Genomic DNA, 116,415 nt, shown 5'->3' on the forward strand with positions numbered 1-116,415 from the left:
CCCCCCCCCCACAATTTACATGAAATTGCATCAAACGTATTCTGTTTTTCGATTAATAACTGTACGAAATTTCTAATGTTGCATTCGTATTAAAAAGTTTATATGATAATATATTCAAATAGAAAAATACTTATGTAATCTTGCTGTTAAGCGCAATTTTTGTTCACACAACATTATATACCATTTCATGGTATTCGTCAAAACTCTCATCTCTGACAAATCTCAGCTTAGAAAAATCTCAGTTAAACCTCTCGTCTTACTTTTTTTCAAAAGCAGCAACCTTTTAAGAATTTTTCTCACAGGGAACACAACGTCTCTTTTCCTTTCTTCTGCGAAAAAGAAAAGATGGTCACAGCAGGAATTCTGCCTTTGTTAATGGAAGAAACGGCAAAAACGGATTGACAATTCGATTCGTCAAGTGTCACTTTATTTAACAATCAGTTCGACTGCCTAAAACCAACTGTCACAGTTTAGTACGTCGTCTCTGTTTCATAATACAGACATAATACTCTCCATTAGTGAAAAGCATTCAATTCTCAGGTCTCAACCATCGGGCGCCTCATGTAGGTATATATACAACACAGATGCGACAACAATCTGCCCTTCTTTGTTACTCCTATTTCTACAGCACGCTTCTCATTCATACAGTTAGACGCCGCCTCGCGACTATTTGAACAAAATTTTAAAAGTCAACGTGACGTAGAGACAAACGTGTTCAAGAGCGTCCCCGAGCGTGGGTGTTGAGATTCTAATCGGGACCTCGCCGCAAGTAGAACAACGGCGATTAGGCTTCTCCGGGGCACACTTACTCGACCGGCTCTAATCTCCGTTCTCGTAGGTGGCTCCGAGAGATAGTCATCGCAAAGTCACAGCCGTACGAGTCGCTCGGAAAGGACACTTTATCAACTTCAACCCTTTACACGATCTAGATCTCGCGACAATTCTTCGTTCTCGCGTTTGCTATGTCAGGCACGCGATAGAAAAAAAGAAAAACGAATTCGATGTCTTCCACAAATAAATGCAACTTTACATAATTCGAGATTGGCGATATGAATTCTTATTGATATGACAGATAGCATTTTAATAATTCTAAAACTCACGATATATTCTTATTCTGTTTCTATCTCGGATTGCTTGGATTGTTATTCATTAATAAATAAAATATATATTCTTAAATATTTAATATATGTATACGTATACATATATATAATATTTAAGAAAGGGATTATTTTTTTATATTAGATATGTAACATATCTAATTGCATAAAATATAGAACAATATTAATATTTGTTACACAAAAAAAAAGAGAAAAAAATAAAATATGTGTAAATTCCGACCGATGAAATCCAGAAATGCCTCAGAAATCGGATTAGAAACCTATTTGGATCCACACAAAAACAGGCAAAATCGTGTTCGAGACATGAGATTACAAGGTTTAAAACTGTCTGTCGATGATTCGAAAAACGTTTCGGAATAATCGCTGCGAAGGTAGGGAATCATGGTCACGAGGACTCGAAGGTGTGGAAACAGGGTATACGGTCAAGTATGAATCCCCCGTACGCATACCAGTATAGCTATCGGCGAGTGCGAGATCCGACAGCTTCGGAGGTGGCAATGAGCCCGGGTCCCGCCTGCCGCCACACCCACACGCATATATCTTATTTTCCCTTTTTATTTATTCGGATTGCTGTTGGTCGAGGGCCACTCTTCGAATCCCCATGGCTCGGTTGCCATAATAGGCGAGCATGGTGGCCCGCCGCAGCGGCCCGCCAGCCTTCCTTCTCGCTCGCGGGCTACCATTCTTCACCTGCGGATGCATCACGATGTGCATCGTTCTCTTTCTCTGTCTCTCGCGCACGCGCGCGCAATATCGTTGCAAATGTCTTCCAAAGATGCAATAATGTTTGAAATAATTTTGTTTCAACAAGCTAGAAATTATCTATTTGTAGTAGCAGGATAAATTACTAAAAAATATATAGAAACTAAGAAAATACTTAAAAAATTTAATATTTTTTCAAAAAGGATCATCACGATAAAATGTTTAAAAATTATAAAGAAAGATATATTTTGTAGTCAAAAACTAAGTAAGGGATGATTATGTTGGAAAATTTACTTTTATTATTTTACTTTAAAAAAGGCAGTTTCTTATAAAAAATTTATCTCTCTTTAATCCCGTTTATGTACCTATAATAAAAACAGATTTCCCTTTTTCTTAAGTATCTTTTTGTTATGAGATCAACACTAATTCGTTCATGATCCGATCCCTAACTCGTACGATAACTTACTAGAGTTGTAAAAGCCGAAAACCGATCATCCGATAATCGATTCGAGAAGAAAAGAACAAGAACATGATATCGAGATATATCCATTCTCTTCGCTTCGTTTTCTCCCTCCCTCCCACCCTCCCTGTCTCTCTCGCTCTCTCTTTCATGAAACACGGGTACGCACGTGTGCACGCACATAGCACAATACTGTGTAATATATGAAAGAAAACTCGAAGCACACATATACATATGCGTAGAGAACATCATCCCCGAAGATCCTTTCAATCTCTTAAATAGTTACAGCCAAAATCGACGAAGAAAGGATTTCCCGCGTATCGAAGCGCCCATTGTGTGCGCTGTGCATTCCGAAAGAGAAAAAAAAGACATCGAGACCGAAGATCGTCGCTGCTGCGAAGAGACTTTGTTCTTGTTTCCTTTCTGAAGTACTGTGTTTTCTCGGCTGTGATTTTTCCCGATTTTTCTATGGGCGCGCGCACACGCGTGGATGCATCCGAGGGGTGCGGCCACGGTGAACGCGAGTCCTTCCGTCCTAGGAGCCAGGAGGGTGCTCCCTACGGACGGGTAGCGTTGGTAAACGGGCGGAATCTCTATGATCTTCGAAAGCAGATTATTGGGGCTACTTTAACGAGCAGATCGATCACGCTCGGACGCACTCCAACAAGTGCCTTTTAACGAAAAAACGACGGCGATGATACGTTCGGTGTATCCGGCCTGTCGATCGTGCGATCGAGCGTTTTATGTTGCAATGGATATCTTTCCTCTGACTGCTGTTCATACCACGTTGCGCAGCGAGACTTACAATAATGTGTACCTGAGCTACCGCACTTCCTCTAAGCTAGAGAAAATCTTCATCTCTTGAACGAATTCAAAGTCGCGTGATACTTTCTCAATGAAAATTTGACAAGCGATATTATCATGAGAAAAAGTTTGTTTTAACAATTGTGTGACGGAATAGTATTATAGAATGTTTTTCTTCGTTTAAATCCCAACGGCTAAAGTAATATGTATATGTAATATTATATGATATGTATAATATGAGTATATTAAATAATTATAGCGTAAAAATATATAGTACCTATTATAATTTTAATTATTATAATTGTTTAATAAATATAGACTTTATTATCAAGCAAGACGTTCACGCAGCACTATTTTGTAGGATCAGCATTTCTATTCCTTTCCGGAACATTATAATGTTGGGATTCTTTCAGCAGCGCGTTTTCGGTTGTAATCTCGCATTGAAACGATCAAATGGGTACGTAACCGCAGTACTGAAAGGCTGGAGGCGTGACAACACATCTGCGTAGCTTTCTTCATTCATTCTTTCTTCCGGAGTACATGGATATCGCACTTATTTAAACCACCTTATTTAGTCGATATAATAGTTAATAATAGAGTTCACGATTTCATTGAGTATCATAATAGAATTGTCAAAAAACTCTCTGCTCGCCTTCCGAGGTGAAACGGAAGGAGACTAAAAGATTAAGTCCGGAAACATTCAGCGTTATAAAAGACATCGGTCTTTTTTACACAATTACATAAAGACATATTATAAATCGAGTTAAATCCGTCACTACGAACCGATTTAATTAGTCAATTTTTTTTGTTCTCTATATAGATTTTTAATTGATTTTTTTTAAATTGATTTTTTAATTGAAAAGATAATTTAATGTTGCCCCCTCTTGTTGTTTTCCACACAAATATTTTCCATAAACTTTGTCTATATAACATCCGATAGAAGATAAAAAAATTGTTGCATCCAAGAGGAAAGATGAAAGCCAGAAAGAGGCAGGAACGGGGCACATTAAAAACTAATATTCGCACAACACTTGCGTAAATGAATTAGATATTTGATTTGAAAGAACACTCAATCTCAATATCATAAGAAGATGTTACAAAATCCAAATCGATACACGTCACATGTACATACACGGCGATGACTCCGTCAAAACTGTCTCATGAATGTTATTTAAAAGAAAATGTTCACGTTGACGAGGATCGATTTTCATCTGAGGAATATTAATTTTCCTGTGCCAGTTATTCTTATACTGGGAGACACGGATCTTTAGAGATACAAAATTGCGTCCCTTTTTCAGGTTGTCGATTCAACAATCACGACGGGTGGATGTCCGCAGACTAACTGCCAGCTTCAAGTCATCTTCAGAGTGTGGTCTTTCCCGTGTGGTCTCTTGCTCTACCGCTACTGCAAGACATCTTCGGGCCTAACACGATGTTAGAATCCTGATTTCAAAAAGTTTTTGTTTTCTTCCGCTTCCTTCCGTGCTCTTTTCCCGAAAATGACATTTCGAAAAGTCTCAAGTCATGTTTTCCGAGAAGGACAAGGGGAAAGAAGCGAGGAATCCCCATGAACGTCCCTAAGGACTCCCCGGCTCCTGTTACGGACTTTGCTTATTGTTAGTTCCATGGGAAAATGGACAAAATAACTACGTAAGCGAGGCATTTTCAAAGATGCAATAATATAATTAATGTTATTCTGTTCAAATTTGTCTACGTTTATAGTAAGTAGGGACGGATGATTAATTACATGAATTTACATCAGTTTTCTCCCATCAATCAAACTCACTCACTCAAATTTCTTATTTGTAATTCTATGAAAGGCATTAAAGAAAACTCTAAAAAATTTTTCTTAAGAATAGACCTCCCAGCATTTTCTTATAAAATATAAATGGTCGTTTTCGTCTTCCTTAACTATAATCCTGGAGTTCTGAATTTATAGAAGAATCAATTAACAAAGTTATAATTAACGGTTTAATAGCTTACAGAAAAAGATAAAAATTATACGTTACTTTCATGTGTAACAACGTTATAATATCGTTCCATGCGGTATCATCTATAACTTAATTCTATTTGACAAACTATGGGAAAGAAATATTCTAATTCCGCATTAATAAAACGAATAGAATTATTGGCGAGTCACGAAATACTGAGCAATAAACGACATTGCTTGTCTCTCCATACATGCAAATTCGAAATCGACTGTACTATATACGCTCGAAGACAACTAATCGGTGCCTTTCATGCATCTACCTCGATTTTCCCACTGAAAGATATATGTCATATACGATATTCTAACCGATATTCTAACAAGTAACCTAAAATGTGAATATTAAAGCATGCGATAATACTAAAATAATTATATCTTATATTTTCATTAAAAGAATAATAACAAAAATAATTTTCTTATATTTTCATTAACACGATGGAGAATAAAAGTTTGAAAAATTAATTAGAGAAAATAACATTCAAAAAACAGCACGTTCGTTCCGTTTTTTTTTAACTAGAAAAATGTATTAATATATAAACACTAAGAACAGAACTTTCCGTTCAACCCAATAATTTACTGTAATTTAGACAAAATTACCCATCTTAATCGATATATTAAAAGAAATTAATGCAAAAAATAGAAAAATAAAATTTATCTGATACGCTTTTTTTCCGACTATTAATTCAAGTAATATGGTTAATAACCCGTTGTCTCTCCAGCTTTGGCTCTATTTAATAATTCATTTAGCAGCGCGAACTTTTTTAGACCGCTAACGACAAAATCATGTAAAGTACTCACTGGCAGACGCCATCAGTGGGTCTATCTGCATACTGTCTCCTTGACAAGACATAAGTATCCCTCGAGCATATACATAGTAACGATCGAGAAATTTATTACGCCGCTAGTCTGAGGCGTATATCCTGCCGCTCGCGTGGATTACTGTAAATTATCTTATCTATCTCACTTATCTCAAACACGTCGTCATTCCTGTCAGCCCGCACGCAATAGGTGAAAGTCTATAATTACGGGGAGTTGCTCACCCCGCGAGTAAACGAGTTTTAATATCGTCCCGCGAAAAACCGAGCTTTACGCAGCTTGGAGGCCCATTATCATTATAGAGTGTACCGCGCGGATCGAGTGTTCATCCCCGTCGGCCCTTCTCCTATCCCCGGAACTTCAAAAGTTCGTCTCTACCGGAATGCATATTATTAAAACATTCCAGAGTGCTCCCTATCGACCTCGACGTGCCCTGCAGGAACGCCGGTGGGTTCATAATTTCTAGCATATCCATAGCGAGCAAATTGTTGGCCATTGTCATGTGGAAATCTCATCACCTCTTTCTCTAAATAATATCCATGAAATTAAAACAAATCTAAACACATTACTAAAATCACGTGTTTTATATTTCTGACTAAAATGTTAATAGTCCTCAATAATTCGAATGTCAAAATATGCGTGTGTTTCGAAATCTATAGAAGAAGCTTCTTAACATTCGTTAAGCTCTTTCTTTTCAATAGAGGAGTGTAAGCTTTTTCTTCGATATAAAATACATGAAAAAATATCTACAAAGCTTTTGCAACGAGATATTTATCCTTTGTGAAACAGGATAAGCACAATGCATAAAAATTCAAATAAACCGCTTTTTGCTCTGGACTTTTGTTGCAGGATATTACGTGAAGAAACGATAGCGCGTCTATTATCATTTCTTCACTATCTTCCTGTAGTTAACTTCTTGCTAACGGGCGGATGTCTCAATTAAGATCGAAGACGATCGACTGCAATTACCGACGATTTTCACACCGCCATTCTACTGCGTCTCCCCCCCCGCGTTCTTGCGATCTTTTGCTTCCTCTTCCCTTTGAAGACACAATAATGGCTATCTTGCGAAAACAAAACTACGTTTTGCACGCGCATCAATCAATTATTGTGCTAGAAGGTACGCAGCTTCATCCAACAGAAGTTGCATGCAGCTGAAAAGTTAAATGTATTATAACTTGAATAACTTCCGTGAGTTTTTACTTGAAAGAGAAATCTATTTATTAAAAAAAATAGTAGAAATTGTATATTAATCTTTCTATACATTGCTCAAGAATTTATAAGTAAATTAATTGTAATTTTAAAAAATTTTAATATACAAATAAAGTAATAAAAAATTTCACGATACTTTATTTGTATAATGTTTTAATTTAATCCTTGACTGACAGTGACCGGATAACTCAAGATCCGATAGGTGTTCTAGTTTCACTAGTTTAAATTATTACTCGCATGTCCCTTTTACAAGAGTAAAAAATCTAAACCTGTTTTTCTCGGAAACTCTTTATTTTTCTACTGCTATTTTATGATATTTATAGGCACAGAGTGACTTTTTGAGATTACCAAATACAGTCACGAATGAGCCACAGTCCTTCGAGGGATACGCTTTCCAAGATTAACGAATAATTTCGTAAGATAGTACGAGAAATTCTGTTGCAACGTTTCGATTTTTTGTCGTGCGATTTACAACACATATATAAATAAACATCTATAATGGGCGTAAACGGAGAAGTCGTATACACTTGTTAGAAACGATATGCCGCTGTTTAAGGCCACAATTTCAGCGAGAGACATTTGCTCTTTCCCAAGATAGCTCAGGTGAAAAAGGTGCGTACGTACGGATTTAAAATAGGAGAGTGGACGCGGCGGGATACCTCTTTCATTGCGCACCGTTCGAGAAAACGGTCATTAGCATTGAATCGTGCAATAAATTACGGCCATGATGCGGCAATCGCAATACCCTAAAGTAATCTCCTTCCTTCACCGCGGCGTAAATCACCCCCTCGCTAATGCGGCGTCGCAATAATGTACGGATGCGAGTATGCGAATATTTACGAGAACATTTAATTAACCAACCATCCCTGGCTTGACCGAAATGCCGGATCTCGAGTGAATCTTATGAGAATTCTACCGCAGATATTGGTAACGTGCACGACATCGTCTTTTCTCCTCTCTCTCTCTCTCTCTCTCTCTCTCTCCCTCCCTTTTACACTTCGCCCTTCATGGTAGGATTTCGTACCTTTTTTTTTCAAGTCGGCCAATTAGGTTGCCGAGCGACGGCACATTGCGCGGCGATAGGATGATCGAGCGGCCCCGATCGTATCAGCGCTCGCGTGCCAGGATCACGGTCAGGACACTCGATAGCTCGATAAGTAATGCACCTTGATAGGATGACAGAAGATACACGCTCTAGAAGAGACGAGGAAAGAGAGGGAGAAAGAGAGAGAGAGAGAAGGCGAGAGACGAGATCGAGCAGAAGTGCGCTTCCAGTGGTTCCTCTGGAAGTACGGACGATGTTATCGGGACGAGGTATCGAGACCAGGCAATGAGTGTCCCTCTACGAAACGAATGGAACGTGGCTCATCCGCGAGGCAAAAGGAACCACGTGTCCAGCGGCGTATGCGCCGCGGTAAATGGCCGATAAATCGCCGCCCGATCTGCCTATAATTCCGTGGCATGCGAGATAACGGTGAGCGCCATAAGGTACAGACAGACGCTGCTCGTTAGTTTCGGAGCATGCGATAACAAGGTTGCGCTGATTCGCGTTTACGGCCGAACCGCGACAGCCGTGGAACCCGCGCTTGCACCGCGCGCAGTGAGTTAAGACTAAACCTAATTAGGCAAATTTGTTTCCGTCTCTTTTTATATTTCTACGGTAAAACTGTTAAAATTGAATATCGTAAAGTTAATTAAATCAAATTATCCGTACTCCTGCAATTAAATAAATTTTTCATAAGGCACTCAGTGAAGTAGAGTAACGTGACATAAATTCTTTTTCTTATTATTATTAATCCAACCTTCCATTAACATAAACAAATGATAACTAAACTAATTCGAAATTAATTTCACTTTCTTAGTTACTCCTTATCCAAAAATTGATCTTCGCCCTTTCATCTGTCTGATCTAACGGTTTCGCTAATTGTGTCCGATTGCCGAATTACACACCTGTTTTCGCCATCGTGTGGAATCCTAATTAAGCGTAGGTCAAAGGTCGCGAGCGAGGGTGACCAAACGGACCACCACCACGGATTCATCGCGGTCCATGTGATCGGCGTCGCTGCCGATTATCGAGAGAGAGAACCCAGCTGGCTGCGCTTTGTGCCAGGATGTCGTTTGATCTTCGACCACGTGGCACAGTGGGGTGACTACAAGCATGGTATACGAGCCGGGGTCGTTGCGGCTAATTGCCAGCTCAGCGACCACGTCAATGAAATCTGCTCTTCCACATCGCGTCGACGAGAGAAATCGAAGGCAAGGGGATAACGGGGAAAGTAGACACAGGGAGCTCTGCTCCCCTCGCTACAGCTCACGATGATCGCAATATCGACCGAGATCTTCGTACGACGGATTATATTATATTGGATGCACTGCTAATTGGCTTTAGAGAGAAATGTACTAGCTAGGGCACATTAAATAGTCAATGCCATAAGTATTTCGATTCAGGAATTTATTCTCGTCCGTTTCGTTTTTTATGCTTGAACGATAAAAAAAAAGCTGTAGATATATGTAAGTGACAGATAGATTTTATAAGTATAAATGCATCGATCTCTACATTTATAACGAAATTATAAATTTATATTATTATTTTTTAACGATTAAAAGTTATCTTGAAGAAACAAGTGTATCATATACTGCTTGAAAAAATAATGCAAAAATTGTCTTAGTATTCTGTTTAACATCGATATTCATTGTCGCGTAAAAAAATAACTTGGAGAATTTTAAATATCTATATTAATAATTAATACAAAAATTCGTCTCTTTATTTCATTGGCAAAAATGATCGTTGGTAAAATAATATCAATGACATTCTTTACATTCTCTGTTCATGAATTCAAGGAAAGATTCAAGGAAGAGAGGGGATGAGAGTAGGCGGACGGCTGTTTGTGTAAGGGAGGAAGATAAGCCTCAATTATGCCGATTGACTCCTCCAAGTGATGCTAGGTAGGGGAATTTCGCTCCTCCTACTTGTCCTGTCACGTGATCTCAGACAACCTTCCTTCCTTCCTGCCTGCTTTTCTTCCTTTCGATCTAGAGGGTAAGATCCTTCGGGAGTAGGGTAATGCGTCTCGAGACGCGAAGATGATCTATCTGTTCGTACGATAATGAAGCGAGAGATGCACGTCAAAGATGTTCGGATGCACAAGAGATTGCATTCGTTTCAATTAGTCGTAAAGATGCGGAGAGAATATTTAAATGGATATTATCTTTCATTTAACAATTGAACGAAATAGCTCAAGCAATCGATTATATAATAAATAATTGAAAATTTAATACTATAATTAATTAGTGTACCGACTGTATGGAAACAATTTTACTTACTAAACTTTTTTATTTGCTGTCTATCTTTCTATTTTTCTTCAAACTAATTGATTTTCTTACAATTCAAAGTATAAAAGATTCTTCTATCTACCGATACGAAATGTTATAAAATAGATAATGATAGAAAATAATAAGTAATGAAATAGAAAATAAAATAATGTCAATGGTCCAGAATGTATCTATAACTATAAATCTCAATGAAGAAATACATACAAGACTAAGAAGAGAAAATAAATATTTCACGCTACGATAAACACACTAAGCAAAAATTTAACTTGCGAATGCTAGTGTACCTGTTGGTTCAAGGGGAGGCATTTTCGAACTATCTGTCGAGAGTCTACGACGAAGTAACACCGAAAGTGAGAAAAAGGATCCGAAGTGGGAGAAAAAGGGGAAAAGAGAAATGTAGGAACAGTCTATGGTCCACGCATTTTTCCATCTTCCTCCTTCTCGCGCGCGTTCTGCCTCCATTATTTCTCTCCTTCTATCACAGTCTCGCGTCGTCACGTCGTCTTTGTCTAGGTGGTTTCATTCGTCCCTCTTCGTCTCTCATACCGAATCACAGGGTGGTGGCCGACGGTGGTGGTGGTCGTGTCCGGATGGTGGTGGCTATGGTGGGGGGGTAGTTGGTTCCTTCGTGCCTATACTGCTCCCTATCTCTCCTTTCTCTCCCTATGGGAGGGCGAGGAGGGCCCCCGTAGCCGCGCACTGCGCACCGAGTTCATCATAGACAGAGCGATCTCCCTGACAGCTTCTCGTCGGTCTTGAACAGAGGCGGAATCATCCAGATTCTGTCTATCTCTCCGGCTTTACAGTAGCGTGGTGTCGGTGTCAGCGAACGTAGGAGAGGAGAGTAACGGGGATAACGAAAGTGCGTGACCTTCTCGCGTTCCTCGATCGGGCAGTTTATCTCTAATCGCTATACAGTTCAATTTTCAATTCATTGTGCTGCCAGACATTTTCACGAAACTACTTCCTCTCTGTCTCATGTGCAGCTTCTCGACAAACGGCGGCCTATCTTTGATCATACCCTTCCCTCGACATGAATCTTCTCACCCCGCAAACGCGATCCGATCAAACGCATTAACACCTCTACTCCTAGAGTCCTTCACGAAACGGATTCTCTTCTTTTCCTCCCCCTCCTATCCGACTCTCGACGTTTTCTTCTTCCGCAATCCTCAAAGCCTCGCCTGGCTCTGTCGTCACCGTCGCACCGAGCGTGACGATCGCGGGAAGTTTGCTATTTGACTGTTTGCACGAGAGCGAAGCGAGAGATAGGCGCGGTTACGAGGGAGAGAGGCAGAGGAAGGAGCCCACGGTGGAAGAAGAAGAGGCGGTGGTTGAGAAGAAAGAAGAAGAGGACCTGTAACCGCGAGGCGGGGTAGGGGGAGATCGTGATGGTCCGTGTGTGGGAGGAGTAGGAGAATCCGGAGGGCGACTTTTCTTTTATTTGAGCTTGACACTTCGCCGCGAGCGCACATATACCGGAAGTATCGTGTAAGCCCTTCTCTCTTCGTCTGCCCAATGCATCGAAAGATCAACTAATATGCCTGGACCTTGTTACCGAAGAAAGCAAAAGAAGACGAAGATTAACATATCCAGAGGGTGAAAGAACGACAGGATGTTACCGGATCTTCGGATAGATTTTACCGAGAAGGGTATCGTGATCTACAACTTTGAGGTGCAAATCGGATAAGCGAATCCAGGGGCAAGCTATGTTGGAGTATTCATTCAGCACCGAAGAGAATGCCAAAGACGGGAATAAAGCCGGTGCGACAAGGCCTGTAGTGATAGTGATCTCACCGTATGCCTCGACGAAACTTGGAGAACGTTAGGCTTCAATTTTCCACGTTTTGTTCTTGGAGAACCTCGACAGTATTTTTCCTCCAAAGATAAGTGTATCTAACAAGATTCAGCGAAGTCGCCTTGAAGATTTCACATAGCTCTTGTTGACAAATGTAACGGAGAGACCTCTCTAATGGGAACTTATGTGTAAGTGGTTCAATCAAAGAATAGCGAAGTGTCATTACCAGACGAACGAGTCACGAAAAGGAAGGTGATTACACGTCGAGAACGAATCTCGTCATACGGCAAGTGAGCCGACGCAATAAGTTGGCGACGAGAGCCGAAATCGAGACGCGTACACGCTCGATGAATCGCCCGATCGCCGCGGAATATTGTCCCGGGGTAGTTTTCGAAACGCACCCTCGAAGCAGCAAAACTGGGAGCTCTCGAGTCGTCGTACGGAACGTCAAAGGAGAAGCGCCGGTGCCCGGGGCGAGGAGCAGTTCTCGACGCGTGCCAGGCTGCTGATCACAGGCACCGCGGCGAGAAGAGTAGGAGAGGGACCGGAGAGTACAGGGAGAGAAAGAGAAAGACAAACGCAGAGAGAGCGAGAGAGAAAGGGCGAGGAAAACGGAGAGAGGAAGGGAGATAAAGAACGGGAGCAGCTTCAGCATCATCTCGAACGAGGGGTCCTTCCGTTCGGGTGCTAGGGGTGTGCAACCCTGGACGAAGGGTCGCACTCAACTCTTTTAAAGTGGGCAAACCGCGCAAAGAAGAGAAAACGTCCTCGGGGCAATGACAGGATGCCTCCGTCTCGTACAGGACGTGCATACGAAGGATCGCCGTCCAGGATCGCCACCAGGATCGGCCCTACCGTCGCTCTGCTGCTGATTCTCTTTGAGCATCGCCGGTGAGCACCTCTATGATCTAACGATTGAATTTCCTTAATTTCCTCTAAACGTCAAAATATCATTTGTAGAAACATCAATGCCAGTGATCAAAATCGTAGTACATATAAAGTATATTTCGATTTCACACCTTTAAAACTTTACATTTTTATTCTTTTTTATATTTATTATTTTATTCTATAAGTTATGTTGTTTAAGTTACTTGTTAATAATACTAAAAAACTTAGTATTTCAATTGTGCTCGTTTAATTTATAATATCGCATTATAATTATAATTATCAGAATTAAATAATCGCAGGTTTATTAAAACTATCGACATTATAAATATCAATGACATTTTATCATATCATTGAATATGAATAGTATTTAATTTAAATATCAATGTCTTTAAATTCCATTTTTAAATAAAAAATATATTGTTATAAAATATACGGTCCTAATACATCTTCCGTGTATATCTTCAGGAATAAAAATTTGAAATATTGATTTCATCTCTAATAATTATAAGTAATAAATACGCCATCGTGGCGTACACACAGGTTTCTTGTACGTATCACATTTGCAAAATAACTGTCAAAGTATGTGCCTTAATATTCTTAAATTATGCAAATTCGTTAACGTATTCATTACATGTGTTCGTAGTTCACTGTAGTTCAACATCAACCAATCTATTTTCGCTTAAGCATCTCATCTATCCCTCGTGATTGATTAGTAATTCACGTCACTACGATCCTTCTCGCGTTCTCTTCATCTACCTTCTTCCCCATCACTTCGCACTTCAGCGACGTCGTCGTCGTGAAAACACTCTTCCGGAGAGCCCGTTTCTCTCCCGTGCTTCGATCCACACGATACTCCGATGCGCCGCGATGCACCATAATGCAGACGTCAAAACGTCACTCTCGCCCGCTTTGTCCGTCCGTTGCGACGGAGCGCTACAAATCGCGAACTCGCTCACGAAATGCACGTTGTCCACACCGCGATGGAAAGTACACGACAATGTCACGGGACAACCGAGGAGAAGCTGCAACGAGCAACGGGCTCGCCCGTGTCTAATCTCGCCGAGAAAAATTTACGAGCGCGGTAGCACGGCCAGCTTCTTCGCCCTCTTTTTTTCATGGTGCATCTTCTGTGCTCCTGACGCATCCTTCTCTCGACACACTCTCTCTCTATCTCTCTCTCTCTCTCTGTCTCTGCGGAAAGAATCCGTCAATAGGGTGCGCTTCTTCGACCCGGCGGTCGTATCGACGGTTCGAAAGAGAGGCGCTCACAATGACGAAGTGCAAATAGACCGTTCCAACCGAACTCCACATCACGAAGAATGAATCCCGCTGTGATCTTTATTATACCTCTCCGTAATACTAATCGCGCCTTGTGCAGCAGGATCATCCCGAACAAATTTTTTTTTTCTCGCGAAAAGCGATTTTGGTGAAGCGACGATTCTCAGGCAATGCGAAATCGCAGATTGAAAGGTAGAGATTGCTTTGATGCGACAGAGATGTCGACAAATGCACATACAAAATACTGCATAGTTTGTTAAAAACTTCTGTAACTATAATTATCTTAGGTAATCTCAAGAACAAACGGAGAGTGCACACAAGTTTAAATAAAATTAACTGAGAAACGTTGATTCTTTTAAAGAGCTCCTTGGTGTGTATTTTACATTAATAATATTACCATAATAATATTCTCTCCCATTAACTTATACAACACTCAAGATTCTCATCACGAAGTCGTTACGTTGATAAACAACAAGATCACCGCTCAGCAAAGCTTATAAAGCTTTCAATCACAGACGCTATAATCATAAAATCCGGTATCGCGCATATAAAAGTGCCAAGTAATTAATTTTATAATTGCGGAGGTTTCGTGATACATTCCTCGTTTGTTGACGTCCGGTGTGTGATATCGTACCGGATAATCGCCAATCATTCGCCGCAAGTTCTCGAAATGTATACACACGAGCGATTCTTCGTCAATGGCAACGGCATCGATACGGCCTCTTCTCCGAGACCCATATGCGGCTTCTTGTAAATAATTACACCTAGCATCCGGGAACAGGACGTGCGTTCGCGCGTGTGAGTAAATCCACGTACATATGTTCACATACGCGACCGCTTATTGCGAGCCGGACTCGCGGGACGGCATTGAATTACAGTTCTGATGATATAATAGTCAATAAACTGGTTCGCGCGCGTCATTAACGTCTTGACACGCGTGCACGCGGCTTTCCCTGATACGCCGTAATGCGCGCACTTTTTGTTGCGCGGATTCCCACATCGCAAATAAAATCTTAACAAGAAAATGTCTAATAAAAGAGTTTGATACGCTACTTTATATATACATATATATATACACTTCAAATCTTACTAATAGAATTTAGTATATACGTTTAAGAATCAGCAAACTTTACGATATTTCGTAGCTCTGTATATTAAAATAAAAAAATATAATTGACAAACTCTATTCTTAAATTTTTTTTAATGGCCTCGATAGACACAATTCACAATTCATGAGTATAAAGTATGTGAATATATTACTTGTATTGATAGTTTCCACACGGAGAGAATTTTTTTTAAATTTATCCTGCAAATTATGTTAATTATGGGACAATATAGTATTTAGGCAAATTTTACTGTGCACTACAATAAGATTTCGCAGTAAAATTTATTGTAGTGCACAGTAAAATTTACCTAAATACTATATTGTCTCACAATTAACATGATTTTCGGAGTAAATTTTAAAAGGAAATTCTCTCCATGCAAGATTAAAATTTCATTTTGCATTGATTTAAATAATATACAAAATGTAATCAATTCGATAAAATCTATTGTGACTAACATTAGTTTTTAAATGAGACATACAATTGAAAATTAAAGAAATCATTCTAAGAAAGCCTAGATACGTGCGACATTAACATGAGTGATAATTCGCGGTTATATATATACCATTCACGGTTCCAAATGATATCATCTTCAAGGAAATCGTATTATCGAAGAGAAGTTAGCAGAATCCCGAATGTTTATTAACAAATGGAGACTTCATAACGTGAATATCCTATGAGATCGCTCGTAATTGACGAACTAGATGAGAATCCAGCTTTATCGCGGAGTTACAGGGTCGCCATAACTTACGCCGCTATAGATACCATCTGCAGAACGTAATTCGCGGCCTATCGCACTCCCGACAATGTACTCGCCGTGAAATCGATTTACTCTCATAAGATCGAGGAAAGAGCGCGGGACACCATGCGATATCTACCGCAGGTATTCTCGCGGGTCGGATCGTGAAAAAAGGCGAGTTCTCTCTCTTCCCACTGGCTATATATCCCATTAGACGCGAAATTCCGCGCCGTGTTCCTCTCTCATCTCCGCGAGCAGGATGGTAGGGGAGGGAGGGAGGGATTAAATAAAACACGCGCATCCCCGCGATGTTGCCATCTTGGATTCTTCTGCGACCCCTTAGATTATTGCAAAAATGCGGGACACGCGCTCGCGTATCTCGTCTCCGATTTGCCCAGCGGATTCCCATGAGATCGAGCACCCGAAGCGAAACGAAACTATAACGGTCGTTGATAAAAGCACAACGCCCATCGTCTGTGCAATAAATCGATCTTAATGCGTTGCAATTAATTATTGCTTTAACTTTTAAATACAACTTTAAATGCACGTCATTATTAATAGAAAGCCCGGTATTTCTCATAAAATAAAGGATCTTCTATTTATTTAAAATCTTATCTCTTAATCGGTGCTGTGACAAAATAATCACACACTTGGTCTGGGAGAATAAACATAATGTGAGCTGTGCATGCGTTAATAAACGATTAGCTACATTTTTCAACACTTCACGATTATGATTTCATAGAGGATCATCCTTTTAACTGCAGTAGAATTTGTTAGTATTATAGTTTTACTAGTTTGAAAAATATTCTGAAAAAAGTTTGTTTTATATCTATAAATGTAACGAAAAAAAATTATCACAAAAATGCTCCATATAACGAGCGACATCATCATTCATTTTTAATCACACGTACATATTAAGAAACGCATTCGAAAAGATTATCCTCTGGGCGGATTAAAAGTTTACGTGGTAATTAAACTTAATGATAATCGTATCCGATTAGCAAACAAATATCCGCAGCTTCAACAAAACGATCGCTTTGAAGGGTCCGGCGGAATAATTGCCTTACGTACCCGGCTCGTTTCTTATTCGCGAAGTGAGACGCATGCACACCGAGCCGGGGAAGCCGACGACGAGAGGTAGCGAAAGGAATCTCTTGATATAATCCAACTTCCTCCGCAGGTACGCGGTGTCTTCCGTAATTTGTTGGGGGAGTTAAGATCATTAATCTGCTTTCGGTAGATCATCAATAGCGCGAAAGATAGCAGCGGTGCAACGGTGTACCGGTAATGGGAGCTCTCAATAACCTCCGCGACCCTAAAACCCCGCGCCCCCTCCCCCTCCCCACCCCCTTCGCGTCGTTCTTTCCCACACTACGTAGTATCGCGCCAGGACCTTTTTACCTTTTCTTCTTATTACTGTGCCCATTCTCCCCCCCCTCTCCCTCCCTCCCTTCCTCCCCCGCCCCTCCAACCCGTCCTCGCCTTCCTCTATCCACCTCGAGTTCGCTGTCGCCGACTTCTTCGTCTTGCTCCTCTTTCTTCGTTCACGCGGGTGCTATACACAGCTTTTACTTTAGAAGAAGCTCGTCCGCTAATTTGTACCCGCAGATAACCAAGCGACCCACGAAGAGCCTTGCACCCGCCCATGACATCCTGCAGGACCCTGTACGACTCCACCGAGGATCCCTCCGAGGAAAAAATAAACCGCTTCGAAACGCTGCGAGCAGATTAATGATCGTGAGGAAGACTGCGGCGATTTTTTTCGCGCTGCTGGCCAATCTTGCGAGTTCCAATGATCGTCGATAGGAAACTTCGGCCATATGTTCACGTTTCAACGATCTACATTAATTTTCACGAAATTATTCTGCACTGATATCAATCGCTACGATTGTTCGTATCATGAAAAAATTTTTGATATTGTTCGTATTTAATATTTACTGCTTTAAACACTTTTGAAAATAGATTGCTAGATAAGAAAACGGAATATAATTTTATTTTATTATTACGGAATAATTTTTGTTTCGATATTTGCAAAAATACTTGCGCATTCTTCATCATCTTTCTTATATAAAAAATAACTTATTAAAGACTGTAAAATATATTGAAGCACTTTTAAAACTTAAAAATTTCAAAGGATCAAATTCACGTACAAAGAAAGCGCAACTCGAAAGAGCAGTAGGTTAATCCAACGAAATTCGGATAAAGAAGTTTCAGTTTATAGCTTATTATTTATTAACTGTAAATAACGGAGCGTTCTTTTGATAAAGTCATGCAGTAACATAGGAAATGACGACTTTGCTGGTCTTGTGCAGCGACAACGAAACGAACAACCCTTCTCTCCCCCCCCCTCCCTCTCTCTCTCTTTCTTTCTCTCTTTCAATGAACCGACGCACGCTCTCGACACACGTGATCCAGACGTATAGAACACGCACGTACGCTCGCTTCTTCTTTTTTTTCACCTCGAAATTAATTAACACCCGGTACGCCGTAATACGTGGCCATTAGGCAGCAGCCGTCGCTTAAGATAGCGCTTTAAGAGCTCCTCTTTCAAGAGATGGATGCCGTTATCGCGACCGAGCGGGGGATGGGAACATGGACAGGACGGAGAGTGGAACCGGGGTAGAGCCGAACGCGTGGGCCCTTTCCCTCCGCCGCCTCCTTCCTCGGTGCGAGACGCGCGTTGGCAGAAAACAGACGGCAAGATAGAAACGGTTTTATCGGCTCTTTGAGAACGTTCGCACCTCTTGACCTCGGCCTCGTAAAATCGAAGGAAAACGGACGCTCGCGTGCGGTGCACGCGTGCGCGAAAGTGCCCGCCGTGCAGCCGCGCGCGACCGTAAAACCGGTGCTCCAGACCGCCGCGATTAGTGCTGCACCTTGCAGATTCGAGCGAGATGCAAGCCGGCCCCGGCTCTCGATATTCGATGCCTTCGCACAAGCGTTTCCATTAACATTCCGAGTGTGAAACTTAGAAATCGCCGCTTAAAACAAACATCGATACAGCTATCCATTTAATCGTCAATTAAGTACGTTTGCTAAAAGCTATTGCTGTTAAACGATACACAAATAGGATATTAAATAGAAATAAAGATTTGAAAAATAACGCCGTCATTTTAAAAATTCATTACAAGCAAAGTTGCGAAGATATTCTATAAATAATTAACAAGGTTGAACTGAATAGTTCGTTTCAGGAAAGAATCTAAATACACAGTCCCTATTCGTGCTCGTCATAAAACATCGATATTTTCTATAGTGTCTCAATACCGATGATTATCCGTAGTGTAATTGCTTGCACACCGTTATCAGCGAAGAACTCAACGATAATCAGTTTCGCGAGTTTAACCAGGTGGCGAGCTTGACCGGCTGCTTCCCTGCTTCCGCACGTCGTCACTAATTACACTCGACACATGCTAAACTAATATGTACGTTCGCAACTGAGAAGAGAAGTAACGGCGATGAAAAGACTATGATGCGAGTTCTAACTTGACGGTAAATACTTGCAGCTTATCACACTTTCGTTCTTGTTAATTTCTACAAAGATATCAGAATTTTCACCAAGATTTGATGATATAAAAAAAAATGATAATGTCTGTTTAATCGATTCTACAGCGATCCATATCGATCGGGAAATCGATAATTGGGAACAGGATAAATAAACATGAGCTATCAAAGGAACGAAGATAGATAAATATATAAGAACATGAGAATATCAAGGGGACATTGAAAGCAAAGGTCATGATATATCATGAGCATGAGGAATACCTCCAGTCGTATTTGGAGTCTAAAACACTCAAATGAATCAAACGCAGCCGCTTTCATGGAAAAACCATATATATGCCTCGCTATTCAAAACTCGCAATCAAAATCGAATTGAAACTAATTACGTACAATAGTCTGGCGTTCATTTTGTTTTTAAATCGCTTTTTTTAGATAACTTTAAAATCGTGGAGTAACATTATCGAATTGCATTTTATGATTTCTGTATTAAACGTAGAACCGAGAAAAAAAGATCATGTTTATTTGGTATATTTTTTTTCAGCTCATCTAATCTCGATTAAAAAGAAGAATTATACCTTGTCCTATTTTACATATTCAATCATCGCCTAGTATCTTAATGATAATCACATCAAAGAAATTAACGTCGATTATCATTTTGCTACCTTTTTCAGCGCAACCTGCCTAATGAGCAATTCCGTGGATGATTGGATGAATAGCAACAATGTCGTCTGTAACGGCATTCCAGGATTAACGAAGGACCAGCGCGAGCTTTGCTATAGAAATTCCGATGTTACCGTAGCCGCGATCAAGGGGCTGCAATTGGCCGTGTCCGAGTGTCAACATCAGTTCATGTGGCACAGGTGGAACTGTTCGTCCCTCACGTCCAACAGCAGAACTCAACAGAGCAGCGTCCTTCTTCAACGAGGTACTAAGAATACTTAACGAGCGAAATTATCTGATCAGATGTGAACTCGTGATTAATAATCTACCTGCCTGCTAATGGCGTATTAATGCTTCCTAGATCATTAAATTCGTCTCGGTTCGCGCTATAAATACAAATGAATGAAATATAGACCCCATTAAGAAACTAAAATGTCTGTTAAAATTATGTAAAAAATAATACACAATCGAAAGTTTTTATGCCACAGACATTGTAATTTCCCGGAAACAATGTAATTTCAGAGATAAATATTCTAAGTAATTTTTTAAAAATATTAAAAAAAGTTAAATTATTCTGTATAATAAATCATTCTTACGAACAAATGTAAATTCAAATGTTTTACCTATTAATGGAGTAGCGGTAAAGAAATTAAATTTACAAATTTATAACCATCGACGATACTAGTTATTATATAATAAAATATATACTTTATGTTATTAATAAAATATAAATACAATCTATTAGAAACATTATAGCTATGAAAGATATCTTTACACGCATATATTTGAAACAATCACAGAACGAAACACGCTAAACAATTGAATATAATTGGAAAATTTCACAGTGATATTTCGCAAATCTACAACAAAAGTTCTGGGCAATTTCTCATCATATAATTGCTGCGTACGAGTTTCTTGGACAAAGTGGAATCTTTTATGACGTCGTTGACGGGACGGCGCGCGGCGTAGGCGAGGCGAGGCCGAGACGACGCGTTTCCTTAAATCAAAGCGCACGGCATAACCTACCCGCGGCATACCCCGAAAACCTGTCCCAATTCCATAAGAAGACCCTGCCCCCACGGTCGGCCTATTCCGGTGTGACATATAAATTCGTCGTGGCGCGTACGTGCGCCGCAAGAGGAAACATATATCGTGTCGGACGAATGCGCGAGAGCGCGACATCGGGCGCACCTGACCTGAAAGCTTAAGCTCGTCCGCAGACCTGGGGGCCCCCGCTTCTCCATTCGGGCCCTCGTTATCTGCCTCCGTGAATCGGTACGCCTTTTCTTGCTCACGAGACAGGAGAAGGTGTCGATTCCACGACTTTTTCGAGAGTTATGTAAAGCGGCCCGCGTCCGACCGATTGTAGAATTCTAATAAGACGAAGCTTACTCTTTCACGAGTGCAGTCACCTTTTTAGCGCTTCGCGAAAAAAAACTCGGTAAACCGTCTTTGTTCCTATCACGTTAATTCTGTTTGGTTTGTCGCGTAAAATTTTTAGAAAATGGAAAGTTAAAAAACAAGCGAACTATACATTAGATAAACTAAATATTACAACTTATAAATGTTTAAATCTTTACGTCGTATAGATTGCCGCAGAAGACCTTCCTTCATTGTGCAAAGCTGCATCACTCGCAAATGTTCACGCACAACAAAAGCTTTCTCGTATTCGTCTTACTGTGAGCTCAAGCGTGTAAAAGATTCGCGATTCGCCGATTATCCGTAACATTGGCGACAACCAACCGGCCATTATTAGATTTTGGTTCTCGAGTCAGAGGGCAATAGCTTCTGAGAAGCTTGTACCTCAGCAGGCGCGTCTAACAACCCACTGTCCCTTTTTAAGATATCGGTGGCCAGGTGGAGAGATGGTCCGCGATCATTCGAGAAATCCACCGTGTCAAATTTGGGCCTCGGGTCCGGCATCTCGAGAAGAGCCGTTCATAGCTCAAGTCACTCAGACACGGTTCTCTTGCCCTCTCGTTGCTCTCAACGCCACCCTGCTTTCCCCCCTGTCCTGGTTTCTCTCACCTATCGTCACAATTTCGTCGGACTTCAGCAAAACGACTTAATGTATTATGAAAAGTACACGGAACCGATCTTCGACCGCTCCGGCCGAAGCGTAGGGCCCACACAAGAAGATCGGACCGGCTGTCGCGTTGCCCATACCGACGATGCTCCACGACAACTGGATTTATAGATATAAATATAGAAATGTCAAAAAGAAGGCTCTTCTTTCTATTATTTTTTTTTAATTCTAATATCAAGGGATTTCATAAAAATGAAAAATGCTCGTACGTGATTAATGTGGAACTCATTAAATCCTCGTTAGAAAACAAAGATGATGGTCAGTCTAGTCTCACTGCTTATAAACCGACTAATCAATTTTCTTTTCCTGTATTAATTAAAGAACCACCGAGCATCCGCAGAAGTAGTAAATAACTTCTGTGTCGAATCGAAGAAAATGATGTCATTAAACAAATCTGTTGCGTTTGGATTTATACATCCTTACTCTGAAGACACAAAGAACACCTATAGCATTCTTACACGAGTCTATCGAGCGTGCTGTCTATTGAGTCACCTAAATAGCGATTCAGCCGATATCATTTACATAAAAGTTTCAACAACGTTAAACTGTTAATAATTTGCAATAATTAATAAATGTGCAACAAATCGCAGAAATATAAAAATTTTTTTGTAATAAACATTTATTGTATTTGACTTATCACCGTAAAATATTAACGAATAATAAAAGTAACTGCAGCTTTCAATTATTTAATTCTCCCTATATCTTATGAAGCATATAACGATAACTGCAAGCTTAATAAAAAGATTTCTCAATATCTTGTATCTGTAATTATAAAATATATATTTGCAAATAAAATAAATATTTTACTTATCCTTAAAACATCTAGATTGTTTTTGACAATTGTTTAAAAATAAAAGTAGAGATAAGACGGAAAAATTAATTGAATGAACTTGATATCTATTAAACCCATTTGATATCTGTCTTCGAACTAGCTACACTCAAAGGATACGCGTGTCCTTGCGGGACCTCCCCCGAGCACTATCTATTGAGTTATCTAAATAGCGATTTGGATCTGACACGCGGGAGTAGCGCAAGGCCTGTGCACCATTCGTCACAACGTCGCTGCACCACGGCTGCTGCGACGAGAGACGAAGGGAGCCAGAGATCGCTGCGCGTTCCTCGGGAGATTCTTCCCTATCTTCCACTTCGGGTTCTCCACTGTCCGGTGAGAGGAGAGACGTACAACTACCCGTGGAGGATTTATTACGCGCTCCCTCCGTCCCTCTCGCTGTCGAGAAACAACGACGGTCTCGCGGCACGGTAGCTATCTGCATTATAAAACAGTTGCTGCCAATACCCGTATATAGCGAAAGCTTCCAACCACCTCTCCCACTGTAAGACCACATAAAGGGCCCCTCCTCGCTTCGTTCCGTCTCATCCCATCGAACGACGTGCGCTTCTCGATATCGAGACTAGCATTCTGGGCGTCAAGTCGCGATATCGAGTTCAATTCGGTATTCGTCGAAAACTAGTGGATCCACCCTGATTTCCATCCCCGACGTTCCTATCGGTCTGGGGAATCTCGAAGAAATGCTTTGGTCAGTGACGACCTTCGAGCTGCACGGAGAAGTCTTTTTAACATCGTCGAATGCGGTCGACGAAGAGCGACGTAATCAGCTGCCAGCTGTCCGATTGTCTTCTACACTGAACAACGATCCATTGGATCCAATGAATCCATGTCGTCGGGTAATCTAGTAACAGTTGACAATGACTGAAGAGATATTTCACTGTCGTTCATATTCGTCGCTTACAACATACTCCCAGTATGGTAACGAAAAAGCCAAAGTTCCATTTTAATAATTTAAATATTAAACACTTTAGCGCATATTATAATATAATCTTATACTAATTGCAAGCTATTGGAAGCTCATGTGATTAGAATGAATATTTCATGTAATTTCTTCACGTACGTTGTGTAACTTCTTTTACTTATTTTCTGCTGATAAAAAGTTACTTTTTTAAATTTTTAGTTCTTCAGTGATTAATTTTTTTTTTTAATTTTCAAATTTCTCACTTTATCAATTTTATCATTTGTCATGAATATTTTAAAATTGTCCTAATATATTTACCAACGCAATGAAAATAGATAATTGTCACGAAAAAAAGAAAAAAAATCATTCTATTCCTAGTTAGGTAAGGTAGTTGTGCATCGTTCGTTTGTAAGTTAACAGTCACCAAAGCAGCTTCGCGAATGTCTGTCCATCAATCGGATCTGAAGATGTCTTGGAGATTCTAAGAGCTCTCGAAGGGCCCACAGAAAAACTACATTCGATATCGCATTACTTATCACAGTAAACCAATAAGTAACTCTTTAAAACTGTCATCTAATTTCCATTTTATCTTCGCTCTCTACAAATATTTAAAGAATACGCGTAAATAATTTTTATAGTACAATATTTCTCTTTTTAATCTCGAATTTACATCCATTTATAATGTAACATATTTTTAAATATTTAATTAAAATTTACATCAACAATAAAAATGTTAATGTAAAATATTAAAAATTCTAACTAAATGGTATTAAAAGTTGAAAAAGTTAGACATCTTCAGTCTATTATGTTGTTGCTGGTAAAATTAGAAGATATCTCGCGGCTGTTCGCGATTTTCGCGTGGAATCGGGCGAGAAATCGCGATTTGTCCGCAGACCTCTCGCGGGGACGGAGTTTGGCATCGTATCGCTTCAGGCACCCCGTCGCGAGATCGTTTATACATGCGGACAGTGGATGCCCGCCGGCCGCCGTTGCTGATGGCCGCACTTTGTTTTGACGGACGGCTGAATAATCTACCTCTGAACTGCGCCTGATGGCTGTCTGTCTGTCGGCCCATCGTTTCGTTCTGTCCCGAACTCGCTACCGAAGTTCCTTCTACGGAAGCTCGGCTTCCCCGGTGTCCCGCTGTTTCATGATCTCTGCCTTTATCCACGGAGAGGAGAGGAGAGCGAACGCGATATCGCAGTCTTGCGTATATTATGCACGTCGTGTCCGTCGTCGTCGTCGTCGTCGCCGTCGTCGTTGTCGTCGTCGTCGTCGGTGTCGTTGACGATGACCAGCAATTTGCTAACGGAGACAACTGAGGTACGGGTGTCTCCCCCCGGATGCTTGGATGCATCCTATCTCAAACAACTACTTATGCTGAATGCACACAGAACGCGGCAACGCTTGCCGCGCGGCGGAAGTTGGCTAGGGAATATACCGCGGTATCCAATCAACGTCTCACTTGCCCGGAAATAAATAGATATATAATTTCCGCCACGCGGAAAAAGTTCAATGGAGTTCAACTTTTCCGTGCGGCAGTAGCCGCCGCGGCGTTCTGCATGTAGGAGCCAATAGTACTTAATTTTTAGTAAAATGTGGATATATTTTGAAATAGGAAAATCACTTTCTTCTCGCCATGCCAACTTCCGCCGTGCGGCAAGCGTTGCCGCGTCCTGTGTGCATCCAACATTACAAGTACCTAACGGTTCTAATTCTGTTTAATATATCACCACGTTCGCGTTATCATATCGAAAGATCAACGTATGATAAACTAAATAAACCTATTGTCCATTTTCGGATTTAATCAATAAAATATTTCTGCAATTGTTTAATACGGAAACTATTAAAATCTCGACATTTTTGTCTGAGAAAAGTACTTAAAGATGCGAGAAAGATGCAAAAAAGGTGCACCTTGTATATTAATTTTGTACGTAGATCACGGAAGGGCTGATTTACTTTTTGACAAGACAGCTTTGACAAGATAAAGGTGGAATAAAATGTCGTAGTTGACCATCGATCATACTCTGTTACAGGCTACAGAGAGACGGCGTTTGCCTACGCGATTTCGGCAGCTGGCGTGGCTCACAACGTGGCTCGTGCCTGCAGCATGGGCCGCCTGCTCTCCTGCAGCTGCGATCCTTTGAGCTATAGAGATAATACGCCAACAACTACCGGAGACGTCTCGTGGAAGTGGGGTGGTTGTTCACACAACCTCGAATACGGCATGGAATTCTCGAGGCAGTTCCTAGACACGCGGGAGAAAGCCGGCGACATACAGTCTACGGTGAATCTACACAATAATCAAGCCGGTCGTCTGGTAAGCGCTACTTTCGCAACTTCGACATCGTTAAACTCCGGGCACGAGCATATTCACGAGGAAATAGAGAGGAAGAAGAAATATTACGTGTCTCACTTATAATCACGTGTCTCATTTATAATCTTAATGTAAGATTATTAATCTAAATGAAAGACTTTTTCATCTTCCATTTCGATATTGCGATGTGTTAAAATGTGTTAGAGAGAAAAATATGACGTGAATAAAAATACAATACATAATCCAATTTGAGGAACATTATGCAATAAATTACTGTATTCTTATATAATTCTTAATTGTTCGTGTTTGAGAAAAGACGAACAATTAAGTAAACTTAAGTAACAATTAAGTAACAATTAAGGAACTTGTATACATCTTCCATTCAGCTTACGTAATTAAAGGAAGTTGTTCATTATTATAATTATTTAGTTTCTCACTTGCTTTAACTTTATCTCTCGCTCTTATAAAATTCCGCTCTTATTTCTTCGGGCAATATTCCTCTGTCTATTACTCTGCCTTATTACTCGTTATGTAGATAAGCTACATGTGCGCAAACATCGAACGATCCTATTGACGGAGAAAGCTGAGCTACATTTTAACATAAGTTACTATAACGAGATTATCATCTTCTTATTACAGTCCTCGTTATACATATATACAGACAGTATCCCACGATAAATGATGCGCCCATCTTAAAGCAGGCGCGCGCAAGAAATGTACCGTTAAACGGTCGTCGGGGAATCCCGAGAGGAAGCGAATTCGCAATCGCGTGCCGCGTCCGTCCGCGAATAATGTAGCGCGCACGCCGTCGTGCGTAGGTCCGTGAGAGAGCTTGAAGTTATCTTGCGCACGATTCCCTTCTCTTCGTCCTTCCTTCATTGTTCTGTCTTTCCTCTGGCTTTTACTTTTTAGCGATGCGCGGTCTTCTTCCCTCCCTCCCGTCGCTGAGATAAAAGAACGAAAAAGAAACCAGAAAGAAAGAAGAACGGAGAGAAACGAACTGTGTGAAAGAAAGAGAGAGAGAGAGAGAGAGAGGAAAAGGTAGAGAGAAACCGACTCTTCTCCTCTCCTTCATGGACCTCTCCACGCTCGCTCTCTCGCCTCGACGTTATTAAGACGAAGCCCCGGGCTGGACCACCCAGCCGTAGACTCATTAACTGTTTTGTACGCGACACCTCTTTGTTTAAAAGAAACTGGGCCCTCCTCTCTCCCCTCACCTCCCCTCTTACCCTCTTGACCGCTCTGCGCACCCCGCACATCCGAACGACTCGTACCTGTTTGTACAGCGTGTTAGAACCGGCGTTTTTCAGCCGACGTCACAACGGCGGTATCGCGGATATCGCAATTTGAGGGAAGGATTCGATTCCGCCCGCCTTGTCCGCTGGACCGAAGGCAACCCGCACGAAAAAGAGACCGTGGCAGGCGCAAATGAAAAAGTCGATCAACCGTTTTGTACAAAGTCAACCGACGTGAAAGCGACTTTTTAGCGAAACTTTATCGCTCAGAACTGTCGATATATACAAAGTGTTCTCCAACTTGAGTGCGGTTGACCGCGGTTTTTTTTCATAGATTCTTAAACCAATTGGAATTGATTTGGATTTTGCTCAACAAAGATGTGGGGGAAGGAAGGAGTTTTTGAATAATGAGTGACCGATATAGAAAATATAAAAGTTTTCAGAAAAGTTCATTAAAGAGATATTAAAACGAGATATTAAAGTATTTTTTTTCATAACAACGACAATAAATGATCTTTCCTGGAAAAATTTGAATTTCCATGTCTAAAAAGAAGTATTTAACATAAGTAACATAATTAGCGGGAAATAAAGAAACCAACTTTTATATTCTTAATTTCGATTTCATTCACGTGTCATGACTAATCATTCACAATTCGACATTTGCAGGCGTTGGCGAACAACATGCAGAGACGCTGCAAGTGCCACGGCATGTCCGGGTCATGTGAACTGAAAACCTGCTGGAAAATCGTCCCAGACTTCCGGATAATCGGCAAGGCCCTGAAGGACCGTTTCAGGAACGCTGTATTAGTGACGCAGAGCAATCTGGGCGGCGTGATACCATCGAACAGGATTCGAGGATCTCGTCGGCGGCAGAAGCAGAAGAAGCATCGCGGGGGCGGCCGCAAGAGGAAACTCCGGGATCTCCCCAAGCAGCTCTACTATTACCAGAAGTCGCCGAACTTCTGCGAGCGGGATCCGACGATCGACGTCGCCGGCACCGCTGGTCGCAGATGCAACAAGACCAGCACCGGCGGGGACGGGTGCGCCAGTCTGTGCTGCGGCAGGGGCTATAACGTGGTGCGGCAGCGGCGAACGGAGCGGTGCAGATGCAAGTTTCACTGGTGCTGCTACGTGCAGTGTCAGAATTGCACGGTGGAGGAGTGGATCACGGTTTGCAAATAAGAGGGAACGGAGGAAGCGAAAAACACAAGACGGAAGTCTAAGACTGACGGAAATTGACGTGAAGCTTTTGATCTTCCTTTCCGCAATCGAGCCGACGAGAAAGATATACACATCGTCGATTCAATAAGAGAAGAAATTAGCCCCGGAAATTCGCCGGGAGATGTGCGCGACGAGGCTATTCGTTGAACGAACTTCGTTTGCAAGAATCGATCAAGGGACACATAAGTAGAATTAATAATACGGTTCTTATTGAAACCAGAATTATCAGACACTTTTTCGTGGACTATCATGATATCGGATCAGTGAATCTGTCTGCTAATTTCGAATCTCTGCGAATGTAATAGAAAGATAATCTTTTGTTAGTAAAATTAAATCGATTTAATGTAACGAGGACCAAGAAATCTTTAAATGCGATTATATTTATATTAATTATATAATTAAATAATACAATTTTTTACTTTGTCGACAGGTTATTTGTCCTCTTTCAAAATCATGTTTTTATGCTAAAGTAACATATTAATTGTATTTTGAGAAATTGTTTTAATTCTCATTGAAAAAAAAAGTAAATTTTTATGTAAAAATTTGTACATTATTAAAGAGTCTCGAATTTTAGCGTAAACGATTTTTGATGTGGTGAAAAACTACACAAAACTGACTGACATAAAACCATGCTCTATACTAAACGTCGATTACGGAAATTATACTTTTGATTTACCAATCGTCTGCGAACGACTGGATTGAGTAGCAGAGAAACGTGAATCAATCGCATTAGAAGTCCAATCGCATTAGGAGAGATCTTGCGCAAACTATTCCGTAATGGCATGAGTAATATAAAATGATTCATAGGCTAAGTAAACTTATAATTTATTTATAACGACGCTCTATTTAATATTTAATTTTATAACTTCTACGTGAACTGTAAAACCTCCAGCACAGTATTATTAGACGAAAAGCGTGTCCTGCTTGACGGACACGATTGTACACAATTTAATAATGCGCGTACAATAAAGAGAGTTCCTTCAAACAATATCCCCTATCTTATCCATTTTTCAGATGTTTTCTCAAATTATATCGAGTTATTAGTCCGAATAATATTTTTATTTTTAGAAATATCTTTAGTATATTTCTTTCCGATTGCCTCACCCGAATCATTGAAATATGCGCTTTTTCTTTTTATTAAAGTCCATTATAAACAAATGCGCATTAAAATCTTGGAAAGATCTATGCCAATCCCATCTTTAGATAGAAAAAAAAGTGCATTTAACCTGAGCCGCGGAGTTAACAATCAAGGCTAATTGCCTTACTACGTCATTCCTATAATTATATGTCTGTCTGACAACACACTTGCACTATTATCACCTATATTACTGCACAACGTCATCTAATTACCAGATTTAAATATTATATAAAGACATACTATTAGATAATGACAAAAAAATATAACAACAGATTTCTAGAAATCTGTAATAAAAAACACACCATTTTATCGGCTGACTACCGATGAATTTTTTTATATTGTAGTAAAGAGGTAAGTGAAATAGCTACTTTTACGATGTTTTTTTATATCCAATTTTATACCTAATGTCAATGCTTTTAAAAATTAATAATTTGGCATAAGAATACTTTAATATACTATCTTTTCCTTATGTAAAAAATCATATCCTAATCAGTTCAAATTTTTAATTATTTAATTCCGCGACTATAATTCAAATCATAACATGAATACATTGATATCAATTTTTTTTAAATATAAACTGCTAATAATTCAAAATGTGAACAATACAAACTTTATCATAAACGATGATTAGTCTTTCGCAATTATCGATAGAATAAAATGTGAGAACAAAAAAACAAAACCAGTAAAAAGGATTCAAATTAAAAAAAAAATAATAAAAAATATAACAGCCCAAGAAATAAAAACAAAAATGTATAATTTTATATAGAAACTTTATATAGGTGAACGGCGTAAACAAAACGGTCAGATAAAATTTCATGATTCGCGCAACTCGTATGTGATCAGTATAGAAATGACTCATGAGAACCAAGCTAAATTAATGATAGCTCTAAGATAAATTCTTATAATAATAAATTTCCAGGATATATATATGTAACTTTATCTTCATTTCATATTGCCATAGATAACAACATAGATATTCAATTATCAGTTTTATTTCACTAGATTTTGTTGTTTTTTGTTGCTCCAAGAATAGCATTAAAACATTTACAAAAAATAACATTGCTACGTCTATTAAGCTGGCACAGCCACTTAAGAACAATTAAATAATTACCTCCTGTTTACTCGCTAATTAATCGCGCAAATCCCGATTTTTTTCCTAGAGCCGTTTCGGAAAAAAACAATGGCTGCGCTAGCTTTAAGATGAAAGTTTTCGTAACCACTGCAGCACAATCGAATGTGACTTACGTGGGAATTATTTCCTATATATTTATTTGATATTTAATTACTTTAATCTCATTGCTTTAATATAACAGTTTCCGATTTTGTTGCTAATAATTTATCTCGGCCGACAGCACCGCGTGCTCTAAGTTCCCTTGCCCGATCTCCCTTAACAACAAAATCGGAAATTGTTATATTTCGATAATACGATGCTTGCAGATTATTTTTATACCAAATTAGCATTAGAGGCGCGGGCTTCGCGCCCAATTTCTTTCATCATTATTATATATTTTATAATTTAATTTATTTCTCCTCTAATCTAAAGAAGAACCGCTATAAATCTTCAGATTAGCTCAATTATTTTGATATTAAAATATCATCGATTATCACAAACTCCGGTAGATTATCAAGTTATTTTTGTCCTCACAAGCAAAAGAAGGTTAATTACTTTTTAATAAGCTCTCGAAGATATAAAATCTTTTATAAGCTCACGCGTATAACAAACTACTAAGTTGATGAGTGTTAAGCAAAGTGGTAGTGGTACGCGTTCGCGATAAAACGTCGAAATCCAAGGAAACACTCGGGAAGCAAGAAGGAGTGATAAAGCGCGCATCGGCATTAATTGCCACAGTCCCACGAACGGCGAGCGGCTCCTTTTGACGGCGACAGCGACCAGGACGATCCTGAAGAAGCCGCGATAAAACGCATTAATCGCGCGCGCGCGCCGCCCCGAGATCTTTTTCCATACATCGATCCGAAGAACGAGAACGTTCATATAACGTAATTGTTTCTCTTACTTATTTATTTGACTTATTTATTTCCTTTGATTTGTTTATTATTAGATTCGTAATGATTATGCATTTCCGTTTTACATGACACCCGCGATATCTATATAAAGTTAGCACGACATTTTGTTATAATTTTTAAAAACCAATAATAGTTCCAATAGCACTTTCTATAGTTCTACTGTTTCTAATAAACATAAAAAAATGTTCCGCATTTTTAATATCAAAACAATTAAAATTAAAAAATAACGTGCTAACTTCACGTTCCGACACGGTTCTCCCTCTAAATTACTAGATACCGTCAAATATTACATCTATCAAGTGTTACCGTTAATTCTAAGTTAATTTCATAATTATATAGCATTTCAAGACAAAATTGCAACAATTAATTTTTACACTTTTCTGAATATATATATATTATACATATGTATTGTTTAATTCTTCAAAACAAAATTTCTCTGTTAAGGGTGATTAAATTTCTCTTTTTATAAAATTAGTATTTGAGTTTATTGTCAATATAAGAAAAGAATAAAATCTAGTAAATATTAATTCTTTTTCTTATAACATAACTATCAATAAAAAATGAAAAAGGATTTTATGGCGCAACAATTAAAAGTATAACGATAAAAAGGTATAATATTTGCTATTATTTTATCTTTTTATTAAGTGCTATAAATAAATAAATAAAAAAAATTGTAATTCCAGATTTTATTATTCTAACTTATCATGACAATAATATTGATCTTTATTCGTAGAATATTCACGCGCAAAGAAATAATTGTTTAACAATTTAGGTTAATATTATATCATGATAATATTTAATAAATCATAATATTAAATCTAAATAATTTAATACTATTTAGGATAATATTACATCATGATAATATTTATCATGACGTAATATTAACCTAAATAATATTAAATAATTATTTCTTCTCACGTAAATATTCTATATGAATAAAGATTAAGATGTCTGCGAATGATAAGCGAAAGCACTGAAAAGCATAAGTAAGTTCGCACGCGGCGAACTTATTAAGTATCTCAATCCCTGGATGAGCAATTTGAAAAGTCTGAGAGAAAGACGAGAACGAGAGAAGGGGAGAGAATCAAAGATCATTCATGCAATCCAGACGATTCGCGATAGGAACTTAAAACGATCCTCATAACGACGAATGAAAGATAATAATGGATTTCCAAGGGAGGAGGATGCGATAGTGAAACGTTTGGACGGCAGAGACTGGCGACTGAAATCAATGAGCTAATAGGCTTGTGCTTGGAGTTAGACAGTTAGCTAATTAAGTCGGTATTATTGGATCATGGAAGCCCAAGTATCGCGCTCGCATCCCTCACATACTACGGCCGTCACCCCAAGCGAAATGCAGCGTAGTAGACTTAGTCGCAGTTGGCACTGGCAAGGGTGAACGCCGCGGGGCCTGCACGACTTGCTAGACGCGTTTTAATTAGAGGTGAATTCCGTCGCGCGGGACGACTTGAGAGAGAGAGAGCGGCGTCCCTTACGTAAGTAAGTACAATTTTCGCACACCCTCCTCTTGTCGTCACCACGCCCACTGTACCGCGGATGATGCGAAGGCCGTGCGAGAAAAGTCGCGCATACGCGAGAAAATAACGAAGTCGATGAGTGGCAGGTGTGACGCATGAAGAGTGTTAATCGGTACTTGGAAAACTAATAAAACAAAATGTGTCGCGATTTAACTTATTGCTAACTACGCAACACACGTGCAGGTATAATCATTTTTATTTTATTTTTCTGCTCAAGTGATAACAGTGGTAAAATATACAGCGCATATTTTAAATCCATATCGTGACTTCGACGCTTCTTCGGATCATTTAAAACCTAAAAGCCTTAACAGTTAGGTCCTTTAAAAAACCAATAGTTTTCGAGATACATGTTTCTAAAAAAAAATCTTTCTTTAAAAAAAAATTTTCTCTTAAATATCTCAGCTAGATTATATCTGATATAAATCCATAAAACTTGGAACCTATCTAATGGATTTATTTCAGATATAACCTAAAATATTTAGGAAAATATGATTTTTTTGAGAAACTTTAACGTCCTATATTTCTCGGAAACTATTGGTTTTAGGATCTATGTTTATCGAGGCTTTTGGATCTTAAATTTCAAAGAAGTTTCGAGAAGTCGCCTTCTGAAATTATGACAATACGGACTTCAAATACATTGTATACTAAAAAAAGATTGTCAATACGATTTTCGTGTGGCAGAATATTATACAAAGTATACTTATCTCCCATTTATAAATATTTCATGACAGGGTGTGTTGTTTCAAAGCAAAGTAAAAAGAAACGTATAACCTTCGTTATTAACATTTTCGACATTATTAAAATGGAAGAACGAAACAAAGAAGAAAAAATGCCGAAAAAGAGCTTCTCGCGATTCTCCCAAAAAATACACCGGGAGATGAAATGTTACATGAGCTGCGGCGAAGAAAAGACCGAGCGACCAGGTTCCCGGTATCAATTAGCCCAATTCAAATCAATTGACGGAAATAGCGTACAATCGCCACGATTTTTCGAAATAAAAACGCGAGAACTGCAACACTTCAAGCTCGGAATCTACGAACAGGTTGACACTTTATCTGCCGAAAGCATCGATCGCAGAGCGTCTATAAAAGGGGTAAAGCGCGAAGCAAGAACCCGCGTAAGGCGTCCCGCCTTCGTGATCGATACGCGTTTCTACGCCGCGATCAGTAGCGCGAACTAACATGCGAAAAGACTCGACTCGTACGCGACGATTGCTTCTTTGCGAATACTTGCATCAAAAACGAGAAACCTTTTTCAAATTGCAAAATGCAATTTTAGAAAGACAAAGAGAAGGAAAAATTGGAAAATGAAACAAAGGAACAACTCGCGCTAACTATGCGCATTTCATGACATTTTGAAAAATTGCTACGTCACTCGCGAGCAATAATTTACCATATCCATTATGAAACTAAGCGAAAGTTCTCTTGAGTATTTCAATTGCGATGATAATAATTGGTCCACAAAAGGAATGGAAAGGGAACGGAACGATTAACGATGCCTATGCCGCGCCGTCTGTAAGTGCACGGTTCTTGCACGAGCACGGGAGAGAAGCGAGCGAGCCACTTGTCAAGCGATTCACCAGCGGTGCTTTCCAGCGGGAGGAGTGCCCCGGACCCTTTTCAACTGGTCCCGGAGTCCGGTCGGATCCGACGACGCTCGTTTTCGGTCCCCTGTCCTCCTCCTCCCTCTCCCTCCTCTTTTTTCTTCTGCCACTCTACTACCGTTGCCGTTTCTTCCCAGGGATTCGCGGTGCTAACATTCCGCTGTAGCAGGCAATCGTCCTCCAGGCCGGGCAGATATCAACTTTCCCACAGCTGCTTTTTGGAGGAGCAAACGTACGATTTCGCAGAAACGCAGAAATGAATGTCGGGGAAGTCTATTGATCTCTATACGTTGCATATACGTCAATTGATCACGTGGGAAATGCAACTGGAGGTTGCAACAGATCAGCGGTTACCTTGCGGCATTGCGTCTTGCCGTTACCTTGCGTGTACCGATATGTACCAATCAATCGGTTACTCAACACGGTTGTGTGATTAGATTCAATTTCAGTAATGCTATGGGAGGATTGGGTTTGGTCTTACCAATTACCATCGTTTTTGAGAAAAAAAAATATATATATAATCGGCACTATGGTAATATTCCTTCTTAGCAATGGCGACGCTGGAAACTTACAGAGAATCGGGAACAGCATTTATCTAATGATATAGTAATAATAAACTCTCTCGAGAAGTAGTGATTATTCAAATCGGTTTTCCATGAAGCAACATAAACGAATAACAAGCATCAATTTCCCAGAAAGGAGCCAAGTCGGGAGGAAAGATCAGAGAGAGATTGTAGGACTCATCCCTATTAACACATACCTCGCAATGGTTCCTCGTACATATCGCGCGAAACTTTCTCACAACATACGTTTCGTTGTCCCGCAGTTCTTCCTTCCTTTTAAAGAGCGCGGGCTCGAGTTCACCTCGCTTGTTTAATACGCAGAAGAGAGGACGAGCCGAAGACAGCGAGAAGGAGCGGCGGGTAGACCGGTGATGGACCGAGTGACGCGGAAAACTTTTTTCTGAAATCACAGGATCCCTGTCTGCACGTCCACCTCCTCCTTTCCTTCTTCGTTGTCTCGCGACGTGCAGTCAGGCATCAATAATTTAGCGCCCCACCGTATCAATAAACTTGCACCGGCATCAGAGTGCAAAGCGAAAAGAAAGGCGGCGCAGGACCAGCCCCAGGACAAAGAGGGATGGTGCAGAGGCACAGCGAGACGGAGTCAGGAAGATCCTGGTGGGCGCCGGGAGTAACGGAAGGAGGAGGGAGAAGATGGAGGATGGAACGTTCGATCGGATCGAGTGACTTTTCTTACGGCCGTTCACATATAGCCAGTGACGCGCCGTCCTCTCGCTCGAGTCGCTCTCCTTTCCTCCGACTCGATTACAAGCGGCAAGAAGCGGCATTACACGGGACACGCCGTGCCGACAAATCGACGGATTATGCCGGACGGGCGCCGACCTACCGGGAATAAATGAATTGGCTAACGACGTGACTCCTCTCTTTTCTCGCCCCGCGTACTCGGCGGCTTCCTTGCCAACCTGTGCGTTAGCTTAGGGAACTTACACGAGTTCGCGGAGATCCGAGGATACGTGTCAAGGAAACGGCAGATTTAATTTTTTACGAGAGCTCGAAGGTGTAAACGCTTAATTCGCGATAATTAACGAAGCGTATAATTAAATTGACTGAAGTAATCGCATATCAAGATGATACATACAGTCATCAACAAATAAAAATTACACAGAAATGTCCTACAAAACATGTTCTTTCATGTCCAAAAGTAAAATTAAATTTTTAAAGAAGCAGAATAAATGAGAAATATCTTCTTGTCTATGAATTCTTGTCTATCTTGATTATGCGTTTTGTATGATAGTATTTGAAATCTCGAATGCTAATCCAATTAGAAACGACGATGCTTTTATGAAGCTTATCAACTGCGTCCGAAAGAAGAGAAATGAAGACAATCGACGTAACTCATAAATGGATTATGTTAAAGTTAAGCATAAGACGAAAACATCTAAAAGTAAATTTTCAGGAATCAAAAACTCTTGACTGTCTACTAACCCAGATTCTTTACTATTTTAATATGTATGCAAAAGATAATTATTGCATAATTTTGCTGTCTACTATCCTAGATTCTGTACTATTTTAATATGTATACGAAAGATAATTATTGCATAATTTTGCTGTCACATGTTTAAAATACTTTTATGTCAACCATAACATGTCAATCATAACATATGCGATAAGTAGGCTTACATATCTATCCTATACACATTTTTGTAGCCCTACAAATTTTAGTAAATTTTAGTATATGTTCGAGAAATAAATCGTAAGTTTATGAATTAGTTTATCGCGGTCATTTTTAGAACAAGCACCTAGTTTTACAAACTATATTTTATTTTATTTTATTAACAAAATTGCAAACGTTTACTGATACGAGAATGATAAATTTAACGCGGACTTGTAATTAACCCTTGTCTCACGATTGAAGAAAAATAATTTTTATTCTGAGAAAAATTCCGACGCGTCTTAATCTGTTTGTGTAAAAAGAATTCGATTAAATCTCAACGCGCAAGCTTTGTATAATTCGATTAAAACGTACGATCGATAAACAGACAAGGATGCGAGTCAGGTTCGTGGCCAACGACGCCTTTCCGATCCTTTCTTCGCCCCATCCTTCTTCGGCAACGCCTGCCGAAGCTTTCAGGAAGCAAGCTACTAATTAGCGATTACCACTCGTTCACGGGGCACTCGAGAGAGAATATAATTAGCACTCACCTTTGTGGGACGAGGAAGGGGGAAGCTGCTAAAACACTCGACCGACCCAATCTTGACGTCTCTTAAAATATTCCAAGAGCGGAGAGTCATCCTTGATCTTGCGACTTGATTGTAAGAAGAAAATGTTGTGATTTTTTTTTTTGAAGATGTGAAGATACATTGCGCTTTATCATCGTATATATATCCATAAGTAACAGTTTTCTGAAAAAAAAAAAGAAGCAATACAGAAATTAGTGTGACAATCTATATCACGAAAACTACATGTTTTGATTGATAAAGTAATCATCACTTTAATATAATGCTTTAATATAACGTCGTTTTTATTAAATGGTACTGCCTACTCTAAACTGCAATTAATGTATCTAATTATTTAATTGTCCTATAAAATTAATAAAATTTTATTTCAAAGGAATCTACATATTAACATTGTTTTAAATCTTTTAATTGCATAAAAACTATCATTTACAAAATATTTTTTTCGCATATGCATATTTCAATTAATGTTAATACATAGATATTTCGGTTTCTATTCTAGCATATTTCTCAGGCGCTGTCTACCTGCAAAATGAACGATTCTAATTCTGGAAAACAACGAGAAAGTAACGATTGGCACGATAATGAACAGAGCGAAATGGAAAATCGGAGTAGGAACCGGGACACAGGATCTGTAACTCTTAAACGATTGGACAGCATCCATGATCCGGGAAAAAGATATGCGCTGAAGGATCGTATTGGTACCGGGATATGCGGCGACGTTTACGAAGGGATTGATCAGCAAGCTGGTACGCAAAAGAATATACATCCATGGATGAATATAAAATCATGAAACTGTAAATCGCAATATGTAAATAGAGAAATATAGAAAAATTACTATATGCCGCAGCAAAGAGTGTACACACACAAAGATTAATACATATCGATTGTGTTTCAGGAAATAAAAAAGTTGCCATCAAGATTCAAAAGCTCACACCTGAAACGCAATCTTTGATTGTGGAGGAATATCGTATTCTTCGTGATTTTGCCGGTCATCCAAATCTACCGGACTTCTACGGAATATACCGCAGACGATCAGCGAAGAAATCCGAATACGACGAAGTATGGTTCGTCATGGAGGTAGGAGCTCTAGATTATAAAAAGATAATTATATAGAGAAATATAAAAGTTAACGATTGTGTAAAGTATGAAATATGAAGGTATATAATTTATGTGTCATAAAGCGATTAACGTTCCATTTTAAGACCTAAACTAATTTTCTTCACAATTCACACATTTTTCTAAAATTTATTATTTTTACCTTATTTTTTTATTAAAGTATATCTAGTAAAGACAAAGAATCATATTTGTTTTGTTTTCTTCAATTTCCTCAAAAATTGATCAGTTTAACGTCTAATGTGTTTATACATATTTTTGATATTGTAAAATGACTTCTTAGAATCGTGAATGGATGTTTGTGAACTCACTCGATTCGAAGACGTTATTATCGTTGCAATCATTTTTATTATTGTTACCGAAAAAAGATCGGAATCGTAACAAAGTTCCTATCAAATGCCGCGCCTATAATGCGTTTCCTTTAACGTTGTAGTTTTTCAACAAGAGAAAGATAAAGAAAAAAGGAAAAAGAGAATGTGGGATGCAAGGGGGAGGGAGGGAGACAGAGATGCAGAACGAAAGACGGCTTGAAGGAGTTTGAAGGAGGACAGTGAAAAGAGAGGGAGAGAAAGTGAGGGTTGCCGTGTATATCCGTGCTCAGAACCCGGAGGCAATTTCAAGCATTTGAAACCGTCGAATACACGGATAATTTACGACACACGCGCCCCCATTAAACAATCATTAAACTCGTTCGTGTACGCAGGTGAGGCTCGGCACGTCGCGGCTCTAATTTACGGACGGACCTCCGCGGTGTCCCGAAACATTATTACTTATCTCGGATAAAGCGACGATAGAGTTGACGTAATACGCGCACTGAAAAATCCACCAAGTTGTCTCAGGACTCGAGATCTTTTCGGTCACGCCTTTGCCGTTCGGAACACGTCGATGCACAGAAAGTTTCTTATAACGAAAGCCGTTTCATTAACTTTCTAAATTTATACGATATAGCACTGAGATTTACTTTCTTTTATACATATTAACTCTAAAAATTATACTCTGTCACGAAAAAATGGAATATATTTTTTGAAACGTAAAAATAATAAAAATTATAAATATTTCTAGAATAAAAATTTTTTTAAATATTATTTTTCATCAATTTGAGTTCCTTAATTAATCAGACTTAATTTGATAAAAGAAAGAAAGAAAAAGAAACAGAAAAAAGTAACTATAGTGTACATTCGTCGTACTTAAAATGAAATATTATTTGAAATTTAGCGAAAAAGAGAAAGAAAGTTTTAGTGCAATTCAGTAGAGTGGTAAAGAACAGGCCTCTTGTAATGAATTTTGTAATTACAAGTCCTAGCCGCGGAATTTTGTCCGATTTCAATTAGGCCATTTTTATTACACTTCTTTTTTATGGACATTTACAAAATGATTTTGCATAAAAACATATTACAAAACATACTCTTGACGCTTTTCTTTACATTATCATTTATATAATTTACCTTTATTAGGATATTCGATATCCTTTTTCTTGACGCATGAGAATTTCTTACATTTTTAACTTCGACCACCCACATTCTCGATCAATCTCTCCCCCTCACGTCTCGCGCAGATTCAAAAGCGACGCGCGGACACGTCGAAAAACGACGAAATCCGCCTGAATCTCATGATTCACTTCGGCAAGCGAACTCGCGTGCGTGGCTCGGAGACGGGCTAAGTACCCGCAACGAAGAAACGTAATGAGTCGCCGGTCGCTACGTTAAGCTCGCTGATTGCTCGTTGCCGGAGATTACAAGCAATAAAGGAGCAACAGGCCGCGCGGAGGCTGGTGTAGCGATAGAAAGGAGACGCGGCACATCTTCGTCGGCGGTGCAGCGCGGACCGAATAGCAGTTTTGTAAGTCAATCGGCTTTAAGTTCGCTCAAGCAGAAACGAGCGCCGAGATCACCAAGAGAAGAGAGAGAGAGAGAGAGAGAGAGAAACACAACGACAATGTGGCAAGGATTTATCGCCGGTGATATTTCATATCGAGCGAGCTTTATTGGCGCGAACGTAAGGCCTCGGTAAAGCCTTTCGCGACTCTATACTACGGGCAAAATACGAGAAAGATGTTCTTCATCGTCACGAATAGGATACAATATTCGTGATTTAACTTTAGCAAAACTGAACACAGAACTGTAATCAGACATCTGGGTTGTGTATAACATTCTAGTGAGCATTTTATATACGGTTATAATTCTGTGTAGGAAGAATAATCAATCCTTTTAATTTGAGAAAAGAAGCAAAAGAATTGAAAAAATGTGGATTAAAGCCGTGAAAGAGAACGGCCGAATCTGTGTTACAATCTGTAATTCACATGAGATAGTCTAGGCTAACATATATGAAGCGTTGAATCACGTTTACTCATAATTACCGCACGTTTCGTGTAATTGTAGTCATATGCGCGAAGTTTATTACACTTTTCGATTATATGTTCTCTAAATGCTTAATTTCTGGAGAAATGGATTACGATAATCTTTTGCTATCTGAATTAACTTTCAAAACGTATCAAATAAAAAATCAAACAAAGAAGCATTCAAAAATTATCAAAGTGGAAGTTTCATATACATTTAAGCAAAAAATTACAAGAAAGAAAAAGGATTTAAGGGTCGGAAGAACTATCTTCAAAGATATTTTACCTAAAGGCTTTCAGAAGACGAACATGGACAAGTACTCGTGGAACTTAATTCTAATCCTATTCACGGTTCAAATTACTTCCGCAATTAGAATGGCATTTCAATTAACGTATATCAATCTCAGGTTGCATAATTATGTCACAAGTAAAAAAAATTAATTATTACACATCATCATATAAACGATGAATCGTACATAATATTTATGATGAGTTTGTTTGAATTCGATAAATGGGCGCAATTTTGCTGTTAACTTTTTTCATCTAATTTAGATTTTTTAGCTCTAATGTGTATAATTAACTTACAAAATATGGTATGTTATAGTTCTGTGAGGGTGGAACAGTCATGGATCTCGTTCGCGGGATGATTGCAAGTAACAAAAAAATACGAGAGGAACACATTGCCTTCATTTTAAGAGAAGTGATAAAGGTAAATTTCTTGTTACGCAATATTATGTATATGTATATTGCCATATAAATTTTTTAAATATATGTATATTATTGAATCATATGTAATATTTTCTTAAGATGCAATTTTTCTTGATTTTTATTCAGATTATTATTTTGCGATGCAAAACTCATACAAAAGACTCACTCATAGACAGCAGACTTGAAATGACTATATATAAGTTAATCAAGTAATATTGAAATAATCGAAATATCCTTCAAAAAAACATAATACAACAGAAATTAAAATTAATTAACAAAGCTAACAAAGATTAAATAATCGAAATATTTTAGTAAGATATATATCTTGGTAACAGACACGTCTTGTGTAAGACGTAAGATTAATAATAAATGGATATGTTATAAAGTGAAAATATCTGACTGACCGAAAACAGGCAAGTCCGACTAAGGTAATTAGTTTTTGCTCGGGTACGAGAAGATATATACGTCGGTAGCTGAGAAAGGTCGCCATCGCGGTATGTCCAGCAAAATTGTGCCGCAATCTACCCCTTACCGTACCCCTCACTATCCCTCGTCATTCTGTTTCCTTCCTCCCTTTCTTGATACAGAGCGTAATAAATATTACTTGTGCATGACAGAGCACACCAGTGAACCGACAGAAATGATAATAGGTGTAGCCACGGCAATAGTCGCGTTATTACGATATAATTATGCTCGATGGTATGTCCCGACGATGCTTTTATCTCGCGGCAGATTATCTCTCTGATTACAGAAGGTGCATTGGCGTCGAAGTATATTGCTGTGCAATTACAAGACGATGAAAAAACGAGGTATTTCGTGACTTTACAAAAATATGATTTACTAGTAATTATGATAACTACGCGATAAATGACTAAAATTCTAAAGGCTATTGCCTATTAAACTACTAATGAAAATAAAAATTTATTCAATAATTGATAATTATGTGATTACACACACATATAAAAATTAAATATCGTGAAATATGTGAATTGAACAAAATCTTTTAATTCTTTTGCTAGATTTATATAAAAACTTTGATATAGAAAATACAAAGATATATATTTAATTTTTTCTTTAAATCAAAATTAATTCATCTGTATGTCACTGTAAAAATAAATATTTCAATATTTTTATCAAAATATTATATATATATGTATATATATACATATAGATGTACAATGAAATTAATAATTAACTTAATAAAAAAATAAAATAACGGTTTCATTTACAATAACAAGGCAGTAACCTAATGAATTCACGTAATTCATATCCAGTACAAATATTCATTTTTTGTTTTGATCATTATTAACATTAATGGGCAATACAGTTAACGTCACGATAAATTTAAACCGTTGCATTAATTGAATATTACCCTTGTTTACGACAATCATAAAACGTAAGCCGTGCCGTTAATTTTTCCACAAGTTTCAAAAGAGAAAAAAGCAAGAACTTTCAAAAGAGAAAAAAGCAAGAACTGGTGGATGACGAAACTGTGACGAGGAAATGGGATGACACAAATAAAGCATGGATTGAAATTCGAATAAAGCTCAAATAAAGAAAGACAGAAGCAGAAGAGACAAAGAGGAAAAAAAACAAAAAAAGGTGAAGGAGGAATGGGATGTGAAGAACTAAACAGCCTCTCGTTTCGTAAATTGCTATGATTTTGCTTAATAGTTAATGGTCACGGAAAACGGATTCGCTTATTTACAATGATACTACCTTCCATGATTCCGGTTTCTCCTAGGAGGTCGGATAATTGGTGAGGATATCGTGCTCATTTCTCAACGAACTTAAGAAGACACATGTATATATGGAAGGAAAAATAAAGACGAGAATCGAAAAAAGTAAATGACTGATGCACGCCACAGGATGGAACTTAAGTGACCATTTCCGCTTTGATTCGTGTGTCATTGATTTTTCCTTGCTAATTATATTTCTATATTTAATTATTTATTTCTTTATTTACTATCATTTATGTAAACGCGAAATGAAGCTAATATTAGCTGTAGTAAAGATGTTAGTGTTCAAATGCTTAAAAGAACGAAATAATTAAGTTAAACGCAGTAAAGCAACAATATATATTATTTGTTACTATATTATCGATAGTATTTTATTTGTCGGACTACCGTAATTTCTTGAAATTTCTCCTATTTTATCATTTCAGTATTTTTTTCTTATGATTATTAATATCTTTTCTTATTGATTTTTGAACTTTCTCTTATTTTATCATTTCGATTACAGCAAAAAAATCATCCGAAAAAAAATCTTGTTAAAAAATAAATAATAACGAGAAAGATTTGAGACAATAACTGTAAATATAAAAAACTGAAATTTGAAGGAACCAAATCAGATTTGATATATAAATTAATAAATTTTACGTAATAAAAAAATATTAAATATAAAAAAAACTAATTTATTTCTATTTGTGATACGATAATTCCTATCTTACGAGTATCTGCACAGATTTATCTATTAACTCCTGTCAAATACCTCTATACTATATGATTATTCAACCGTTATAACATCGTAACTATAGACCAATACGGCATAAGTATCACGAGCCGTTAAACAGTAAACGTTTAAAATATATCATTACTGCCGTCTATTCCGTGCACCGGTACTTGATAAACGGGTAGTAATACAGGATCGACGACTGTATACATTACAGTACATGGGTTTATCTTCACTCTTTTCAACATAGAAAATATATATATTTAAATCTAATAATTCATATTTAAAAAATTGCATACATTGATGCATTTAATTTAAATTGATAATTTCCTTGTATGTAAGCTAATATAAATCAATAATTTGCAGTTAATTGACACTTTTAGCAACATGTTCTAAAAATAGATGTTACTAGTTTAACATATTTAATAGAGAGAAGTGCAGTGTAAGTAATGATTAAGATCTAAAAGGCATATCAAACGCGATAAAAAAAAAAAAAAAAAAAATATTATTAAGTAACGCAATAAAATTGTAAAGAGAATAAGAAAAACATTTTTAATAACTAATCAAATCACTTAAAGTCTAACGGATTTTATTCGAATATTAAAAATCATCGTAATTAAAACACGGCAGGCATATGTAATCGTACCTACACGTAAATATGTGCAAATTCTTTATGATTTTAAAATTTCTAATAATAATTATAACTATCGGAAACAAGCATGTGCAGTATTGCTGACGAAGGTTTTCTATCTTTTTCATGTAATGAGAAAAAAATATATTTCTCTCGAGAAATCCACTTCTTCCCTCATAAGTTCACCGAGGAAGCGCGGCGAAAGGGCACGACGTGTAATGGGCCCAGCATTCTTTCTCTCGCGAGTGGCTCATGGCTCACGGCGATAATATTTACGATCCAAGCAGTTTGTCACTAAATCATTATGTGGGTCTACCTTTCGGGTATGCCCCCCCTGTGCACGCACAATCCGATGCCCTTCGCCACCGGGTCCAGCACTCCCCGCCTTTTCTCCTCACCCCCCCCCCTCCCGATTGCCCGACGCCGCGCCGCGCGCCGCCGTTCCTTATCCACCTTGGAAACTGCACACGCAACCCTCCCGTCTCCCTCTTTCTTTTTCCTCCACCCGTTCTCCCCCTCTGTGCTCTTTCCTCGCAGATACGTGTTCCATGGGCCCGGTAGCGATTCGTCCACGGTCACTCGTGCGGTAAATCAGACCACGCTGACGTTTAATGCCGGCAAATTACACGCGAAATAAATGCCCGCGAAGAGAAGTGCGCAGTAAGCGCAGTGCTCGAAACAGAAACACAAAGAGAGCACGGGAAACGGATAAAGAACGAGAGACGAATGAAGACTACCAGTATGCTTCTTCTGCACGATCGTTATATCCCGTTTAATCTTTATCCGCCAATTAACAATTCGTTCGTCCCTCCTGAGAGTTCCCTCCTTACCCTTGTAACTATTTCTTGTCTACCATCCGGTCAACGAACATTCATCAACGATGTTTTCTATCTTTCTGTCTTATTTATCGAAATTATCGACGAATACACAATACGACGAAATATAAATTTCAGGCAAATAATAATAATTTGTGTGTTGCATATTGATCCACTTAAAAAAAAATCACAAATAATTCAAATTTACCATTATTGGTCTGATATTGAAATTAATAAATCCAATATATATACGCAGAATATACGGACATATAATACGAACTTAAATAGAAAGATAAAAATAACTGTAGTTTAAAAGTAATTTCTTGATTGAAACTAAATAAAAAATTTATCAAATATAATTAAAAACGTTATATTAAAAATAAGTTTTCGAAAATCCGCGGGAAATGAATAAAAAATTGCGCGTTTATAAACTTTGCAAGGTAGTTTAGCTTTAACTTCGGAATGTGGCTTTAAAGCGACTGGCTGATGAACCAGGTATTAATGATTTCATGCCCATGCCACGTCGGAACTGCTCACTGACCCGCGCTTGTTACACGCGGTGAGCACGGCCAGCTGCAAATTATAGATTGTTCAATTTGCAGTAAATCTATAAAGACGATTCTCGCAAGACACTGAAGGTGCCGAGTTGCCAACTTCTCTTCCGCATCGCCGTATCTCGAAGATATTACGTTCGTGTTGTTCTTCAATTCTGCGATCTCAGAATATTGCACGAAATACTATAATATTAATATTTATAGCGTTTTGCAATTGTCAATTTTTAAAGGAAACCAATTAGTACTATCAAATCACAATTAGTACTCTCTGTTGCTAAAACATATAGCTGCAGGTATAACAAGTTTTCTTGAGGATATAATTCAATCTTTCATCTACTTGTTTCTAATTCTTATCAATGATTATTTTTTAGCTTCATAAAATAAAAAAATTTTTATGCACAATATCAAAATTAGATATTCTTATACAGAAATCCAATTTAATACTAGTCAATTTAATTAAAAACACTAAAAACGACAGTGCTTTCAATACTTAATCTTCAATACTTCAATGTTTAAAATAAGTAATTGATCACCCCTTTCAGTATTAAATTTTTGTAAGGATGTTACATATAATGTTTCTTTCTTTCAGGCTTTGATCCATTTGCACGAGCACAATGTAATCCATAGAGACATTCGCGGCAACAATATCGTTCTGACGAAGGAAGGCGAAGTGAAATTAGTGGATTTCGGGCTCTCGAGAACGACGAAGAATGAACTTGAAAAAAGGCGCACCTACATAGGCTCACCGTCCTGGATGGCGCCGGAAATGGTTGGCAGCAAGGATAGCGGAGCCGACGGTGGATACGACAGCCGAGTCGACGTATGGGCGATCGGCATCACGGCGATAGAGCTGGCCGACGGCAAAGCACCGTTCGAGGACATGCATCCGACTCGTACGCTCTTCCAGATCGTCCGGAATCCACCGCCGACTCTCTACCGACCCGCCAATTGGTCGAAGAATCTCAATGACTTCATTTCGGAGTACGCGATCAGATAGATAATTTCTTTATTACGAACGAATATCGCGAACGAATTAACGTGAGCTACGGCTGCACTTATATCCGTTTCAGATGCCTCGAAAAAAATCCTGAGAACAGACCATACATGATGGAGATCATCGAGCATCCCTTTCTGTTGGAGTTACCCGAAAACGATTATCCTGTAATATACATTGATTCAGTATAATGTATAGTCTACAAGTTAGAAAATTATACAACATATTATAAAGTGTCGTCAAAAACCTGTCAGAAATTCCTAAATGCATAAATTCGTTTAGTTTTTTTTTAAACTTAAGTTCGATTAATTAATAAAAATAATAGAATTATAATTATAAACCAAAGTTTATTATTCATTAAGAATCATAAAACTTCACATCTTTCAAAATATCTTGTCGATTTTTAATTTTTTATAACATCTTATTGTTAGATAGATACACAGAGTCTTGATTTGCCTTTTCTTTTTTAGAGTCTACAAATATTCTAATTAATTGAAAATCGTCATAAAAAGATAAATACACAATTTTTCAGCTGACGCAAGAGATCAAAGCGCTGACGATGGATCTCTCGGAGAAGGGCAGAAAACAAAGAAAAGCGGAATCAATAGTTCGTAAAGGTTTTTTGAAGGTAACGACTTGCGCGAAACATAAGTTGAACTGAGAATGATGGATTTATAATATACATATATTAGAAGAAAATTTTAATTTGTTCGATAGACTCGTCAGGATGAACCACCGGAACAAATGTACACGGAGGACTTAGCGGCATTAGATGTCCTGACTGAGAACGTAATCTTGGATGAACTCCGCGACAGACTGGGACGAGGTGAATATCACACGTTTATCGGTGACATTTTATTGATACTCAACCCAAACGAGGAGCACGATATTTACGGTGTTCACGTAAGTCTTATTATGATAGCTCATCGATATTCAGCACTTGAATTATTTTTACAAATTTAATCATTAACAAAATTAACATTATTGTGCTTATCTCTTTTTCGAAAAAAAAAATAATATTGAAACTTTTATCATTAAAGAACGGCAAATATAAAAATATTAATATAATAAAAATAAGTTAAAAATATACATAAAAATACAAAAAACAAGTGTGAGATTACTTGAAAGACTATTAATTTGTATAAATGTGTATAAATGGCATGTGTGAAATTAACACCCCAATAAAATTCCGTAGTTCTGACTAGAGTTTCCACTTCATTTTGAAGAGATGAAGAGTTCTCTATAGTTTATAACAGCCGTTCAAAGCCGTTCGATCATGAATTTTGATAAGAAGTTAACATCTCATTTTTTAAATTTAAATTAAAAATTGTTATTAAGCAGAAACTTGTTATAAATTATAAAGAACTCTTCGTTTCTTCAAAATAAAACGAGAATCTCTAATCAGAACTATGGAATTTTATTGTTGAGGTGCTAACTTCACACACGCGTATAAATTTGTATAAATGTATATTTGTATAAATTTGTATAAGTAATATTCTTATGTTTATAATTAATTTATAATATAATGCAAGAAATTACAAATGCATCTCTACTTTTTTATTTTTCTTTAGATTTTATTCATATTTTTACATGTATATCAAATATTACTATCCTACATATAAAAAAGTGAAATCTGTTCGTGAATGTTAAATGTATGTTCAATAATAAGATTGTAAACTATGTTATATATGATACAGAAAAAAATCTGAATAATTTTATTTGCAGCATCACGCGAAATATCAATGCAAATCGCGGTCGGATAATGCTCCTCACATTTACTCCGTGGCGGATAGCGCGTTTCAAGATGTTATGCTTAACGAAGAATCGCAGCATATTGTGCTGGCCGGTGAAAGTAACTCCGGAAAAACAACGAATATGCTCCATTTAATAGAGCATCTCATGTTCCTCGGAAAAGTGAGCTCGAAGCGAATATATTAGATATATAAGCGAAATTACGAAGAACATTTACATCATTTTACTCTCAGGGTCTGCACGATACCGGAGCGAAAGTGCTGCGAGCTATAAAAATTATTCACGCTTTTACGAACGCGGCGACACCGCTAAATGCTAATTCTACCAGATGCATATTGCAAACTCAGACGACTTTCGGGACAACTGGCAAAGCGTCGGGGGCGATATTCTGGTTATATCAGTTGGAAAAATGGCGTGTTTCGACTCACGACAGGTATTATAATTTATTTATCGAATGTACAGCTACTGTTCTTACAATTAATAAACATATTATGCAGACTTTGAATCTTTTAACTGAAAATTTATCTAATTTTTTAAAGAGTTTTGCAAAATATAAGATCAAAGTAAAATGCACCAAAGAATATTCACATTCTATATTCCAATGTATAACGGGTTATCATTGTACAGGCGTGTACAGCATGTATGAAAATAAACAGCTTATAATTTTTTGCTTATAATTCAAGAAAATACAAAAATAGTAGAATAATAAAAATAATAAAACAAGTTAGAATATAATCTAATTAATATTAAAAATGATAGAATAAGAAATAGAAAGTAGTAACTCGCAAAAATGTTGTGCTAACTATTTTTATAACAAAAAAGTACTTTTTCAGAAATCAATCAAACTTCCATGTTTTTTACTACTTTTACGACGGTCTCGAAGCATCAGAAAATTTAAAACCATATTTCCTACCAAGTGGGAGAAAACTTCGATATCTCAGAATAACCGACAAGGGTACTGAAAAGAGACGAGCGTTCAAAGTGAGAAACGATCCAGGGAACAACGCGCTTAAGCTCAAAGAACTTAGAGAATGTTTTGTATTTATGGATATGGAGGAGCATTGCGAGATTATTTGGAAAATCCTCGCAGCAATTCTGATACTCGGGGAGATTCGATTCGTTGAAGGCAATAACGGAGAGGCTGAGTTGGACAACAGCGAAATTGCCAACAGAGGTAAAAATTTGAATTCGAAGAATTCAGTTCGATGCACTTTTTGAGAGATTTATTATACTTTTTATGTATTAAATCGCGTTAAAATATGTATTTGTCCGCGAGATATGAAAGCTAATCAGCTGTTGCAAATTGCAGTGGTGGAACTTCTTGGCTTGGACTCAAAAAAATTTATTTGGGCTCTCGTTAATTATTGCTTGGTCGTGAAGGGATCAGCGATACGTAGGAAACACACTTGCGAGGAAGCGAAAGAGGCGCGGGATGTCTTGGCGAACACTCTTTATCAGCATTTAGTAGATTGGATAATCAACACTATCAATTATAAACTTTCAATGACTCGTAGTCTTTAGTAAGTTAACTGAAAATTTTATAGAAATTCGGACAAAAAAAATATTAATAAGGATTTTATATCAATTGTTAAAATTTCTATTGTGATTTTCAGTGGTGATAAACATTCTATCAGCATCCTTGATCACTTTGGATTCGAATGTTTCTCAGTAAATCGATTTGAACAACTACTAGTGAATACCATAAACGAGCAAATGCAATATTATTATAATCAAAGAGTATTCGCCTGGGAAATGGTAAATTTCTAATGAATAATCTGTTATGCTGTAAAAACATATTAACAAATTTGGTAATATATTTAAACAGCTAAATTTTCAGTCTCTATTTTTCTTGTGTATAAGTACTAAAAAAATAATTTATCTTATTTTTGATAAATTTTTAAAGGACTTATATCCTATTATGATTTTACATTTTAATATTCGCAAACGTTATTAAATGTATACCATTACATCATAAATTCATTCGCGTCTTTTTAAGGATTAATTAAATTAGGATCATAAAAGCTTTAAATTCTGTACACATGGCTGTATGTATGCACATCAAGCAATAAACAAAATTTATTAATAATTATTATAATTACATACTAAATGAAAGAATTTGTATTAGGTACTCTTTTACGATTTTCAGCAAGAACAAGAAGAGGAGGACATACCCATGCGACAATTACGCTTTTACGATAATAAGGAAGCGGTTGATCGACTAATGAATAAAGAGGATGGTCTCTTTCGTATCATCGACGACGCTTCGCGGCAAATGCAAGACGCTCAGTACATTCTCGAGAGGATTAAAGAACATAAACGCGGCATCCACGTGAAACCAGTGAGCTCACACGAGTTCACGGTCGCACATTACGCCGGTAAGCTGATATACGATGCCAGTGAAATTACCACGAAAAATCGAAACTTCCTACCACCGGAGATGATCGGCACGATGAGAGTCTCTTCGCACGATACGATCAAGCAGATGTTCACCAACAAGCTAACCAAGTCGGGAAACCTGACGATCGTTCACGAACATTGTGTCGCGGCGAAGGAAACGTCGAAAAAAAAATGGAGTGCTGTTGTGCAGGAATCTTCTACGTTCCGAGTAAGTGAAATTGTTGTAAATAATCCTATCTCTTTATTATATCAAGATCTTTAATATCTTTATATCTTTTTCTATCATATATTTAATATCTTTATCTCAATTCTTAATAATATAGGTACTATTTGATCGATTCAGTTTCCAACTAATTCAAGGCTTTTCTTAATTTAAATGTTAAAAGCACTTAGAGAGAATTTTTCACGAAAACTAATCTTCTAGTTTACATCATAAACCTTTCATTTAAATTTAACAGAAATATAATACTGCGTCCAGAGGACAGTACTCGCAGATACGCAACATGCGAACGTGCTCGTCGACGTTCAGATCGACGAGTCTCGAAATTTTGAAAAATCTCGCGACAGGCGCGGGAAACGGTGGCACGCATTTTGTAAGATGCATACGCTCCGATCTCGATGATGCTCCTCGAAGCTTTTACCGGGAAGTCGTTAGACAACAAATCAGGGCGTTAGCAGTTCTTGATACAGCGAAAGCAAGACGATGCGGATATCCATATAGGATACCCTTTCAAGAATTTCTTCGAAGGTAACTTAATTCTTCAATGTCTTATCAAAATAATATTTTCAATTAAATATAGCAAGTCACTTAATTCTTCAATATTTTACAGAATTTAATTTAATTTTCGATTAAAGCAAGAAATAACATGTTTAACTGACTTTGATATAAAATTAAATATGCACTAGAATTCAGATTGTCTTATATAATTCTCGTATTACAAAATGTAAGGCAACTAATTACAGATACAATTTCCAATTACAGATACAAGTTTCTAGCCTTCGATTTCGACGAGACGGTAGAGATGACAAAAGATAATTGCAGACTACTTCTGATTAGATTAAAAATGGAAGGCTGGATCATCGGTAAGACCAAAGTCTTCTTGAAGTACTACAATGAGGAATACCTATCGCGTTTATACGAGACTCAAGTGAAAAAAATCATAAAAGTGCAGTGTATGATGCGTGCCTTTCTAGCGCGCAAGAACATCGCCTCGAAGATCAATAATATCAAAAAGGAACTTGGTAAGTACATTTTCTGATCAAATAAATCGCGGTAAATGCGGTAATTTGCTATTTACAGTTTACAGTAGTGTGTTTATGATTTGAATAATGCTACAACTTTTCAAATATTTCAACTAAGATAATGGCACTGTTTCAGTGAAGAGAGCGTCAATACACAAGACTATCTCACTTAGTGAAGAAGAAGCGGCATTGATGATACAAAAAAGTAGGTATTGAAAAATAACTTTGATTTTTAATCAGAATCTGCTACTATGTCTTCTATTAAGCTGGACCCTAGCGCGAAACAAAGATGGGGGGGGGATCAGATTTATTAAAAAATTTAGTGCTATTTATTGCTCTAATATCGACTTTGTTATAAGCTGTTCAGCAATAAATCGCGTTAAAAATAAGGGAAGGACGGGGTTTCCATCTATAGAGGTCAAAATATGATTAATTGTACTTACTTTACATATTTTTCGCGACAATATACTCCTAACAATAATTGTGGTACTAACATTTTAATAATACATATTTTCGCAATTAACAAAATTCTTTTTTTAGAATTTTATACATATCTATACCATAATTTTTAAAAATATTTTATCTTTTTTAAATTCAAATAAACAAGATTTAATAACAGGATTTGTTAATAACAGTGTTTTTCGGTTTTGATGCAACCGGAAGAAATTTTATAAAAGTTTAATTAAGTGTCTGCCATTTTAACTACCAGTGAATATAAATAAATTGTAATTTGTAATATAAAACGTTTAACAATTCGTTGCAAAACATTTATAAGTATTTATATAAGACATTTATTTTATAGAGTTTATATAAGTTACTTATATTTCATTATTATATTATACTTGTTAAATTTAGCATACAGAGGACACGTGGTACGAAAAGAAATAGGACCCTTCAAGGAAGAAATGAGCCAAGAGACGAAGGATTTTATCAAGTTCTATTGCAGTAAATGGAGATCGAAAAGCATGTTCCAAGTTCTCTTACGGTACCGTGCAGCTCGGTATCAAGATTTCGTGCAATTATCACAACAGGTATTATTTTTCTTTCTTTTAATTTAATTTATAAATTAATCTCTCAATCTGTTTTCCTAATATAAAAAAATATATTATTTTTCAAGAATTTCAAACAATTTTTACGAAAAATTGTTTAGAAACAGAGATGAAAAATATTAATTAACGATATCTAATTCATCAATCAATTTACATTTTGTTATATATTATAAGAAAATTAGAAAATTTAAATTTTCTAATTTTCTTCTTCTATAAAATAAAACAATATAAGAATTTTTATTAAAACTCCCACAATCGAAATAATAAATAATCAAAGGTTCATGTAACAGGTTCATCTATATAATCAATCGATAGTAGCAGCTTTGGAGAAAATGAATGAAAGTGTATCTCTGGATAAGGTCGATCCGAATGCCAAAATAGATACCTATATAAGTAAGGTGAAACCACCTCAGGTCTATAAACTACCTTTCAATATGCAACAAGAGCTCCCGTATTTTGACATGAACTACGTAAATGATCCTTCGATCACAAATATTAAACGAGGGTAAGTACCTTTTCAACTATTCTGGACTCGTTCATTATTGTCCCGTTCCATTTCCATAATGCAAGGGAAAGTCGAAATCCCGTTCATTATTGTCATGTTCCATTTCCGTGTTGCAAAGGAAAGTCGAATGTCGTAAAAAGCAGGAAAGGCACTGTCTACTCTCGAATGGGAACGTTGCGACGAATTCCCACTTGCTTGTCCGATGTACCTTTTTTACAAACGAGAATCATTTTCAATGAGTAACACACGAAAAACACACGATTTCTTACAACGCGAGGCGGCGCGACCGCGCGAACTTGCCGCAAACATGGCGGATGCGCGTTTGACTTGTGCGCATACGCTACGTCAGAAGCACGCGTAAAATTTAAATCGATCAATTTTCTGTGATCACGATGTACGTACATACATACATTGCGAACTAAAACGCCCTAATGTAATTTGTAAATATGCAAAGACTACAATATATTTAAATATTTGAAAAGTAAAAATTAATGAAAATTACAAGAAATAGAATATAGAGATAGTATTAGAAAATTTTCAGAAATATGAAGTTCGCAAAAAAATATATTACACGAGATATTTCATTTGACTGAAAACTTGTAAGAATGCACAGAATGGCTTAATTCACTCTTACAGGAATTCTTACTCTTATTAAGTATCATAATTAAGATTGTTGGGTGCTCTATATCTATGTACATTTTTAGATATTGTTTGTCTTCTTTTTTCACACGTCAGTCTTCAGCTATGCATTCTTCATATCGTATAGTTTCTATTTCAAAAAGTAAGAATTTTAAAAACACTTCGACAATTTATAAAATGAACTGAGAAAGATATTCTCGCAGATCTATATCGTCTATATTAAGCGACAACGAGCACGAGTCCTGGGATGCACCGTTACGTAGACAAACCGTGCCCTGGGCCAAAAAAAATGTTCACACCAGAGGTACCTAAATTCGCTGTAAAGAAATTCTAAAGAGCTCTAAAAACTAAAAGCAATTAAATAAATTTGTCATATATTGGCTTATCCGATTATATTATATATCATCTGTGAAAACGTGAACTTCCTTTTCTAACTGATTACATTTTTCAGACATCGAAGTTCAAACAACAAATTCGCCACATCGCATGCCCCTTCATCGTTCATCTATCAACAATGAACAAAGTTTGATAAACACTCCATTCACCAGGGATCCGAACATTCCGATTCATTGTCCACTAGAGGAACCGTCCCGTCGTAGCATTTCTGGCTTTCCACCTGCGAATAAACGTGGCTGCACACAATCTTCCAAATTTTATACTCCTTATTCCGTAAGTTTGCAATAAAGTATGACTTTTGATCACCTAATACATATATCTTGGATAACTAAAAATTACTTCCATTAGAAGCATTTGCTTAGAAATATTAATTTTTCCCCCTTGAAAACTTCATTGCATCTCTAGAATATTTACTTTTTAATTTTCAATGTTAAACGAAATGTTTTCCATTAAATTCTACATAATATTAATTGAAAAATGAAAAGTTTATTTACATACGTATATAATACTTAATTTGATAAAATATTTCAATTTGCAATTATAACTCGTTTATAAATTAAAGTTTACAGTTTAAAATTCTATTCCCTAATTAGTAGTAATCCAATATATATGTATACGTTATTACATATGTCTTATATATAATACGACATATGTAATAACGTATACATAATACATACATAAATATAAATAAAATGTATATATAAAAATTTAAATTTTATATGTATAGAACAACATCGACAATGTTGAATCAGCACACTCCAGGAAGAAAGCACCATTGCCACCGATATCACTCAATCAAACGCAACCCTCGGCAAAGCGCAATTTCAATAGTTATGAGTCAAATACAAAACAAATTCAAAACAAAAATAGTACAGAATGGGAATTTGAGAATAGATTTAATCGCAATGTTAACAGTGATATTCGGTAATCATTAATTCAATTGAGATAAATTTTTGGCAATAAATATTAATACATTTTTTCTTTGTAACATAAACTATAATTTTTAATTATAGAGTAAATCCTATTAAAGAATTGGAGATGATTGGACGCAGGAACAACAATGATGAGAACGATGATACACCTCCATTCAACTTTCAAGTAAGATATATATCAGTTTACTTATGTTATTCTTTCAATCACAGTCATATATTTTTATAAACATGTATATAAATTTTTCTATTTTTATAAAAATGTTTCAAAAATGAAGTAATTATATTTTAAATTTTAGAGAAAACTACATGTTGTATATAGTCTTCAAAAGAAATTTCATTCTAGGCGATGCTGCGAAAAACGCCTCACCAGCGTGCTTCGATGAAACGTAATCCCGTATATGAGAGTGTCACATCGTCAGAATCAACGTCAAAATCTTATCACCGCAATAATGACTTAGACGAATCGAATACTGCATACAAAGGTGGCGATAGTCGCAAAGATTCGCCAGAATGGAGTCCGAACGAAATGATCCTCATGTCAGAGAAGTACGCGAGAGAGAACGCATGGAATGAGGAAGGCGCCAAGGCTAGTGTTACTACGGAGATAGCTCCAGGCATTATTGTCAAGGGCTATGTTGCTGACCTATAAAGAATCACAAGCAGGGATCAGTTGCATTAATGTTTAGTCATCTCTCTCTGTATCTGTCATATCTAAGGCTATAATCTGGAAAGGAGAAAAAACTTGTTAATTAAAGTTCAATAGAGATTAAAAATCAATGCAATCAATTTCTCTCATTTTAGATTGTTAATAATCAATATATATTTTGAATTTTAATTGCTAGATATAGAGAAAAACATAAATCTATAACGAATAGCGTAATTGTTTGTAACAACTTATTGATTAAATAATTTTATTTGCAATTTACTTATTGCAGAAAATTAAATATTATTTCTCTATTGATACAAACAATAACCACATCAGTATCAGTAACTCAGAATAAATAATTTAAATTATACATAGTGTATTATGCATTAATAGTACTGATTACGCGCATTATGTGTTCATGAAAAAATATATATAAGTACTTAACAATTTATATAAAGATATAATAACATCATTCTTCTATTAAGACAAAGAAAGACAAATATTCTAATAATATTCTAGTTTGTCCATTATTATTAAATATAGTACAAGTAAAAATCCAATATGGTTAATTATGAAATGGTTGATAAAAAATAATAGTAATAAGAGTAGAATGTATAAATTTGCTTCAATTAATATAAATAATAACATAGATATTCTTCTTTGTAAAAACACTAAAATTACTATAATTATATTATCATAATTTTCAATAAATAATGTATAGACGATATATAAAATCTCATCTTTTTTTCACGATTCATTATATTGTAAAATTTGAATTTAGAATATAATATGTATACATACTGGCCATACGTATAACAACTTTTCTTAAATATATAACGTCTACAAATGCAAAAAAAGTCACACATTGTGTTACTAAACATTTTTAAACAATCTCTAAAAATGTTTGGTAACATGTTTATTCATCACAGTAGTTCATATGTGGAAATATATGTTATTTCATCGTAATTTTATATATCCAGCCTCATAAACAATATTCAGATTATTTTTTTTTTACAAAACAAGTTGCTGATCTGATATAAAACGTAGAAATATAATTTACATCTTATTCACGACCACAGATAAAATATATCAATATCTCGACAAATAACATATATGTATATTATATATACATTATGTATATATATTAAAAATACATTAAAATTTGTTAATATAAAAAAAAAATTTGCATTTGCTTCGAACACAACGGTGTCATCAAGGACATTACCAACAATATGAATTTTATTGAAAAATTTTGAATGCAGATAACTCCTTGATATGTAAAATTTAAATGATCATTACCTAATCTTTATCTGGTTGAGTGCTATCGTGACCACAGTTTTGTTGCGAACTTTGCTTAATAATGTTAACCAATGTATCCAATCTAGTAGGACGCGCTATTTGCAGAACCATATGTGCTTCTTCCAAAATTAAAAGACCATTATGTGCGTCACTGGCTGATAAATTATGCGCTGATATCACATGCCGTCTCCAAGCTGCGTGCGTGGGAAGAACCTACGTATAGACAAAAATAAAATAAATATTCTCCGTCATATAAATACAAATACGGCATATAATTCAATTCGCTTGCTTTTTATTTTTTTAAATAATCAAAGAACTCCACGAACTCACTTGTAAACACCATTTGCAATTAAGAGATGGAGAAATAGTATGGACAGCTTTTATATGCCTTCTGCGGAAGCCCCAACTCGTATATGCCCTGTCGCAAAAAGGGCAGGGAAACGGTGGATACACTGGTCCACCTTTTACAGCCTCTTCTGATAAATCTGTACTGTAGGACTCGACGAACGCGGGGAAACTGGGTTGTGAAACTCCAGGATTGTGTCCCAGGAAATTCGAGGATTCCGGTTGATCTAACGTTTGTTCGGCACGAGAATAATTCGGTAAGTCAGATGATGAGTCCTTCACATATTTCGAGAGATTCCAAAAACGTTCAACTGCGGAATCTGTCCTGTGCGTTTGCGGATCTGGCGAAGTTTGTTCGGCACGAGAATAATTCGGTAAGTCAGATGATGGATCCGCCATATATTTCGAGAGACCCGAAAAGCGACTGAACGAGCTGCATTCAACTGCAAGGAAATCTCTCCTGTGCGTTTGCGGATCTGGTGAAGTGTGGCGAGCTTCGGCTATTACTGTCACAATCGGCTTCGACGATCCTGTAAAGAATTTCAGTCTACCATTTGAATTGTTTCTCCATAAGCGGAATTTAATGCGTAAATTAAATGTTGCATACGGTAATCAGTAATAGTATAAATATATATAGTCGATAATAATTCCTTGACTTTCATGGTTTTCTACTTACAAATACAAAAATAGAGAGATAGCATTTTTAAGTATGTATATAGAGGCTCTATTTTTTCGCTTTAAATAATACCGCGTATTTATTTGCGTATAAAAATAGAGAGATAGTATTTATAAGTATGTAGACGTTCTATTTTTTCACTTTAAATAATATCGCATATTTATTTCGTTAACTATTAACTTATTCTCAATTTTACTCTAACTTGAAATGATATTTATAATGTAAAATACATGGAAAATATTTAAGTTTATTTACAGAAAGAGTCAAAAAAATTTTCCCTCTTACAAACACTATGAAACGCTACGCTTATTTTTTCGTAGAATTCCGTAAGCATATAGATACGCGATGAGCGAAGGAATATGACAAGTAACAGAAATCACAAAAATAAGGAGACAATTAAAAATGTAAAATATGTTTATTTGCGACCAGTCGTTTGTCTTGTCTACAATAATAATGATTTAAATAATATCGCTTCGAAGCTGTCGATGTGCTCCAATGATCAACGCTCGTACCGCGCAAACCGAAACAAACAAAAAATCGACACGACTTTACAAATAAACGGAGATCAAAGAACACTTTCGCGCGAGTCTCGAGAAAGGGACGCGCGATAGAAATCGCACGTTGATTCGCAACGTATACCCTAATAGTTCGTGGAGCATGCTGAGTGCACCTCCTGCTGCGATTTAAATACTCTACAAGCATGTATCTTAAATCACTATTCCTGTCGTAAGAGCTACGGTTTTTCTTTTTTTTTTTCTTTCTTTCTTTAAGTGTACATAGAGCTGCCGTGGCCGTGCAGCACGTTCACGCACGTACGTGATCGACACGACCGAAACGTATCCTTGTACATATATGTACATACATATACCATACGTATACCTCTAACTGGATACGCGTACCGCGTACGCACGCTCGTGTATATACACGGACACATTTCCGCAATAACGAATGCATACATACACGCGCGTCCTGTCCGTGTGTATTGGTAATGCGTGTGAGCGAGTACGTGATGTGTATATTCGAGTGCGAGAGAGAGAGAAAGAGAGACTCGCGTGTCTCTTGGGATATACGCCAACTTTTTAATAATATCGTATCGCGTTTTTACTGTAAGAGCAAATTCTCGCATGAACCATAACTAAAAGAGTAATAAGGAATGTTATTCGAGGTGCTATATGTGAAACAAATGTACACAAGCAGATGAGAATGATCGAAAATCTTGCTGCGTGAACGCATCGTGAGAGAGTAGCGGAGGAGATTCTTTTTAAGCACGCGCGGCGTACGAATGTGAAGAGTGGGGGTTGGGAGGAGAGATCAAACAAATTATCTCGAGATTTCCCGTGATAAGATGAAAATTAGAAGGAAACTATGAGGAAGGCTTAGAGTTATTCGATTGTTCGCCACCCATCACGCCGAGCGGCGAACCTGAAGCGTATAAATAATTCGATCGCGTCTACAATGCTCTTCCTAGTTCACCCTGTCACCCCGAAATCTACAGCCCAGAAACGTCACCGCGGATCGAAAAGCGCACGTTTCAATCCTATTGCACCGTTAACTCCGCGACTCGTAAGCCACGTCGTAGCTGACTATCCGTCTCTTCTTCCCCTGGCTACATGCTACACGCGCGTGAATCATCTTACTCTCTACTTACATCAATTGTTTTTTTTTTTTTTTACAGTGTCCTAAATGTAAAGCGCGAAAGCCATCATACCAAAGAGGAACAAGAGAGGAACGAGTCGTTCTGCGACGCTTGTGTGGGAACGAACAGGGTGACGGGTTTACAAGAACGATCCTATTCCAGCCAGTGGAAACGTTTCCGTTTGACCCCTGACCTAAAACGCCCTAGTCATTGGGTGTAGACCGAGCGTCTCTGAAACAGATACCTTTTCAAGCCCCTATTACTAGTGTCGATTTTGGTTACGCAATTCTTCCAAGCCTCCTCCCACTCGATGCTGTTAGGCGCTATGCCGCTAAAGTGCAACAGGACCTCCCGAATTAAATGTATTTTGTTGCTATCGAACTGCTGCTTGCCCATCTTGCCATTGACATTGCAGAGGATCCTCTCTTCCGGCGTAAAGAGAATCTTCATGAGGTCGCAGGCCAAATGGTCCATCGGCCGGGACGACGCCCAGGTCGAGATTATGTCCGGGCTTGGCAGGAGATCGGCGTAAGGTAGATGCTGATACGAGTAAAGCAGCGGTTTGACATCCGAGAATCCACTTAGCCCGGACAAGCCAGATAAACCGGAAATGTCTTCAGCAGGGCTGTTCCCAGACCCTGCCACACATATCAGCACAGCGCGCTTTAGACACGGGCTGCCCCACACACGTGAATTACGCGCACAATAAAGAAAATGCGAGCGAGTGTACATTAAAGGCTATAATGAAGGACCGATCACGCATCTTCCATCTCACGTATGCACTGCTCACGCATGCACGCACATACGCTTATGCACCGCCGATCGAAGCGTGACGCCGAAACCGGCTCCGTCATTCTTATGAAACTCTCCGAATTGCAGAAATTAAAGTCGCAATGATTAGCCGCGTCAGTTTTTCCGCGAATTACAGTTATTACAAATCAATCGTGCTTCGGGATAAACGTTATACTTCCATATCAAATATTCCGCGAAATACTTTTTGCCGTGAACGCAATGAGCCACACGGGGACATGTGTCATTTGCACCAATTTACGTCGCTCTCATTGTCTTTTCGATAGAGTAAGTTTTCTTTACTCGTGCACGCAATCTTTGTCTCTATCTCATATAACACGGAGCCCTTGTAGCACAGCAAATGAAGAAAAAACGGTGGCGCGCCAAAAACGAGCAAAACAGAATATGCGGTGAAAGCGAACAGAATATTCGAAAAAGCTAACGATCTGCGGTACCAAAGAAAAAGCTTTGATACTACAGTAGCTGCCGGCATACGCAAAGACAGTGAATTTGTGTATACAATTGTATACAGCATTTGTGCATGTGATAATATTAATTATATATGCGATAATGAAAACAATAGATTTTTTTTAGGAGCAATATATGCTAAATATGATATATAGCTGATATTCGGTTCCCGAAAAAGCAAAATGTGATTATATCCGCATTAGATTAAAACTTCTTATTTTCACAAAACGCTTTTTTTGCATCTAGATTAATAATAATAATAATATATTTATCAAACTTAACGTATTCAATTAATGAAAATGATAACCTACACAATAAATGTGCTAATTTATAAAGTAAATAAATTATTAAAAAGAAATATTTCTTTCTTGTAATTATAAGATATTCAATATATTTAATAACAAAATTTTTATGCTAATACTAAAAAAATATTGAAGTGCAATTTATATAAAACATTTAATTGAAAAATGAAAAATAAATAATAATCCACAATTAAATTTTAAGTAAAAAACTCATCGTAACACATATCTTTAAGAAATTCTAACTAAAAAAATTCAAGGTACGTATCTTCAAAACATATGTTTATATATGCAAATTATATTTCTAAATGTAACTAATTTAAAAGATTTATATTTAATAAAACGAAGACATTAGCAACAATATAGCAGTGAAAATGCAAAGAAAGGAGACTCAGTGTTTCACTTAGTGAACAGTAATTTTCTAACACAGAAAAACATAAAATGTAATATATAAGAGCCGCTACTTAAAACATCTATGTAATGCATACTAAACTATAAAGTAAAAATCCGATTGGTTTATACGTGACACTAACCTTGATTTCCATCTGCCTGTCCTGTGTCTAGCCTTTCCGCTGGATCCTTATCTATTGGAGATCGTTTCTGGAGATCGTCTACCGCCATTTCCAATGGTTCTATCTGAAATGCGTTTGGATTAAATACTATATTTCATACACGCCATTGTACGTGACGCACAAATGTTTTATTATCGTTATCAACAATTTTCTACTTTTTAAACTAACTTTCATCTCCAAACGATGATACACTGGATTAGGTAATGTCTCTGGCAACATGTACTCCCCATCTTTCCCGCTTTGATCGCTGGCAGCGGATTCATTTGTATTTTCCGATTGCGATATTCTAGGTGTTAGTGCTTTCTCCAAGATAGAATTGTTCTGTTGTTTGCTAACTTTCTGTTTCTTTTTAGGTGTCTCCTCCTTACTCAGCGGCGCATCCTCAGCCACAGCCTGTTCTAGCTCAGCCAGTCGTTTGTAGGACTCCTTTGCGAAGATGTCCCCACCAGACAAACCCCGAATTTGTAATGTCTCTGCTGCTTTTAAGAGCGCTGGCAAATTTTTTTGCTCAATATTTACCTCGCCTTTGTATATAAATATTAACAGTGCTTCCAATTCACTAAAGTGTACATCCTGAAGTATTATAACCGGATGCTGACACGGGTTTGTCTAGAAAATAAAAGAATAAAATTGTCAGACTATATTATTAAAAAAAATTATTAATCTATATCATTAATTAATTAATCGAATTTGTGCTCATCAGATTTGTCATTCCTTCAAATTTTTAAATTAATAAACCAATCTGCTTGTCTATTTTAAAATTCACCATAATTTAAATTCATCGTAAGCAATTTTAAAAAATGTATTGTTTTAGAAACATGTAGTGTTCATAGTAACAGCAAATTAATAACATATAATGTATACAAGAAAAATTACAAATATGTACAAGAAGAAATACTCGTAAAATTTGTAACATGTAAAATATATGTAGACATGTAAAAATGCATAATTTTATATTGAATTACAGTTAATAAATATTCCAGTTATTTCACTATATCATAGTAATCATTGGTTCTTCTTTGATCAGGGTTACTTTTATCATCGTTTCCACAAAGAAAAAATCAAAATATAAATAAAACTTGTACTTTTAAATGCTAAAATTAACATTTTGCGTTACAGCAAATTTAAATCGACTATTGACAACTTGTAGAACGATCTATCGTCTCAGGAATAGGAAAGGGAGAGATAAATTATCATTCGCCGACAAAAATCGACAATAAGCAAGAAAATTGTCTCAATTAGAGCCAGATAGCTAACAGTCGCGTGTAGTCAATAATCGTCGGATTTATCTCGATAACAGTCGCGGCAGTAGTCCTCTAACCTCGATGCGAGAATGCATCCGAAGGCTACGCGACAGCTGTCAAACGCGTCGTTTTACCCGCCTGGTCGTCGTCGTCGTCGTCATCGTCGTCACGGGCACGACAACACGCGTGCGACGCGAGGACAGGTTCCGAACGAGCAGCGAGAAGTAGGCGTTCAAGGATGACTGGTCATCGTCGTAACGCGTCGTATGCACGGGGACGGCCACGAGGGCGACCTTGACAGGCTTACCTGGAAGACCTTCTTGAAGAAGGGACTGCTGGCCGAGAGTATCACCTTGTGCGCCGTGAGGCACTGTCCGTCACTCGCGAGAGTCACGTCCACCAGGCCCTCTTCCTCCCACAGGCTCTCGAAGCTGGTCGCGATATTGCTGAGAAAACTGTTCCACTTTAGACATATTTGACTTGACATGTCGCGCGGGGATCGGACGGGGACGCTTGGTATTGTCGGGACGCTGTCGCACCGTGCGGTGGGTGTCCGCGAGCCTTCTCACTCACGCGACGACGTTGACGGCGAGCGCGACAGTGGGACCGCAGTCGTGCCAGGCACGCACAAACATCGCCGGAGTCGGGAGAGCTCAGAGCACCACGGTCGAGCGGCATGGCCGTCCCGCGCCGAGTATTGGCTCGCGTTCGCGCGCCAAGTTCAAACGCCCCCCCGGAACGCTTGAGCGTTAAAAATTCGTGTATTCCAGCACGTATATACGTCTTGCCGAACGGAACAATTATATGCATCTTGATCGCGGTGGAATGTCTTATTAGATATAAATCTTTGTAACCTTGAATATATGACCATCGATATACAATACATCGGACTCAATGAGATGTATGCATACTGCACATGTATATATCTCACTGATATCGGACTCGATGGAGTCGCAGAATTTAAACGCGCTTAAGACGCGTTCGGGGAACACACGCTATCAGCGCTCTATCGCGTCAATCTATCTTTATCATTCATTAAATGTAAAACAAAGATAGAAATGACGCGATAGCGCTAACAGCGTGCTCCCCGAACGTGCCTTAAACGACCTGTATTCGCATCATAAATATTTTTATGATTTATTTCATTGTATATTATATTAATGTATATATATATTTTTTTTTGTATGTTATTCTGATTTCTCAAATGTTTTTTCCGCGTTACTTGACACGTATATTACACGAAGATATAAATAAAATTTTCTGTTCTGACACACGAGTTATAAATTGCTGCAATCTCCTGCATTATTCTGCATTGAAATTAAATAGTTTGAACAGAATTAAATGCTTTAATATTTCTATTTTATTTCCATATAAATGAAAATTTGTAATAATTATCAATATGTTTAACGAACCGATATGTTTTATCTCATCAACACAAAAATATTATATTAACTCTTTAATAAAACTATTGCTATTATTACTTCCAATTTATACAGCATACAGCAATACATTCAGCTTTAAAGCTCGCGAAAAAAAAAGGAGCAAAGCAGCGCGGTATAACTAAACAAATAATATTTTCAGATTTTGATTTACGCTTAAGATTATTAATAAATCCTTCTCGCTCTGTAAATTGAAAATGATCGCACGGATTTTCTTAGAAAGAGCAAAATTTGGAAAGTTCTAAATACATACTCGAAATTTGTAAATATAGACGGCTCCGTCGTTATAACGTTTATTTCGTAACGTCTACGAAGCATTATATTATTTCTCGTAAGAAAGCTAGCGCGGGTATAGCGTTGGATCGAAAGGCGAACGAAGTCGTTCCGCGGCACGGTAGGCCCGCATTAAGCCAAGGCGAAGCTGAGTGTGCATGCGTGCATGTGCTTACCGTGCGTGCTCGCGTGCGTATGTATGTATGTATATATGTACATATTCGCCTATTGTATGCACGGCCGACAATTCCCGCGTGCGTGGCGGTGGTGGCCGCGTGCGTGCCGTGCGTGCGTGCATGCGTGCCGTGCGTGCGTGCCCGCTCGCGTGCATGCATGCTTGCGTGCGTTCGTGCCTGTAACAGAGTTTCATGATCGTTAAGGTTCCACCGGGTTCTACCCTGCTTCACGTGTCCCGAGCGCGCGGCACACGAAAAATACCGAACGAAAACCTATAGCAGCACTTCCCGACGCTCTGTTTTCTCAACCGGAGAAATACTTAATTTTACGACCGAACGACGTCTTTCTTCTCGTTTTTTTAACGATATTCCTTTAGACACGAGTATAGATACAACACCGTACAACAGGAAGTTGCCTGGATCATTTTGTGAAAAGTCAACGCGACATATGTATATAGCTTTATTATAAGAACGAATGTACACGAGAGAGCGATGAGGAAAATATAATTTTATATTCGCTCCGTCGGTAGAACTTCAACAGTTTTATCTTGGTTGATTCTTAACGCAAACATTGTACATGAAAAGTAGACCCCAGGTGTATATAAGTAATGAACGAAGTACAATTTTATCTCTTATATTTCTACCATACATTTCTGCAAAACAAATTATAATTTCAAATAAATTCCCGCCCAACTACAATGCCCCGGCTCAAATGTAGCTTTTATCGCGTGTTTACGATTTGTAATTAGGAAATATCGTTGAACAATATTCATTCCTTATACGTTCTACATATATGCAATATATCTTCATGCAGAAATGATTGCGGTAAGATGGAATATGATGCTTCAAAGATTACCCCGCTTGGCATATTATCCCGATTTTTACGGAATAATGTTGCATGAGAAGAAAATCTTCCGAATAAAAGTCACGCGATAGCCTCCAATTTTCGAGTATCGCATTTAGAATCGTCGCTACTTCCTGTCACGGTATAGAATTTCCGCGATGTTTCTTATGGCCTAGTGCACTGTCCGAAAAATAACGTATCGCATGCAATTATAAATTAAATCAACAAAGATAGGTAGCTCGATTTCGCACACTGACGTAAATATCCAGTCGTTTCAATATTTATAATAAATTTAACAAGAAAAAAGACATAGTTTTATACGTATTTAAATGCAAAATACATTTTTTATATTTGGAATAGATTGTTTATATATGTGTGGCAAATTCAAGGTGTTCTTCGCATAAGTAAATAAGTCCTGAAATGGATTGTTTCTATTTTTTTCAGCATTTATGTTAATTTACTCTAATAATCGGTACAATTGGATATCTACTGACATAACTCATTTGGCATAAATAAAGTTTTCAAACAATCCAAGTAAATTTTGCGTCTTTTGAAACGCCATAACTCGAAACTTTTATTTCAAAGTTTCGAGTAATTTCATAAACAATGAGTAATTTACGGATTACAGAAGCAATTAAAAATTTTGCATTTTTGGTAATTCTACAAAATTCACATTATCGTCTGGCGTAACATAGTACGTTAGTCTATTCTCGGTACCTGAGAATGTCCTACGAGGAGGCGAATCTAGTCGAATATCATGTGGAAGAGCTTTGTCTTTAGTTAATCTAAAAGCAGTTTTCTTTTAGAAACCGTACATTCATTCTGTAATTCTTTAAATTTCCTCAATTGTAAACGATCACAGCGTGGCCAGCGACCACTACAGCCAGCGTACAAGAAGTCAAGAAATGACTAATTGTAAGTATTCCCGTTGTACGGTCTTTTATAACTTCAGCGAACGTCCAACGTTGTCTGATTGGCCTTTAGAACGATGGTGGGGAGGACCCGGAGAACCACGCATAGCCGGCGTAGCCGCAGTTGCCACAGAGTGGTTACTATACAAAAAGATATATACTTATTTCATTCTAATCTAAAATTATTTTGAATATTTAAAATTAAAAGAAAATAATTTGTAGAAAAATATACTCCATGATATCCAAAATATCATCAAATTTATAGCATAATTATTGTTCTTTTGTATTGTCCAGTTATTATCCTCACATGTACTTTATATACATGATGACATATATACATATATAATTAAATTAGGTCTGTTTCTCGTACGATTATATAAGTACAATATGCCAACGAGCAAAAATAATTCAGCAGCAATCAAATGGTTTTATTCTAAATATAAAATTAATCAATCAATTTAAATACGATTCAGCTGAAATATATAATGTATTTACATATGATTAAATAAGTTAAATTAATATACCTTTATATCTCGAAAACTTTATGAACACAATAATTGCAGAAAACATACGTCTCGAATATTACATAAAAACATGTTTAAAAAAATTAAATGCAATTTTAAAGAATTTTTTTATGCTGATATGACTTGTGTTAAGCGTGTAAAAATTATACATAGTATTGCAAACGAGGTGCTCTTCGTACATGAAGAATATGGTGGCCCTAAAAAGGGCCGTTTCATTTGTTCTGCTCTGCAGTTCTGCATTTAAGCCTTCTTCTCGGTCTTCTTCGGCAGCAGGACTGCCTGGATATTTGGCAGTACGCCACCCTGAGCGATGGTGACGCCAGAGAGCAGTTTGTTCAGTTCCTCGTCATTGCGGATGGCCAGCTGCAAGTGCCTGGGAATGATCCTGGTCTTCTTGTTGTCACGCGCGGCGTTTCCCGCCAATTCCAACACTTCCGCAGCGAGGTACTCCATCACCGCGGCCAGGTAGACCGGGGCACCGGCACCGACGCGCTCGGCGTAATTTCCCTTTCGCAGAAGCCTGTGGATACGTCCGACGGGGAACTGCAGCCCGGCACGATTCGAGCGCGACTTCGCCTTTCCCTTAGCCTTACCACCTTTGCCACGGCCAGACATGTTTGCGACTAACGAACAATTGAAGTTTTACAAAGCGACGTCAAACGCACGGTGTCCCAAATGGGTCTGTCTCTTCGACTTTTTTTTATTTAATTTCCAGTGGTTGAAAAGTGCAGTACCAGGGACAAGCCTACAACCTGCATATTACATGAGTGTATTTAAGTATAGTGCATGAGAGTTAAGTCTAGGATAAAGCTTTGTTCCGAAATGGTTAATGAGTCGGGAAAACTTGCAAAAAACCCGAGCAAGTACACACCGGATTGGTGGAGATATGAAAGGAAGTGCGAGAGTGGGCAAATATGTATGTGTTGATTTATTAATAACTAAATTAAATATATAAATTAGATAAGTAATTTAAATAAATAATACAGACTTAAGTATATTAAAATTGGATCAATAATAAGATATAAATATATTATAATTAAATAGATAACATATAATTTTAAAAAACAAAAGAATAAGTCAAGAAGATGGTATAGGGAAGAGCCCAGTCAGATGAAGTAATACTTTATAAAGTGGCTTGAATATATAGGTGGGGTAATATGGGTAAAGATATAAGTAATATTTGTTCATGTACTGGTAGCAATATCTGATTGGAAATGTTTGGGGAGCCTGCATCTGATTCGAAAAGGAAGTTCGCGTATGTCGTAGTTGCCCGTGTCACTTATTAGTGGGTTTTTATGTTCATGGCAGTAAATGTTGCTTAATAGGCGGAAAATAAATTCGTTTGTGTATTCTATGCTGGATTCACTATGTAGATCTGCGATTCGGGTGTCAGGGGGTTTGTTTAGGATCACTCTTAAGAATTTGTTTTGAGTTGTTTGAATTTGTTTTAGGTGTGTGTTTGCCGCGGCGGCCCAAACCGGGGCCGCATATGTCAGAGCGGTGCGCGCGCATGCTTTATAGAGGAGTAATTTGTACTTAGTATGCAGAGTGCTTTTTGAATTTATGTAAGGGTATAAAATTCTGAGAATATTGTTCGTTTTACGAATTCTGTCAGAGATTGCAGGGCCCCAGCCAAGCCTCGAGTCGAGCACGACACCCAGATATTTGACTTGCGACACCCACGGGACATTGTAATCCAATACACGTACAGAAGGGGGAGGCGGTAATTTCCTGCGGGTAAAAATTATCGCCTCCGTTTTATCAGGGTTGATAGACATTTTCCAGTCTTGAAAAAACCGCAAAATGAGATCAACGTGCTGCTGTAGTCTGGACGTGATTAGCGCGGGACTCCATGAGGAGGTATATATCGCCGTGTCGTCAGCATAGACAGCCAACTGGGTGCTTTCGAGCCTTGGTATGTCGTTTATAAACAGGTTGAATAGCGTGGGGCCTGCATTGGAGCCTTGGGGGACGCCCGCCGATGCCGGGAGAGGGGGGGAACGCTCCCCTTGGAAATTAACAGAGAAGGTTCGATCATTGAGAAAGCCACGTATGAGTTTTATTAGATAGATGGGAAAGTTCATTTGGCCAAGTTTGTAAAGCAATCCCAGATGCCATACGGAGTCGAATGCCTTGCTTAAGTCTAGCAGAATCATACCTGAGTTGCGATTTTTATTAATTTCTAATGCGAGGTATTCTGTAACCCGCAATAGTTGCTGGACTGTAGAGTGCGCAGGTTTAAATCCGAATTGTTCGTTGATTATAATGTTATTGTCATGTATGTGAAGGTTAATACGACTTAATATAATTTTCTCAAATATTTTGCTCATAATACTAAGTAAACTGATGGGGCGATAATTCGACGGAGATGATTGAGATTTGCCCGGTTTTGGGAAGGCCAAAATTATGGCTTGTTTCCAAACGGAGGGAAAGTAGCATCTTTTAAGTGATTCTCGGTAAATGTAATAAAGCTGGAGTATTATACGGAACGAAGCTTTCTTTAGTTGAATGGCGGTGATGCGGTCAGAGCCGGGAGCCTTGTTGTTCGGGAATTTTTTAACGATTGAATGAATTAGAGTCGGGCTCAGGAAATTTGTTTCTACGGTGACCTCATTATTGTCTAGTGAGAGAATATAACTATTTACATGAGCTTCAAACGAGGAAGTGCGGTTGTGCGAGGATTCGAAGGTCCTGTGAAAATTTTGCGCGAGGGCTATGGCTTTATCTTTATTATCGTAAACTATGGTGTTGTCTGGGAGAACGAATGGTGGGGAGGGGGGGTTTCTTTTTTGTCTCGTCTTTAAAGAATGCCAGAGTGAGTGATCCTGAGTATTGAGATTTTTTAACTTGTCCTCCCACATTTTTAGTTTGATGTCACTGATATCATGTTTTATTTGGTTATTTAAGGTGTTGGAGAAAATTTTGTATTTAGTAAGGCCCGTTCTCTGATATTTTCGACGGTAGTAGTTACGCAACTTGACTGATCTTTCAAGTTCCGCCAAAGCATCCGGGCTTGCGAAGTGAAATAGTTTATTTTTGCATTTTATCTTATTTGTGGCCTTGCTGTATGATTTCCGGATGAATTTTTGCAGCTCAGTGATGCAGTTGTCTATATCTTCGCAGTTGTTTAATTTACTGTTAATTGGCCAGTTATTAGTAAGTTTAGAGTATTTTTGCCAGTCTGTTCTGAAGATAAACTTTTCTTTTTTGATTATGTTAGTGCTTTCAAGCTCAAGGATAATAGGTAAATGGTTAGATTGGAGTTCATGCAATGTGTAGCATTTGTATGTATAAGGTAAGTTTTCGATAAGGAAAATATCTATATTTGTTGGGTTTCGTCTTGGTAGTTTATGTGAGTAAGAGTCGCTGTGTATTATTGAAATGTTTGTTTTGTTTAAATAGTGTAGCAGTCTGACTCCGCGTTGGTTATTAGAAAAGTTATTCCAGGAGCGATGTTTAGCGTTGAAATCTCCTCCGATAATAATCGGTAGGCTTCCCCCAAAGATTGCATCTAGAGAATCTGGAGAGAAGTTGACGTTTGGCGAGATGTATGCTGCACCCACAATTATATTTATATTAGAGAGAATTTTAATGGTCAGGATTTCACCTTCAGGAAGAGTGACTTGTGGGAGGGTAGTGTACGAGATGGATTTGTTCAAGATTATAGCCAGACCGCCGCCAATAGTGCGTGGAGAGTCAAGTCGAATAATATTATACCCAATGAAATTTGTATTAATTCCGGAGTGTAGCCATGTTTCTGTAATGAGGGCAACATCGACATTGTGCGAATTTAAAAAATAATTTAACTCGATGTCTTTATTGTTTAAGCTTGTAGCGTTCCACAAGCAAACTTTCAGTCCCGATGCGGTGAATTTATCGAATGTTAATGTATAAAATTTGCTGCCTCGGCAAACGCTTGAAGCTTTTCAAGGCCGTCCTTACAGGTGGAGAGCCTGACATTAAGGTCGCGGATTACTGCAAGCATGTTTTTGATGTCAATAAATTGATTGAGTTTACGAATTTCAGATATTAAGTTATTAAAATCCGAAATATCATCACCTTGAGAGCAACAAGGATCTGCCGGGGAATCATGATGTGTATTATGCTTGAGAATGTTAGCATAGGAAACAGGAAGTGAATAATCGTTATTTGCGCGGCTATAAAGCTGTTTTGGAAGAAGGCTCGCTTGGGACGGCTGCACTCTCGTGGAAGAGTGAGGCAAGGAGGGGTTTTCATTTAATTGGCGATTTGAGATTTGCTGGAAGGTACTTGCCGGATTTATTTGCACGTTATTGAAACCGATATTTGCATTTTCGTTTACTAGTACAGCCGGACCCAATGAGGTGCGCTGAGAAGTGCGTTTTTCTGAGAATTTTAAATATGCAGGGCATTTTGTGAAGCTTGCCGGGTGGTCACCAGAGCAATTGCAGCACTTGGCTGGCAAATCCGGGCTTTTTTCACACTCATTAGTTAGATGGTTCGCGGCGCATTTCACACACCGGGGTTTCCTAAAGCAGTTAGACGAAGTGTGCCCAAAGGCCTGGCATCTGTAGCATTGTAAAATTGTTTTTCTATTGATAAATTTGTTCCAATATATTCTAGAATGAAATAAGAATTGTATCTTTCGAAGGTGATTTAATGTGAATTCTGAGCTTAAATTTATTTTATAAATGGCAAAAATACTGCTGTCATTATTAATTTGGCTGCAAGAGTTTATTACAATGCCATGTTCTGCCATTTCATCTATTATTTCTTGTGTTGGGATTTGCGGCAGGCCTTTGAGTGTGACGGTAAATGATTTGTTTTCTGGCAACGAGAAGGTGTGGAATGCGAATTTATGCTTTATAGCAAAGTTTTTGAATTCTATGAAATCGTCTACTTTTGAGAATTGAATTCGCGTTTGGTTGCCTAGGAATTTCATAGTGAAATCCCCGGTGTGCTTTCTTAAGAGGCGAGAGAACTCGGTATAATTGTGGAGGCGTTGAGCTAAGTAAACTGGGGGGGGTTTTCTGTCTTTACGCGACGGTTGTTTATCGTTAATCCGAGCGTTACCTGGGTTGTTATTTAAATTACGTGCAGTATAGGACGGTTGCGACCCATTCTCGTCTTCCGAGTGGTCCGGCTGGGTTCTGATTTCGCCATTCTCCTCATCGTCCGGCTCGATGAGGTCCATGAGACATTCGAAACGGTTGGATAAATTGATACTACCTTGTGTGTCCTTGAAATGAGGTTTCTCCAAACGGAGAAACTTGTCAGGCGGATTTAAGGGTCCCGCAGAATCGCGGTCGTCAGCATGGCGTTTTAGGCCGAGTCCGGGTGGAGTCTCATAAGATGTACCCTCCGAGGTGGAGGGATGTCCAGGAGCTGAAACATCCGTAGTCGCCACCGCGCTTCACGAGCGCGAGAGGCGACCGCTAACAAGGCAAGCGCAAAACCACCAGTCACGCAAATAGGTCGTCACAATCCACTTCAAGCGAAACCACTCAACAGCAGGAAGCCTCGAAAGCCGTCCGCTCGTCAGAAGCAACCTCGAAGCATCCGAACACCCGCCGCCTCGCCCTCAACATCAGAGCCAAAATCGAGCCTGTCTCTTCGACAGTCCAGCGCCACGCTATTTATACCACTTCGCGTAGCTTCACGCGTCCAATGGCGTGACGTTGACTGCTACGCGTCACGCGATTGGTGCGCTGCTACTAACGTTTTACTATATACATATAAAAACTGTATTAACGCTATTACAATTTTTCTATTCGTGATTTTGTAATTTTTATTATTTGAGTTCTTTTTTTTGCAAACTTTTCCATCATTTACGCATGTATACAAAAATTATTAGTTTAAGTGATTCTTATTTTTATTACTTTGACATCGTTAAAAAATATTTATAAGATTGTATAAAATAACTGATTACAATTGGCACGAATGCTCTATATTATAATCATGATTCATGATATACTAAGGACGAATATTCGAGAATTATCGCGTTAGTATCATTATATAGACATGATTTATGCAAGTAAAACACTTTATTCCTGAGAACTATAAATTATTGATTTACTAAATCCAAAGAAAAAAGTATTACGAATTTTCTTGAAAATTAGAATTCCTCAAGTTTACAGAATCCAAAAAAAAAAAAAAAAAAATATTACGAATTTCGATGTTTTCTCAATAAAAGCGAGCACATTGTTTTTTAGATAATTGATTTCTGATGTTCGAAGGGAATATTTAAAAACCAATGGTTGATAAAATTATGTGTTATGCAGATATCACATTTATAAGGATTCGAATAAGTTATAAAATAAATAATATTTCATATCTCTTTTTTATCCGTGTACAGTAATTGTACACGGATATTGTACAATAATTTACCTTGATAAATATTAATTATGACCGTAATAATTAATATGTTTATCACCTTATAGAAAAATACTATTAGAACAAATAGTATATACGAATATTGAATTCGACGAATGATTTTCTAATTAATTCCAATAGTATTTTTTATAAGAGTCACCTGAATATTCTAGAATGAAATAAGTTTTAATGATTAAGAATTTAAATACAAAGCAAAATAGCTTGTACGAACTATTTCTTTCCTTATAAAACGTTAAACACAAATATAATTTTAATTTTCACTGCATAAACATATTATAGAATGCAGTTAAATAAAGTTAATATAACAGATCCAATTTGATCTGATTAATCTAATCGGCGTCTTTCACTCAACCGACAACAAAGCAAAATTTTTAATTATAATTCCTATCTAATCTTTCTTTCCATAAACAATAAAACAATATAATTTCATCCATAGAATTGCACAGGCATTTAACCGATAATAAAATAAGCTATCATAAATTAAAATCAATTAAATTTCGATCAAAATCATGTTCATATCAACGCTTATAATATGCTATATTGCTTTAATCATATCTTTCTGTTTACAATGTTTACATAATAAATTGATACGATTCAATTGTTTCTTGCTCACATCACAAAAAAAAACAAATATCACATATCGCGAATGCAAACAGCTGATAATACCGACATATAAAATTTCATCTCATAGTGAAAGGCGCATGTGAGATGTCACGTGTGTTTACGAAAGCATTAAGCAACAGTCTCTCGTGGTATTGCATAGGTATCACTTTCAATCTTTCACTGTGAAAGTATTATTGTTTTCATCAGAAATAGACAGTCGTCTTTAACTTACTAAGACTTACTTATACTATCATATTTGGTAAGTTTTATTTTTAGTTTTTATAATATTTTACGTTCAGAAGAACACATGTTTTTAAAGTTTATCACATATAATTGGAGGTTATCTTTGAAGTTATATATCGTCAGAAAATTCCCATTTCCGTTACTTTATCAATTTTTTATTATTTTATTAATTATTTGCAACGTTATAATTTATTATATAAATTTGTCAGAGAAGCGTGTAAAAGTATCTTAGACACTTTATGATATGCGTGAAATAAAAATTATATTAAAGTGTTAGATTTTACTGTCATACGAAATTAAATGCAACTATGAATACTAATCTCTTTCAATATTTCTTTTAACAACCAATATTTACGTCTTTTATTTTTTATTTTCATTCATGTTTAAATTATATTTGCAGATTGTCAGATACAGATATTAATGAACAACATGGCACCCAAGAATGCTAACTATATTGTTTGGATTGATATGGAGGTATTGAAACGTTACGAATGACACTTAATTACAATGATCATAATAACGAGTGATCAAAAATTAATTAAGAAACATAAATCAGTTGCATATTTTATTTTTATAGATGACTGGACTTGAAGTAGACAAGGATCATATATTAGAAATTGCTTGTATTATAACAGATAATAAATTAAATATCATTAGCGAGGAACTGAATATTGTAATACATCAGTCAGATGAGATATTAGAAAATATGAATGAATGGTGTAAAGAAAACCACAAAAGGGTAAGTGCTTAACTTACATGTATGATGCAAATATTTTTGAACCTTTTAGCTTGAAAATTGATATATTTTGGGTGGAATTGAGATGTAACTATTTCTACATATTTCAGACGGGTTTAATTGAGAGCTCTCGCTCGAGTACAGTTTCATTGGAAGAGGCTGAAAAAACAGTACTTGACTTTTTAAAAAAGTACATTCAGGAACGTACATGTCCATTAGCTGGAAATTCGATCTACATGGATCGTTTCTTTCTGTACAAACACATGCCATTAATTAACAATTTCTTGCACTACAAGATTATCGATGTTAGTACAGTTAAGGAACTTACTAGGTAAGAATTAATTTACTATTTTTATGTGAACAAAGATACTGATATTCTCTTATGTAATGTAAATGATATGTATATTAGTAGATATGGGAATTTGTCCTGCAGATATTTGACATTTAAAGTAATATTTAAGATATTTCAATAGAAGAATAATCTGAATCCGATAATGTGAGTAAATCTTCATAATTTTTAGAAGGTGGAATCCGAATGTACATAATTCAGCGCCAAAAAAGAAACTAAACCATAGAGCTCTGGATGATATAAAGGAGAGCATTACCGAGCTAAGACATTATAAAAATCACTTGTTTAAGTTATAATTTTAAGTATATTTAGTATTTTATTTTTTATATTTATATAAGATAATTTGTCACGTGATGATTTTAACTAATACTTTTATATTTTAAAAACTTCGATCATGTATTTGTCAATGTAAAAGAGTAAAAGAGTAATGCTAGCCTAATGCTGTTTAATTTAGAAGATTTGTAAATTGCGGATGAATGTGGATTAAGATGTAAAAAATAAAAAAAAACGTAATAAAATGTAGCATAAATTTTATATTTACACTATTTGCATGAATTAGTTTTTACAGATTAATATAATACTCCAGTATATATGTACTGAATTGACTGCATTGATCAATGAGCGTACTGGAAAATCTAGTGCATCGTATCGGTGATCTTATTTTCGAAAAAAATTATTACATACAAAAATCTATAATATACGTCATGTGTACTACAGTATTTCCATACATGATATTTTTCGAGAATAAAATTTCCGTTTACATGACGCGACAACAGCGTTATTCGCACGAGTGACGCGACGCTGCTCCTGTTCGTCGAACTGCTATTGGCTGCCGCCAAACAACGAGGTTTCGCATGCCGTCACCTGGCGGCGATCGCGCGAAATATCTCGATTTAAATTCTTCCAACGGATACCGTGGCTGACTTCTCGCGTGTGGCGTTTACAAACAGTAAACGAACGCGAAGTAAAACGCGCTGTCGTTGACGAACGTGAAAGCCGTATTGTGTTTTAGCGAGAGATAATTGTACAAGAGATTGTCGACAAGATGAATGATACACGCAACATGAAGAAGGATAAGAATCAGCATATCCAGGTTTTCGTGCGTGTCAGGTAGGTGACAATTATTTATGATACTGACGCACTATTGTGTACGTCGTTGAGGAAACTGAAACTGTGCGTAACGACAGGCGCATTAAATTCTTTCTGTTTTGACAAATTTCGAAAAAGTTTATTCGCTCTCTTGTTTGACAATCTTAATTTTTTATTAAATAAAATTAGCTTGATACACAACATTCATTTTTGTCATTATTATTATTTTTTATTTTGTATGTGATGTATTAGCCTATTATTTGTATGGCTTATTAACTTTTTTTTTTAATAGGCCGATAAATCAGAGCGAGAAAGTTGGCAAATCCATAGCGGTGTTGGAATTACCATCTAATAAAGAAGTAGTAGTGCATGAGAGGCAACAAGGCACTCATTCAAAAAAGTTTACGTTTGACAAAGTATTTGGGCCTTCTTCGAAACAGGTAGAGATAAATATTTCTTTGTGTGAAGAATTAAATTTTAAAATATTTGGAAGAATATTTGCCTTAAAAAAGTGATTGTAATTTATAGATGGATGTATACAATGCAGTTGTTAGTCCGTTGCTTGAGGAAGTATTGGCTGGATATAACTGCACAGTATTTGCTTATGGCCAAACTGGAACTGGAAAAACTTTTACTATGGAAGGTTGTAGCAATGATCCAACATTACATTGGCAAAGTGTAAGTTATATTATGTAAAAGGATATTAATTATTGTTAAATATTATGCAAATATTGAATTTTAATATATATATATATATATGCTCTAACATATTTTTTAATTTATTGTAATATAAAGAAAACTAAGACCTTTTTTAATTATTAAATTACAATATTTAAATGAAATGTGTTTATACAAAAAATCAGAAGACAGAATAATTTACAACACAATTTTATATATTTATATAATTTTATTGAGCTCAATTTAGTATCTTGCCATAATTCTTAAATTTAATAATATAATATCACATATGCTTGTATAATTGGATTTATTTTTATACATAGGATACTTCAGCTGGAATTATACCACGTGCATTGAGTCATTTGTTTGATGAATTACGTATGTTGGAAATGCAAGAATATACAGTACGAGTTAGTTTTCTTGAGTTATATAATGAAGAATTGTTTGATTTGCTATCACCTAATGATGATGCATCTAAAATAAGGTAATGTTATAAAATTTTTATTAAGAAATATAAAAAATATGTGTTATATAATGATTTATGATTATTTTAGGCTTTATGAAGACGCTACAAGAAAAGGTTCGGTGATCATTCATGGATTAGAGGAAGTAACTGTACACAATAAAAATGAAGTTTACAAGATCTTAGAAAAGGGATCAGAAAAAAGACAAACAGCTGCAACTTTAATGAATGCTCATTCAAGGTTGCTATCTTATATATGAATTAAATATATAATTTTAAATTTATTTTTTAAAAACATTAAACCTTTCGCTACTTGTACATTTTTTATATTATACTTTCAGCCGTTCCCACACAGTGTTTTCAATTACTATTCATATAAAAGAGAATAATGTGGATGGGGAGGAGCTTCTAAAAACTGGAAAATTAAATTTGGTAGATTTAGCGGGGAGTGAAAATGTCGGAAGATCGGGTGCAGTTGATAGAAGAGCAAGAGAAGCAGGAAATATTAATCAATCGTTATTGACTCTTGGTCGAGTTATAACAGCGCTTGTTGAAAGAGCACCTCACATACCATATCGGTATAATACAAATTTACATAGTAATACTATAACTTCATAAATATAAATATAGAAATTGTAAAATATTGACATTAAAATTTAATGTCAATATTTAATAATTATCTGTAGTAAAATTAATCTATTTTTTTGCATTTTACATTGACCAGGGAATCAAAATTAACAAGACTTTTGCAAGAATCATTAGGAGGACGTACGAAAACGTCAATTATTGCAACAGTGTCCCCAGCAAGCATAAATCTTGAGGAAACCTTATCGACATTAGATTATGCTCATCGTGCCAAAAATATTACAAATCGTCCTGAGATCAATCAGAAACTGTCCAAAAAGGCATTACTCAAAGAGTATACGGAAGAAATTGAAAGACTTAGGAGAGACTTGTTAGCAGCACGTGAACGAAACGGCGTATATTTGGCGCAGGAGAATTATAATGAGATGCAAACATTAATTGAACATCAAACCAAGGAAATCGAAGAAAAGATAACTCACATTAAAGTACTTAAAGAAACTATGGAGAATAAGGAGGTAAGTGTCACAATTCAATTTATACTTGGTTATAGTAGTAAATGTTGTTATCCTAAATTTCGTTATCCTAAATTAAGTTTTATTTCTGTTTAGCAAATATTTACTGATTTACAAGCAAAGCACGAAGAACAAACTAATCATCTGCATGAAACCAAGGAGCAATTGGAAACCACTACACATGCTTTGAAATCAACTGAAGCTCTTTTACAAATGACAGAACGTGAGAAAGAGGAACAAAGCCACTTAGTAGAGAAACATTTATCTACAGAAAAACAGCTTTTATCACAAGCACAAAAAGTCTTGGATGTAGCTGAAGCGGCAACATTTGATGTAAATAAGCTTCACGATAAAATTTCTCATAAAAGGTAACTACATTATTTTCCATATTATTATATTATTAAAACCAGCATATGGATATTTTATAATACAGAGCAATAATATTATTTATTTTATAAATAGATTTATCAATTATAGTTAGTTTTAAATACATTTAATATATTTACAGACAATTGGAACAGGAAAACGAACATATTAGTCATCAGTTTCGAAGTAACGTAACAAAACAATTTCAAGATATGAAAAACAATGTTACAGTTTATACACGGGAATTCATAGAATTTTGCACTTCTATGAAAAGTAACATTGGTAAGTAAAACTTCTTAGAGTTTAGACACTGGAGAAATGTGTAATATGTACATTATACTATCTTTACAGATTCTCAAATGGATCTATTTAAAAAGGATATTGATTCAATAATCTGTCATATGTCAGACGACATTGTTAATAAAGAAAAATTAGCAATGGATGAATTCACAAAGAATATACGTAATTCGGTAAGTCATTTACACATATAAAATTTAACAAAAAAAATATATGTAACGAATTTTTTTTTGTTTAGTACGAACACTATCACCAATGGCTAGACACAGAAATGGCACGTTCATCTGATATGACTCAGCGTGAACGCGAATTTTTAAATAACACATCCCTAAAACTGACGTCAAAAATTAATCACTTGATAGAAGTTAATAATATGGAAATTGTAAAGAACTTACATCATTTAAAGAACGATGTATCTAAAAAATTTGATCAATTATTGGCGTATACAAATGAATCGATAAAACAGCTTTGTAACTGCAGATTGCAAGAATGTGATAATTTGTATAAAAATATAAATGAGATAAAACAGGATACACAAGCTATGCGTGAACGTGACGGTAAAATTATGGAGGAACGAGAAAAGTTTAAGAAGGTATGATTTAGTAATAATTCTTTCCATTATTTCATAATATTTTGTTAATAACATTTATTCTTTAATTAATATTTTTAATAATTTTACTCAAAATATTGTTCTTATTTTACAGTCGTTTGAAAATGTATGGCTACAATTTAATAAGTTAAATGAAAACGTAACTGAGAATTATTCCGTTACATGCGCTACCTTAAATCATGTTGATAAAGTTTGTGACAGTACAACTAATGATATTCTCAATAATCATAAGAAGGCTGTTGAAAGAAATGAGACCCTGCAACAGAAAATTCAGGACGATGTAAATATACTCAAAAGCGATGTTGAATCTGGCATGGAAAAGGTAACATTTACTTTATATTAATTTTTTATTAATTTTCAAATGATTATTAAATGCTTTGAAAAATATAATATGACATTTTAATTATGTATCTTATTTTTTTATCTAGAATTGGACGTTAGCAGAGCAGATTGCAGTACATAGTCATAATTTGGTCGACGAACTTCAAACTGACTTAAATAATCATTGCGATGCACTAATGCAGAACAAACTGCATGTTGAAGATAACATGAAACACATGGAGCAGAAGTTGAAGGAAGATAACACTTCTTTTATTGGATCCGTCAAAGTAAATCTACTTTATATATCATTACAATTATTTGTATATATATATATATATATATAGACAATAAATATTTTTCTTTTATAGAATATATATAGTGAATTAGCACAAGGAAGTCAAGATCACAAAAAACTTGGGGAAGAATTAAGAAAGAAGAATCTACAATCATTCACTGAACTGAATGATAAGCTTATGAATGAAAGTAAAAATGCTTCTGCCTGGAATGACGAGACACTTACGGAACTGCATTCAATACACGAAAGAGTTGGAAAATTCCTTCAAGATTTAAGGCATGATGTACCAACAGGTGAGTCTCCGGTTTTTATATGTATTTATATAATATTGAATTTATACATGAACTAGAGATTCATTAACATTTCTTTTTTAATATTTCTTTTCAGGTTCAACGCCGGCAAGAAAAGAATATCAATATCCACGGAATTTTATCGCAACTTCGCCGCACGAACGAATCATTCAGAGATTCAGAGAAACAAGAAATTACCTCGACAATTCTGACAATGAAGTATAAAGATAGATTTAGAAATTACATATTTTCAAAGAATAAATTGAGAATTATTGACAATATAAGAATATATGTTACGTATTTACAGGAAACAATATTGGTCAATAACAACTCGCCGAAGAAGAAATGTCCAAATGCAAATTAAATATTTTAACTGGTAATCAATTGCATTTTATAATTATACAATAAAAGTTAGTTGATTATATACATTAGGTTTAGTGTGAGATATAAGAATATTTTGATACAATGATACAATGTAATTAATTATAAATAAATACTTGACAGAAAATTATAATTTATAAATCTATTATATATTACATAAAAGTGTCAATGTATTCTTAATATTAATACATAAATTATATTAACGTATGAATTGACTTGCATGATTAATTTTTAATAGAAATTGGATGTTCGGATTGTAATACTGAATTTAATGTTATGATCTCCTTTTTCCAACTGGAAAAATCGGAAACCGAAATTTTACAAACTTTTTAGTATTTGTTTTTTATTTTATATATACATACGCACTGCCTAATAAGTAATCTTAAATACTTATACACTTATATGAAATTTTCGAAAAATTTTAACATAAAAAAAAGGAAATAATTTACTATGAAAATATATAGTATAAAAAAATTATTGAATATTTTGTATTTATGTACAGAATTACAAATTAATATTTAAAAATTATATACTACGAAATACGAAAAATATTTGTTTTGTTTATGGCGTGGGTGTGAACGAAAGATTCATCGGTGATAGTTGACTTCCCGGTGTTGCATCCGTTCGCGCTCTTTGCTCAATTACAGGATCTGTTTCGTTCATATCATCCACCTAAAAAAATTACAACATTAGTTTGCTAATTACTATAAAATTGAACTATTTTGTTAATTACTACAGAATAATTTTACTTACCACCATAGAGGTTTCTTCTACTTTAGTTCTTTTTTCAGCGATAGTTCTCAATAGCACCTTTGCTTCCTCTTTCGTTTCGTCAAACTGAAGGCATTTCTGTGCATAGTGATTAGATTGATCCAATTGTTCCTTCTTTAAGTGATACTGTGTAAGATATTTATACGCGTGACTTAGCTCTGTTCTGTCGACACTTCGAGATTCGTCCACCACAAAATCTGTGTAAGCCGCCGCTGCGTGATCATGTTCTCCTAATTTTTCGTACAGCCTGTGAAAACGAGAGGTATACATATATTATTTCTGTCAATACAGAATTATATTATTATTATTATTATCATTATATGTCGAATACATACGTTGCCAATTTTAAGAGTGCCATTCCTTCTATGTCGCCCACATTGCATGCCTTGTAATAACATTTGAGTGCATCTTGAATTTTATCCTGCTTCTCGTATGCTTCGCCCAGAGCTAGAACCATTCTACTGTCGTGGGGCCTTAAGAGCTGAGCTTGTTTATAATAATACAGTCCATAAAACGGCATTTTCAAGATTTCGTACGTCTGACCCAAGCCGTACCACGCTCTATAGTCTCGTCTGTTCACCTCTGGCAGATTGCAAAATATAAATCAAAGATGCGGCATGTCTTGCCGACGCAGGAGAAAATTATTCGGAGAATTTACCAATCGCCTGTCTGTAACTGTGGATAGCGCCATTGGTATTTTTCATTTCCATAAATTCGTGGCCTAACAACGTCCAAGCTGATAAATATTGCGGATTCATTTTTAACGCCCTGTGAAAATACATCACTGCCTTTTGATGATCAGCTCTTAAGCTGTAATAATTTCCTAAAAGGGGGAGACATCATTTTCTTTTATCTCTTCCTCTCTGAAAGGCCTCTCAAACAGATGTAATTTAATACTCACCAACTATACAACAAGTCTCCAATCTATATTTATCTATCTCGGTGGCTCTGTGCGCCAGATCTGCTAATTCAACTTTCATTTCTTTCACATAAAGCAAATTCGAATACGTATCCATGTTATCAAGGCAATAAGGATCTTCATCTATGATTCTTTTGAAAATTTCTATTGCCTTATCAACATCTGTAATAAGAAATATTTCTATAACATATGATAATTATAGATATATATTTAGAAAAAAAAATTTTTTTTGTCGTAATTATGAACGTCACGATAAATAAAATTAATCATATCCTAAAAATCACAATTCAGATAATCAAGAGAAAGTAGATTCACTAAAAATAATTCACTAAAGATCCTAACACCTGACTATTCCGAATATAAAATTTTCTAAAATTTGCAGGAAATTTGCCTCTTCTGTAATGCACTGCAATTGCAGTTTGAGCTAAGACGTAGCCGTTTTTCTGGAAGCCCATCAATTGCAGTTGGCAGTACAGATCTAGGCCCTCGTCTATGAGCTGCAGCTCCAAGTACATGTGCGCCATGAAGAAATATTTCATCCAGTGATTCGGCAGGCGGAGGCTCTCCAGCTTCTCCCTGTCCGTGATTAACGCGGCCAGCTCTAGCCATGCGCCCCAATGCATGGGCTCCTTGTGAATAGACTCCACCAAAACGTCTGTCGCCTCTCTGGTGAGCTGCAGCTTCTTCAACGTTACGCCAAAAAGGTACAACCCGTAGCCGTCCAGCTTCGATGCCAGATGATCCGATCTCAGATCGGCGCAAAGGTACTTCAGAGTCTCGTTTTTCAAAGGATCCGGCGGCACGTCCGTCATATCGTCTATCTTCTTCTTCTCCCCTGACAAGTAACGCGAATACAAATGCAGAAATCTGATCTTGGGACTCGTACAGTCCATCGTGAAATACGCCGCTCTGTCGTATTCCTTCAGATCAAAGTACGTTTTAGCCAGGGTATAAACATCCTCTGCCTCGCCGACCTCCGGCACCTTGGTATCCGCAGTCAAATCATCTGTCCCTACGTTCTTCAGCGAATAATTCAATTCCGCTAACCTATAATATAACAGATATGAATGTGAAATGTATGAAGTCTCAAAAGCACATGTATAAAGGTATTATGCTGCGATACATTCAATCGAACAAAAAATTTACCATTTGGTAGTGTGTAACAAACCACGCTGGGAACACTCGTGTATCGCATGCAGAAGGTCCGACTTAACCTCCTTAAGATTGAACTTCACGGCTTCCTGCATTCTGCTCGGCTCCTACGTTACGTTGCTTACAAGAATGACAGCACTTAACGCTAAACTGCACAGCCTAGAGTAATTTCTCATTTAATTTAATTCATACATTTCTCAATATAACTTGTGGTATACCGGCATACTTGGGAATGTACTGCTTATGTGTTTACTAATAAGTAATAATCACACATACAGTACGTTCGCGCATATACCTAGTTCGTGTTGCTTGAAATTTCTACAAATTTTTGCACTTAAAACGAGATAAATATATTTTATTAAGCGTTAGAGAAAGAGAAAGCGAAGATTCTGAGTGGAAGAAGTGCAAGCAGCACGAATAGACCTCGTAAAGTATCGTTTCATTCTTGCTTAACAGTAAACAGTTAATTCAGTAAACAAAGATAAAAATATTTATTTTTATATTCAAAATAAAAAAAATTTTTTTCCGTTTTTAAGTCAACCCTTTTTTACGTCTATCTTTATTTATTTTTTGTCTATTTTAATTCCTGTAAAAAATTTTTTCGATTCTATAGCCAATTCACAGAATTTCCTAACCTATAAATTTGCCTAATTCCATCACTTTAGAATGCCCATAAAATTGGATATTACTCCCACGGTTTTGGAACGCATCCCCTAGTTGGTCCTCTCATAATGGACACGTGGAGCAGTCTAAACAAATATATTTTGAATCCACATAGAAAGAAAGAAAGTTCTTAATAAAGAATATAATTCAAATACAATGTCTACGTATCGTTTGGTTTCATGGGTAAGATAATTATAAATAAAGTATCTAAATCTATCACTTATGATTTAACAAGAATTTCCATTGTGCAACTTGCATGGCATGCATTCGTAAAATTGGATGTGTCTATTGAATATATGTAAACAGTGAAGTCAAATTTCTATTAAAACGGATAGTAGAAAATTTAAAATACATAAATTTTCCAAATGTAAATCTAATAAGATTATAAGCAATTCAAAAAATCTCATAAACATATATTTTGCAGGGTGCAAATTCCCATGGGCAATTAGGACAAGGTTTATTATCGGAGCAATTTATTCTACCTCAAGAAGTTGATTTATCTGGTTGTCCCCTGAGGCCAGAACTCGTAAAGAAAATTGTCGGCGGTGCCGGACACACGTTGATTTTAAACGCGGATGGTCACGTTTATTCCTGTGGATTGAACAATAAAGGACAAGCTGGAAACACCGACGTCGAGCAAGAAAATGTTCTAATGTTTCAGAGGATACGTGCTCTCGAGCACGAAGTAGTAATTGACATCTGCTGTGGATGGGATAGCTCCGCGGCGTTGACGAGGAACGGTGAATTATACGTATGGGGTTCTAATCGTTACGGACAATTGGGTCTGGATCCTTCAGTTTTTCCCTCAATACCGCAACCCCGGAGACTCTCAGTAGGCGAAAAAATAAAGAATGTTTCTATGGGCCTGCGACACACCGCTGTAGTAACAGAGACTCGTGAGCTCCATGTGTGTGGATCAAATAATAGAGGACAATTAGGTTTGATTAATCCAGAAACTACAAAGCCTTACGTTCTTCTTAGTGCATTTACCAAAGGTATGTAACAAATCGTACTTTGAATAATTTGTTCTGTAAAAATAAATGTGTGAATTAAAATGTATAAAAAATTAAAGAATTCTGTTAAGGGAACATTGACAAAGACATTAATTCAGTCGAATATCTTTTCGAAATCAGTCGAAATCTTTTAATATGTTTTTAACTGTGTATTACTATCTTATTATTTGTGTGTATTTATCTATAATTTTAATATCTAATTGCCACTCTAATGAATTTGATTTTACATTCTTTACATAATTTATTTTATTACTTGTAACTTAAACAGTTAGTTATTCTATTGAAAATATACTATATAGTAAGAAAAAATGAAAATGTTTTCACTTAATTGAAGCGCAGATAAACAGTTGCAGAATGGACGATGCAAGGAAACGTGGAAAATGTTGCGTGTGGCCAATATCATACTGTCGTTATAACAAAGAGGCAAACGTATAATACATATGTTTTTGGTGATAACAAACATGGACAATTGGGACTCTTTCCTGTAACATCTTCTGAAACACGAATATCGCAACCTGTATGTATTCCGCTCTCCGACGTACAACATGATGCGCCAATTCAAATTCACACAGGCTGGAGTCACATAAATATCTTGAGCAGTAAATAAACTAAATTCATTTTTTATGTTTTAGCTACATGTACATCGAATGTTTATATGTATATACCTATTAAAACATACGTATGATTTCAGACGGTACTATTTTTTCATGGGGAAGAAATGACTATGGCCAATTGGGCCGTCCTTTGTCGAAACTACAAAATGGAATTTCTGGGACGGAAGAGAGACTTCGATGTGTTGAACATATCCCAAAAATCGTCCAACTTTCAGTTGGATCAGAGCATAATATTGCCTTAACCGGTAAATTATTATATGTGATAAACATATGCAAATGCTACAAAAATAAATGATAAATTACAATTTTAAGATAATTAAGTAATCGTTAAATAATTACAATTTTATATAATTGGGAATGTATATTTAAACATTTTTTTAGTGACGCATGTCATATAACAATAATTTAATTTTACAGATGATGGAGCAATATTGTGCTGGGGCTGGAACGAACATGGAAATTGCGGTAACGGAAAAACGGAGAACGTTCTGCAGCCGGAGTTTGTTCCGATTCCATCTAATTCCGTTGCCGTTCTTGTGGGTGCTGGCGCAGGACATTCATTCGCTGTGATAAAAGACACTAGCTAGCTGCGATATGCAGATAAATATGTTATTATGTGTTATTTATTAAATGTTGTAATTGCGAAGTATTTTTTTAAATATATCTTGACGATGCTAGTCAAATAGTTATTTTAAATATTATAGCGAAACATTGATTTGCATAGTTTAATCGAAGAGCTGATCGAAATTTTGAATTCACGCAGAGCGCCGCGGCAACTTCCGCCGAACTTCCGCCGCAACTTTCATCGAACTTTTTTTGCACGCCGATCATTTATTTCCAAACAAGCAAGACGTTGAATTGATTGGATACCGCGGATGGAGTTGATTGGATATTCCCTAGCAAACTTCCGCCGCGCTGCGCAGCAAGCATTGTCCGCTTCCTATGTGCATCCATCATTGTCCATCATTAACTGGCATTAACGTCTCTCAGCGAGCACGGCTATTATAATGCGGCACGGCCTGGGGATCGTTTTTGAGAATTCGGAGCGGTAAGTAGGCTTCCGGCGAGTCTTCCCAGGAGTCCCAGGACCGCCGGGAAGCGTTTTCGATGAAGTCATCGATCTCGCGTTCACACCGTCGACGTTCGTCGGCGGCACGTAAGCCGGCGTCGGCATACGAATCGATAGAGGCGGAGACAGAACCAGAAGCGGAGATCAACTCTTTCGCTGATTTCATTCCGTTGCGCTAAAAAATTGTTCCGCTAGAATCAGCGGAATAGCAAAATAGCCATGCGGATAACCTCATTTTTACATGCAATAAAATATGCAGTAAAAATAATGACGTATATCTTTTATTCCCTTCGATCAAAAACGATCCTCACACGAACTGGCTGCTGGATCCCGGTGCATGGATTCGCCGGTTCGTGGTCCGTCCGATGCGTAGATTACTTATATGTCACGCTTAGTTTATCAAAAGGATTCAAAGGATTCCAGCTCCTTGTTCCGCCGATCTTCTGAATTAAGCGGAAAATGTAAAGGGGGAGTCAGAGGTTTCAGCCAATCATGAAACAATTGTATTTGAACGTTTAACATTACTTTAAATAATAAATATATTTTATTGTTAGCAGCTTAATTGTATTCATCATATATTGTATTTTATGTTGTATCATATATTGTATCTTATGTTGTATTTACATAACAACACTTTCACATCATCAAATCTAATGCAAATAACATACAAATATCTATTTGATTGGCTTCACTTTGATTCCGCTTTCGTTCCGCATCCGCCTCTATCGCTTCAGGTGTGTGTGTCAGCACCCTTAACTGATCCCAAATAGTCGCGGATATCGCGAAAACTAAGACCTTTTTTTTTTGAAGATCCACGAGAATACGAGATCTTTCAGGTCCTCTATAGTTTTCGCAACATCCGCGATTATTCGGATAGTTAAGAAGGAGCGCCGACGATGCACGGGTTTTAAAACCGAATTATAAAATATATTAAAATTGTTTTCTTTTTTGCTTCAGAAAGTCATGGCTCAAGATAATGACAAAATAAAAATAGTGGAGGAATCCACTTTGGACGTTTCATCTTCGTCGATAATTTTAATCGACGATGACGACGACGAAGTGGAGACGGACAGAGGCGACGGTCCGCCGAGGTCGCCGAGGTCGCCGCCTCGTCCGTCCTCCGTTATCGTACTAGACGACGATGACGACGAAACGGGGATGAATAGAAACGATAGATCGTCTAGATCGTCGCCTGGTCCATCATCTATAATCCTTGTAGACGACGACGATAAAGTGAATCAAGTGACGACCTCGAAAGGTCGGCGTCCTTGCTCATCTTCTATTGTCGACGATGACAATAACGGTGACGGCTGGTTCTTCACTAAAACGAAAGAGGCAAGGCAAGATCACGAGGAATTAATCGAAGCTCAAAGTCGCGCGCAGGCGCTAATTAGTGCATTAAAAGATTTAAACAAAGATATTAAGTGTAGCAAAAGAAAGGAAAAGTTTAAAAAATGCAAAAAAACTAAGAAAAAAATAAAAAAAGACTAAAAAGGAAAATTCAAAAAATCTTTTTCTTTTTTTAAAGAAAAGACCTTTTTTTATTCGAGGCCTCTATGCATAAATTCTCACTTAATATATATATATATACCGGTTATAGGATGCGTTTTCACTGAGCGCGTCGCGTCATCCTTTGCGTCACGACGCAACGCGAGGTAAGTTCAAGAATAACGTCGTTTTTATTCACATATATTGAACGCGTTGCCGCAAATCAACGCAACATATAACCCATACCTCCAATATCGACGTAATGTTATGTTCAATCGAAGCGAGTTTACGGTCGAAATGAAAGAATCGAGCAGAGAAAAGCATCACTCTGTCCCGCGAAGCGAAATATTAAACTGACGATGCATTGTGCAAGGAAGCGCGCGGCAAATGATACAATTTAAAATGGGATTTGATTGGTCAATTCGTGATGCACTCAGTGGAAATGCACCCTTGAGATGATGTAAGACAAAAGCTGAGCCAAGCAAAATTAATAATTATACAGCTAGAATTTCATATTCATAGTCCACACTTTATATAAAATAAAATATAACAATGTAAATTCATTTTCTTTTAATGAAGATTACATACAAATTAATACACAAAATGTACAGCGCAAAATGTATACTTAATAGCGTTTTCAAACGAAACGGGTTTGATCATTCCGAGAGCGATTAATAACGTCACATGCTCTCCTCGTTCAATCAGAAATCTAAAATAGAGCGCATATGACGTCATTAATCGCTCTCGGAGCGATCAAACCCGCTCCGTCCGAAAACGTTTTAATTTTTTTACTTAGAGAGAGCTGAGGAGAAATTAAGTCCTCTCTAAGTAACAAAATTAGATTAAGTCTTGAACATCTTAATTTGTAAAGAAAATACCAAAATATGATTATTATATCACAGCTGCGGAACAGAACGTGAGGACAGTTATAGGTACAATTTAATAAATTGATCGGATCGAACTTGAATTATCCCTCCCGAGACGATCAGAAACTCGCGCGGTAATCAATTCCCTTGTAGTTAACCCGAAGGGGGTATAGAAAACGCACTGGTAACTTCACCCTTCACCAATTCACCACCTGCTAGTAGGCAACTGTCAGCGATAGCGTGCGGGAAAGTGAACGACTGAAATTGTTTTTCGCTTCGCGAGATATATATTACCACGGCAGAGAAATCCGTGGCGCAAAACACGTCGAATTATTTTTTAAAATAAAACACTTTTAAGAAAGAGGAAGAAGAAAAAGGGAAAGAGATGCTTCGAGCGCGCTCCCAAAGCAGCTTGTAGTAAGTTAAACGAAGCCGCGAACGTGTGGCTTCTTTTTTATTTTACGTCGCTGTTTGACAGATCGTTAACGTACTGCAAACAAGCTTAGAATAAACGAATCTATTTTATTTGTCAGTGAACAGGAAGCAAAGTTCGTGCAAGATCGTATAACGGGCGTGGAGAAACACTTCGCAGAATTGTGCACAATATTCGCGGCCTTCACCAGAAAAGCTGCCAGGTGCTCCACCGCTATGACCGACAAACCGTATCGATTATTTTTCCGTAGTGACACATTCTTATTCCCTATTGTTTTGACGACGATGCGCTCCGATCCGTTTGCTATTCGCCTGCAGCTTATATATATATTTTTTTCAGGTTGCGTGATAAAAACGACGAGCTGGCTAAAATAATACAAACTTATGCAGATTCGGAAATCATAAATCGATCAATGAGCGCCGGACTCGCGAATTTTTCCGCAACTTTATCGGTCATCGGCGATTATAGGTAAAACTAAAATTTTCTTTTTTAAACAATTACGTTTTCTTCGCAATAATTAAATGAAAAAAGAGAAAATACTAATTTATTTCTTATTATAAGTAATCATTACATTTTGGTATTAGTCTCTAAAAGAATTAAAAAATATATGATAGCGTTGTCAAATTCAATCGCAGTAAAATTAAAAAAAAAATGTATTATCTCTCTATTAAATAATCATGGCTTTCTATTCCCCCCGGGGAATGCGACAGTTTATTAGCAGTTTTTTAAAAATCTATTTTCTTGTGATTTGCCTATATGCTATTTCAATTGCATCGTTTTATCTTGCAACGTTTTTTTTTTTTAAATTTATATTTTCACTTTTAAAATTGTCGACTGTGTTCTATAGAGATGCGGAAGTACAAAGATTGGATGCCAAGGTGATTGTACCTCTGTCGCAATACGCAACGATTTGCAAGCATGCCCGCGATGATGTAAAAAACACATTTGCAGCACGCGACAGAGAACTCACGAGACGGAGACATTTGGACAAAGTTCGAGAAAGGAATCCGAGAAACCGCCAAATGATAGTATCCTTTTATAATTAGAGACTCATTTTGTCAAGCGTCAATTAATTTTTTTAGTTGTAATTTAGTTGATTTTGTGTTCTGTGACAATAAGGCAAAAAATTAAAAATTATAATTAAGATCAACATAAAATTCAATATTGATAAAATCATTTTAAAGTGATATAACTAATTTGTTGTTTCAAGTGTCTCCCACCATCTTGCGTTATATAAATCTTTAACTGAAAAAGAATATTAGTCGCAAGCCGAATCGGAACTGACGAAAGCGTCCATCGAAGTATCCCGAGTGGTAAAAGGACTGGAGGAACAGATCGACTCATTTGAACGACGAAAGTTGCACGATTTGAAGTCCATACTTTTAGATTTTGTCACCGTCGAATTGAGCTTTCACACGAAGGCCCTTGAGCTTCTGACCAAAGCATATCAAGACGTTGCAACTATTGACGAAATTAAAGATATTGAGGTGAGGTAGAAAGCCTAATTTTAGTTTCTTTTGCCAAATCGTGTCTGATTAAAGTTATAAAAAAAAAATAATTATGATATTTATAAAATATATATCACATAATTGCATTAATATTTGTACGACAAGTGTAGACAACGTTGTTTATCCTTTGACATGCAGGACTTTCAAAGCGCGAGAGGAGAGATGAACGGGGTAAACTTATTACTTCGAATTGATATTTGTTATTGCGATTTAATGAGAAAGACTTGACATTTCAATTAGCTTTATTATCATAATATTATCAAATGCTGATGCAATATTTTGTCATGATTACCCAAATAAAGTATTACCTCGGTATTTAGGAATTTCGTGAGACAATGCGAGTGTCCGATTCTGTCGCAAGATTAGATACGGTCGGCAGGACTTCATTTCGACAGGCTTACTCGTTGACGAACCTAGCCGCTCGATTCGCATCCTCGCCCGTGGCGTCGCAGAAATTAGCTAATCGAGGAACCGAGTCTGCGGTAAGTGGGCAAAATGCGTATACGCATCGCACCATAACTCCACTCTTGGATCTTTAAACGTGGCAAATTTCAGGATTCTATACGAACTGCATTCACAAACTCCTCCGAGTCGGTTCAGGTTGAAGAATATCCAGACAGCACGGAGGAAACGGAGTCGGAATCAATTCGCGAGAGACCTGTGAGAACTAGGCAGAAATCTATGTAATTTCAGTCACCTTTTAATATCGTGCCTTTTCTATCTTTTTAGAGAAGAGTGTCAAAACACGCTGGATACAAAGTAAAGAAACGCTTCATTCTCAGACCGGTTCCAGCAATTCCTACGTGTCAGAAGTCCTTAATGTCGTCTATAATGTACCGTATACCTCACAAATTGAACCGGACAAAGTAAACATTTATACTTACACTTGAAGAATGCTTATTTGCATCTCTTTCGATTTAAACGGTACATGTAGATGCGCAATATTGTTTTTGAATAAGATGAGAAAACATTTTTTTTTAAGATAAACATAGTTAAGATAAAAAGAAATGACGTAAACCCGCATTCCACCGAAGTTGCGTAGCGTAATTGCTACATCAGTTTATGGATCAATTCTAAGCAGAATCGTAAGTTGTTCTCGTAAAATTTGTAAGAACTTATAACTGGAATTGTAATTCTATGTGTATATCGTAAGATGTACGATTATTATTTAAATATCTATGATTTCTCTAATAAAGTAAATCTTATGGCTAGCGAGAAAGTCGTCTGTAACGATATTGCTATAAAGTTATAAGTATTCAGTCATAAATTCTTACAAGTTTTACGAAAACAAATTGTGAGCCTTATGATTCTGCTTGGAATTCATCCATTAGTCGTTATAAGCATTCAGTCATAAATTCTTACAAGTTTTACGGAAACAAATTACGGGCCTTACGATTCTGCTTAGAATTGATCCATTAGTCGTTATCTTAATCAGCTGTAACAAAAGAATTGTTTTAAATAACATCGAAAAATGTTTCTAAAAAAGTGTAAGTTTATTTTTTGTAATGTAACAAAAGGATGGGTATTTCACTATCGGTATACATTTTTTTTTTCCATGACAATAAGTATGGCTATACTTTAGATAAGTCGTTACTCATAGTTCAGTGCATTTGAGGAAAGAATGAGCTTATTTATCACCTCCTTCGACTCCGGCTTGCGTCATTAGGTCCGCGATATTCTTTTCCAAGTCGTCTATTCTGTTACCCATTTCATCTAGTATTTCTTATTAAGGATCTTATGGCAATTGTATCTTTGTAGCAACAACATTAATATTGCAAATAAATATATTGGCTTGTATAAACATCTCCAATTAAATTAACAATTGAATAAAGCGTAACATGCATACAGTTAAAAAAATAAATATAGCTCAGGATTAGATATTTACATGTAAATGGCACATTTAGGTCCGTATTCATACACTCACTTTTACTGATAAATGCGCCTTTAAATACGCATCTAGCATATAGATCACATAACTATAATAAAATCTCCAAAATAAATAATCGCATTTTCATTGGTAAAAGTAAGGTATGAATAAGGATTTTAATTTCTTGTAGCACTAATGATTAGTTGGATTATAAAAGCATATAAAATTCTAAACACAAAATTTCCTTCAAAATTATTGAAACCAAATATCAACAAAAAGCAACAGTATTAATATTACAAATAAATATACATGTTGGCTTGCAGTGACATCTCCAATTAAATTATCAATTGAATAAAACGTAACATGCACACAGTTAAAAAAAATAAATATAGCTCAGGATTAGATATTTATATATAAATGGCACATACATTTAGGTCCATATTCATATCTCACTTTTATTGATAAACACACCTTTATATGCACATCTAGCATATATAGTTCACATAATAAAATCTCAAAAATAAATGATCGCATTTTCATTGATAAAGGTAAGGTATGAATAAGGATTTTAATTTCTTGCAGCACTAACGATTAGTTGGATTATAAAAGCATATAAAATTCCAAATACAAAATTTCCTTCGAAATTATTGAAAATCAAATATCAACAGAAAGCAACAATATTAATATCATGGTGTAAGAAAACACCATGATATGGTGTTTCTATTATTGTTTCTTACACCATGATTAATATTACAAATAAATATATATATATGTTGGCATGCAGTAACATCTCCAATATAAATTAAAACAATTGAATAAAGCGTAGCATGCGTACAGCATGCTTTTTTTTACTTACGTTCAGAAAGAGAACTACGTTACATGTAGCCATATAGCAAAAAAAATCTGACACGTACTAACGTAGACAACTTGCAGTTACTCTAGGACAAAGTGTCAACACAACAGATAGGTTCCCAAATGCCGCTTCAACACAGTACAGCAGCACCGTTTTTCTTTTTCTAGGTTAAGTGCGAGAAAAAGGATATTTCTTCCTATGATCTGGTCGGACATGGTTTGAAACTTGTCCTGCATGTTCTGCAGCAGCGTTTGCACCTGCAAAGGAGTCAACGTAGCGTCAGGGTCGCTTCGCGACGGATCGTCATCCCCGGACGCGTCACCGTCGTCCCGTGCGTAAATACGCGGACTCACGTATTGCGTCAGCTCCTGCATGTTCTTCGGGTCGGCGTTGTTGCCCATCCCGTAGCTGTCGACATCCTCGCCCTTGTGGTCCTGCTTGATGTCGGCCATCCTCTCGACGCTCTCGAGAACCGCCGCGAGAGGGGCAGGGGTGGAAACGAGGGTTAAAAAAGCTCGGCTCGGCTCTCTCGCTTCTCGTCCGGTCCGGTCCAACGCAATGGATCCTCCCGAGCGTGACGCGACGCGACGTCGCCGTACTGGCGCTTCCCTGCCGCGCGTTCTCTCGCTCCTGCGATCGACTCGCTCGTCGGCGCCGTCGGCGGGGGTGTCTGTGTCCGCGGTGACGATCCGTGCTAAGCACCGTACGTCGATCGATCCAACAACGCGTTCGATCACCGACGACGACGACGACGACGACGGGACGGGACGGGACGTCGGTGATGAGCGGCGTGGAAAATAGAGAAATTGAATTTTACTGCGCGATTTTATCGTTATGTACTTTCATTAATTAAAATTAATGCCAGACACCGCAATTTGCCGTGATTTGAATGACACGTGTAGATTTACGATAAATGGAAAAAACACGTGTTTGTCACGTATCGTTAAAAAAAAAAAGACGCGTTTTAAATAACAGAGATATGAGCTTAGGATAGATGCGAGGATGGAAAATATATTGCGTGCGAAACAGTGCGAAACGATTAAAAAACAAGACGTACATTATATGCGAGTCTTTCGCAATTCAAGACGTCATACGACTTAAAAAATGAATCATATATTTTTTATGTTTTGTACTCGGAATTGTTTATCTTCGATCGTGACCGATTGACACTTGCGAAATCGGCAATAGAATAGAAGTATAATCTGTCCATAATAACTTTGTTTGTCTCACCTGCAGCATGCATTCTTATGCACTTTTTTCGTTTTGTTTGACATAAACGAAACGAAGCATATATGTATAATATATCGTAAATACATTCGAATTCTCAAAAAGAGAAGAATAAGCTAAACTAAAACTAATTAAGTCTATTTATTACGTCTGTACGTAATGCATGTAATTGGAACATGATGAAATTCATGGAATTCATGTGTTTTCTCTCTCTCTCTCTCTTCTAATCTAATCTCTCTCTCTCTCAACGTCAATATTCATAAACTCGTGCTTATCGATAATTTAAATAAACCCGTTTGATAACATATGTTTTTCAAATATGCAAATGCAGGAAGACGCGATGACCGATTGGTCAGGCAGTCGTTTACGAAAGCGTGCCGATGAAACAACTATTTACTACAACAATACTTTTTGTCCTCATCCGTCACTCCGATGACTCCGATTGGCCGTCGTTGATCGCGAGTGCTCCCCTCCTACTTCCGGCGCATGTGCGCGAGTGACGTCATATCAGCTGATTACTGCAATTGGTATGAGCGGTATGTATACGTACTATGTAGTTATACAAACAACGCAGCCACGAGCGTGTGTTTATTTCGTTCGTCAGGTCCACGAGAACGGTCCACGCTCGGAGGAGGAGTCGTTCGTCGAGTGTAGGGGCACAGATTTTGACCGCGAGGTGTTTGATTCTCCGGAGTAAGTAAACCGTGTGTTTCCTCGCCGCGAGTAATCCGTTTTAAAAATCGCAGCCGCGACGAACAATGCGCCTGGCGGCTCTCCTGAGCGCGATAATCGTTCTCTCCCTCGCCGCGCGACCGGCCGGATCCTGGCACGTCAAGACGAAACAGATATCGCCAGTTATTTTGGGTGAGTCATTAAATTAAAGGGAAATGAAAGAACGTCTTGACTCTTGCTTTCGAAAGCGTTTTGCTCACCGAAAGTTGACCCTGACCTCTCTCTCTCTCTCTCTTTCTCCCTGCACTTTAGGCCTCGAAACGGTTCTGAAGTGCCTCTTTGTATGATTACCTTATCGTAATGTCGTAGAACCTCGGAGACATAATCGACTTGTAATCGGGTGCGATTGCGCGAAGAGCGCAATTTCCACTAACGAAGGAAAATGATATTTCCAGTTCCAGGTGATGGCGGCAGCCAGGTCAACGCGAAGATTAACAAGTCGTCGGTGGTGCATTATATCTGCGCGAAAATATCCGACGATTACTTTAACTTATGGCTCAACATGGAACTGCTCGTACCCGTCGTGATAGACTGCTTTGTACGCTCGATTTCATCCTGTCACGCACAGTAACAAGTACCCTCGCTCTTTCCCGCCGAATAATTTGAAGGTATACATTTCGAATCCCTACCTTTGCAGATCGATAATCTTAAATTGAATTACGACAATGTGACGAGAACTACCAGCGATCAGCCTGGAGTGGACATACAGATACCGGGATGGGGCGATCCGTTTGTAGTCGAGTACATAGATCCCAGCAGGGCCTCGCCAGGCTCGTATTTCAAGGACATCGGAAACATGTTGGTAAACGAGCTGGGATACATCAGGAACTTGTCGCTGCGCGGCGCGCCTTACGACTTCAGGAAGGGACCTAGTATGTAGAAAGAATTCGATATTATACTAAATTGCTTCGTACAGGCACTCTGACCAGATTTTTGCATGTATATATTTACTTGATTACACTACAAATTTACCGAGATAAAGACCTTGAACTTCAGGTGAAAGCGAGGAGTTCTTTGCCAAGCTGAAAGAGCTGGTCGAGGAAACGTACGTAATGAATAACAATACGCCAGTGACGCTGCTAGCTCACAGCATGGGCGGACCTATGAGTCTCATAATGTTACAACGTCAGACTCAAAAGTGGAAGGACAAATATGTAAATTCCCTGATCACACTTAGCGCTGTATGGGCAGGATCCATCAAGGCTGTCAAAGTATTTGCCATCGGTAAGCATACCGATCTTATCTGTACAATTGTTTCCTGTTTCGTTATACTTATCAATAAGTGATTATTGTTGAACAAATTGCTGATAAGTTGTCAGATAACTTTAAGGAAAAGCAGTAAAATTTTCCAATTACTATTATCTCGGTATTTCCTCACTTATTACCTTACAAAGTACATTGCTTTACTTTTTACGTCTAATACAGGCGATGACTTGGGCGCATATTTTCTTCGTGAGAGTGTACTAAGAAACGAACAGATAACGAGTCCAAGTCTCGGATGGCTGTTACCCTCGAAACTATTTTGGAAAGATACAGAGATTTTGGTGCAGTCGGATAAGAAAAACTACACGTTGAATGATTTACAACAATATTTTATGTACGACAGATTATTTAGATAAATATTATACCTGTATTTCTCAAGAAAATATTTTTAGAAAGATTTTCATTTACAGAGACATAGACGTTCCTAACGCTTGGGAGTTCAGGAAAGACAATGAAAAATACCAGTTGGATTTTTCAGCACCTGGTGTTGAAGTACATTGCTTATACGGCAGCAAAGTAGACACTGTAGAAAAGTTAGTATATCTGTACATATATTATTTCGTTAAAAAATTTAGATAATTATTCACACAGATTTTTGATAAGAGAGGTCGTTTAAAATTCGCCTTTATTTTTGTGCAGGTTGTATTATAAGCCAGGTACAAGTGTAAATGGTTATCCTCAATTAATTGTTGGAGATGGCGATGGAACGGTTAATATAAGGAGTTTGGAAGCGTGTACACGTTGGCAGCAATCGCAGAAACAAAAAATTTACAATCAAGGTTTTCCCGGAGTGGATCACACCGAGATCTTGAGAAATCATGACATTTTAGCGTATATTAAGTCAGTTTTAAAAGTGTAATATGATTTTTATTGCTAAACTAAATGAGAAGCAAAAGAATGTAATAGATTAGCTAATCGAATTCTTTTATCATTTTTTACTTTGATATTCTTTATATAAATTAATATCCAAAATGCAATATAAAATAATTTTAACAAGATATTAAATTAAGATTCCACGAAGTAATTTAACCAAGTAATTTCATCGATATATATTCTTAATAATTTATTAATAAAAAGAATACCACAATGTGTAATTGAAAATATATTTTTATTAACTACATTGTTCATTAAAATATATCATTACATTAACATACCAGCAAATATCAATTGGGAATATTGTAAAGTGGTGCAGTTTTACAAAAAACATTTTTTCTAAATGTCAATACTTCCACTCATTAACTGGCTATGCTCTCATCCTATAAATATAATACTTTATCTCCTCCTTACGCGTATATTTTTATATGCAGTATATATTATCAATTTTTACCTTGCATGATCTCACATGAAACAAAGAGTGATCAGGTTAACATGACTAGCGATACATAGTAATAATAATATCCTATATATATAGTGTTTCTGTATTGTATAGTAACGTATTTTTTAGTGGCTGATGCAGCACAATTAGAGTAACAATGAAATCCCGAGTTTCATAGTCTACTAGTCACAAATTGAATGTATTATAAATATGTACCAATGTTATATTTACACTGATTGCAATAAACACTCATGACAATGTAGAATAATATTTAATACTTAAGAAATTTAATGTAAAAAGCATTCCCTTAAATATCAACGAACGTTAAATTTTTAAAATGTTTACAACTTTAAGATTTTCTTAGTAGTATCCACAGATAGCTTGTATCTCTTTTGGCATAAATAAATCCGTAAATATATAGACTTATAATAAACATTTATCAGAGCGCATTAAAGTTTCTACAAAATTACATTCGTGTATAAAATGGTGAAAAATAAATATCTTACATAAAATGTAAACGATATCCTAGTATTCCTTTGATATCTAATGCCATCAAATCTGATAAATTAGACGATACATAATTATATATATATATATATATATATTTCTAAGATAAAACGGTATATAATATAAACTGTATAAAGAACTTGTAAAGAAAACTCGTGAACAAAGATGATAATAAATGAATGTTGTTAAAAAATAAAATGTTTTTATTATTAATCATATAATGATTAACTATTATAATTTTTCTTCGCAAATGTAATTAGATAAAATTTTTTCTAATCACAGATCATAACAACGTAATTATAATCAATATATATTTATATGTATGTGTATTATATACGAAACTTTTTTACGTCTTATGTACAATTTATTAGATATCCCATTTAGGTCCGAACTTTTAGCAATTCTGAATATTTGAAATTGTTGCTTTTTTACTAAAAATTTTCATATGTTTATAATTCTTTTTTTTTTTAACATATAATAAAGAGTTCAGGTCAGCCTCCAGAACACAGCATAAAGGCAGCGTAGGAATGCACAAAATTCTGACTCATGTATCCTAGAAACAGATTTGCTCAAATACTGACAACCAAATCTTTCAGTTATTCCTAGCAACACATGCTCCTTGCTCCTTCATTTCTTTGGTGCTTGCTTTTACACAATCTTACACTTTTTAATCCTTGTTCAAAATCTCAGCGACATATCAAAGAAGTGGAGGGCTTCTGCTTTAGAAAATATATATAAAAATTCTAATTTGCTTACAACAAATAATATCTCCTAATGTCAGTTAAGCCCCGTTGAGGATCTTATAAAAGCATATATTCCCAAAGCTAAAATCGTCACAACGGTAATGGTTTTGTAACTTCTGATACGATAAGATATCCTCGGCGTTGACTGGACAACTTTTAATTTTCGTTGTCTTTCTCTCTCTTGACGGCCCGCTTCCGCCTTTGCCTTCCATTCTTGCTCCTTAATTTTTCTCTTGTGATCGTAATCCACGACGTCGTTACTGATAGATTCAGGAGGGTATTGTCGATACAGGTTCTTCGCTTCTACCAAGAGGGTTTCAAATGGCAAGTCGTCAGGTAACTGAAAACGTAAATCAGAAATGATTCTATTGTCTTTCTTTCGCGTTTCTTCGGAGTCAACAATTTCCTCGATTATACTCACCGTACATAACACCTTATGTGTGTGCCCCATGTCAGGCGTAGTATTGAAAATTTCTGTAGCTCTATGTGCAACAATTACCGTACTTAAGTAGAGAGGCATGAGCGGGGGACTACCCAGGAAAAAGTCAAATAACCTGTGCAACAATTTTCGGTTTTCCGCGAATTTGTGTGCATACCATGTTGTGTATTCAGCCAAAGCGAAGTGTGGAAACAGTTCTACACTAAAGTAAAAAAAGAGTAAAATTCTGTTATTAGTAACGAGATTATTAATATCAGCAAGTGTCTAAGAATGTAATCAAAATAAAAAAATATAAAACTTTGAGATAATTTATGTAGAATAGCATTATATAATTTTATGTAGAATATAATAGAAATGTTTAGTTGGAGAAAAAATTTAAAATAATTAAAAAATCTAACATCTTATGTTCCAATAAGTATAAGAGAGAACTAACTTTTCTAAATGTTCCAAGAGCGTAGGGTGTACTCTTTCTAGTAACGCAAATATGAAGAATAACTCTTGATTCACTTTTTCCATAGTCTTTTCCATGAATCTTTCCAGGAATTCTAGCGAGATACTCTCAAGCACGTACAAGCCTGCTTGTAATCCCATCACAAGTAGCACAGTTGCTGCCACATCATTGTATCCCTGGTAGTAACTAAGTATTCATTATTTTACTTTGTACCGCAGCAAGACACGAGTTTTATATATTTATATAAATTTATCGTATAAACTTTAGCATTCCATTAACGTTTAAATATACTAACTTTAAGTCGGAATGTCTATGAAGTACCCAGCACATAAGCCGAGTCAACTCCTCTTGAAAATTTTCCGTCTCCTTTTCCGTCGCGCCCTGCGACATGTGGCTACCGCTACGCGCCACATCCTTCAGTATCTGCTGATAAATCTCGTTCGGTACGTAAGTATGTACATCTTCCAGTCCGCCAACAGGCGCGAGCTCCAATTGTGCCAGTCGCAAAAGTTTCGGCCACAGTACCCTTCGTATATCATCTACAGATCACCCTCATGATTTCAAGACTTGATAACAGAGAACGAGATTATTCTCAAAAAGGAACCAGTTTGTGTACAAGCGATATATCAAGCAAATTCTGAAGATATCCGTCCGTGCATCCGGAAATGCTGCATCGACAACCGCAATCGCGGAGGACGCGGAAAAAACCCGTGAAATTCTCTCTTGGGGCGAAATCCCAAAGAGCGAAATTAATCGTATCAGGTTCCTTGTTGATCATAATCGTATCGTCACCTGGGCAAAGTACCATTAACGAAGCCCTCGCTACTGCAGCCGAGTAGCCTCAGCTCTCCTAACGTGAGATCCGGATTGGCGACGCTGCCGCGGATGACGCTGACCTTCATCCTCTCGCGACTCGTGGGGACGTCCGTCGCGCCGCGGTCGTCCTCGCGAGACAGCACGCCGTTCCGCTGCTTGTCCGTCGCGGCGGCCACGTCGTCCGGTATCTGCGGCACGACGCCGCCGTGCCACGCTTTCGTGGAGTCGGGCAGGAGGGGCACCACGCGGTCGCGCGAGTCACTCGTCACCCAGCCGTCCGCGAGGCTCGCCGACTGCTCGGGCACGTTCCGCCTGCGAACCTTGTTGTGGTTATGATTCTCGGTTGGCGTTGACGCGTCCGTCACGGGCTGCGTCAGGGGCATCTCCTCGTTCTCAGCCTCCATGTCCCAGTGTGGACCTCGCGATGTCGTGGTGGGTTTTTTTTTTTTTTTTCTTACGCCAGACGCATCGGCAGTACGCGTGTCATAACACACTGACAATTTAATCGAAACTTTCGGAAAGTCTTCGAGACTAACGCACCAACCGCTGCTGTCGATCCGTCAGGAACCAGGAAGCGACACTGACAGCAATGGCACTGAGAATGTTACACTAGTGTCACGCTACACCAGAGACTCTCCAGGCTAGCGCTGTCATCCCGCGGAATTGGCTGCAGCGAATCGCGCTCGTCGGAAATAATAATAGATGCCAAATAGGATAGAAATGAATGCATCGTGTGTCTTCGCTTCATTTTCAAAGTTCTCAGATGTGCATCGGCGAAGAGATTAAAAAAAAACAATTATTTAAAATTAGACAGGCCGGTAAATTGAATTCCTGACGTACTTACAATCACGAATCTCTGGTGCGAAGTTTACGGCAGGTTGTCCGCAGAGAGCGGGACTCGCGTCTCGATCGATATCGACGACGTATGACGATGAGAGAGACACGTCACCACACGTCTCCACACACCGACGCCTCTTACGCATGCGTACGCATTTGTTTCTGCCTCCTCCGACGACTCCGACCAAGTCACAATCCTCGTGGTGGCTGAACGGTCGTCGTCCGGTTACCTTCGTCTCGCTGTCGGCTTACTGAAAAATGTCGGGAAAGTCTAAGGCATTTACCAAAGAGGAGGAGCTGCTGCTGCAGGACTTCTCCAGGAATGTGTCGACGAAATCCTCGGCACTGTTCTACGGCAATGCCTTCATCGTTTCGGCGATACCCATTTGTGAGTGCAGAAACCTGTCAGGAGTCACGAAATACTCCTTTCAACAATTTTTTTTTTCTCTGTTGAATTATGCAATTGGATTCTCGTTGCGCAAAATTTCACGATGGTCTGATTTATTCTTTGATTTAAGATGTAAAGATCTGAGATTAAATAGTTATGTCTTAGAACTTGATAAATATTGTATAGCAGACAGATGTTACAATAGATTCTTATATGATTTTGAATACAACATTTGTTGTACATTATGTTTGATTATGTGTTTGAATGAGTTTATTTAGTATATGGAAAATGCATAGCGCAGATAGATTTTTCTGTATAATTATTTCGATAGAGGGATGTTCCTGATTTCTATGAAGAAAACAATAGATTTGTGTTCTTCTAAAAATGTTTACATTTAGATTTAAATGAAACATTAAATTGGAACATTAAATCAGAATTTGATTTTATTCATTGATAAATATTTTTTAAATCTTAGTCTAATTTTAATAATAGATATAATATATAATATTCCCAATATATCTTTGTTTATATAGATTTAATATTTAATATCTGTTACAAAATAAATATATGAAATCCCTACTTTTTATTAATTATATTTTGTTTTTTTACAGGGTTGTTTTGGAGAATACATTTGATCGATCTATATTCTAACTTGATCTTTTTTGTACTGGTTACATTAGTGAGCACATATGCTCTTGCCTTGGCATATAAAAACACAAAGTTCATCCTCAAACATAAGGTATGTTGATAAATATTTTTTTAATGTACGTGAAGTTAGAAGATATTTTTCTACCAAATCGCTATAGAAATACTTATTAAAATAAATAAATCATTTTTAATGCAATTTACAACAAAGTTGTAAATTGTCTAGTTTCTGATTTTCATTTTGAAATTTATTGAAAACTTGTTGAATAATCTTTAGAAGAGATGATGAGAATGATGAGAATATAATTTAATTTTGTATATGTTATATAGATTGCTGTAAAAAGGGAAGATGCTGTAACTAAGGAGATAAGTCGCAAACTTGCAGAAGACAAGAAAATGAGCAAGAAAGAAAAGGACGAAAGGTAATGTTATAGATCTTTTGAAACACAAAAATATTGTTTGATCAATCATTCAAGGCGATGCTGAACACGTGTCTGTTTTACTGATTGAACGCGAGTATTTTTGGATCAGCAGATCTTTTTATTGATTCCATAGAATTATAAATCCTTTTTCAGAATTAAAGTGACGATAACGGACTGCGGCTACTACAATTTGAGATTAAAAACGAAAAAAAAAAAAAAGAAAAAATTATCAGCTTCTGCAGTCGACTAATTGTGACAACATGAAAGTTTTAGACTTTGTACGTGTAAAAACAAGTAGTAGTCACAGTCGGAAACATGAAAGAATAGTACTGTGCTTTACTGATGAACCTAGATACTTTAGTATAAGACATGGGTATCCAGGATTTTTTTTGGGGGAGGGGGAGTATCAATCCTATTAACTTGCATAAATAGCAATTGTTTTCATTAATGAATAGCTTTATTTTGCTTTAATTTTATTATTATTTTACATAAATATCATCAAATATTATAACTTTTATAAAAAATATTTGGTTTTGTTAAACTAAAAACATAAGTAAAAATTTGGGGGGAAATTTGAACCCCTCAATCCCCCCTTGGTATAAATGAACGGCTGATTTGAAAATATCATTTGTACCTCTGTACACAACATTGATGTAATAGTAGACATTAACATTAACCCAAATCAGGCGTAACATCTATGCAGTACAACATCAATATCGCACACACACATATGTACAAATCGTCGGTAAAACGATATTATGGAGTTCGGTCGTCGTTCAAGCATCGTCTTAAGTGCCATGTATCTCCTAGGCAATCATTTCACAGTTGATTACTTTATAAGAATGTATTATACCTTCTGGAAAATATTAATTTATATTATGTTTAAACATCTAGGATCTTGTGGAAGAAGAATGAAGTGGCGGATTATGAAGCAACGACATTCTCAATCTTCTACAATAACGCCCTTTTCCTGGCATTCGTCATCATATCTTCGTTTTACATTTTAAAAACATTCACGCCTGCAGTAAATTATATACTTTCCGTAGGTGCTACCAGCGCATTCTTAGCACTGTTCTCAACGGGTTCCCAATAATATACACTACGAACTCATATTGTATTCTGTTAACTAATTTCATAAGAAACTGTCTGATTTACCTTTTGATATGCAACAATCATGAATAATAAACATTCTATTTATAATAAAATTCAGCAACAGTATTTGTATTCTAGTAATAAAGACCTATTTACTTTTACATGTGAGGTGCAATACTCAAAATAACTATACCATCGCCCTGAATACAAGCATACGATCACACCGTATCGCACAAATACTAAATGTTTGTCAGATTTTTTGGCAGCAATTTTTTCAATAAATGCTTTCTTAACAAATGGATAGATCATACAGAATCTATTTCTGGCTGGCCTGCGCGTTTCCTAGACTTAGATTCATTAGATTTTTATTTGTATATTGGACGGCGGGACAATAGCTGCTTGCTTCAGATCGAAGATGATTATTTTGTTATAAAGATTAGCAGTTGCATATATTATTGGAATACAAATATGACTATAACTCGAAAACAAAGCATATTTGGATATGTTAATTTATCACTAATATTCGTAGACGATTAAGATAATGATAATGATAATGGACGATCACGTCTATTATCATTATTATTATCATTGTGATTATGCATTTGCATCAAAAAACTAAGTTGAAGCTGTTTTTATTTGATATAAAAAAAGAATAAAAATTATTTTCTATCCTATGCAATACGTCATGTTTTATAAGCGCACGAATTTCAGACAATTTTATTGGCCGACTTAAATGTATATTTTTCACTTAAAAATTATTTCGTTATACGATAAAATTATTACAACCTCGACATTTTAATTTTAGAAATTTCATCTCAAAATGATCTCACGACCGAGTCTATCTTTAAGGTATTATTGTAAATTTAAGACATTCTATATAATTACGAGAATGTTTCTATATTAACAAATAGAATTCATTTTATCGAATTATAATTATAAGTACCGATCGAATTTTCTTATTGATTCTTTTAATAGATCACTTTATACTTACATATATGATATTATTTTACATTGATACTAATTAATGTTTTTTTAATGGTTTTTTAAAAACTTTGTAATGATCAAGACATTGATATCGATATAAATTAAAATTTTAATTACAATTCATAAATTATAATGAAAAAATAATCAATCGTCAATTCGATGTCGATTCGACATCAGTTAAACATTTCTCGCTGGATATAAGTTTATGATTTATATTTGCTCAGTAAGCAAATTGATTAATAAATTGTTTTCATAAATTGTGATTTATGAAAATAGTTAATCAATATGTTTATACATATGCCATATATATATATATATATATATATATAGTTTTTATTATGTGTATAATAATATACATAATAATTTTTTATTAAAATTATGATAATAAAACCAGATGATTTTAAAAAATTTAAATTTTGTTTTAATTCGTGATATTTTACATAGCTGCACGCAGAGCTAAAAAAATGAAACCAATTAAGCAAGAAAAATCTGTAATGTAAATGTAAAAATTAAATAGCACAAAATTAAATGATACACGCACTCTATGAAAATGCATGAAAATTACCGAAAATGTGATTTCTATTACAAATCTAGTGTTATTTAATTTAATCATAACAACAATTCTCTCCTATTAATGCTTTTTCTACTTTTTCAGTTTTTTACAATTCCTATAATATTATTGGTTGGACAGACCGGTTTCAATTTTTTTAATTCGATTTTGCCTCGATGCGTAAAGCTAAAGACGTATTTCGTATACTTCAGACGTCAGCTTATGTACGATTCATAGCACGATCGACATAGGTCGACTGAATTCTTGGTCAGTACAGCAAGAACTGTCGCACGGTACAGAGTGATCGCGGTGGCTCGTAGTCCAGCACATAACTCAAGCACGCGGATTTGTTTAGATAATTGAGAAGCGAGAAAGACAAGGTGAGTGTGAATATCTGAAGCTATCGAACAAAATTGTTTGACGATAAGATGTAAATTGTTTAATATAAATCAATTGACTATTAAATTTAAAATAACAAACTGAAAAAGGAGGAAAAAAATTATAGGAAGGTGTTTTATTCTACATTGCTTTTCGCACGTGACGTTTAGATTTTTATTTTTAAATAAGAAGAGTTATTGCAGTAAAGAAATATTTATATACAGGGTGTCTCTGAACTCAGTGTCAAAATTGCTACAGCTTTAGCACATGAAGACAATAATGCTTAATCTGCATATATCTAATTTCGATGAACGAGGTATTTATTGATTTTATGGATTTCTAATTATTGTTGCTTTTGTAAAAAAATCTAAATTGAAGTAAATGTTGCTTAATTCTTTACAAAAGGTGCTGAACAATTCCTCCATCGACTTCGAATTCCTCGATCGATTTTCTTCTTAAGGCCCTTTTTTGTTTATTCGTACATATTTATATTCACGCAAAATGTGTTTATCTTCGATATTTATTCACATATAATTCTTAAAATTTATTTAATTAAAACACTTGAAATTAAAGAGATTCAACGAGTTAATCAATTCATAATTAGAGATCAGTTGATATTATTTTCAATATTGATTTCAAATAAATTGTTTTTTTTTAAACGTTTAAAATGTTTTGCGGATAACATCGGCAGCATTAAGTATCAGTTGCCATAATTGTTCTGATTCTTGAATCTCATTCTGGTATCTTAACTAGATCTTTTTAGATCATTCATTCATCCTTAAAAAAAAATGTGCAAAGCAACTTCATATCTCTTAATTTCAAAACTGTTCAAAATTGGACGTATATTTCTCAAGCATTTGACTTGTGTTCATGTACTAAAAACGCTTTTGACATTGAATTTGAGATAACGCTTTTCACCGATGTCAATATTATACCTAATTTCTCTAGGCTTTTTAGTAAATTTAGTTTTTACAAGTAACATTACGCCTCAACTTTTAAAAAAGGTAAGAATTGGAACGAAAAATCGAGAAGACAAAGGTCCCGAATTGAATTCGGAATTTGGCAGCGATTATGAATCGACCTCATGGAATAAGATGTCACCGCAATAAAAAAACTAATTTTTATTTTTCTTTTAATTTATTTAATTTATTTAATTTATTTTTCTTTTAAAAGGAGATATAATTTACACTACGAATCGAAAAACATCCTGTTAGGAAAGTAAAATATATATATATTTCGTATTTAATATTTTATACAAAATTATCTTTACAAAAAGAAATTTGTATTTGTTATAAGTGTTGTAAAGCTTAAAAACAGTTGATTATATATTTTTGAATTTTTGAATTTTCTCAATTATGAGAATTATTGAGAATTATCTTAATATCAATAAGATTTTAAAATATGTAGATATGTACCCTCATTCTTCAATAGTATGAAAACGATCAAATAACTCCCGAGCCTAAATGGGCCTTAATCTTCAGATAAGGGTTTTTTGAAACCCAACAACTTCCCCTCTAACATTTTCTTTACAAAATGCATTCTTGCGAGTTATTGGACCGTTTCCATACTTTTGAAGAACCCTGTATATTTTGTGTGTGTGTTCTTATAATTTTTGTCGTTAAAAAATAAATGTAGTATAAAATAATATAAAATATAAATAAATAAAAAAATTTATATTTTTCATTATTATTATTATATTGTATTTCATTTTTAACAATAAAATTATAAGCATGAAAAAACTATAATTTACGTACTTAGTATTATATTTCAATTTTTAACAATAAAAATTATAAGCTCGGGAAAAAAGCTAGTACGATTTTTGATGAAGACTATTAATTAATGTTCTTCGAACGTTTGTGAAATATAAACATAATTTTACTGCATTATTTTGCATTTTATCTTGTATAAACGATAAATAAATGTATTAATATTTTTACTAAAATGTTATGGTTTTCATTATATGAATTAATAGATAAATATAATTCAGCAAGTATTTAATTATTTAATTCTCAATCCTTGAAATAGCTTTGCATATTTTAATGCCGTTGTAACATGCATTAATCAGATCAAACATTTCTGTCAATCTATTACGTTCAATTATTTTTATGGCGAAATAAGCAAGCAAACACGATAATACGCATTTGCTTAATGTGGATCTAATAATCTATACATATAGTGTGCGATTGAAACTGTATTTGATCGATGTATATCTATGACGTTCATCCTACAATTATCCAAACATTTATCGATATCTAGTATAGAGATAAGCATTTTTATTTTCTTTACTTTCTAATGGTTATCAATAAGTAATCACAGTTGAAACAGTTAAGATGTTTTCACGCAGAAATTTTCTGCTTGATATAGTCAATCCACATCCCGTAAACTTGTCATGCGACAAACTAAATTGATCCAATAACTGGTATTAAGAGCAATCCGATAACCAGTTTGAAATACTAACGATTATTTCTTAATTGACGTATGAAAATACTAGTTTATGTTCATCTATTTATCTTTTTATTTCGTTCAATGTTTAATCCGTATTTTTTAAAACTTATTTCATATTATTTCTATTTTAAATTTAATTAGCAACATTGTCATGGTATAATATTAAATATGGAATTATTGTAAAATTAAAAGTATGAAAAATTTTTACATTATAAATAAAGCGGCGCCTACAGTAAGATTTAAGACTTAAGATTTAATAAAAGTGACCAATCACAATCGATTATTTTTCTCACATGAATAATCGACTATTATCGACGAATAATCGATTAATCAATTTCCTTAAATCGTAAATCTTAAGTCTCATTGTAAACAATGTTTAAATGCCTTCTCTCTTCATATTTAAAGTTTCTTTTATCATGTCCGTATGTCATAACATATTTGCAATTTAATTTTTAATGATAAAATATAAAGATGAAGCAACACTCTAAAATAACTTTAAATAGTTTATCTAACAGTGTTGATAATCATTATAGACACGAAGTTATTCAGTTTATTTCTAGTAAATACAAACAACTAATTTGGAATTTAACTCTAATTTTCTCTGATAAAACTTTGATTGGATTGTATTTTTTTTATTGTAAGAGTCTTTATACAAATATTTTATATACAACATTAAATATGTTTGCATAATTATAAATAACAATTTAGTATGTTTAAAATAAAATCAAAATTAAAATGGATTTCATTATCTGTCTGTACTTTTAAGAAGATATTCTAGTAACTTCAAAAAAATTGATTTTTCTTTGTCACATTTTTTTAAATATTTAAAGTCTCAAAAATAAATTTCTAAAAGTTTTATCGATATTCGTAAAATTAATGAAGACATAGGTATTTTTTAAGTAGTTAGCGCACAGGCTGTTTAATGCGTTCTGTCGTCGCGCTCAAAAGTAGTTGTTATCAAGTTAATATTTTTCTTACATTTTTATCTGTTTTTTCTTGATAAAATTCATATTTAATTTAAAAACAACTGTTAAAGATGAGTCTTGGTATCGTCAATTAGAGGCAAATTTTCATTTGTTACATTCTAACTGTATTTAAAACTTTAAACGTGTTTTTCTCGTAATCGTATTTTTCAAATCAATTGACATGATTTTTCAGAAATTATTAAACTCAACCCTCGACTTCAACTTTTGTATAATATACGACTGTAAAATACACAACTGTTTATCGCATGAACTAGGATTTTGCAATATCTCTAAATTAACTATTTTTTCATAGATGTTAAATTCAAAAATTTTGTAAAAAAATCGATACTTAATTTTTAAATTAAATTTAAACCGCGCCATTTTAACAATTTACAAAATTTCTCATTGATCCTAGTGTTCAGACTATAGTCACATCTCACAATAACTAAAAATCCATTTGAATTTTTTATTTCAGTTAAGTTAAAAGGCTGCAATAATGTGTTAACCAATTAAACATCTTTAAATATTTTATTTTTAAATTTAGACATGACAAAAAACTAATAAATATTTTGCCATACCAAGATTTGTATAGATATATACTAAAAACGTATACGCATCTATTTGTAAAAGTGTAAAAAAATACGTGCAACAGTTTTCTGTAAAAAATTTTTCAAAAATAGGCCATTTTTTCCACGTTCTACACTAGATTACTTCTTTAAAGTGTAATTCTATCTGATATAAATACCTAAATTTGCATTTCATGACTAAAAAACTTTATTGCGAAAAATAAATAATTTTTATATCTTAAGACTTTCTATTAATCGGAAGAACTAAAAGAAAAATAAAAGAAGAAGATAAAATGAAAATTTTCTGATATAATTTTTTACCTTTTCATATCTCTTGATACGCTCCTGTATACTTGATATGCTCCTATATACTTGTATATTCTTCTTAGAAACGTTATATTCCTTCGTATTAATGTTTTATATGATGCTATAACCGTCGCAATCCCCCACACCGCAACATATATAGCAATTAACTTAAAGCTTTTAAGTAACATTGACTTTTAAGTAACATTGGTTACTTTCGATCAATATAACTAGATGACAGTATAAATTAGCATTGCAAACTTATACCCGCAATTGACATTTTTTAGTTAATATTCGCGGTTGTCCAGATATTTCAATTAATTGAAGATTGAATGTTTCAAAGATTAAATAATTGAAAGCTACTCAGATAATAATTAACCTTTAAAATATTATTCGACTAAAATAAAACAATATTTTGCATAAAACGCTTTTGTTTGAGAAATGCACTTAATTCGCGTTTATTTTTTCCATGTTTTTATTTCGGACAAAACTGGATATTATATACATTCGAACACATTTGTTTTTTAAAGCTTATCGTTAAAAGAAGTATGGTATTAGTCAAACATTATCCGACAGAAACCTTTGAACAAGTTTTTGCTGTCAGCATTTATGATCAAAGGTCTTTAAAAAACAAAACATTTTATTACTATTGTTATTCTATTATTTAATTATCAGCATACATGTACTAACTTTTTGATTTTATTTGAAAAATATTTATAACAACACGTTTCTCAATCAGTAATGTGTATATTGATTTAGTTATGAAATAACATAAATAGATAAATAAGTAAAATGTTATTATAAATACTTATATATAGAATATTATATAGAATAAACGCTAATGTTTTAGATAATAAATTGTTAAACAAGTAAAAGAAATAAGCAAAAGTTGTGCATATCATAATTGTGTAGTTACAGAAGCCTGACGGAATTCGCGAAATGTTTGTCTTTTATCCTCATATCTTACAGACATAATCTAATTTAGTGTCTTAAAACTCTCACAATATCTATAATCAACAACTTTGGAATATGTTACTGTGATATTAAATCCAATGGAAAAGCATAGAACACATGATAGAATTTCGCAAGTCATACTGTGATACTTCTTGCGTAAACAGCTGTTTTATTCGTATCTGCGGGGCTGCAAAGTACAATATCAAGAGACGCGGTAATGACACGTGGTGTCAAGTATATGTCAACAAGTTTTTAAGAGTTACAACATGTTAGGCAGACACTAAACATTTCCATTAATTTTCTACGCATTAATATGTATAAATGTGTTTATATAATCTTTTCTACACATTATTTAAATATTTAAATTTATTGTCTGGATAGTATAATTGCCATAAACCTAGCCTATTCTATGTGACAGCATTATATGATGATTGAAATTTTATTATACAAAGATGATATGCATAGTGTGAATTATGTGTTTATAACGCAATAAATTTTGATAAATTGACATAAGCTTTATGACATGATATTTCCCTTATTTGTCGGCTTATAATAACCTGAAGATAAAAAAATTCACTTACAAATAATAAAAATCTTATCAGTCAGAGCTAGATTATTAGTAATTAATACATTTTTTATAATTCACATTTTCTAATTCTGTAAACTGCGCACGATTACTTGTCGATCGTAAAACGCAGTCCTAAGCTAAAATATAAACTGGAATATAGTAATTATCGCAATTAAATTGATAGTTAATTTAATAGTAATAATATCAAAATAAAAACTAGAAGAAATAGAGGCTAGTAAAACGATCAACAAAAGACGTTGTAATAAATTTAATCATTTAATTTAATTAATACAATTATAGCAGGACGTTTCAATTTCGATTTTAAGTCTGCTTCAGCAATTACAAAATTCAATATATAATAAATTGCATTAATTTTAGTCGGAAGACACGAAACGTTTTTTACCAGATGTCAATATAATAGTGCTCAATATTTAAAGTTAAGATAAGTTGTCTGAAGTTATCGTTATTTATTTTTTTTTTTTACTACTTTGGTAGTTTTTAGATTCAGTTATCGATGGGTTAAAAATACTCTCGAAGTGTAGATTTCATCATAACGAAATCTTCTTTAGTCAATATCTTTTTAATAATTCAGAGAGTCAAACAGATATTGACCGAAAAAGACCTTGTTGTGATGAAGTCCATACTTCCAAATTGTCTTTATCTATCGATAACTGAATGAAAGATTGTTAAAGAAGAAGTGAATAACGATGACTTCAAGACAACTTATCTTAATTTTAAATACTAAAGACCACAGACGCACGCTTCGAGCGCACTTATATATTTAACTTTTTCTTTTACATCCTGCAATAATAGCGTTTACAATTATATTATATTCACAAATTTCTATAGAAATATAGAAATCTGTAATTGTATTATACTATTAACCTTGTGATATGCACTGTCAAAATGTACGACAATCGCTCACGAAGTAAGCGCAGTGAAAGAATAAATCCGCGGAAAAGAGACAAAAATAAACTTTGAGATTTTTCGAAAATTTGAGTATTGATTTAACATGCCTTTTTTAGATTAGACACTATAAACTCACTCCTGCTAAGAAACGTTACGTGTTTTCCTACTAAAATTAATGTAATTTATTATATATTAAATTTTGTATTTTCAGCTAAACCAGACTTACAATTAGTAAAACCGAAACATCCCGCTTCAATTTTATTAAATTAAATTATTTAATTATTAAATTATATAATTTAAACAATATCTCTTGTTGCTCGTTTTATTTCTATTCCCTCTAGTTTCTATTTTATTTGTAAATACAAGCCAATATACAATTTTGTTTTAAATAGTACTAAAAATTATTATAAAAGTTTCCTTTTTTCTTTACGCATTAATATCATATTTTACAAAAAAAATAGAAAGAGAAAGAAAGTTCTTAAAAACATAGTTGCATAAAAAAATTCAGCATAGAATAAATTTTAGAATTAATTAGAAAGTCTAGCAAGTGTTTTAACACAAAAATATGTGAGATAAATCGGCCAAGGACGAGCAAGGAAAAAGTAACATGAAATCACCAAAAACTCGAGTTAATAAAATAGATAGTTTAATGTCGAGAACTTACATATATATACTATCAGGAAATATTGGATCGGTGTTGCGTTGCAACATTTAAAGCGTTCCGAAAACGACACGGAAGTAAGAGAGCTTCGCTAAAGAAGACTTCCCAGAACAACGACACAAACGA

General features: G+C 36.0%; 13 protein-coding genes across 27 annotated transcripts; 8 read left to right on the forward strand and 5 right to left on the reverse strand.

Moving 5' to 3' along the window:
- The first annotated feature begins 12,955 nt into the window (after positions 1-12,955).
- LOC105459221 (protein Wnt-10a) lies at positions 12,956-28,964 on the forward strand. The gene is made up of 4 exons (XM_011705078.1): positions 12,956-13,118; positions 20,405-20,658; positions 26,267-26,550; positions 28,449-28,964. Exons 1-4 carry the CDS (start codon positions 13,012-13,014, stop codon positions 28,962-28,964), a joined length of 1,161 nt encoding a protein of 386 aa, XP_011703380.1. The 5' UTR covers positions 12,956-13,011.
- Positions 28,965-33,533: 4,569 nt separating this feature from the next.
- LOC105459220 (neither inactivation nor afterpotential protein C) lies at positions 33,534-57,955 on the forward strand. 6 transcript variants are annotated; one of them, XM_011705073.1, is made up of 24 exons: positions 33,534-33,887; positions 38,569-38,815; positions 38,965-39,146; positions 42,122-42,226; positions 47,266-47,657; positions 47,747-47,837; positions 48,203-48,298; positions 48,388-48,573; positions 49,396-49,584; positions 49,656-49,855; positions 50,256-50,596; positions 50,732-50,942; positions 51,036-51,177; positions 51,569-52,027; positions 52,278-52,567; positions 52,802-53,061; positions 53,198-53,266; positions 53,917-54,092; positions 54,401-54,615; positions 55,458-55,558; positions 55,706-55,923; positions 56,378-56,574; positions 56,664-56,748; positions 56,926-57,955. In XM_011705073.1, exons 2-24 carry the CDS (start codon positions 38,599-38,601, stop codon positions 57,229-57,231), a joined length of 4,728 nt encoding a protein of 1,575 aa, XP_011703375.1. In that variant the 5' UTR covers positions 33,534-33,887; positions 38,569-38,598; the 3' UTR covers positions 57,232-57,955. The 6 variants fall into 6 exon arrangements, with proteins under 6 accessions (XP_011703375.1, XP_011703373.1, XP_011703376.1 ...); XM_011705071.1 differs by having other exon boundaries at positions 33,534-33,666; XM_011705074.1 differs by having other exon boundaries at positions 33,534-33,662.
- LOC105459219 (GDNF-inducible zinc finger protein 1-like) lies at positions 38,138-65,189 on the reverse strand. Of its 3 annotated transcripts, XM_011705067.1 has the most exons (7): positions 64,864-65,189; positions 63,481-63,921; positions 63,274-63,376; positions 58,858-59,402; positions 58,528-58,740; positions 54,624-54,823; positions 38,138-38,234 (listed from the first exon to the last, which is right to left on the reverse strand). In XM_011705067.1, exons 1-5 carry the CDS (start codon positions 65,041-65,043, stop codon positions 58,528-58,530), a joined length of 1,482 nt encoding a protein of 493 aa, XP_011703369.1. In that variant the 5' UTR covers positions 65,044-65,189; the 3' UTR covers positions 38,138-38,234; positions 54,624-54,823. The 3 variants fall into 3 exon arrangements, with proteins under 3 accessions (XP_011703369.1, XP_011703370.1, XP_011703372.1); XM_011705068.1 differs by lacking the exons at positions 38,138-38,234; positions 54,624-54,823 and adding an exon at positions 57,143-57,225; XM_011705070.1 differs by lacking the exons at positions 38,138-38,234; positions 54,624-54,823 and adding an exon at positions 57,223-57,306.
- A 3,731-nt stretch (positions 65,190-68,920) lies between these two features.
- On the reverse strand, positions 68,921-69,442 carry LOC105459223 (histone H2A-like). The gene has a single exon (XM_011705080.1). It carries the CDS (start codon positions 69,336-69,338, stop codon positions 68,964-68,966), a length of 375 nt encoding a protein of 124 aa, XP_011703382.1. The 5' UTR covers positions 69,339-69,442; the 3' UTR covers positions 68,921-68,963.
- Positions 69,443-75,697: 6,255 nt separating this feature from the next.
- Positions 75,698-77,548, forward strand: LOC105459224 (probable oligoribonuclease). 2 transcript variants are annotated; one of them, XM_011705081.1, is made up of 5 exons: positions 75,698-75,858; positions 76,342-76,415; positions 76,519-76,680; positions 76,788-77,008; positions 77,199-77,548. In XM_011705081.1, the coding sequence occupies exons 1-5, from the start codon at positions 75,804-75,806 to the stop codon at positions 77,320-77,322; spliced, it is 636 nt and encodes a 211-aa protein (XP_011703383.1). In that variant the 5' UTR covers positions 75,698-75,803; the 3' UTR covers positions 77,323-77,548. The 2 variants fall into 2 exon arrangements, with proteins under 2 accessions (XP_011703383.1, XP_011703384.1); XM_011705082.1 differs by having other exon boundaries at positions 75,699-75,957.
- A 369-nt stretch (positions 77,549-77,917) lies between these two features.
- LOC105459225 (bipolar kinesin KRP-130-like) lies at positions 77,918-83,043 on the forward strand. Its single transcript, XM_011705084.1, has 16 exons — positions 77,918-78,136; positions 78,408-78,555; positions 78,644-78,793; positions 79,117-79,277; positions 79,348-79,497; positions 79,598-79,834; positions 79,981-80,356; positions 80,450-80,721; positions 80,862-81,001; positions 81,071-81,189; positions 81,255-81,608; positions 81,721-81,948; positions 82,055-82,234; positions 82,316-82,535; positions 82,630-82,751; positions 82,840-83,043. The coding sequence occupies exons 1-16, from the start codon at positions 78,072-78,074 to the stop codon at positions 82,894-82,896; spliced, it is 2,979 nt and encodes a 992-aa protein (XP_011703386.1). The 5' UTR covers positions 77,918-78,071; the 3' UTR covers positions 82,897-83,043.
- Positions 83,044-83,452: 409 nt separating this feature from the next.
- LOC105459227 (cell division cycle protein 23 homolog) lies at positions 83,453-85,874 on the reverse strand. Its single transcript, XM_011705086.1, has 7 exons — positions 85,750-85,874; positions 84,995-85,650; positions 84,586-84,765; positions 84,343-84,507; positions 84,020-84,266; positions 83,667-83,931; positions 83,453-83,585 (listed from the first exon to the last, which is right to left on the reverse strand). Exons 1-7 carry the CDS (start codon positions 85,848-85,850, stop codon positions 83,475-83,477), a joined length of 1,725 nt encoding a protein of 574 aa, XP_011703388.1. The 5' UTR covers positions 85,851-85,874; the 3' UTR covers positions 83,453-83,474.
- A 632-nt stretch (positions 85,875-86,506) lies between these two features.
- LOC105459226 (secretion-regulating guanine nucleotide exchange factor) lies at positions 86,507-90,578 on the forward strand. 2 transcript variants are annotated; one of them, XR_975651.1, is made up of 7 exons: positions 86,507-86,601; positions 86,843-87,413; positions 87,779-88,030; positions 88,123-88,290; positions 88,463-88,653; positions 88,809-89,093; positions 90,072-90,578. XR_975651.1 is itself a non-coding variant. In XM_011705085.1 (5 exons), exons 1-5 carry the CDS (start codon positions 86,575-86,577, stop codon positions 88,630-88,632), a joined length of 1,188 nt encoding a protein of 395 aa, XP_011703387.1. In that variant the 5' UTR covers positions 86,507-86,574; the 3' UTR covers positions 88,633-89,667. The 2 variants fall into 2 exon arrangements, 1 of the variants encoding a protein (XP_011703387.1); XM_011705085.1 differs by lacking the exon at positions 90,072-90,578 and having other exon boundaries at positions 88,463-89,667.
- Positions 90,579-91,262: 684 nt separating this feature from the next.
- LOC105459229 (protein FAM92A1-A) lies at positions 91,263-94,894 on the forward strand. Of its 3 annotated transcripts, XM_011705088.1 has the most exons (9): positions 91,263-91,885; positions 92,002-92,103; positions 92,241-92,369; positions 92,749-92,929; positions 93,164-93,388; positions 93,548-93,580; positions 93,730-93,891; positions 93,965-94,069; positions 94,139-94,894. In XM_011705088.1, the coding sequence occupies exons 1-9, from the start codon at positions 91,854-91,856 to the stop codon at positions 94,277-94,279; spliced, it is 1,110 nt and encodes a 369-aa protein (XP_011703390.1). In that variant the 5' UTR covers positions 91,263-91,853; the 3' UTR covers positions 94,280-94,894. The 3 variants fall into 3 exon arrangements, with proteins under 3 accessions (XP_011703390.1, XP_011703391.1, XP_011703392.1); XM_011705089.1 differs by lacking the exon at positions 93,548-93,580; XM_011705090.1 differs by having other exon boundaries at positions 93,965-94,226.
- On the reverse strand, positions 94,884-96,715 carry LOC105459228 (heat shock factor-binding protein 1). Its single transcript, XM_011705087.1, has 3 exons — positions 96,483-96,715; positions 96,320-96,386; positions 94,884-95,125 (listed from the first exon to the last, which is right to left on the reverse strand). The coding sequence occupies exons 1-3, from the start codon at positions 96,579-96,581 to the stop codon at positions 95,037-95,039; spliced, it is 255 nt and encodes an 84-aa protein (XP_011703389.1). The 5' UTR covers positions 96,582-96,715; the 3' UTR covers positions 94,884-95,036.
- A 179-nt stretch (positions 96,716-96,894) lies between these two features.
- LOC105459230 (group XV phospholipase A2-like) lies at positions 96,895-101,184 on the forward strand. 3 transcript variants are annotated; one of them, XM_011705093.1, is made up of 9 exons: positions 96,895-96,965; positions 97,688-97,892; positions 97,961-98,220; positions 98,484-98,626; positions 98,726-98,960; positions 99,085-99,312; positions 99,514-99,685; positions 99,762-99,884; positions 99,991-101,180. In XM_011705093.1, the coding sequence occupies exons 3-9, from the start codon at positions 98,115-98,117 to the stop codon at positions 100,208-100,210; spliced, it is 1,227 nt and encodes a 408-aa protein (XP_011703395.1). In that variant the 5' UTR covers positions 96,895-96,965; positions 97,688-97,892; positions 97,961-98,114; the 3' UTR covers positions 100,211-101,180. The 3 variants fall into 3 exon arrangements, with proteins under 3 accessions (XP_011703395.1, XP_011703396.1, XP_011703394.1); XM_011705094.1 differs by lacking the exons at positions 96,895-96,965; positions 97,688-97,892 and having other exon boundaries at positions 97,899-98,049; positions 98,103-98,220; positions 99,991-101,184; XM_011705092.1 differs by lacking the exons at positions 96,895-96,965; positions 97,688-97,892 and having other exon boundaries at positions 97,899-98,220; positions 99,991-101,184.
- Positions 101,185-101,621: 437 nt separating this feature from the next.
- On the reverse strand, positions 101,622-104,532 carry LOC105459231 (TBC1 domain family member 20). Of its 2 annotated transcripts, XM_011705096.1 has the most exons (6): positions 104,467-104,532; positions 103,612-104,380; positions 103,102-103,345; positions 102,789-102,992; positions 102,338-102,557; positions 101,622-102,256 (listed from the first exon to the last, which is right to left on the reverse strand). In XM_011705096.1, exons 2-6 carry the CDS (start codon positions 104,024-104,026, stop codon positions 101,951-101,953), a joined length of 1,389 nt encoding a protein of 462 aa, XP_011703398.1. In that variant the 5' UTR covers positions 104,027-104,380; positions 104,467-104,532; the 3' UTR covers positions 101,622-101,950. The 2 variants fall into 2 exon arrangements, with proteins under 2 accessions (XP_011703398.1, XP_011703397.1); XM_011705095.1 differs by having other exon boundaries at positions 103,612-104,480.
- A 92-nt stretch (positions 104,533-104,624) lies between these two features.
- LOC105459232 (translocon-associated protein subunit gamma) lies at positions 104,625-107,167 on the forward strand. The gene is made up of 4 exons (XM_011705097.1): positions 104,625-104,847; positions 105,459-105,586; positions 105,823-105,914; positions 106,809-107,167. The coding sequence occupies exons 1-4, from the start codon at positions 104,718-104,720 to the stop codon at positions 107,005-107,007; spliced, it is 549 nt and encodes a 182-aa protein (XP_011703399.1). The 5' UTR covers positions 104,625-104,717; the 3' UTR covers positions 107,008-107,167.
- The last annotated feature ends 9,248 nt before the right edge of the window (positions 107,168-116,415 follow it).

The sequence above is a fragment of the Wasmannia auropunctata genome, unplaced genomic scaffold, assembly GCF_000956235.1.
Source record: "Wasmannia auropunctata unplaced genomic scaffold, wasmannia.A_1.0 LD334204.1, whole genome shotgun sequence".
In the NCBI taxonomy this organism is placed as follows: Eukaryota; Metazoa; Arthropoda; class Insecta; order Hymenoptera; family Formicidae; genus Wasmannia; species Wasmannia auropunctata.

Bases quoted from the DNA above. Each gene is read 5' to 3' on its own strand.
- LOC105459219 (XM_011705067.1), bottom strand. From the start codon at position 65,043: ATGTCAAGTCAAATATGTCTAAAGTGGAACAGTTTTCTCAGCAATATC. The intron at 63,377-63,480 runs GTTAGTTTAAAA...AACGCATTTCAG, and splicing joins ATCATCGTTTGGAGATGAAA to ATAGAACCATTGGAAATGGC. The intron at 59,403-63,273 runs GTTAGTGTCACG...AATTCTTTACAG, and splicing joins ACAGGCAGATGGAAATCAAG to GATCGTCGAAGCCGATTGTG.
- LOC105459220 (XM_011705073.1), top strand. From the start codon at position 38,599: ATGAACGATTCTAATTCTGGAAAACAACGAGAAAGTAACGATTGGCAC. The intron at 50,597-50,731 runs GTAAAAATTTGA...TGCAAATTGCAG, and splicing joins CAGCGAAATTGCCAACAGAG to TGGTGGAACTTCTTGGCTTG. The intron at 52,568-52,801 runs GTAACTTAATTC...TTCCAATTACAG, and splicing joins TTTCAAGAATTTCTTCGAAG to ATACAAGTTTCTAGCCTTCG.
- LOC105459226 (XM_011705085.1), top strand. From the start codon at position 86,575: ATGTCTACGTATCGTTTGGTTTCATGG. The intron at 86,602-86,842 runs GTAAGATAATTA...TATATTTTGCAG, and splicing joins CGTATCGTTTGGTTTCATGG to GGTGCAAATTCCCATGGGCA. The intron at 88,031-88,122 runs GTAAATAAACTA...GTATGATTTCAG, and splicing joins TCACATAAATATCTTGAGCA to ACGGTACTATTTTTTCATGG.
- LOC105459230 (XM_011705093.1), top strand. From the start codon at position 98,115: ATGCGCCTGGCGGCTCTCCTGAGCGCGATAATCGTTCTCTCCCTCGCC. The intron at 98,221-98,483 runs GTGAGTCATTAA...TGATATTTCCAG, and splicing joins GATATCGCCAGTTATTTTGG to TTCCAGGTGATGGCGGCAGC. The intron at 98,627-98,725 runs GTACGCTCGATT...CTACCTTTGCAG, and splicing joins CCGTCGTGATAGACTGCTTT to ATCGATAATCTTAAATTGAA.
- LOC105459229 (XM_011705088.1), top strand. From the start codon at position 91,854: ATGCTTCGAGCGCGCTCCCAAAGCAGCTTGTA. The intron at 93,581-93,729 runs GTAAACTTATTA...CTCGGTATTTAG, and splicing joins CGAGAGGAGAGATGAACGGG to GAATTTCGTGAGACAATGCG. The intron at 94,070-94,138 runs GTGAGAACTAGG...CTATCTTTTTAG, and splicing joins AATCAATTCGCGAGAGACCT to AGAAGAGTGTCAAAACACGC.
- LOC105459221 (XM_011705078.1), top strand. From the start codon at position 13,012: ATGCCTCCGTCTCGTACAGGACGTGCATACGAAGGATCGCCGTCCAGG. The intron at 20,659-26,266 runs GTACTAAGAATA...ACTCTGTTACAG, and splicing joins CAGCGTCCTTCTTCAACGAG to GCTACAGAGAGACGGCGTTT. The intron at 26,551-28,448 runs GTAAGCGCTACT...CGACATTTGCAG, and splicing joins ATAATCAAGCCGGTCGTCTG to GCGTTGGCGAACAACATGCA.
- LOC105459227 (XM_011705086.1), bottom strand. From the start codon at position 85,850: ATGCAGGAAGCCGTGAAGTTCAATCTTAAGGAGGTTAAGTCGGACCTT. The intron at 84,766-84,994 runs GCAAATTTCCTG...TTCTTATTACAG, and splicing joins TGCAGTGCATTACAGAAGAG to ATGTTGATAAGGCAATAGAA. The intron at 83,586-83,666 runs GTAAGTAAAATT...TAATTTTTTTAG, and splicing joins TAGAAGAAACCTCTATGGTG to GTGGATGATATGAACGAAAC.
- LOC105459225 (XM_011705084.1), top strand. From the start codon at position 78,072: ATGAATGATACACGCAACATGAAGAAGGATAAGAATCAGCATATCCAG. The intron at 78,794-79,116 runs GTAAGTTATATT...TTTTATACATAG, and splicing joins CAACATTACATTGGCAAAGT to GATACTTCAGCTGGAATTAT. The intron at 81,002-81,070 runs GTAAGTAAAACT...CTATCTTTACAG, and splicing joins TTCTATGAAAAGTAACATTG to ATTCTCAAATGGATCTATTT.
- LOC105459231 (XM_011705096.1), bottom strand. From the start codon at position 104,026: ATGGAGGCTGAGAACGAGGAGATGCCCCTGACGCAGCCCGTGACGGAC. The intron at 103,346-103,611 runs GTACTTTGCCCA...GGTGATCTGTAG, and splicing joins TAGCGAGGGCTTCGTTAATG to ATGATATACGAAGGGTACTG. The intron at 102,993-103,101 runs GTTAGTATATTT...ATGAATACTTAG, and splicing joins CATAGACATTCCGACTTAAA to TTACTACCAGGGATACAATG.
- LOC105459223 (XM_011705080.1), bottom strand. From the start codon at position 69,338: ATGTCTGGCCGTGGCAAAGGTGGTAAGGCTAAGGGAAAGGCGAAGTCG.
- LOC105459224 (XM_011705081.1), top strand. From the start codon at position 75,804: ATGTCACGTGTGTTTACGAAAGCATTAAGCAACAGTCTCTCGTGGTAT. The intron at 75,859-76,341 runs GTATCACTTTCA...TTATATTTGCAG, and splicing joins TCTCTCGTGGTATTGCATAG to ATTGTCAGATACAGATATTA. The intron at 76,681-76,787 runs GTAAGTGCTTAA...TACATATTTCAG, and splicing joins GTAAAGAAAACCACAAAAGG to ACGGGTTTAATTGAGAGCTC.
- LOC105459232 (XM_011705097.1), top strand. From the start codon at position 104,718: ATGTCGGGAAAGTCTAAGGCATTTACCAAAGAGGAGGAGCTGCTGCTG. The intron at 105,587-105,822 runs GTATGTTGATAA...TATGTTATATAG, and splicing joins AGTTCATCCTCAAACATAAG to ATTGCTGTAAAAAGGGAAGA. The intron at 105,915-106,808 runs GTAATGTTATAG...TTAAACATCTAG, and splicing joins AAGAAAGAAAAGGACGAAAG to GATCTTGTGGAAGAAGAATG.
- LOC105459228 (XM_011705087.1), bottom strand. From the start codon at position 96,581: ATGGCCGACATCAAGCAGGACCACAAGGGCGAGGATGTCGACAGCTAC. The intron at 96,387-96,482 runs GTGAGTCCGCGT...ACTCCTTTGCAG, and splicing joins TGCAGGAGCTGACGCAATAC to GTGCAAACGCTGCTGCAGAA. The intron at 95,126-96,319 runs ATATCCTTTTTC...AATAAGAAATAC, and splicing joins CGACCAGATCATAGGAAGAA to TAGATGAAATGGGTAACAGA.